Source organism: Solea senegalensis, linkage group LG1 (assembly GCF_019176455.1).
Source record: "Solea senegalensis isolate Sse05_10M linkage group LG1, IFAPA_SoseM_1, whole genome shotgun sequence".
Lineage (NCBI taxonomy): Eukaryota > Metazoa > Chordata > Actinopteri > Pleuronectiformes > Soleidae > Solea > Solea senegalensis.
Window position 1 is genome coordinate 7055666 of NC_058021.1, and position 102999 is coordinate 7158664.

The 102999-nt window shown below is 42.2% G+C and overlaps 8 protein-coding genes across 14 annotated transcripts; 5 read left to right on the forward strand and 3 right to left on the reverse strand.

Moving 5' to 3' along the window:
* Positions 1-5724: 5724 nt before the first annotated feature.
* Positions 5725-19712, forward strand: LOC122774578 (cAMP-specific 3',5'-cyclic phosphodiesterase 4B-like). Of its 3 annotated transcripts, none has more exons than XM_044033987.1 (10): positions 5725-6120; positions 15589-15682; positions 16563-16762; positions 16849-16947; positions 17054-17218; positions 17522-17621; positions 17857-18011; positions 18126-18248; positions 18344-18526; positions 18619-19712. In XM_044033987.1, the coding sequence occupies exons 1-10, from the start codon at positions 5824-5826 to the stop codon at positions 18994-18996; spliced, it is 1794 nt and encodes a 597-aa protein (XP_043889922.1). In that variant the 5' UTR covers positions 5725-5823; the 3' UTR covers positions 18997-19712. The 3 variants fall into 3 exon arrangements, with proteins under 3 accessions (XP_043889922.1, XP_043889930.1, XP_043889939.1); XM_044033995.1 differs by lacking the exon at positions 5725-6120 and adding an exon at positions 12735-12971; XM_044034004.1 differs by lacking the exon at positions 5725-6120 and adding an exon at positions 14817-15133.
* An 11014-nt stretch (positions 19713-30726) lies between these two features.
* fzr1b (fizzy/cell division cycle 20 related 1b) lies at positions 30727-38748 on the forward strand. Its single transcript, XM_044046216.1, has 14 exons — positions 30727-30921; positions 31299-31478; positions 33789-33890; positions 33974-34037; positions 34137-34264; positions 35274-35356; positions 35455-35638; positions 35728-35793; positions 35891-35993; positions 36190-36371; positions 36451-36684; positions 36817-36921; positions 37296-37388; positions 38147-38748. The coding sequence occupies exons 2-14, from the start codon at positions 31401-31403 to the stop codon at positions 38186-38188; spliced, it is 1464 nt and encodes a 487-aa protein (XP_043902151.1). The 5' UTR covers positions 30727-30921; positions 31299-31400; the 3' UTR covers positions 38189-38748.
* A 161-nt stretch (positions 38749-38909) lies between these two features.
* On the reverse strand, positions 38910-48937 carry LOC122781866 (importin-13-like). Of its 3 annotated transcripts, none has more exons than XR_006361873.1 (22): positions 48169-48505; positions 47100-47225; positions 46235-46875; positions 45769-45909; positions 45538-45679; positions 44866-45032; positions 44529-44649; positions 44295-44442; positions 44023-44204; positions 43916-43942; positions 43184-43318; positions 42226-42372; positions 41829-41909; positions 41567-41704; positions 41398-41494; positions 41272-41324; positions 41131-41197; positions 40691-40749; positions 40514-40603; positions 40232-40413; positions 39089-39237; positions 38910-39017 (listed from the first exon to the last, which is right to left on the reverse strand). XR_006361873.1 is itself a non-coding variant. In XM_044046096.1 (22 exons), the coding sequence occupies exons 2-22, from the start codon at positions 48259-48261 to the stop codon at positions 39144-39146; spliced, it is 2931 nt and encodes a 976-aa protein (XP_043902031.1). In that variant the 5' UTR covers positions 48262-48291; positions 48884-48937; the 3' UTR covers positions 38910-39143. The 3 variants fall into 3 exon arrangements, 2 of the variants coding, with proteins under 2 accessions (XP_043902031.1, XP_043901908.1); XM_044046096.1 differs by adding an exon at positions 48884-48937 and having other exon boundaries at positions 38910-39237; positions 48169-48291; XM_044045973.1 differs by having other exon boundaries at positions 38910-39237.
* Positions 48841-53944, forward strand: LOC122782091 (mucin-2-like). Of its 2 annotated transcripts, XR_006361891.1 has the most exons (6): positions 48841-49180; positions 50214-50528; positions 51677-51961; positions 52054-52220; positions 52823-52948; positions 53126-53944. XR_006361891.1 is itself a non-coding variant. In XM_044046333.1 (5 exons), exons 1-5 carry the CDS (start codon positions 49114-49116, stop codon positions 52865-52867), a joined length of 879 nt encoding a protein of 292 aa, XP_043902268.1. In that variant the 5' UTR covers positions 48841-49113; the 3' UTR covers positions 52868-53944. The 2 variants fall into 2 exon arrangements, 1 of the variants encoding a protein (XP_043902268.1); XM_044046333.1 differs by having other exon boundaries at positions 52823-53944.
* Positions 53945-54147: 203 nt separating this feature from the next.
* Positions 54148-55652, reverse strand: mgst3a (microsomal glutathione S-transferase 3a). The gene is made up of 5 exons (XM_044046490.1): positions 55536-55652; positions 55293-55366; positions 55152-55209; positions 54869-54941; positions 54148-54787 (listed from the first exon to the last, which is right to left on the reverse strand). The coding sequence occupies exons 1-5, from the start codon at positions 55650-55652 to the stop codon at positions 54648-54650; spliced, it is 462 nt and encodes a 153-aa protein (XP_043902425.1). The 3' UTR covers positions 54148-54647.
* A 3126-nt stretch (positions 55653-58778) lies between these two features.
* On the forward strand, positions 58779-67394 carry LOC122760757 (leucine-rich repeat-containing protein 52-like). The gene is made up of 2 exons (XM_044015966.1): positions 58779-59743; positions 65511-67394. Exons 1-2 carry the CDS (start codon positions 59095-59097, stop codon positions 65840-65842), a joined length of 981 nt encoding a protein of 326 aa, XP_043871901.1. The 5' UTR covers positions 58779-59094; the 3' UTR covers positions 65843-67394.
* A 7399-nt stretch (positions 67395-74793) lies between these two features.
* Positions 74794-80635, reverse strand: LOC122781773 (protein zyg-11 homolog; the record flags this gene model as incomplete). The annotated part of the gene is made up of 13 exons (XM_044045784.1): positions 74794-75125; positions 75228-75325; positions 75634-75686; positions 75783-75983; positions 76199-76246; positions 76330-76491; positions 76826-76876; positions 77066-77165; positions 77429-77493; positions 78177-78353; positions 78746-78886; positions 79042-79841; positions 80464-80635. Coding segments are annotated over 13 exons (2241 nt in total), but the record flags the coding sequence as incomplete, so codon positions are not given.
* A 2818-nt stretch (positions 80636-83453) lies between these two features.
* Positions 83454-93544, forward strand: LOC122769707 (angiopoietin-related protein 1-like). 2 transcript variants are annotated; one of them, XM_044026516.1, is made up of 5 exons: positions 83454-83774; positions 86658-87498; positions 88661-88854; positions 90301-90571; positions 91537-93544. In XM_044026516.1, exons 2-5 carry the CDS (start codon positions 86697-86699, stop codon positions 91722-91724), a joined length of 1455 nt encoding a protein of 484 aa, XP_043882451.1. In that variant the 5' UTR covers positions 83454-83774; positions 86658-86696; the 3' UTR covers positions 91725-93544. The 2 variants fall into 2 exon arrangements, with proteins under 2 accessions (XP_043882451.1, XP_043882537.1); XM_044026602.1 differs by having other exon boundaries at positions 83454-83766; positions 86656-87498.
* The last annotated feature ends 9455 nt before the right edge of the window (positions 93545-102999 follow it).

A 102999-nucleotide genomic window follows, 5' to 3' on the forward strand; every position in this document is an offset into this window, starting at 1 on the left:
TATAGTATAGTACGTCGTCCAAAATGTGTCAAAGAAGTCATAGTATACTACGTCGTCCAAAATGTGTCAAAGAAGTCATAGGTTAGTATGACGTCCAAAATGTGTCAAAAAAGTCATAGATTAGTATGTTGTCCAAATATTTAACAACAATGTCATAGTTAAGTATGTTGTCGAAAATGTGACAAAAATGTCATAGTTTAGTATGTCGTCCAAAAAGAGACAAAAATCTCATAATTTAGTATGTCATCCAAAAAGAGACAAAAATCTCATAATTTAGTATGTCTTCCAAAAAGAGACAAAAAACCTCATAGTTATGTATGTCGTCCAAAATTTGACAAAAATGTCATTGTGTAGAGTTCTGGTCAAAGCTCCCATTCGCACCGATGTTAAAAGTCTGCTTTAAGGACTGCTTTATAGATAAAAATGTCCTTGTATAAACTACAATATTATATAGGCTGTAGGTGTGTGTATGTGTGTGTGTGAGTGAATAAATAAAATCCATAGAATATATAGAACTAAAAAAGTGTTGAGAGCACATACCTCTGATAACACCAAACACGCCCTATCTTGCAATAGAAAGAAAGAAAAGCCACAAAATTCCTTTATCCAACCCCTTAAGATATTAACACTCCATGTACAGTAGGTTCGATTTTTCTGATGGTGTCTGGAGAAATGAAAGAAAATATCCAAAATGCTTGTGGGGTTTTTTCCGTTACACCAAATACATTTATAATTTTACACGTTATATGAATGACTAAGAACTTGTTTAAAACAAGTTTACATTATAAGAATAACACATCTTGGTCTTAAAGTGCAACCAAACACAAAGTTTGCACCTGGCATTTGTTTTGCTCAGTGTCTGCAAAACAAACCCAGTTCCAATACCCTACGAAAATCATTTTCATCACCACATAACATTTCTACTGATATTTTTTTTTTCCCCTGACGTCTAGCTGAGTGATTCTATCAAGCTGATACTGTGTGTCACACCGGCTCATCCCTAATGATTTATTCAAAGAACAACAAAGGAATGACTGTTTATTTGCAGTAGACAAGTCACAGATTAAATGCAAAGCATTTAAACTCTGGATTTATTTCCACAAGGTGTGTCGTGTGTTTAAAGCTGACCTGGAGATAAAGAACTCCTTTGTGTTTCTTTTTCAAAACGTTCCTGTCTGTCTGTCTGTCTGTCTGTCTTTAGTTCTTTAGTCTGTCTGTCTAGTTCTTTAGTTGTCTTTATTTCTCTGTCTGTCTGTCTGTCTTTATTTCTTTGTGTGTCTGTCTTTATTTGTCTTTCTGTCTCTGTCTTTATTTCTTTCTGTCTGTCTGTCTGTCCTTATTTAGTTCTGTCTGTCTGTATTTCTCTCTCTCTCTCCCTGTCTGTCTCTCTGTTTCCCTCGTGGCATGCTATTTTTCTGCTGCTCTGCACCAAAACAGTTTGACCAGATTGACGTATGTTGGGGGTGATACAAAGATGATTCATTTAACCGACGCCTCCCAGCTCGACTGTCTCAGCTCCACATGTAGTGCAAAGTCAAACAAACGCAGCACTGACTAGGCACGTATCGCTGTCGGAGAGTACGCTCGCTCCTTCACGATGTGGTGAGGTCAAGACGAGGAATGTGTGTGTTTACGTACGTGCAGTTTGCTGGGCGCCGTTTACACTTTAACTGACGGTGGTAACTTGAGACTTTTTTATTGACTCTTTGTTGTAAATGGCCACATTATTCTCTCTCTCTGTTTGTTATGTATAAACATGACTTAAAGTCAACCTCATCATGAAAATTTCAAACATCAGCCCGGTGTCAGCCCTGCAAAGCTGCTTACATGTGCAACCTTGTGGGTTGATGTGACTAAGTCGTTAACGCATGTACCCACGTGCTTTTTTGGCACTGGTGCTTTGCTTTTTGTTATCTTATGCTGTGTTATGCTTCTACTGTCCTGTTCTAAAACAAAATGCAGAAAGGACCAGAAGTCTGAGACTTATTTCCCATCCACTTAAAAAAAAAACATCTTTAAAACATGCTATGTTGCTTACTGAGTTATCTTATACTTGATCATATATTTTTTCATGGTGTGGTTACGCTGTAGCTTAGCAATACAATGGCAATAGTACAGTAATAGTATGATAACACTTTTAAGTTATAAGGAAGTAATATTATAGTATAGTATAGTATAGTATAGTATAGTAATAGAATAGTGTAATAAACTGGTAGTATTAATGGTAATAGATTGGTAATAAGGTGTTAATATTACAGTAATACCTTGTTATTTCAGAAGTGCAGTATCCAGTTAACGGCTGTGTAATGACAATTAAGAACAAGTGTCGATGTAGTCATCCCTACATTTTGATTAGAATAGATTGTGAATAGTGAATAGATTCTAGAAAAAAGGGGCTGTTTAGTGAATTGTCAATCAGTAAAGACATACAGAGTATTAGAGAAATGTGTTCTTTTTCTCGAGGTGGCAAGAAAAAGAACAAAGTTAGTTCCGGCTGGGACATTTCATACTTTACGAGAAACTCAAGTGCAGAACTCCTGGGAAGTCCTCATAGGGAATGACAACAGTTCAACGCCCACTTCAAGTTTCTGGCCAATCACGCAATAGTTGTCAGACACCACATGAGAAAAAAGTCTTGCCCAGATTATGTGTCAACAACAAGCCGCAAGAACTCCCAAACGAGGGCTGCGAGAAAATAAGGCGTCATTCTTTTCTCGCAGCCCAGGGAGAGGGAACGTATTTCTCAGTTCTTGCGGCGCATGTTCAGGTCTCAAGAGATGGAAGAAGCGAAGAAGTTGCACCATGTCTCATCCGCTACTGGCGTTCTTTATTTACGTCATCAGGTTTTTGCCTCGTTATCCTTCCGTGTTGACAAGGACTTTTGTGCCACCCATTGTTTATCTGAGAGAAATATTTGCTTTACAGCGGTGTATGAGTACATGCATAAAGTGGCATTTTATTCTTTGCAGAATCCTCAAAAATGTGCAATACATTTTAAGTCTAAACCTAGCTAATGTTATTTCCAAAGAAAAGCTAAGGTAAGAGCTAGGCAATAAGACTCACAATAGGCTACCTTTGTCATTGAAATGTTTGGGACAAAAACATTGGTTACAAATTCATCCCGTATGTTACTTTTAAGGGATGTTTTTAATCCTCATCATCAGTTTGGTGTGACAGATGAGACAGAACAGTTCTGCAAACCAAACTTCCGCCAGACAGCAAGAGAATCAGGTTTTGGGTGGTTGGTTGAGAGCACAGAGAGAGGTAGTGTGAGGTGGATGTGAGTGGAAGGTGTCTTGGGTGGGAATGGAGGTGTGGAGGGGGTTTGTGGGTGTTTGAGCCCAGCCCTGGTCGTTAGAGCAGTTGATGGTTCTCACAGAGGTCGGTTTGTGGCCCTATAGGGGGAGAGAGATGGAGGGAAATGGGGGAAGAAGGGAGGCAGACGGGGTCTGTCTGCACACTGAGGTCTGTTGTCCTCTGGGCAGCATATGGCCAAAGCATTAGGACTGACTAAAGAAAAAAAAAAGACTTCCACTGAAAAACAGGCTGGAAAAGTACCTCGCGCTGTCTGGAAGCAGGTTTTTCAGACTGAAACTCAGTCACGCCACTCTTTGACTGGTGACATTGTGAAATGTCTGTCAGCCCAATTAGCATTTTATATATGATTGACAATAGGGGATGATGACTTCAGCAGGCCAATTTAGTCCTATTTAACAACTTCAACTTCTCAAAGCTAATTATTACACTGGTTGTGTTAGGGAAGCATGGCCCCTGGTCTGTCTTAGGAAGGGGACACGCGGTCAATGAATATGCGAAGTTCTGCTTCTATGACTTAGTTGTGTACAAGTGGTTTGAAGACAGAGAACAAAGCAAGTGAACCCTTTATTCTGCAGTCTACATCTGAGTGGTTTTAGCCATAAAAAAGCTGGAGCGTGTTTATGAATTTGCTTCCAATTTCAAAATGACCTGAATCCTGCTCATTCAAGGAGCCAGCCCTTTGATTTTTACAGCCTTCACTATTAAAATGTCTAATGGTTGTATCTGCCTTCATCGGAGGAAAGCGGGACAGGATGTGGTCCCACCTTCTTGGCAACATCTCCCTCTCCTATGGCCCAAGACAACCACACATGGGTATATACCCAGTTTCAACAGCTCACCACCTTGTGCATGAGCCGCTTTGATGTTGTACATTCTGCTCTGCGTCAGATTTTTACATGGCTCGGATACCGGTGGTTCTTGTGAATCTGTGGACCATGACGCTTGGCATCAAGTAGTGTTCTTTGAATTCTCCAACCTGGCTCTCAAGTAAAGGAAAAGTGGTCTGACCTGAGGAATGTGGCAAGTGTTCGCAGTCTTCCTCATGTAATCTGAGGCAGTAGTGGCATTATTTCTGAAAAAAAACGAGAGAGAAAAAAAACAACATATTTGGACGCAAGCCAAGAGTAGGTTTTCCTTTATGATTCCGAAGCATCACTGCCATCATGTTGTTCTGATTCTCCTTTTTGCTGGTGGCTTTCCTTAACTGCACATATACTGTACTGCTTAAGATTCATTGAAGTTTTTTGTGACACACTGGTGGTTCAGAGTCTGTACGCCATCACTGTTCTTTGAAGTGCTTTGATCCACCATATTGACGTAAATTGGGGAGCAGCACGCTGGCTGTCCTGTTGTGCTAAGCATATGGGCTAAATTTCTTCCATGTGTGAAAGCCCTATGAAGTCGAGATCAGTCTTTTCCATCGAGAAAGGAAGATTGGGAAATCCAGATGCGCCGCCTCTTTGCTCCCTCCAGGCACAAATTTGTTGAATCAACATTCTCCCTCAGATATTGGAATACGATGTTTGTTCATTTGTTTGCTCATGTTTCGTCCTTTCAAAGCATTTCCCATAAAGCACTCTTTTCCTTCTAAAATTTAACCCACCACGTGGCTGCTAATGACAGAGCTGTTTTATTGAATGACAGCTGTGATTGTCCCCAGCAGTGACTCCACCATTCAGCAATTCCGCTCCGTGTTTTATGCAAGTTCAGGGCCAAAGAGGAAGTGCTTTGGTTTCTTTGGCACACAGGAGACCCTGGCTTGTCCTCCCCCCCAATTCAGGGAGTCAGAGTTTGCCTCTCGTGTTGCTTGTGCAAACACAGGGTTTGGTGTTTGATATAATTTTTTTTTTCTCTCCCTCAGAGAGGTTCAGAGAGGAGAGAGCCAGTTTGTGAAGCGTGGTGGTGTGGTGTGAGATGCTGCTGCAGTTCAGCAGAGTGCAGCCTTGAAGTGGTCTGCATGTCTCAGAGAGGAAGTTAGGGGCGTGAAGTGAGTTGACAAAGTGCGTCAAACAAGCTAAAGCAGGTTTTTGTCTTTGTCTCATATGGTTCCTATAATTTTTATATCTTAATGTGCATTGGCATGTGTTTCCTTGCATGGCATGAAAACCCCAATCAATGCACACTGGAAAAAAGCAAAGCCAGATGACTTGGATTTTCTTCACCCAAGTCATGCTTTAGGTTTGAGCACCTCTGTTTATATGTAAGTTGTATTTGTTTGAATGGGAGAGGGGTCCCAGGCACATCAACAGCAGGAGGCAGCAGACCGCCGAGTTCGCAAGATACTCATTCATGGCTCTGAGAGAGGGTATAAGCCGACAGTAGAAACGCTGAGAATGGGTGGGGGAATCGGACCGTGAGGGAGGGGGGATTGCAGAGTGCACGAGAGCTAGGGAATGAGGGGGTGCAGAAAGAAAGAGTCTACAGAGAGAAAGTCGGTAACTCTCGTCTCTGTTTGTCTGAGAGTACAACTTCTCTGAACTTTCTGAGGCGGTGGAGCGTAACAGGATGAAGGAGCTTTGTGTACACACCTCCCCCTCTTCCTCTGCATCTCCAGGATGTCCCGCGGCCCAGTCGCCTGTTCAATCAAGCCACTCTGGGACCCTCGGACCTACATGCATGGTATCTGGGGGTTCCGCTATGGACATGAATCCTCTTGGGCCTGATTACGTGTCCATGTGTCTGTTGGCAGATGAGTCCTACCAGAAGTTGGCCATGGAGACCATGGAGGAGCTGGACTGGTGTCTGGACCAGTTGGAGACCATCCAGACCTACCACTCTGTCAGTGACATGGCTTCAAACAAGGTAGGCCATGATTTTATTTTATTTTATTTTATCATAAAAATAAAAACACATTCTCTGATAAATGATCTTCTTCTGAGCTTCTTGCATACAATATCATTTTCATAAGTTCATAAAAATGAGTTGAAGGAAAGCTCATATAAGCTGATCCTCGATAAATATCTTACCTACAGAAATGTCTCCCCTCAAACAATTAGGTTGGCATATCTTCAACACAGTCAGTGGCACTAAATGGCAAATATTTATATCCAATGTTTTTTTACAGCGCAACTGTTTAACATACATTTCTATGTGTCGACTGCTGTTCTACCTGCTCATGTTGCTCGGAGGGTTTGCAGGTCAACCATTTGATTGCAGTGTTTGTGTTGAATGTTCAGTCAGAAGCCATTGTATTGAGACACAATGATGATCGGTCTGTCATGACTTGACTAACTTGTTTACAGCTGTACCATACAATGTGTTTTGTTGACGTGTGGCTGCTCATTAGCACAGTTTATTTGAAACCTACATTACTATTTACCACAGTGACGCACTTGCAAAGTACCAGCTGTTCTGTGGTAGTGTATGAATTGGCATGATTCATTTGCACGGCACCTGTAAAAACTTGAAACAATGTGAACTGCATTTGTTTATGACTTCTGAGATCCTGTGGTCTTTGACCAGCACAGAACTCATGATAGTTCCACATTTAAAGTTCTGCTTCACTGTACTTGCTTCTTTTCACACTACCTGAGGCACATAAGTATACATGGACACTTATCATGCAATTTAGAATGCATACAGCTGTAACATTTGTTTTAATTGTGTCTGATGCGTTGTTTAGCTTATTTCTCAACTGACATCATCTTAAAAGGTCACTCATCAGTTTGTTCAGATTATAGTTTGAGATTAACAGAGACACATTTGGTTTAGTTGTATCATGCGTCCCACTGTTTTCTCAGCTTTATTTTCACCTCAGTGTGATGAATCATTAACACTGTCATGATAATTACCAATGGAGACTAATTTGCACATTTGTACTCTGATAACCTTTTTGAACCTGTCACAGACATTCTACTCCTTTTTGCTCTCTGTGTGGCAGAGGCTACTGAAAAAAACCTTAGTTATTGTGCTTTATATTAATATTCTTCCCTAAACTATTGAGCATCTTGTGTGTGTATTTTCACCTGCATTTAAAATATCAATCAAACCATTATCAATACCTCTCAGTTGGTGGGGGAAGTTGGTCCAAATCCCATTTGGCATTAAGTGAGAGTGCAAAAGTGAGCAGGTCGCCTCAGGTTAATGAGTAAATATCGTCTATGATAATCTATGATAATGCTATTTGCCTTCTGTTAGCGTTTCCATCATGCTTTCATGGAAACACATGTCATTCACCTTGTGGCTATTGAAAATACTTTTTCGTACATTTGACTTGTTATAAAAAATATAGAAACATAACACACACTTAACTGCATGTACCAAACCAATATGCAACAAATGAACAGTTGAAATCTAAACAGCCTTAGTGTGCTCCTTTATTCATTTGACTCACTTGCTTTTCTGGGAATTTGCCAAGAGTTACAGCATCACCTGCTTGTTGAAAAGCAGCCAAACTTAAACATACTTCATCTTTCACTAACTCAGATACTGCATGCACTCCACTTGAAGTGTGTCACCTGCACAGGTAAACATTTACTACGAGTGACGGAACAATATACAATATTATCGCTTATCGGGATTAAAAGCACTCGTGATAAGATAATCGCGGTGAATTTCTATTATCGTGTGTGTGACTTGAAAATCCTGTCTTAAGTCACCAGCATACAGTGCTTGTGATCTATTTCTTAATGTGCCTGTGCGGAGCTGCGTCTTTCCTCATGACTTGTTATTCATCCATTCATTCATTCCTCCTCTATGATCTTATTAAATTATCTTTCACAAACAAATAGGGGTGGGATTCACCGGAGACGCCACGATACGATATTCATATATTGCGATATACTCGCATAACATTCTCGAGAGAGAGAGAGAGTGTGCACTTGGCACCATCTAGTGGACTGAAACATCAATTGACTTTTTTTATGCTAATCCACAAAAAGTTTAATATTTGTTTTTAACATCTGTTAAAAAAAAATTATATGCAAAAAGAAAAATCAATACTTGGTGTCTCACAAGCGATATAATATCGCCACACAAAATTTTCTCCCACCCCTACTAAAAAAATGTCGCATATTTTGGTCAGGATAATCGTGATGAAAGTTGCCTCTTTTTGCCAACACATGGAGTGTTATATTAAAAAACCGTCTTGCTCCAATTTCACTCACACCATGTGTCTAAAGCAAAACTCATTTTTGTTCAGGGGCCACAGCACAATTTGATCTCAAGTGGGCTGGACCAGTAAAATAATCGCACAATAACCTATAAACAACAAGAAATCCAAATGTTTCGCTTTGTTTTACATTTAATGAAATTCTTTTTACAAAACATTATGAACAACCTGAAATTTCTTGAGAAAAACAAGCGCAATTTCAACAATATTATGCCTAAGTTTATAATTTACGCAACATCACAGTGGCTCTACCCCTGGTCTAACGCATGTCTCATCCACCATTAATACCTAATAGCACACCAATGTATTGTCGTGCTCAGTTATTTTGGTGCCAGGCTACAGTTTAAGCAAAAAAATCAATTAAGTACAGTGCAGATTGTTTACATTTGTGAGAAGTATCATCGGTGCTGGGTGAAAACTGACCAGAAATAATCAGTGGAACAGCAGCTGGGAGTGGGGGGAAGGTCCTGTGACCATTTAGTGGAAGTTCTCATCGCTTTTCTCCAGTATGCTGTCATGTACTACAGAGTTTTTGCATTCATAAACTGATGAATAGCCATGCTAATGCTCATTGAGCTTCTGCTTAGGCACGGTGATGTGTTTTCCTAAATGCTAAAATCAGCATGGTAACGGTGACCATTCTCAGGTTTAGCCTTGATGGCACTTGAGTAGCTTAAGTAGGTCAAAGTAGAGAATTCTTGGGCAAATCAAAAATGTTACAGATGCTATGTGAAAGGTTATAAAATCAGCAATATTAATTCAGGAAGAGAATAACTGCTTTGCTTTTCGGTCCGGGCCTTTCTGTGTGGATTTGACATGTTCTCCCCGTGTGTGCGAGTTTTCTCCGGGTGTCCAAAAACATGCAGCGGTTAATTGGACACTCCAGATTGCCTGTAGGTGTGCGTGAATGGTTGTTAGTCTCTATATGTCTGCCCTGCGATGGACTGGCGACCTGTCCAGGGTCAGGATGTACCCCGTCTTTCACCCTCTGTCAAGTGGGATTGGCACCAGCAGCCCTGCAACCCTCATGTGGAGAATAAAGTGATAGAAATTGGATGGATGGAAGAAAATCGCTTCATAACTTTGAATCAGACCTCTGCATATCTGTACAATAAACTGTGATACGTTAGAAGAAAAAAAGAAAACTGCCGTGAAAAGCAAAAGTCAATATACAGTAACTTTTAGTCTCAAGCATTGTTTACTTTACATCAACTTGTAGGGTTTAAAAAAATGTTTACAAGTTACAATTATAATGGTTAAGTTTTTTTGTGTAGGCTACAAGACAAAGCAACTTTTTCTAAAAAAAAATATTTATTTTTATGGCTTCAGTGCCCCCTACAGGACCTACACAGCCCACACTTTGAACATCTCTGGTCTAAACTCGTACATCTCCTAAGAACCCTGCTCATCAATCTAAAACGATAAAATTAAAAAAAGCTCATTCTCATCATTTGGCATGTCATAGTGGATTCATTAAATATGTGGTGTTTTTTGTTGTCAGCTTTCTGATTAGAGCTAAATAAACACACTGTGGTTCTGCTATACCACACAAAGCGGCCTTTTACAACTAATTACTTCCCTTTGCTTTGATGCACATAAACATTTCTTGGTGTGTGTTGCATTTGTGTTTGGCTCATCCAAATTACCATACACTCCACAGTATTGCTCAACCCCCCCATGCAGACACTGGAGACTGTATGGCGGCATCAGATTCTAAACACCAAAGGGTGGTGTTGTCCATTTCCCCCTGTCTTCTCCACTGTGGTCTGAGGGACTGGGATAGGGAGGGGTGTTGTCATACTATGACGGGTGACTTTGACCGTGACTCCAGTTTCCTGTCTTTTTATTTACAGAGACCCTCAATGCCCCCTCTCCTCTGCTCCCTGGTTACCAGACAACAATAGCAGTGCTTTGACCAGGCAGCCAAGTTTAGTCTTTACACCACGTCATTGAGACTCCTAAGACAATGACCGTAAGGCCCTACAGACACACTGCAGCCTGGTCAGACTGGCCAGGCACATGACTCAGAGTCTTCTCAATATAACAATACTGCCATTAAGCATTGTTGCCCAATGATGGTTTTGAAAGAGTGGAGGTCAGCGGTTTATGATGTTCCTGCTCAAATTTGTCAGCAGGCCCCCATTGTTGTGCTGTTGACAAGTGGCAACTGGTCATGACCCATAAGAACCCAGGCTCCCGTTTTGAAGCGTCCACAATTGCGATTTTGCTGGTACAATGTTGATGTTTAGCAACCGGACGTTCACAGACATCGCCTGCAACCAGGCTCTTATTGGACTGTACCAGCTGTCAATCACACTGGTGTTCGCTCGTATTTGCTGAACATCTGTTTTCCTAAAGATGGGAACATCACTTACAAAATGGACATCCTGATCTATTGAAGACGATCTCAAAATAGTACTTTTGAGAACATAATTAGTTAGGAAAGTGTTTACTGGCATTATAAATGGTTAGCCAATGGCCAAGAGGAAAGGAATTGAGCTCACTGGTCCAAATCCCAGGAAGGGCAAAGGGCTGGGGTGCCCCTGAGCAAGGCACCCAATTCTGCTCCCTTGTTGGCTATTCATTATATTTTTACTTCTGCATTGGCGTCTTCCAGAGAACTACATCCACTTAGAGCTGTTGGACATGGATGGAAAGAGTGCCTCCAAGAGTGCCTCCAGTGCAGCCAATTACTTATTATTAATAATAGGTACATGCTTTTGTAAAACACACATGGACACATTGTTTCAAATAATATAATGTATAAACTAAATATTAAGTACTTTAAACAGGCCTTTACAAAACTACATGTCTGCGTGAATAAATCCTGTTTTGGTGACTTATCAAGTTTCCACTGCTCCAAGTACAGTCAGTCCGTTTTCGTAAACATTGGTGGAACCACATTTATCACAATATCACAATTACTGCAACATCTGCTACCAAGCATTTCTATGACGGCGCTTGACAAAGAGCCCATTTCTTCACGGAAATCAGTGAGCACAGTATATAATTGGACCCACCGTCAAACATCTCTACTTACTGTGTCCAAGGGCACAGGTGTGTCCGGGGCTGTGGGACCACACATTCTGCTGACCACCAGTCTGGTCGCTGTGACCTCAGCACTGGTAGCTGCTCCCCTGCCCCTTCACTATCATTAGCCCTCGCCACACTTCCATGCTGATGCTGGTGACGACCTTGGACAAACACTGCCATGTGAATCCAGTCAGAAGAGCTTAGCGCTCTGCGGGTTCGCGTGCAGGCAAGCCGACGAGCAGAGCGGGAGTGGGTAGGAAACTTCAGCTCACGTGTGGTCACTTGAAACTTTGAAGCGCCGCCGTTTTCAGTTGGGGAAAGAATGACAAAATTATTGAAACAGATGTAGTGGTGGGTCTGTAGCTATAGCAGGGGTAATGGACGTTAAATTATAGTGCTGTGATTCCTTTTGACTGAACGGGTGGTGAGGAGATCAGACGAGCTACAGTAGTGATTATGGTGTCTAATTGTAATTAAAACATTTAACCTCTGTAATCTACAGTTATCATGGAAAATAGGACAAAATAAGGGTGGTATATATGAAACCTGGTTTTAATTACCTTGGCTGAGGAGGTTATGCCTTTGCCTGAATTTGCCTGTTTGTCTTTGAGCAGCATAATTCAAAAAGTAAATAACTGATTTTGATGCGTGTGTAGTTCATGGCCCGAGGAAGAAATGATGTGATCTTGGTGGTGAATCAAATACAGAAACGGAGAGGCCTTGCAGGAGATTTGCGCTCTGAGTGCCTTCTCTTTTAACCCTGCTCTTACCTTCTTCCAGGAACCAAGTGTTTCTAATGTTACTAGAATGTGAAAACGCACTGGACATAATCGGTTGCGTGTTGACGCTGTAAACAGCCACACAGCATTGGCTCACACTGGCCTTTTGTCACATTGCATTGCAAAATATGTCGAGCTGTGCCTGCGTGCAATCTTTCGCAATTTCTCTCTCCTTTATTCAATAAAGGTCAAAGTGTGCTGTGTGAACTGAGCCAACTTCTTTTTTTTTAAAGACTTTTCCTGGGGGAATGCACAGGCCTGTATCTCATATTTCTGCCCCTGTTCGTCAGCATGGCTCTCTCTAATCATGTAATTGAGGACTTTTCACTCATGAACTCAGGTATGTAAGTTGTTTGGTGCCTAAGGCCATGTTAGATAGCGCAATGATTACCAGTAAATGACCTCACTGTATTACTCTGTCATGTATAGAGGAAGTAGGAGGGAACTGGTTCTTCTGGGCCTGTGTTGGTGGGAGGAGCCATTGGTGTCTTGTTAGACTGAAGGCCAGTCAGTCAAGTCTTATGTTTCCTGCCAGATGCCACTTCAGTCAAGAGAATAGAGAGAGGAAGCAAGTCAGTCTCAGAAAACTGAAGCCAGTTACTGCTCGTGAAACTTCACAGGATTTCTTTTCAGCCGTGTTTGTTGTTTTTTTAAAAAAAGAAGTAACAATGGGACTATGTTGTTCTGAAAAGCAGAAGAAAAGCTTTGGGTTGCTTACAAGTTGGAAAAAGGTGAGTTAGTTTGGCAGCTGCTTACATTGTGCTTCAGGAGTGTTGGAGAATGTTGTGAATTAATTAAGGAAAATATACATTTCAGCTCAGTACATTTAATACAAAGATTGAATTTAAAAAAAAAAGAAAAAAACATTTTTAAACATTGATGTAAGGATCACCAGGCATGGTTGGTTGTTTCAGCTCACTAAGTGGTCAAATATATGGCTCAAAATCACCTATTTATTTTTAGTGTTAATAGAGTTTTTGTTACATCTTAATCAATTATATACATTATAATTATATATATTATATATTTACTATAGATTATATACTTATATAATGATTTTGTGATGGCTCCAGGTAATATTCAAATTCAAATTTCATTTTTTTGTGGCTTCTCTGCTTATGTTAAAAGGGATGTGTGGGCAAACGTGATGCCTTGAGTAATCTATTCTCCCGAGCACTTCTTGTAACCATGCCGTCAGTGCGTGCCGTGTCTCTGCTCAGCTGAACTGCGTGACACCGGGTCACTGACATGTGGCTTCTCTTTCCTCGAGGTCACACAAATCTGCACTGTTCTGCTGCTTTTCAGTATCAGTTACAAGCTCCCCTCCTAATGGAATAAAGCCGCCTGAATCCAAGCGAAAAAAAATGTTGTCATTACGAGCTCTCTTTGATTTTTATGGACTGGCAGTCTGGCCTGTGAGGGCAGCCAATGCTTTGAAAGTGGTATTCAAGTTTCACAGTCAAGTAGATGTTAGCAGTCTGCTTGACAGCTATTAGACAGCTGCTCAGGCCAGAGACAGTCTGGTCCAGTGTGAAGAGAAAAAAGAGCTCTTTGTGAGAAATAATAAGAGCCTTGGCAAAAGGCATCACCGTTGATTTATTACCTTATGATGTTTGGACACATTATAGAAGCAGCAAAGCACAAACATACATTTGACTGAACCTTTGTTCGATGGTATCAAATGTAAATGCACTGAAATAATAGTTTGTTGAGGTTTTCTATTAGTGTTTATCTTCCCTGACAAGAAAAGCCATTTTGAATCTGTTGTGTGTGGTTGTCCATGCATGTGTGTGATGTGATGCAATGTGCTCAGGGAAGGGACCACTGCGAGAACAACAGGGGAGGGTATGGTCACATGACTCTGTTACCACGGCGTTCAGGTTGTCATGCAATTGGTGGTGCACTGGTGGGCTGCAGACCGAGCACCCTCTCACCTGTTTGTCTCCCGTCCTCTCCGTTTGTGTCTTCAGCACACACAGACACGATATCATAGACAGTCGCGGACACGGGGAACAATGGAGTCGTGATTCGGGGCCGAGCAGTTGCTAAATTGTTCAACTCTCACTCGGACTCCAAGGCAAAGTGACACATGAATGCCCAGCATTTCCTCCACCATGTGATAAACAGTGTGAAGCCTCCCATTGCGCATTCATTATATTTTGGATCTGTTCTGCATTACTGAGCAGGGGGAGCAAATCAAGAAGGGAGGTGGGCTGGAGGGGAGTTAGGGAGAAAGAGCTAGAAAGAGAGGGAAAAAGATGTGGGGGGATTCTCTCGTTTTCTGCAGTGCTGTGCATAGATCAATTTTTAGCAGGAGTGGGAGGCAAAGAGAGAGAGCGAGAGAGACTCCACCAGCCTGTCTGCCACAGGGGACACTTCCACCCTCCTCCTCCTCCCTGCCTTTCTCTGTCCCTCCTTTCCTTTTTCTCCCTCACTCTCATTCCTTCCTTGTTCGCTCAGAGCCTGGGAAGGCTGGATTTCCCCCCGCTGCGTGTCACTGGATAATATTTGGATGGTGGCAAGACGGACCGAGGCAGTGAGAACAAGAGAAAGGAAATTAATTACAGTCCGGATTCCATCGCTCTCGCCAGTGGCTTGCAATCCTGGAAAATCATTGAGGAGGCACCATGAGGAGGCGCAGTTGTCCAGGGATGTAGGGGTCCACCACAGCCCCGCTCTTCAGGTTCAGCAGGGGCATTTTTAGTCTACTGCTGGGAGACGGCGGTTTTGGGGGGCGTCTTGAGCTTCAGGCAGTAGCGCTGAGCACAGCCTTGGGGGTCCACTCAGAGAGGAGCATACAGGGCTTCTGCTGGGGAGCACCAGGGGCACAGCACAGCTCAGCACCATGCCTGAGGCCAACTACCTGTTCTCTGTGTCCTGGGGATACATCAAGGTGTGTCCCATAGATGGGATGTGGTGTGTCTGTGTTGTGCTGTTGACTGTGGATGCGTTGTATGGGATGATACTGATATTGCCATCATGCTCTGGCTCAGTGGTTTCTGTTCCTGGAAGAAAACGATGGCGCATTATGTTGCCCTGAAAAAAAACATTAGCATTGTGTGTATCCATCATTACTGCATTACTGTATTTTGTTTGCTGAGATGCCTCGCTATCGAGTGTCTTGGTGGCTAAATTAAACCAGAACCAAGAAGACATAAACACTGACCTTATATGGCACATAAAACAACGTGTTCTCATGGGTCATATTCCATTGGGGGGAAACACAGGAAATGATTTGTCTCTTTTCTTGGAAAACTGCAGTGAACTGATTTGATAAATATGTTTTAAACTGTATAGACCATTTAATCAAAAATATATATATCTTTTTTTTTGTCTTTTTGCCTCCAGTTCAAGAGGATGCTGAATCGGGAGCTAAGCCATCTGTCTGAGATGAGTCGCTCAGGCAACCAAGTGTCTGAGTACATCTCCAACACCTTCCTCGGTGAGCACTGCGACACGCTCACACAGCACAGACAGCACGCTGCTGATTGTAGCTCAAATGACTGGTTGTGAAAAGGTTGTGAGGTCACTCGGCGCATGAGAAAGTCATAGAAGATGTGCAGCCCTGCTCTGAAACCAGTCCGATCTGGTCTGGGATAGAGAATCCCCCTCACTCTCACTGCAGAGTGATGTTGAGGGGTGGGGATGGGGGGAGTGCATAGGGAGCCATCGGGTCCAGATAGACACTGCGTTATTCTGCCCTTTGCTTCCTCCACCCTCCAGTCTAATACAACTGATGCAAACACGGGGAGAAACTGAGCTCATATTTGAAGCTTGGTGGCTTTTTTTTTTTTTTGCAGCTGACACCTGTCAGGTGGAGAGGATGTTTTCTGTTTAGTTTTTTTTTCTTCTCACTGCGGTGTATGTGGTGCACACTGACAGACCAAGGGAGTCATGCACTCACACACACACACAGAGCTCTCAGCTTTGTGCAGCATGTGAGAATCACACTCAAGCAGACAGTCTTGAATCACATGCTGCAAAAAACAACAACAACCTTCACACTCGCCAGGTCCCTCGTTGAAATATTTTCGCTAAATACGAACCAGTTTTGCAAAATTCTCTGTAGTTCAGCTCAGTTTCCCCCTGGAACATTGTTAGATTTCAAAACATCCCATTAGACCTTATGTTATTATCTTTATATTGGGGTAGTCTTGCATGTATGTGTGTGTAGCAGAGGACATAAGGATTGCTTGCTAATTAAAAAAGTGCAACTGTCTTGTGTTGTCATTGTTTGCTCAGTACAGTGGCAACACAAGTCAACGTATAGCTTCATTTATTTCTTGTTTCTGGCGTAACTCTTTTCTGTTTTTTTCCTGCAGACAAACAAAATGAGTTGGAGCTTCCATGTCCAGTTCCAAAGTCCAGGGAAAGGAAGAGGAGGCAGGGCCAGCAGCAGCAGCATGGTGGGATGATGAGTCAGATCAGCGGGGTGAGGAAGGTCAGCCACACGCCCAGCATCACCGGGAGCAGTGGCAACCGCTTTGGGGTCAAGACGGACCAGGAGGAGCTGTTGTCAAAGGTAGGTGATTGACAGATGATGTTGTAAATATGGATCGCATGCGGTGGCTCAGACACTTACAGCCGTCTCGTCTGTTCTCTTAACAGGACCTGGAACACATCAACAAATGGGGACTGAATATCTTCAGAGTGGCCGAGCACTCCCACAACCGACCGCTCACGTGTATCATGTACACAATCTTCCAGGTCAGTGTCTTCGCCTCCCTCCACTCCGAGACTTGAAAATAGGGTGAAAACATTCACACCACGGCCTCGTTTTTTCCTCATTCGACTGCTCTCCCGTCACATGCAGGAGCGAGACCTGATGAGGACGTTCAAGATTCCAACCGACACCTTTGTGACGTTCATGCTGACCCTGGAGGGCCACTACCACTCTGACGTGGCGTACCACAACAGCCTGCACGCCGCCGACGTAGCCCAGTCCACACACATCCTCCTGTCCACACCTGCGCTGGACGTAAGTGACTCAAGTCAAGATCAGAACGTTTGTTATCAGCCACAGTGTGATGCCGAGGCAGCATCTTTCCACCTGCAGTAACCATGTACATATATGGTAAAAATATGAGACACTATTCACATGCGGCACAATGGCCCCGCGCCTTTTTTCCCAGGCCGCTTGGAACGACGCGATGAGTCACCATTACTGGCATAGCCATGTAAATGCATGCCTTAGAGGATGACACCTGTCTATTACCTAACCCTGTTGAGCCAGTTTATTGTGAAGCGTGAAAGCTCATCTCTTTTATTTCTTCAAACGCAGGCGGTCTTCACTGACCTGGAGATCCTGGCGGCCGTATTTGCTGCAGCCATTCATGACGTGGACCACCCAGGTGTGTCCAACCAGTTCCTCATCAACACCAGTAAGTTCTCTTTACCGACGCTTTCCTGTCACACGTGAAGAACACTGATTTGTTTAGTCTATGTTGCATAACAGGAAATAAATGGGCATAAATATTTGCATGGTTTAATGGGCTATGTCTCCCATCAAAGCGTGTCTTATTGTGGGTTTTTGAATGGTTACCATGGCTACCTAACCTGGGTTTTGAAAGCGAGTGCTCTATTTAATTTCTCCCTTTCTGCCGTTCCTTCCTCTAGACTCTGAGCTGGCTCTGATGTACAATGATGAGTCAGTGCTGGAGAACCACCACTTGGCTGTGGGCTTCAAGCTGCTGCAGGAAGACAACTGCGACATCTTCCAAAACCTCACAAAGAAGCAGAGGCAGTCACTGCGGAGAATGGTCATAGACATGGTGAGGAAGCATCTGAGACAGTTTCGGTTTACAGTGTGATGTCCCATCTGCTCGTTTGCTCCGATCCTGAGTTATTTCTCAAACCGTTCCCTTTGTCTTTTCTCCGTCTTCTAGGTTTTGGCGACAGACATGTCCAAACACATGAGTCTGTTGGCCAATCTGAAGACAATGGTGGAAACCAAGAAGGTGACCAGCTCGGGAGTCCTGCTTCTGGACAACTACACCGACAGAATGCAGGTAAGAGGCATGCCTCAAGTTCACGACAGTTCCAAACAGACCAGAGAGAGACAGTAAGCTTAAATTGTTGTTTTGTTTTTTTTTTTGTCCTGCAGGTTTTGCGAAACATGGTTCACTGTGCAGACCTGAGCAACCCCACCAAACCTCTGGATCTGTACCGGCAGTGGACGGACAGGATCATGGATGAGTTCTTCCACCAGGGAGACAGAGAGAGGGAACGGGGAATGGAGATCAGCCCCATGTGTGACAAACACACAGCTTCGGTAGAGAGAACACAGGTAGAGGACACACACACATGTCCAGCTTGAGAAAAAAAGGAGGTTATTGTGATTTCATGTCCTAATCACATTGTGCTTGTTTGTTTTTCCAGGTTGGCTTCATTGACTACATCGTCCACCCGCTGTGGGAGACATGGGCTGACCTGGTGCACCCTGATGCCCAGGACATCCTCGACACACTTGAGGACAACAGGAACTGGTACCAGAGTATGATCCCACAAAGCCCCTCTTCTCCCTTCTACGCTAGTGTCAGAGAAGGAGGCCCACAGGAGGAGGTGGAGGGCGGACCTGTGATGAGCAAATTTCAATTTGAAGTGACGCTGGATGAGCAGGACACAGAGGAAGGAGATAATGAGGGAGGGATGATGGAGACGACGGATGGATTTGATGTTCTGACACTCCAAAATCTTCCCTCTGACCAGGACGGGACTGAAACAACAACGCGTGACGTCTCCCCGGCGGAAACATAGCCGAACTGATTGCGTTTAGAGAGTGCAGCATGTTTTGTGCTGTTTTTTGGCTTCGATTTTATTGCAGTGGAGGAATCCTGCAATCTGGCTCTTTGGAGCCGTCTGGTTAAGAGGGCCTAACTAAATGTGGGTCGCCTCAGCAAGCAAGGCTGGGAAACCCTGGGGCAGTTTGATTTTTAAGCCCTTGAAGGGAGCAGAAAGAGTAGTAGCCTCTGTCGTTTAAAGAAGGGACTACCGCGCGACCGCGAGCGGCAGGACGGAATCTTGGTCCTCACGGTCAAATGACGTGACACAGCTGATAAAGGATCAGTGTACTAGGACAAGCGAGATGTTCAAAACTTGCACTTCAGGACACTTTTTATCTCCAGTTGTTGTGTCGTGTTGGGATTGGATGCCACCTGGTTAAGTGTGTCCAACCAAAACTACTGCTCAGCAAGATATTTGTATTCAATACGTTTTTTTTTTTCTAACACGTCGAAAGAAAAGTTGTGTGCCTTTTTTTTTTTTTGTCCCTTGTGTTTTTATAATTTATTGAACACATTCATGTAGTTGTGAAAATGTGTCCAATTTTTCTACAGAGAGGACATTTTTGTCTCACACAGTCTTCCTAATGTTCTGGCAATAGTATACGCTTGTTCTCACAAAGGAGTTCAGTGGAGGTATTTCGATAATCAGTTAACTTCCTGGCACAGTTTGCACTTTGTGGCATTCGGGGGGTGGGGTGTACGGTGTGGAAAGCATCAGTCATTTACAGAATCAACTGGTTTATCCAGCTTTTCAATAAGTCATTACACGAGTATTTAAATCGCTTATGTAACAGATTAGTTGAACGTGGAAATAAAAAAAAACGTTCTGTGTAGTTTTTGGTCCAAAAACAAAGAAACTTCCAAAGATTCTGTACAGAAAGCACTTTGATAAATTCACTGCCACTTCTAAAATGCTGTCGATGGTCTCGAGTCAAAACGTCCAACTTCGGAGCCAAACTGATCCGTCACGTTATCCCGTGGCCAAACCAAACCATAAGACAAGTGACGGTAAATTACTGAGCGAAAGTGACCACAAATAATCAAATAAAAAGATCAATTTCACGCCAGTCAGGCAGAACGGACGAGTTCTATCGTCTTTAAGAAACTCAAACAAAGCCCAGTTCCCTAAAAATGTCATAAGGTCGTATTGTGCACACAAACACCTGTTGTGGTTTCCTGATGTTACATCCTGGAGAATACGCTTCACACCATTTTTTGAACTTTTGAATGACTGTAAGACTGTGTGCGCACAATTTCAAGAAACACCGATCAGTGATAAACTTCTATCTCGTAGTTTATTATTCCAGCACTTTGAATATGTCGGCAGGTTCGCAGCTGGTTGCCGATCTGTCTGTCAACACTACCTTAAAGGTACCACATTGTGAGGGTGCAGCCCCTTCAGACTAAGGGGGAGTGTGTGTGTGTGTGTGCGTGCGTGTGTGCATGCGTGTGTGTATGTGAGTGGTTACACAGTAGCACAATCCTGTTGCACCAAGCTGTGTTTTTGTGCTTTTCTTTATTTTTTTTTGTAAGAGTGTATTTATTACCTTTTCCTTGTACATGACAATATTGACATTGAGGTTGATACCGATTGATAATATTCACTGTATATTTGTTTATTATTTATATTATGCAGTGCCGCGTGTTTGACCGAACTCGTCCGGCGGTTCTAATTCCTTGTTCTTGATCGAGGTTGTCGCTGTTCAGTTTCATCGCAGTCGAATGACGTTCGGTTTGGAGATTTCAGCCAGAAACGTTTGTACAGTCTGAACCAACAACACCTCACACGAGGTGCCGAAGATGCTTCTTTTTTTTTGTTTGTTTGTTTCTGGCAGATTATGAACTCTGGATATTTACTGCAGTTTATTGTGTACGGTGACGGGTCATTGTACAGCTTTAGGAATATTTGCTGAAATATATGACATTGTTTCAAATGTATTTTTTCAGTGTTTTTTCTCACAATATATGGTCAATCGGTGTATGTTGTGCTCAGCAAATGTTTTCTATCAGATTATTAAAATGGGCATGTATTACAGAAGGCTGTTGTCTGTGTGTCACTGGAGAACAATCCTTTTTTTTGCATTAGCGACACCGCTGACCCTTTGAAGGGTTTACGTGGAGTTAGAGAGAGACATGGTACACATTGTATAGTCATTCATCAGTTTTTTCTATTTGGGAAGCCCCAGGTTAGTTAAATAAATTGCTATTTCATTTTATGTTGGGGTTAAGTGAGGGGTAATTTTATTTATTTTATGACCCAAAAAAACTAGATTTCCCATGACCCATCTGTTGGCCCTGACCTGGTTTCTGGTTTCACTCACTCACTCACTCACTCGCACCTACAGGCAATTAACCTAATCCTATTCTTGTCTTTGAAGTATATCGATAAACCGGATTATCCAGGGAAAACACAAGCAAACGCAACCAAAGTAAACACAGCCAAATTCACAAACTCAATTCAAACAAACAAACACAAACAAACTCAGTTCAAAATGGAAAAACCACCACCTTTTTGTTATGACCTTTTTCTGTTTTACCCTCATCACTGTTCAGGACAACAGTCAAAACAGAATGTTACTGAACACAATTGCATCACGAGTGAAAAAGCTGCCAAGTCTATGTCATCCGAGTATAGTAATTATACAGAACAATTACACACGACACAGGTCATTGATGCTTTAGAATTACATTCACAAAGACAGCCTTACAATTAGATCATAATGGCAGATTGTGGTTCTTCATTGACGTCATAGCTCCAGTTTAGCAACTCAGCGGGGGAAAAACCAGGTGAAACTGACAGATGGAGGAAAATAGCTTGGTTCAGTCATTCAGTCACTTCCCTGTTGTGACACCAGTGACATCTCCTCCCTCTGAAATGACTGCGCTGGGACTGGACACAGAGCCAGCAATGTAAACAGGAAACATAGAGATAGCTGTGCTATGTGCAGGGCCCGTAGGGCATTCACTCTCCCACAGCCAAAAGCACCTTGACCCACTGATAAGCATCTGGAATACGTGATCAGAAGGAGGGCATGTTGACTAGAATTAGCAAGAAGGCAGATGGATTATACAGATTTCAGTGCCCGACAGAGGAGGGAAGACTTAAAGACGTTTACTGATATAATCTCTTTATATTCTGCGTCAGCTCAGTGACTTTTATGGTTACAGGGCCAGTTTTATAAATACTTCAGGAGTGTGGTTAGTGGGCAAGTGAACTTGTTTGAGTATTCTTGAAGACGTTTCACCTCTCACCCAAGTTGCTCCTTCAGCCCTGACTGACTGTTTACCGAGCAGGTAAACATCCCCAAAGAAGTTGAATATGGAGATTCCCAGCAGTCATGCAGGACTGAAGAAGCCTGTTGGACGAGAACAGAAAACATGAAGCAAAGTCCACAGCAGCAACATGTTTGTGAAGGTGCAGTGTGTAACATTTAGACGGCTGCAAGACAAGTGCATAATTGCTTTAGAATAGAACTTGTGGGGGTTTTCATCGCCTAACAACACATCTTTAATATTAGTATTACAGAAGCCACTATCTTGCACAGACATGTTGCTACGGAAGCCCACAAGATATCGTAAAGGATTTAGTATGCAAATGACAAAAAACAAAATAGCACTGCTCAAAGACAAATCTGATGCATAAAAGAACAAAGAAGACGGAGGAAACTGCAGAAAGAGTAGAATAATGGAGAGTTGGTATGCTGATTGACCAAGTCACACAGGGAAGAACTCATGTGTAAACGGTATCAAACACTGCTTACATGTAGCGTATTAGAAAAGTGTAAAGATCAGGTTACATGTTACAAAAAAAGTGAATCCGCTCAATTGTCCTTGACCGGCAGACATTATCTCATTGACTTCCTATTTTGTCCTTCTGCTTGGGGCCCTGAAATTCCTTGAAATGCCTGTTCTACCAGAGAAATGACGCTTATAATAATCCCCGCTGTACTGCTCCTGCCGTTCAGGACGCTGTCATGTAGTCTATTGCCTTCATTTGGGAACGGGGTCATTAAAAGGTGCTAATTATTGAGCTACGGAAATTACATGGTACAATGAAGTTGGCAGAAAGCCCTTTCTCAATGTAATAAATGATGCTAAGAAATTAGAATTCTCATTGAAAATGGCTCTGGGTGTGCGACGTGTAATTAATGAACTGTCGACAGCATGATTGACACTTTGTAAACTCTGTTTACTCTGGTGTGTATGGATACTTGGATGACAATAGGAGACTAAAACCCTCCTTCTCTTCCTTTGATATTGTGCAAAAAAGATGTGAGTGTTTATGGTAAACACCGGCACAGACAGGGACGAGTGATTTCCATGGTGGTGGTCCGTAGTAACAAAGCAACTGGCAGCTTGTTTTTGAAAGTCTATGACAAGTTTTGTGGTGTGTTGGTGGTTGACGTCAACAGGGCGAAGGCGGACTTCCCCCAGCAACAGCAGCTCCGTCTGTGAACCGGCTGAGTTCATGCTGAGCCAGAGGCTCTGACTGCAAGTGGATCCAGCTGAGAACCAGTCAGCCTCCTTTCTCCGCTCAACCAGCCAGGACCTGAAAGGGCCCACGGCCTGGGGCCAAGGCGAGAGAGGAAGAGAACCACTTCCAGCAAAACAAACCTCTCTCCATATCCACTTTACAAAAACAAATGTCTTCCTGGAGTTTCTCCTGGACAGCTGCTGTTTGTTTTTAGTCAGGCTGACAGTAAGGACTGAAGTCAACTGGGCAGTCAGTGGGTGGAATACAGGCTAACATGTGGCCTTCCAGGATAATTCAATAGTGGCTCAGGCGAGTGTGTGTAGATGGCAGAGAGGAGGAGACAGATGGGCGAGGAAGTGAGCAGAAAAACACAGTTCTGCCCTGCTCCTAAAAATGATTAATCTGGAAAAAGTACCCATGAATCAATGAGGCCGTTTGTGTGTGTGTGTGTGTGCTCTTTAGGACATTTTCTGCCATAAACACTGACCTTGTCAGGACCAGTAGTCCTCATGGAGACCAAAACCTGATTCTAATGAGGCAGAACCTCATATCCGAGGAACCGGTTAAGGTTAAAGGTAACATTTAAATTGTGGTTACATTAAAGTTAGGGTTAGGCATTCATAGGTTATTAACTAGGGATTATTAACTATCATTAACTACAGATTACACTGTCCAAATGAAGGGGGAGTCGATGCAGTGTCCTAAGAAGAATAGCTGTGTGTGTGTGTGTGTGTGTGTGCGTGAATCAAGGTTTATGACAATTACAGGATACATCCTTCCCATGAACATGTCACAAATCACCGAGCTATCAGACATGCTGACAGATATGGCAGCGTTTCTCCCAAATTATCTTTGCCTTTGCATGCAACTGTCTCAAATAGGTCTTCAATACACAGACCGTGTATGGCAGCAAATACAGAGTTCAACAAAAAGAGCAGATACATAAGCAAGTGTTAGAAAAGAAAATATGGAGAGCGTCTTTTTCTCCTCTTTTCATGAGGTGAAGGAGGATTACGCATGCAAATGTGAATAACATTAATCAGTGTTGGCATTAATCGCAGTTAGATATGTAGAGTTTGTTCTAATCCCGGGTGACAGGTTTATTTTTTTGCGCGTGATCTTGAAATATTTCTTTGGAAATAAAATGCTCATGTTGGCTCGTTGGAATACACACTGCTCAGGGGTGTCAAACACAGATAATGTGGGGGTCCGTGAGCGTCTAGTCAGGTCCAAAGGCGGGCGGTCGAGAGAGAAACATGAGAAAATGATGATATTTGACAGAATTTCAAAAGCAAAAGTGTGTGCTTTGATATGGAATCATGTATGCACTGTCACAATAAAAACACATCTATTATGCAAAATAAATTTGTTCAGAGTGTAACCTCATTTTAGTTGCCTTAGTAACATGTGGAAAACTGTAAAACACTAAACAAGCTTATATAATATAATATGATATGATATGATATAATATAATATGATACGATACGATACGATACGATACGATATAATATAATATAATATAATATAATATAATATAATATAATATAATATAATATAATAAAATATAATATAATATAATATAATATAATATAATGTAATATAATATAGATTGTGATGCATTTAAAACTGAATATGTCATTCTTATAATGGCATTGCTAACAAACATGTATATGTTCTTTCACCTGTGTTTAAAAGGCACAGGAGGTCCATTGTTTTCATAATAACATGATACTAAGTGGCGGACCGCATGTATCCAATTGTGGGGCCACATTTGGCATGCGGGCCGTGAGTTTGACACCTCTGCTTCAGTTGGTCAACAATGAACCAACAATATTCCACTTTGATAACATTGTACTTAAGTACAAGTAAAAGCGCTGGTCTAAAAATGTACTGTAAAAAAAGTAGCTTGTTTAAAATGTACTCAGAATAAAAATGACTTGGTTACTTTTTAAACAAGGTTGGGGTTCTTTCTCATGTCGTGCAAAAAGGACATGAGAATTGTAAAGGCTAACCTTTACGAATTAAAGTGCTGACAAAATAAAATACGTAGACACGTAATGTATCAGTCAAGATGGGTCAAAGGTCACAAGTGCTTTCACGTTCTCCTTAATTAGCGCCAACTCACCTGTCCTCATCATTCACTTATTTATTTATTTATTTAAATTCAGACCAACATTTTTTTATTCCGTAACAGATGTGATGTGCAAATAATTATACTTCCAAGAAATCATACTTGAGTAAAAATATCATTACAAATTTTAAGAGTTAAGAGTACTTAAAGTCTTTTAAAAATGACTTTAAGTACACAAAAATCCTACTACCCTACTTTCCACCTGTGGTGGTATATTTGTATGTAAGTAAGTATGTGGTACTGGGTTATTGTTTTTCCTGTGTCTTTAAGGCTTGTCTGTGTCAAATCACATTTAATCACGATGCATTTAAGGACGTGACATTTGTGCCAATTCCTTGGGGCTCTTTACCCAGCATGCAGCCTGCACAAGGATTGTTTAAACATGGCAGGGAACCTCACTGTGGAGCTGAAGAGCAACACGAGCGCAGGCACACTGTCATCTTTGGCCACGGATGAAAATGAAAAAAATGAACATTTAAAAAACACACCACTGGAGTCCTACATGCACAGTTAAAGATGACACATTTGCATATGCTTAATAAGTATGTCCCCAAATGCTTAATAATAACAATAACTGACTATATCTGATTATGCATGTGCAGACGCACAAACTAAATCCAAACCTCAGATACGTGGATGTTGCATCAACACACAGAATCGGCTTCAGTGTGGAGTTTGCTTTCACAGTGAAGCCGATCAAGATAAGAGTCGAATGCAAACCAAATCCTCATGTCCCTCTCGTGGGTTTTTGACCGAATCAATGGCCGTCCTTATTTGACACAGAGATAAACGAGAGACGGGGGAGATGGAGAGTGAAATAGAGAAGGAGAGGAAGGGGGAGCATGTGGCTCTGAAGCTCTTTGGTGTGTCAAAGTGAGCAAGTGCGTGGGAGCAGGTTCTCAACATGCACAGACTGTGGGAGAGAGAGAGAGAGAGCGAGAGAGAGGAGACCTCGACACTGTGGAAATATCAAATATGTCACATGCGTACGGGTGTGATAAACAAAGCAATCTGGCTGCCGTCGAATGTAAACTCCTGAGACGCTCTAAAAGCTTGTGCAGATCTCAATCTGTCCCTCATTGTCTCACATTGTCTCTCTCTCTCTCTCTCTCTCTCTCACCACAAGCAAAAAAAACAACAGAAAAAGTAATTGTTAAATAGAAAATATGTCAAAACCACAAGTAATCTAAGGCTTTGAGGATTTTTAAACGCCTTAAAGACTGTTTAAATTTAGTGTGCGCTTTGGATTAGTGTTTCAGACTTAGTAAACAATGTGTCACTGCTGCCCTGATGTAAAGATAAGGTTGTTTTTTACCAGCAATACCAGCGTTGTCCTTTCCATAACAAGTTCCCCATTGAGAATACAAACAATAAAGCTGCACGTGTTTGTCGGTAAAGATACTGAGCACCTACAGTAGGGTTTTTTGTTATTAAACACAAAATAAATTGGCAAGAGTACCTTGCTTTCACAAAAATAATAGCAATACTTGTGAGTTTAGAATAACAGAACACAGAAATACTGTACATACATCCTTACAATTAAAAAATACATTCTATTCATTAAATAAAATAACCATATAATATGTAAGAAAAACAATCACAACTCAGTGTCCCATATATATTCACAACTAATTATCTAACTCCACCGTCCACCATTTTATTTTGCTGTAAATAATGAAGCTTTTAATAAAAAAAAAAACAGCACAATAATATATCATGACGACAAACTTCAGTACATTTAACTTCTCTCATCCTTTAAAAGAAAATCATATTGAAACTATGATTATTCTCGTCATCGCACAATAGATGAGCTTAGTCAGAGGCTTATTCTTGTTCTGTTGTGTATTCCAGTAAGGATCTGAGAGCGTCACAGTCTGCAGGCTCTGACCCGGCTTCCTCTGTGCCCATTGGACTGCACTGTATTAGAGGAGTGATAAGGCTGCAGCATTTCCCCCTCCACCCTGACCATGGCAGACAGCTGCTCTGCACCCCCAGCTGCTCGGCAGCAGCCGTCTCCAACGAGAACTCAGCAGCATGTTGCTCTCGAGTGGAGCTGATGAAGGATGTAGATAAGAGGGGCTGTTGTGACTGGGGCGGCCTAAAAGCAAAATATGATCATGGTATGATAGCTTACTGTAAGCAGGGCGGGTGTTTGTGTACCTGTGTGTCTGCATGTGCCGAATGTGTGCATAGTGTGCGTTGTAAACAAGCCTGTAGTGCACAATGCACAGTGGTGGTAAAATTGCTTATATCCCTAATGCAAGTATCTGCAATAATCTGTGAAGTCTTATCAGCGGACTGCATTTAAAGCTGTAGTGCGTCTCTTTTAAATATAAATAAATGTCTGTTACATTTTAAACATTGTCAAACAAGTTCACCCAGTGTAACCTGAGTAAGTCTATCAGCTCCACACAACGAAGGCCAACAAGCTAAGGCCGTAGTCTGACTAAGACAGGCAATGGGACTGCTTGCAGTGTCTGAATATACCGTACATGCGGAGGAGAAAATCGGTTTATTGGAGGTAGGTGACGCTGCATCTGAGCTAGTGTGTATTGAATCAGTTTCCCATTTACCTTTACGTCACAGAAAAACAAACACCAAACAGCGAGACGGACAGTGAGATGGATGGTGCTTTGGTTTTGTATGTTTTGTACCTGCTGTACATGTTAATCGTGAGACAAATTAGATGGAGCGTGGCTCTTGTGGTTGCTGTGTTGTCTGAAGAAAGACGCCAACGCTATCACAGTTCATACATCGACTCCAGTCCGACTGAGCATATACATGCAGGAGTAATCAGACTATGAATCGCATTATCAAGGTATGTTAGTCTGACTAAGATTAACTCGATTTTAGTCACATTTTACATGACACTAAGGAAACCAAATTATTACTTAGTCCGACTAATAATCAGACTTTTAACATACATGTAAACACACTGAGTGTTTGTCAATACAGTGGTGTCGTCTGGCAACATTTCCATGCTGCACACAGGGAGTAATTCTCTTTATGTCAAGACAGAGGGAGACAACAGCAATATTGTGCTACTAAAGCGAGATGGCGGTAAACAGGTCTGAGTATGACTGAAAGCACAAAGAAGCACCCAGGAAAACTTTCAGAAGTGCTCAGAAAAACTACTAATAGACTAATGCTTCTTTTTCCTGCCTGCCACTGTGCTGCCGCTGTATACACACAAACGCTCCCTCAATCAGGTGTGATAGTATTGCACTGCAGCTTTAATAAACGTCTCACACACATACTGATACATACCGTAGAATCAAGACACTGCTATAGTTTAAACTTCTCCATTTACAGTGGAATGTGGACGCTTATCGACAAGTGATCGCCAACACTTTTGGTGCCTTTTTTCTGCCTACGTGCAGATCAGCAAGCCACCAAGGATGCCATGCCTTGTCTCCACTCTACCATGTCAGTCAGTCTCATTAAGGCCCAGGGAGAAGTGAGGCCACTTTTCCTGTCGCTCCTTCTCTGTTCCCAGGCTTTTACTGGGCCAAAACAAAAAGCACACATGAAAGAGTTCAAAGCGTGCACCTTTATCTGTCTGTTTACAAAGCCTCCTCTGCAATGCCATTAGCAGGTGAATGGAAAAGTTAGTATCAGTGAGAGCAAATGGAAGATCTCTATTTACTTTGAAGTCACGCTCACACAGGGGCCCTTAGGCAAGCATGTGCTATCAATGCTCTCCTTCTCTGCATGACACACAGCTATTGATGATGGCACAGATGGTTTACACACTGGGTTAATTTAAGCATGTTTACAAGAGAATGGAGGGCTTTTGGGGCTCGATGTGGTCTGGAGAAGTATGTCTTTCTTTTTCTTAACTCTTTTTTTGGGAGTTGTATGAGGAAACTGTCACTTCCTCCACATACATTCTACACAAGTAAAGACAATATAGTAATTGCAAACATTTTTATTGTCAGTACATGTTGATGTGATTCAATTCCATTGGCCTTGATAGTTGAGGTTTTTGTTCAATTCCTTGAACTAAATCTGTTTACACAGTCACATTACGTTGACTTGTTTTCCTTTTAAGTACAAAAAAAAAGTCCTCACAACGTAAATTACGACATTTTAAGGTGAAGACCTGTTTTAAAGCTAAGAGCAAGTCTCCAGGAAATGAATGAAAGTCAACGCAATGTCCTGTGAAGTCATCAGTGTACGTGTGTGTGTGTTTCTAATGTAGATTGTGAAAAAATGTCACCTCAGATCTAAGGGAGTCAAGCGTTGTACCAACATCCATCAGACTCATTAATGATTGATATACATATACATTTTAAATGGCAGAAGAAGAACAGAAATGTTCTTAATTAATACTTTTAATACACGATGAACAGTTGAATACTCACTGGATTGTGTTGATGTGATGGTCATGACATGCACTGATACTTTTACACCGTTCCTATTATTATTATTTCATTGTCTACGGCTTACCCATGTAGGTCGCAGGGGGCTGTAGCCAATCCCAGTTGACATACAGTAGGGCAAACAGTGTGTTACACCCTCGACAGGTCGTCAGTCCATCCCGGAACCAACACACAGAGACACACAACAACTGTTCACTCTCACATTCACACCTATGGTCAATTTAGAGGGTCCAATTAACCTTTTTGGACTGTGGGAGGAAACTGGAGTACCTGAAGAAAAACATGCTATAATAATGATAAGAATACAGAAGAGGATTAGGGTCAAATGTAAAAAAAGAAAAGGAAAACAGCCTTCTGAGATTAAAGTTTGACTATTTTTCTCAGATTATTATTATCATTATTATTATTATTGTTATTATTATTATTATTATTACTAGTATTATTATTATCATTACTAGTAGTATAATAACAAAGCAGCTAATGAAGGATTAAATGCTAGATTAAAGCATCTGGGCGCATTGTACTCCAATTACTCCAGTCTCTGTGAGATGAATAAAGTATCAATCTATCTAATTATATTTTAACAGTGCAACAGTGACACTCTGTGGTCAAACAGAGAACGACCACAGTTACGCGTCACATGCAAGGAATCATAGACGCCAGCAGGCGTCGCTGTTTAGCGACCGTGTGGCCGCACAGGCAGCAGCGCTGAGCCAACCAAGGAATTTCTGCTCCAGCTGATTCGGTCGCCATCTTTGTCGTGAACATAAACAACCCCAGCGAGTCGCGCTGGCGTCCGATGTACCGCTGCTGCCCGGGACACGGCGACCACAGCTCGCATCCACCGCAGCGCCGATCTTTGAGAAGCGAAGATGGCAGCCGCTCTGGGGACCTGAGCCACTGTGTTAGCCGGTAAGGAAGCGTCGCTGTCGGGCTGCAGGGTCGTCAGCTGACGGTAAACGCCGACTTTTAAATGGGTTGTGCTCGTCGCTGCGCGAGCATGATGCCATGACAACGGTGCAGCTGTCTTTAGCGCACCGTGCTGCCCTTTTATTTAGCTGTTTGAGTATGATATTTACCTGCCAGAGTAAACAGCAGGTGCACACTCGCTTTTAAAAGCTTGTAACGAGAGCAGAGACTCCGCCTTCATGCGCTGAAGCGAACATACACCACGATAACCAGGCCATTTCATGTTCATCTTCACCAACATCTTCAGAACAGCTGCCCGTATAGTCGGACACTCCTTGCCGACTCCTTACGTCTGATTCTTACCGGCCTGTGTTTCACAGGGATGGGGACCGTGTGTCGTTTGCCTCACCGAGAGGGAGCGGAGGTTTAAAGGGGGCGGGGAGGGCAGCAGAGGGACGGTGCTGTCCGTCAGCCCTGAAGACATGGACCAGGAGTACGAGAGACGGCTGCTCAGGCAAATCAACCACCAGAACCTGCCGACAGAGACCCGACTGTCAAAGGTTTAACAAGACTATCTTTTTAACGTTACACACACACACACACACACACACACACACACACAAGGGCTCGGGTTGTTACAATACGACAATACAGTGGTGTGCACAGCACATTTGGAACAGCAGGGGCAAAAATTAAAAGGGCACCTAATGCGCACCAGTGGAGCAGGCGCCACAATTTTTGTTTCCCTCTCCATTGTAAGATAAGATAAGATACTCCTTTATTAGTCTCACAGTGGGGAAATGTACAAGAATACACACTTAAATAGTATGAAAAAGGAAAAAAAAAAATACAAACCTTTAAGGGAAAAAGTAGCGAGAGCTGCTGCAAACAAGCTGCATCTTGCAAGTAAGTAAGGGCCCCTCGTAGTGTTTTTCACTGGGAAGGGCATAAGAGAGCACCGACACAGTTTATCCCATGAGGACGCCTAATGAAAATCACATGTCTCCTCTGGGGATACACCTATACAGGGACATCTTTTACAGCATGGGTATTTTCTATACAGCACTGAATATCATTTCCTCTAAGGACACTCTTTAGGACACCATCAGGTAGGGACAGTAGGGAACTTCATAACGGAACCCTTTTTGATTGGAAGGGCGCCCATAAATTGCTTTAAATGCAAAAGTTTGTAGGGCACTGCATCACTGTTCTCCACTAGAATGCACTCCTTAAGGAACAATCCATTTTTTAAATTTATACTTTGCTTTCGAGGCCCGTATGAATGGCAGCCAGTAATGCATTTCCTCATGTTTTTACCACTCTTTAGCATACGTCTTGTTACCCTAAAACACGCAACAACAAAAAAACAACACCGGAAACATTTATGCAGTTTTAGAGCAACATTTTCTCCAGAAAAATAACAACTTCTACTGGTAAAAGTATTTTGTGTGACCTTCACTTAGCCTGAGTCTCTTAAACCTGGTTACCTGATCGGTAAAACCCGTGTTTGTCTTACTATTTATTTCATGTCAACAAAAGATCTATTGCACCAGGTTTGTTGAAGACATGCTTGAGCTTTTATCATGTTCATATTATATTATGAACATGATATGTTAATATGTATCATGATATACATAATACATATTATAACATACAAAGGAACATAAAGGTGCAGCCCGTCCCTTTTTTTTTTTTTCCTCTCTAGCTTTCATTGATTGTTGCTTAATTCCTTGGGGATGAAAATGGAATCTGGGGCCAGAAGTTTTAAATTTCATAGCCATGAAAAACAAGCAGGAAACTGCCCGTCTCACGAGATCTCCTCCACTCCATTTCAGCCCGACTGCACGGTCGCATAGTCACGTGTGTTTCAGCCAGTCATTTTGTTGTACTGGATATTTCCTATAAACACAAGCAAAAATACAACTTACAATGCTACTTACCTCTGCAATATTAATACAATAATATCATGAACTGCAGTTATTTTGGTCATGGAAATGAGGACAGGAAATTTTCATATAATTCCATGAATACTTCAACATTATGCGAGTGCACGTGACAGCTGGGTTCCATATGTTCCATGTGGTTCAGCAGAGTTGTTCCCCGAACTCAACTGTGATTGTTATACACAGATCAGCCATAACATTGAAAACAAACATGTGACTGTGTCTCTGAACAACATGCACGTGTTTATTAACCCATATCTAATATGGGTTTAGACGGACAGATGGATGCGGTGCTACATCTCTGAATACAGATGTGTATCATTGTGCTGTAGAGGTCGAAAAAAAATGACAGTTTATAACGCATGACACACATAGTTGCTTAATTTAAATAAGAGCTGGACAATAATTTAATAACAATGTATGATACAATATAATTTTTTTCAGTATCAAAGATCATTATTATAAAGGCTATATGTTGTGCATACATTATGTAATTGTGTAACATGTTTTTGTTGTTTTCTGGCCATAAAAATTTTTTTTTTCAAAAAACAATCACAGTAATGATCAATATTGACTAATTTTTAAAAACAGACCTAATTTTAATTGACATTTCTTTCTGTTCATTCTGTGACTGCACTGCTTTGCACTTACATATTCTAATCAAAAAAAGATGTATAAACTACATATTAAATACATGAAACACATATAATGTTACTACATTAAAAATGATGCTTCAGGTTTTTCACTTTTAGTGTCTTCCTTACATTTGTTCCTGTAAAAGTCGGTGGGAATGTTTCCTGTGTCCTGAGTCTCACTGTTATTTCCATTGTTTTCGTTGTTTGTTTTACCAAATAAAAGAGATCACTGGTTTAAATTCAGTGCCAGATCACATGACTGTAACTCTGCTGTTAACTCTGCTCCTCCCAGTGTGTGAGTGCGACCTGCAGTCCTGTCAGTGTTAAGTCGGGCGATCGTTTCATTCCCACTCGAGCTGGAAGCAACTGGAGCATCAACTTCCACTATGCTAATGTGAGTCTGTCCTATTTGATGAGGCATTTTTCTGACTCGTCACATAATTCAGTCATCGTTAAATGTCCCCATCATCTCCACAGGAGAACTGTCGCTCTCCCAGTCAGAACCATAAAGCGAAGGACGCCAGCTCCGACTCCAGCAAAGGTCAAAGATCAATCCTCCGTGGACACTTTACTGCGAGGATGAAGATCTCTGTGTGAGTCATGTTTTAATCAGCATCTGTGTTTCCTGTCCGCCCCGCAGACACTGTGGCGTATGCCGCCCTGTTGAGGAACGAGTTGCTGGGTGCGGGTATAGAGGCGGTGCCGGACCCTCACACAGACGACCGGCGACACGCAGTCCTCTCTCAAGACTCTCACAGCGTTTTTAGGGTAAGCATCTGCTCAGTCCTGAAGTCATTTTTGTGACGCCAATGAAAACTGAAGGGTGACAAAATCTAACGTTAACAATACGATACGACACGCGATACGTGGTCCACGATACCAATACTATCGCCATGCAACCATTCTGTGATAATCAATATATTGCAAGGCAATCATATAGCGTTAACATCATGATATTTGTCCAAGTGAAGACAACAAAAAAAGCATCTTTTAACGTAGCTTTCGCCGTCATTATCCCGCTATAAACTCCCTTTTCTTCTTGTCAGGTAACTTCTACTCAAGTTTCCTTCATTTATTGGAGCAGCGCCACCGCGAGGAGACGGTTTATTTTAGAGTGCCTTCATTACTAACGTGTATCACATCATAATAAAACCTCATTAACAACAGCAGGTAATTACTGTGTAATCTATTGGCCAAATAAATCTATAGAATCTGTAATTATTTAAATTTCCAAACGGAGCCACAAAAAAATGGACATAATGTCGCTTAAAATAATTAAATTAAATTAAATTAAATTAAATTAAATTAAATTAAATTAAATTAAATTAAATTAAATTACATTTACATTTACATTTACATCTGTGTGTGTGCAGAGGTCCGCTAGGATTTCATCAGTCCTTGCAGACTTAAATTAGACATGTGACTGTGCCTGTTCCCTGTAGTTCAACACTTTCCATTCTAGTTGGTGTTGCACTCTTGTTTTGGTCAAAAGACACAACAAAAGGTGACGGTAACAATAGAAACTTGCTCGAAGTTATGGGGAGGATGTCGACCAGTGCACACATGTACAACTCCGCATTCATACAATACAAGGGAATACAAATAAAGCTACTTCTGGAGTGGAATGTGAGAAATGAATGATATGAAATGGTACGCCCTTGTGTAAATATGAACGGAACTGTGGGCACGTGCGGAAAGTCAGAGTGGACGCAGAGTGCGATACCGTGTCTGTCTGCACCTTCCTACTAAAATTCTGCATTGTGTTCATTCTCTGCAGTACACTGTCCACACTAAGAGAGTGCCTTTTGATAGCGATAATGAAGTCTCACCCTACTCCCTCTCTCCACTTAGTAACAAGAGGTACGTGATACGTCTTTGACCAGATTTGGTGCTGAAGCTTTTGGACTTCTGGTTTGGTAAAAAACGTTCCCTCGGTGTCTTCCCGCTGTCTCCTGTAGCCACAAGCTGCTCCGTTCTCCTCGGAAACCAGCCCGGAAGATCTCCAAGATCCCCTTCAAGGTGCTGGACGCTCCGGAGCTGCAGGATGACTTCTACCTCAACCTGGTAGACTGGTCAGCAGGTAACCTGCTCAGTGTCGGCCTGGGAGCCTGCGTCTACCTGTGGAGTGCCTGCACCAGCCAGGTCAGAGCAGGACACGAAGACGTGCACTTGCATGTCTCAGACGGGAAAATAAATTGTGTGTAAAATGGTGCATTTCTCCGTCTTAACAGGTGACTAGATTATGTGACCTTTCAGTGGACGGAGACTCCGTCACATCAGTGTGTTGGAACGAGCGGGTGAGCCACCAGAACTGCTCATTTAAGTGTGATAAGCACGATAATAAGTGTTAATGTAGAAGCGTAATTAAATATTTGATCGCGCCGCTCCTACCAGGGAAGTCTAGTCGCTGTTGGAACTCACAAGGGGTACGTTCAGATCTGGGACGCAGCCGGAGGAAGGAAGCTGACCAGTCTGGAGGGTCACTCGGCACGTGTAGGTCAGTCACCACCCGCTTTCCATTGCTCTGTAAAAGAAAAAGCACAATGATGTTGTATGGAAACCCACCTGCAGTTGGGTTTGAGTCTATTTTAAAGGAGCATGTGTTAGGAGTCACATAAGTAAGATGGATGTCTGTCAGCCATTAGCTACATTGGAATCTGAAGAGTCTGACCCTGTTCCCCTCTGTGATGAAGGTGCTCTGGCATGGAATGGGGAGCAGCTGTCGTCGGGAAGCCGGGACAGAGTGATCCTCCAGCGGGACATCAGAACCCCGCCTTCTGGTGAGAGGAGGCTGCAGGGTCACCGGCAAGAAGTATGTGGTCTCAAATGGTCTCCTGACCACCAGCACCTAGCGTCTGGAGGCAACGATAACAAGGTGAGAGAATTTGAAGCACGTACGTGACCTTCACGTGAATTGGTGATCAATTCTGAAGCTGCTGTCTATTTCCGGCCAGTTACTGGTGTGGAACAGCTCCAGTCTGCTCCCTGTGCAGCAGTACAGTGACCACCTGGCTGCAGTCAAGGCCATCGCCTGGTCGCCGCACCAACACGGGCTGCTGGCGTCAGGGGGCGGCACCGCCGACCGCTGCCTACGCTTCTGGAATACACTGACGGGTCAGGCCCTGCAGAGCACAGACACCGGCTCCCAGGTCTGCAACCTGGCCTGGTCCAAACATGCCAACGAACTGGTGAGACGTGTTTTTTTTTAAGTAAAAGTACATTTTAGTACATTTTGGCCTATTAATATACATACACTTAGTTTGCAGTCTCATTTTATTTCATGAGAACTGTTGATTTATATTCAACATTTTGTCTTCCAGGTGAGCACTCACGGCTACTCTCAGAACCAGATCCTGGTGTGGAAGTATCCGTCTCTAACACAGGTGGCCAAGTTGACAGGACACTCTTACAGAGTGTTGTATCTGGTGAGAGGACGGCTTTTTATGTCAATGTGGGGCCTTTTTTATTTGTGATTTGCGATATGGACGATAGCTTCGTTGCTGCTTTTAATGTTGGAAAAGCACACAAAGGCTTATACCTTTGGCTAAAATAGAAAGTGCAATTAGTTTATACTCTATAAGGATGCTGATGATAATAAACGTTATTAAGTAGAATGTTGGCCTTGTATACATCCTCTTACCGAACATGTTTATGTGACATAAGAACGAGGGCAGGGAATGCTAAACGTGAAAGATTACTCTCTGGATTTATATACCTGTCTGCAATCAAGCATTTCCCAGCATACACACTCCGTAACTATCGACCGTTCACCTGCTTTTGCTTTCATTTTCCTTCCCAGGCTGTGTCACCTGATGGAGAGGCCATCGTAACAGGAGCCGGGGATGAGACACTACGTTTCTGGAATGTCTTTAGTAAGACACGCTGCACCAAGGTACAGTTTGTCTGTCCATTAAACTACAGCGTGTCCCAATTGACCTAATCCTCATATCGCATGTTTTTGGACTGTGCGAGGAAACCGGAGAAAACATGCAAATTACACTAACCACTACACCAGGGGTGTCAAACATACGGCCCGGGGGCCAGAACCGGCCCGCCAGAGGGTGCAATCCGGGCCACAGGATGAATTTGTCAAAATTTCACACTATGATTACAATCTAAACGTAAGGTCAAATGCAATATTTTTCAATTCCAGATACCTGTGACTAAATGTTTATGCCTTTATAGATGATGCGTAAATAGTAAATTTAGGCATGATATTGTTGAAATTGCACTTATATTTCTCAAGAAATTTCATGTTTTGTAAAAATATTCCTCATTAAATGTAAAACAAAGGAGACAAAACAAAGGAGTTCTTGTTGGTCATAGGTTATTATGCTATTATTTTACTATTTTTACTGGTCCGGCCCACTTAAGATCAAATTGTGCTGTATGTGGCCACTGAACAAAAATGAGTTTGACACCCCTGCACTACACCAACCGTTAAAAATGATTTGTTATATGGTTCATAAAATGTTAGAACCGTTCTACACTGTCTTTGAATAAAGTCTTTAAAGTAGAAGCAGCTTTTTAGAAATGGAGTAAGAAAGCTCGTATAATACAGGTTATGATTTAAAGTCGATTCTTCCGGGATGATCTGACAAACTCCAAATGTTTCTGACACTAATGCTGAAATGTCTTTACTTCCCTCAGGAATCAAAGTCAGTGCTGAACCTCTTCACACGAATACGATAGTGAACGGCCCGTGTCAGGACCGGTTCAGGAGGAAGCCTGTGGTTGAACTGCACAGTCGCCCCGGCGACACACTCACAGACCAGCCGCCATCTCAGCGCCATCATCATCATCATCATCATCATCAACAACAACTGTCGCCGTTCAGACAGCTCTTCTCGAGGCCTCTCTTTTCTACACCGTCACAACTTGAGCGCTGCTGTCCCTCGCAGTGATATCACTGACTTCAAAAGCGAACACGCGGCCCTATCGGCGGGACATGTCGTCTGCTTACACAAAACAAAACAAAAACGTGGATTTGTTGTTTTCTCTTTCGTTGTGTGATTAAGTTGTTTTACTCTCTATTAGCAGAAGTGGTCATCTTCAAAAGTTCTACGCTATATCATGTAACAGCATCACATTTAAGGAAAAAAAAATAACCAGAAGATGTCGACTCAGCGCGGGTGGGGAGGGTTTCTATATTTTGATAATGTGTGAAAATGATCGACAGCAGTAAACGACAGAAGAAAAAACAATAAACGAGTGAACATGCACACAGTTGCTCGTGCAGCTGGGAAGAGAGACCTGTTTTGTCTGAGTTGTCTGTCAAGTTTATATCGACAAAAACAGAGCTGGACACCACTGTGAGACGTCACTCACATAAAGAGTTGGATGAAAATTCACCGCAAACAATTATTGTGCATTCATGTCCGAGGAGAACAAAACACACCAACACTCTCTGTCCTTTGGAACCAACACTGACACTTTATTACAAACGTGTTCGTCCTCATCGTTGCTTTGGTTCGGTCCAAATGCTGGCGTCTTTGGTTGTCCGAGTTCATTTGTCCAATTCCTATTTGGCACGTAAACAGATTCAAATAGTTTTTGTTTGTGTGTGTGTGTGTGTGTTTCTTTATTTTGTACCTTTCTCAGCAACCTGAGGAAGCAAAAGGTCAGATTTAACACTGGCAGGCTCAGATTAGTAATCTGAGTATCCAGAGCCCTGCAGGCCTCGACAGAGCAGAGAAAACTCCTTTACAACCTCCTTCACCTGACGCTTGTTGTTTTGCTCCCTGGAATAAAGAAACAGGACAACATGTTAGTTTTAAAATGAGCAGAGCCCCTCATTCTGTGATGATTTCATCGTATTCTCCATTAAGGCTGTAACCTTAGCGCTGTGTCCCTGCTTTACCTGGCGTCTGTCTGCAGGATCACTGTCTGCATTCTCCTACTCACAATATGCATAAAAATGTATGTTTTTTTAATTACTAGAATAATCTCATCTCCCGCACTGAGGACGCACGACATTATCCACTGTATCCAGTTGTGTTGTGGATGTATGCAAATCATTAGTCGTGCTTTAGCATCTCTAAAATAATCGGCGTCAAACTCGAGCAAACGTTTAAATCTGTAATTACACATTTTTGACCATATGTGGCAAACTGATTTTTGTTTTTTTCTTAACATTCAGACATATGCAGTGTGGGGAATGAAAGAGGCACAATTCTCCATTAGCCTCCATCTGAGGTAGTGTTTGTGGACACTCAGTAAATGTCCCTCCACTATTTACTCCACCAAGTTCTGTGGTGGAGTGTTTATAGTGGTGCTAGGCAACACTGTACAGCTTTTGTTTGTTTTTTTTTCTACCCCAAAATAACCATCATTTCGATGGCTCACTGATTTGTAACAGGGAGAATTTTTGTACATTTCCATTCGGCACACGCAACTGCAAGAGCTGCAGAACTGAGCTCATTTAGAATTCAGCTCTGGCTGCTGCTGGAAATGAGGTTCACGAGAACAGTCGAGTTACATGAATATTTTATGGGTCACAAAACAACAACACTGAGGTTAAAGATATTAAAGCGGGAAAACCGTGGAGTCTGTATGTGGGTGATACATTATTAATATGAAAACAACCAGTACAACAGCCCAGTGTGGAAGAAGAGGTTCAATTTAATGGTCAGCGAACTACGGTGGCCTTCACATACCACAAAGGATGTTGATTTTCTTCGTTTTCAAACAAACTTAAAGGAAGTACATTCTGTTCTTACATATAAATCTTATTACCTTAGAAGCTGCTGAGTGAAGGTGTGCTTTTGTTCTGCAGAGACCTGAGCAGAAGGGAATCCTGGCGTCTGTAGTGTTTCTTTTAACCACTGAGACAATAAAGCCGGACAGTGTCGGTTAAGACTCAGCAGCACCTCAGAGAAATGCTCCGTGAGACTGCGAGGAGAGCTGCCACCGACCGCCTGAGACAGGGATGAAAGCGGACCGTTTGCCACGGGTTTGGGGGGGGGGGCAAAATAAATCAACGCATAAATACATGAAAACAAAAGAACAAACTTGGACCTGGAGGATGGTCTCTGTCAGGAGCTTTCCATCCCTCTGAAGCACTTCACCAAGCGCTGGCATGTCCTTACAGCGGGGCAGCAGCTCTGTCTGCAGGGAGAGGACACAAACAATAACAGTGTTTATGACCAAAAAGTGTGTAAAATAAATCAAAAAGACAGTCCTGGTTTGACTTACAAAGAACAGACTGGCAGCTTTTACTGTGGGCGTCTCTGGAAACTTGAGTGACAGAATTCCTGGAGGAAACATCATAACATTCATTAGTTTAGTCTGAATTTCAAGATCATGCAAAAAATAGTAATAAAAACAACTTGGTTACTTGATTTCCTGCATTAATTGGTCATAAAATGCTCACACTCAGTATATAATGTAATAATAAACCAATGAAACATAAATGTAACGAGTCCAAAGCATAGAAAACCGAATCTGACCTCATCATACACCTGAAATCATGCACATCCATTCATTATCATTAGTTTTTCCACAATTTGTAAAATAAAACTAGTACTGTATACAAAAATATACTGTCAACGGGTAAATTCAGTTTAGCTACATTTACTACACATCTATACAAAACTGACCTAAGTCTATTAGAATGCCACAGTAATGATACTCACCACAGTAAAACAGTGCTTTTTTATCCAGTTGGTTGGACAGGTACAAATCGGGCTTCCTTTTAAGAATCTAATGGTCAAGAACAGAGACGTAGGAAAAGATTTCAAATGACACAGACGAGCAGAAATGGGATCATGACCAACCTGAGCATGAAGGTGCATAAATGACTCAGCGATATCAGGATGATCCCGCGGACCTGTGTACATAAAAAAAAAAAATGATAGGACAGAAGAATTATGCATCATCAAAAACACATTTCTTTGCATTACCTTGTTGAAATACAGTAAGCGTCGCTGAAGTCAACACTTCACTGAGGCTTTGGATGTAAAAGATGTGACGCTCGTCGCCGGCAAATATGTGAACCATCTGAAAGAGAGAAAGAGTGTGAAGAGCTTTCACTGCAGAGGGAGAGAGGGATAAAGGTTTTTGTTCTGGCACCTGTCGGGTCAGGTCCAGAGCAGAAGCTTGTGGGAAGGCGCTATAGATCTGACCCAGCATCTCACTCAGCTGAGCCACCATGGGCCCAAAATCATGGAGGAGGGTTCGAACTGATTTATCAAAGACCCCACACACTGCCTGGAGGTAAGAAACATGGACAGCTGTGAATGACTGAGTGACTGAGTGACTGAGTGAGTGTCAGTACACCTATACAGTTACAGTTATATACACAAAGAGCAAAGAAATAACAAGAAACACCGACCTCTACTACTTCAGAGTCATCGAGCCACTTGCTGAGGATGGTCTGGATCAGTGTGAACAGCTGTTGCAGCACAACCACAACCTAAAGAATCACATTTGCACGCAGAGAAATATTGACGATGAACTGGGTGGAGTTTATTCTGTATGCAAATACAGCTCAATAACTTCCATTCACAGAAAATGTCATTAAAAATCAAGGTTAAACAAACTTTTTCAGTGCTTTGATGACAATTATTCTATCACATGTAATAATATACAGAGAGCAATAGTTTCACCTGCTGGAAAGTTCTACAGTATAAATGTTTGTACTAGTGATTATTTTATGTTCCAGCACCAAAATACAGTGTCGCTGGTGGAGCTCCTGTCTTTAGGGTTTTGTTTTTATTTGCTGAACTTACTGGGTTTTCCATGGACTGTGAGGGTGTGAATCTGGGAGCAGCTGCTCCGTCAAAGTCTTCTGTTTGCCTGTTGATGTCCAGAGTGGTAAAAAGACTCGATAACATCCCCAGGACGTGGACAATAGGCTGTTTATTAGTAGGATTAGGCTTTAGAGAGAGAGCGAGAGAGACAAAGAGGCTGGGTTTGATATGAAGCCTCGTAGCGACAGCAAACAGTGTTCTCTCTGTAGCGTGTATAATAATATAATACTCTTAGATGCATGATTTCCCATCTTTTCCATAACATGTACTGAATAAAATTCTATTTGTTAACCGATTTGTTCCATGACATGTGAACCAAAGTGTGATGGCAGTTATGACGTTTGTATTCTGTCATCACTGATATTTTATTTTTTTCCCCAAATTCTAATCTCGACTTTTTACTATTTAAACAATAATAATTCCTGTGATGAAACAGTGCTTAACATATGTATTAGACCACATTTCTGACTTTAATTTTTAAAGTTTTAATTAATTAATAACATATAACATTTGACCACTAAAAGTAATTTATCTGTTCAGGAATGGACGTAAATAACTTAATTTGACATCGTAATCAAGAAATAATAATGTATACTATTATATATTAGCATTACAAATATTTTGGTTAAAGAGCTTCTACATACTGGTGTATTAACTATTACAGACACATAAAAATGATTTTGATAATTTAGGGCAGCTGTGGTTTTGGGTGGTGGTCTAAATATATATATATATACATGTATGTTGTATTTGTTAAGCACTGTAAATACTGAACATTTTAAGCACACTATCAGAGAGATATAATACATTTTAAAATACAATATAACACAAAACTAATATTTTCTTTCACGATTACAAGCATATTATTGTTATTATTATTTATTTATTTTTGGTTGTTATTATTAGGCTTTCATTCACTTCTCCTCATATACAGTACCTCATGTTGGGCCAGCGTCTCCAGCTGCTGGATGTGAGGAGTGATGAGAGAGTGAAGTCGGCCCAGAATCTCGTCTAGAGGTAAAGCAGACAGCAGGAAACCCAGAGCCTGCATCAGCCACATGCACTGGCTGCTCTGCACACACACACACACACACACACACACAGTGCCACATAATACACAGTGTCTCCACAGAAGTGTTTAATGCATTCATGTTCACAGAGCAACGTGTTAAAGAGGCAATGTGTGAGAAATGCATTCAAATAAATTTAGACCGCTGAGAGAAAGCTGATGACAGGAAAGAAAAAGTTGACTTTGATGGTGGATATTTATAGTATATAACGTTTTTCCTGCTCGTTATTGTCGCCTTCTCATAACGTGATAATTATCCCCTGCTGTTGCTGCTTGGAGCAGACACACTTTAAAACGTGGAAATGAACCAAATAGGTTGAGTGTTAGTATGTGTATCAGTATGGGTGTGTAACAGCGTAACACCAGGTTTAAGCCAGTGTTTTGACTTTTTTTCCCTTCTTTTTTGTATTTTTCATTTTTGGTAACTTCAATATTTATTAAGTTGTCCACACAGATGCAGTACGTTCACTGCATCCTAGATTCTTCTTCTTTGTGATTGCTTTCTTTCTTTTTTCCTCTATTGTGCACAGATGCCTTCATATATCCCTCACTTGTATACATGTTTTTTACATATATGCCCTTTAAAGGCAGTTTACTCACCTTATGGATTTCTTTAACCAGGACATCCTGCATACAAAATACACTGTAAGTCTCCATACAAATACATACACACAAGGACGTTTACATGTGACATGTGAGTGTCTGACCTGTGACACTGAGAGGATGTCCTGAGCAAAGGGGCCGAGGTCGTGTTTACATTCCCTGCAGATCCGCTTAAGTGTTGACACACAAGACACAGACAGCTCCGCCTTCAAAAGACCCTGGAGCACCATGGGTAATATGCCGCCCAGCATGACTGGGTGATCGGCCAGCCACTCGGCCAGGGACCCTGGGCAACGACGACAAACACAGTAAATGGACACGGACATTAATTGTAAAGGTAAAGTTGAGAAGGAGAAAGAAAACTGTGCGCGTGTACCTATGGTGTACATGACAGTGTCGGCCAGCATAACGTTGCTGATGTTGATTGTGGGAATAAGACCAATGAGACCGGGGATAACGTCAGAGTAGTTCACGTCTATGGTCTCAGCTATGGACTGGAAGCCAAATAACAAGGCCTCTGTGTCCTACAGATGAAGTTGATGTGACGTCAGATCGGAAGAGGAGGAATAAACACTCAAAAAACACACACACAAAAAAGATGTCGGATTACCTGCCATACTGTCGACTGTTGGGGGTCCATGAGGTGTCTGCCCAATCTGTCGTAGAGGTTACTGAGCAGCTCCGCCCCCAACATTTCATACACGTACATCAGAGTGTCCGAGATGTCCACCCTATAAAGCAAAACGGCCAAGGAACAAAAGGTCAAAGGTTGAAGCATTTGTTTAAGCAATTACAGTGTTCATTTTCATGCTTTTCCAGTACATATTTACATATATATCATATTTACATATATATCAACAATATTGAACTCTCAGTCTTTCAATCTCGTCATTAAGCACTGTACAGTCCAAATTTTAGGGCTTCTTACCTCCGGCCTCGTTCTTTACCTGTAAATTCTGAACTGCTCCTTGTCGTCAGAGGACCAGGAAGTGAATTCCTCCTGCGATGGATAGTGGGATTTATGCAGCAGCACGTCCACCAGTTGGAAGTAAATCGGCCTGTAAATCTGCAGGTAAACTGCCTGTTTCTCCTCGTCAAAAGACAGGATGTCATCCTGAACGTTCAAGGATTAAAACAAGAGAATCAAACCTCTATGAAAAGTACAAAAAAACCTTAAAGGGGTAGTATTTTTGAAAAAGTGTGCTTCCCAACCTCAGTTTCCCCTCAGTTAAGAAATATCTTCATTCATTTTTTTTTTGCAGTGACACTTGGTCCGAGACTTGAAACTGCAACACTAATCCTGCACTTTTTAGACCCTCGTAGGAGGGACGGGACCTTATTCCCATCTGCGTACACCATCTTTGCTGAAAGTTACGCTAACAGGACCAAGTGTCACTGGTGGGCACGTAACAAAGAAAAGAATGAAGATATTTCTCAACTCAGGGGAAACTGAGGTTGGGAAGCACATTTTTGTTCTATTAATACAAAGCTAAATGCAAATCGGTGAAGTATTTCTTTAAAACACTTGATACAAAAAGAGATATATGTAAAGATTTGAGTCCAAATGAAGTTGAAGTGGACAAAACGTGTCTCATTTTGTAAAAGCCCCTGTTTCATACCTGCAGAGTGTACCAGAAGGTAAGTGTGAGCGAGCTGGTGGTCTCACTGACTGGGTAATGACCAGGAATGCCAGTACAGTACAGGATCATGTTGACCAAAGCCAAATACTCCTGCCAATGATCCACCTGTTCCAACAAAACCCTGATCAAACGCAAACACAAGGATCCACACGTTATGAAATAAATATGACTGAAGCCATTCTTTGGAGGAGAGGTTGAACGAGTGTGCACCTGGAGTGTGTTTCTCCCATAGCAACAGCGATGCGACAGATACCGTGTGAGGTTTCCATGTCCCCGCCCTGCACCGCTGTCTTCAGCTGCTCATGAAGACCCAGCACCAGAGGCATCAGGTTCACCAGAGCATCCACATACCTGCAAAACATGTGTTCACCATGTGCTGTTGGAGAAGACCCTGAAACTGGCGATTGAGACGATTAACTTCTCAGGAAAATGTTTACTGATGTTACAAATCAAGGGAGAAGTAGAATCATTATCTCATTTATAGAGTCTATGGTTTTGGCTTAAAATGAACCACTTCTTGTGTGCGGTGCAGGAATGTCACTGTGTGAAGAAGAAGGATCAACTTATCTGACATTTATCGCGATAATTAAGGATGTCGACTCATGAGAACAGTTTTATCATGATAACATTTGCATCCAGTCATACTTTTGAGCAGATGACACCACATATATCTCACCTTTGGCAGTCAGGCTGTGAGATGGCGTTCACTATTGTCTCCACAGCTGTGTCAAACAGCTCTGGATTGGACAGTGCCATGAAACAGTCCTGGACTAGTTCATGACTCTCTCCCAAAGGCACGTCCAGGCCCACCCAGCTCGCCAGGCAGCGCAGAACCTTATCCTTCACCTGGTCTGATGAGTCCTGGCTTTGAAGGAGCTGACGCAGCATTGGACACACCACCGTCCACTCGGCAGTCAGGGCCTCTCTCAGCTGTGAGCGGCGAGCCTGAGCCAGGCGGCTGCTCTGGAACTCCTCTGGAAGAACGCTGAGGAGCTCCAGCAGCGCCAGGCAGTGTGTATGCGGGTCAGGAGAGGGGTCCGCATCAGAGCCACCTTCAGACGCAGGTTTCTGCGGTTGGAATGCCCTCACCATGTCTGCCACTGGCCGGGACCAAGCCTGGGGGATTAAATTAAGAGCCATGGAAGCCAGCGATACACACAGGCGAGTCAGCACCATTTTGGGCCCCGAGGAGAAGTGCAAGATGTGGGAAAGGAGCTGAGTCCTGAGGCTCTCATGCTGGTCTGTGGGGAGGTCGCTCCAGTGACGGGAGATCTTGGTGTGGAGGGTACTGGCACCAAAAAACTGCACCTCTGGAAGCTAAAAAAAAAAAGGCACAATCTCACACTATGAAGGTTTTTTAACTGATGAAATAGCTATGTGGATGTGAATGGGTGTGAACGGATGAATGGAAAATCTGCAGTTTAAAGCAGGAAATGTCTGGCTTACTTATTAAAGTTGTTGATCTTCCCAAATAAAATGGTTGAGAAACACAGTTTATGATAGAGGAGTGCAAACTGTAGAACAAACGAACAGAGTCAGACCTTGTCTGGACTGAGCAGGGCCCAGCAGAACTGCCATGCCTGTGCAGAGCCTTGGGCTTGGGTTAGCCACTTCTGGGCCAAGTTCTTGCGTTCCATGTCTGGATCGAAGTAAAGCTGGTAAAGCGCCTGTAGAGGAGGAGAGAACTCGTGATACAAGACACAAGGAAATCGAATCAAATGTATATAGTGCCAAATCACACATTCATGTCAAGATTTTACAATATTACAGAGAAGAGAAGCCAAATCAGTTTTCAAACTCAAATGACCCAATGAGCATCCAGTCTGGTCAAAAAAGGTTCCATCTATCTGGGAAATTAGCTTAAAATCAACAACATTCAAGGTGATATTTCAAAGTAAAAGCGTTTGTTATGATATGGAAAGAAAGAGTTGACAATAGGAAAAAAATTTTTTTAAGACAAAATGAAATAAAAAAACAATTAAGTAAATAATAACATATAAACAACTGTAAAAAAAACCACAAAACAAGCTCATGGGTCAGGTCCTATCATAACTTGATATGAAGTGGCGGCCGCATGTGGGCAGCGAGCCGCAAATTTGAGACCTCTGGTTTACACAATGGGATGGTGTTGTTGATGAGGGCCATCAGATGAATGAATGAATGAAAACTTCATGTTTTCTGTCTGTTGACACTAAGGAGTTGTGTCGGGGACTGTCACACAAATTCAACTTCCAGGTTAATTTCATTTCATAATGGTGCATGCAGACTGGTTGACCAATTGTTTGAACAGAGTAAAAAAAAATGTGTTGTTATGGCAACTAATCCAAAGCACATGGTGTTAGTTATTATTAGGACAGCATATGCTTATAGCTGGTATCATGTTACCAAAACTCCAGTCTGTCCAATCTGAAGACCCCCATGTTAGTGCTGTTCTCTGTCTGTAGACACTTCTGCTGCTTTATTACTGATTATTCACTTATTGCCTCAAATAAAATGTCCATGTCAGTGTGACATGATGCTGCAGCTCCCTTTGAATGTATGTGTATTCACATTAGGAGCGGTGCATGTGCAGGCCTGACTCACATAACAGTGCGAGTGCTGTCAACTTACCGATTCCACATTCTCCACCGTTAACTCCAACTCTCCTGGAGGACTGGCTGAAGGAGGAGGAGGAGGAGGAGGAGGAGGAAGAGGAGGCTCCATGGAGGTTTCTCGTGCTGCCTCTGGATTTGCCTTTGTGGAAATTAAAACCTGATCGGTGAGAATAAAATAATCGGAGCGTCGAGCATTCGCTGTCCTCCTTTCATGCGTGTCCAAGAGAGCCCGGCGCTGACAGAGGACGCAGCGGGTCATTCAGCTGTCTACAGTTACACATGAGGGCAGTGCGCTCGGGCGTGACGACACACTGACCTCTGTGGGCGCAGAAAAGTTCACACTCACACTGATTTTTTTTATCTGCAAACACTGACATGTCTCCATCGACCACTGCCTCGACACAGACCCACGCGCCAGAAATAATAATAATAATAATAATAATAATAATAATAATAATAATAATAATAAACATGCAATAACAAGGATCACAGTTCAAACTTGTCCTCAGCGCCACACAGTCCACTCTACAACAGGCGCTCCTGTCCTGACGCACACAACTGCGCCTCTGACGCACTGGCACCTGATTGGGGCGGCGGAGCAGTAGCGCCTGCAAACTGATGCATCATGTCAGAGGGATGGATGCGGAGGAAGAGCGTGTGTGAGGGAGGAAGAGCAGAGAGCTGGGAGGTGACGCGTGAATACGCAGTGGGCTCAGTGACACTTCTCTCACCTCACAGTTGGTGCGGTTGGTGCCGTCTGTGGTGCTCCCACCACACACACACGTGCGGCCCCACCCCTGCTTCTCCTCCTCTTCTGCCCGACTCCCTCAGGATATTTTTAGCGCCGGTGATGATGTTCCCTGTCAAATCACGTAACGGAAACAACCTCAGAGCTGAAAAGGCAGAGCTGCAGTGAAGACTGGCAGAGAGCTCACTTTCACTGGGATCTGCAGCGGATGAGATGAAATTAGAAATTCGTTTGGTATTTCTCATGCTGGTGCTCCTTCAAGGCTCATCGCAGACCAAAGGTAAGGTGTCATCCACGGTCTCTCTCTGTGTGTGTGTGTGTGTGTGTGTGTGTGTGTTTACATCCTGCTCACATGAGCTGGGTTTGTTATTAAATCAGAAATGAAAGCTCGACACTGTTTACTCATCTTATAGAAATAATAATAAATACATAAATAAATAAATAAATAATAACCAATACCTTGGTTTTCTTGAGTAGTTGTATGTGAAAGTACTTAAATGTCCCTTTCAACATAACATGTAGGATTTAACTCAACAATCCAACACAAACAGTGACATATCACCTTTCATCATATCACTCCGCCTGTCTTAACCACAGCACAGGCAAGGTGCACCATAGTATAGTTCATGATCTTAATAATGACTACACTCAATGTGAATGTAGATCACAAGTCATTTAACCATACATAATCAATCTATCTAAACATTAACAATAATAATGTGTTCATCTGTTCCACTCAGGTATTCAGCAGAAATGACAGGGTGACTTTGTCTTCCTGATGAGATTAAGCAGTCTCTATTTATTGATCCATATCTATCTATATAAATACACATGTATCTGTTGTCTACTGTTATCTATGTATCACTATACCAAAATTGTATTAATTTGTAGTTATTTTTTTATTCTCCAGTTAAATTTAGCAATTGAATTAAAACATTGTAAAAGGCTAAGGGGAGGGTTCTATGCTATTATTAGAATTATATTATATTATATGATTATTTCTATGGTTCTCGGAGGTTTCTGAACTGTGCACAAATAAACCGAGGATGGTTCACTTAGGGTGACACTTTGTTTACAATCTCTAACATGGTTGCAGAAGACTGCAGTGCCCCTGTTGATAAATTAATCAGCTGATAATCAGTTAATCTCATAAAATTGGAAAAATAAATAAATCTGGACAGCAGAGAGCCTCAATCATCAATTTGCTGATAGACGGAAAAGAGCATCTGATTCCCAATCCTGTCATGCAAATGTTCAAGGTTAGTTTTGTTTCAAACACAATCTTATAGACAATTATTATTTTTCTTATACAGGTCAGAGCAGTGCTTTGCCCCCTGTCTTTCCTCCAGCTGCCCTCCCCAGTCATGCTGACACCTCAGCGTCTCCTGACCTGACAGAGGATCCTGGGAATGAGGTCCTTGAGTGGACACATAATCCTGCAGGCAGGGATGAAACCTCTACTGAAACCACAACCATTATCAGGACCAAAGGAGCAGTCCATTCAGAGACTGTCACAGACGCAGTATTTAAAACCCACTTGGTCAGCACAAGCCCTGCGGGGACGACATCTCAACACATGGATGAAGCACTTGTCCTGACAGCTCAGCCCGGCACTGCCCCTACTCCAGGTAATCAAGGCAAACCTTGAAAGTCTCTACAAGCCTTTATAGAAAACAACTGTCGTCATTACATTCACAAGTCTAAAACTCATCCATAACGAGTTCCAGACCAGATCTTAAAATAAAACTACCCACACTAAATAGAAGCTGTCTGTTTGCAAACATACACTCACTGCCAGCAGCATTCCAGGAGCGTAGTCTTCCTCTGACCCCCCACATTACTGGACTGAGACTGAGAGAAACTGTGTTGTAACCGAAGTTGAGAGGCCTCCCTTTTATAGATCAGTTATATATAACGCCGCTTATGTCATGTCGCCTATTTGAAGAGCCCAGACATAACAAACAACATGGAGTCACACTTTAACTCCATTGAAGAAGAGTTGGTAATGGTCTGTATTTATATAGAGATTTTCTAGTCTTGATGAGCTGCTTTACACTACAGTTTTGTCATTCACACGCATGGGGGTTAAGTGTCTTGCTCAAGGACACATATAGACTAGCAGAGACAGGAATTGAACCCACAACCTTCCAGTTAAAAGAGAACTCGCTCTACCACTGAGCTACCATGGCTCAATCCTAAAGTAAATGTCATATACTTCAAGACTTTTACTGAAGTAATATTTTACATCAACTCCTACCAAAGTCATTTTCTGGTGAGATACTTGTACTTTGTATCCCTGGTAATGACTGGTAATGTACAACTTGGACAGGTTACCAGTCCATCACAGGACCAACATATAGAGACATACTACCGCACATTCACACCTGTATGTTTTATGAAGAAAACTCAATGATGGCCGCATTTATTTGTGTAGATCTTCACAACAGATTCATTAAGAAACAGATTCTAGGGAGAAAGGGGGCTGGAGAAAACTCTCCACCAGACATAATGATAATTTCTGTTAATTTCAGGCATGAAAAAATACACTCAGTGTGTGACTTTCTTGGCCCTAAAAAGCAAAGCAAGTGGTGCTGGACAATAAAAACCTGAGCAGCTTTAATGTCAGTAGTAGTGAAGTACCTGAATGAGCAGGGTGGTGTGTAGTTACAGCGCTCCCTTGCTGTCGTGTGTATGGTCCATTTCCTTTGAAAAATTCCCTGCACTGTTTTGAATTGACACAGCACTACCCTCACATCTCCGCTTTCCTCCACTTCAGGCAGCCTTTCATCCACGCCCACCCTGCATAGCTCCACCCCTCCTCCACCTCGTGTTTCAACCACGGACAGCAGGACACCCCTGACCCAAGATCCATCCAGCACCTTTTCATCTTCACCTGCCGAGTGTGCCCACACAGTGCAGGATACAAGCTCCACAGCTCGCGACGCCACTACAAAGTCACACTCTGTATCCTGGACCACAGACCACCCTTTGACCTCAGCTCCAATCCCTGCTGGGCCAACTCACCAGGAGGTCCCATCTGAACTAAATGTTGGAGATGAAGGTGAAAGAGCATTATCTCTACCTCTTTTTATTGTATTATGATCTCATTTTAGTCCAAACTTGTGTCTTACAATGTTTGTTGTTGTGTAACAGATTTCAAGGGGCCCCGACATCGCTCCAGCTCACCTTTAGACCCCCTGCTGGCTGGTCTGCTGTCAGTGTTCATCGTCACCACCGCCATCGTATTCATCGCCCTCTTCCTCAGGTTCCGTCAGCGAACAAACCACCCCGAGTTTCATCGGCTGCAGGATCTCCCCATGGTGAGGCCTTTCTGTTGTTCAAGTCTCTCTGTAAGACACGGGTACTGTAAAGGGGTCAAACCACCATTTTGTTTTCACGCAAAGATCACTTGAGGTGTCATGAGTACAGCCGGGCAACATGGTCAAACACAAAGTTTGTGTTGTGTCCCAAAGCGTGTCAATATAAGGCGACAAGATCTTCAACTCATGAAAACAACTCAGCTTCAGCATCTACTGTTGCATTTAAGGGTCTTGTTGGACGAAATAATAATCGATTTGTGAAACAAGACGTACAAAACATAAAGGATCTAACATAATAGGCTATTCAGTTGCATTATGGGAAATGTAGTATGGAGTGATTCTGAGCTTCAGTTATACTCTCAAGGGCCAAAGTGAGCCAGAGATTGGAATGGTTAAATCCCACATAATAGTATGGCCATGTCATCTTCAGATGCATTGGTATTTTAAATTGAAATTGCGTGTACATCGCACAATTACATTGTAACATGCATACTTGATAAATGATAACATAAGTCTGAAACTGATCCACTAACAAAGTTGGCGTATACAATTATTTTATTACTACAAATGTCTTTGCATTTTGTGTTAATAATCTTCTTCAGGATGACCTGATGGAGGACACGCCCCTCTCCAGATACAGCTACTGATGATGAGGCGTCCTGTTTGCCATTTCCACCACTCAGAGGCAACAGAAGCAAAACAGACGCCACAGCAAGACCAGGGTGGATGTGAGCAAAGCTTTTGCCTAGTGCAGCTGCATCAGATGAGTTTTCCCTTTGTGACCGAGTGCTTTCTATAATTATCTATAATTATGTGAAAATGTTTATCTGCTCATTAAGAACATACAGAGTCATTTCAATCAAAGGTTCTTTGTTCTTTGACTTTTCCCCCCACATTCCCTTTAGAGTGAAGGAGATCTCCTGGTCAGTGGGAACCTGATGTTTTCCTTGCATCTGACTTGACTCCACATGTACTCACAGCACTTTAATGTGGCACAAATGGTCACAATGCCCTCTAGGGGACATGTGAGGTAATGTGCCCTTCAGGGGTAACGTGAATCAAGGTTGCATAGTCCTTCAATGTAAATTAATTGACAATCTCAGGTCAATGAGCGCTTAAGGGGCAGGCTGAGAATGTTACAAGCTTTGAGACACATCAAGAAGGTGCCAACGTGCCCCCAAACGTAATGTAATCCTTAGGTGACCTAATATGAGTCAAGTGCACTTTCTCACCAAATTGCCAGGTTCCACATTTTGTCTTAAATCTGAGCTCTTGCAGAGAATCTGAAAAAAAATGCAGTGGTATACAATTTAAAGGTGTTATATTTGGAATAAGAGACCAGTTATCTAATCAAGCTATCATGAATTATATTTGTTGCAGTATTTAATGTGTATATTTCAGCACTATATTCTGGTGTATAAAACTTGAATTTGTTCATTTGACAATTATTGATGAATATTTAATTCGCCGTTGTACACTGCTAAACTAGTTACTCTAATATTAGTGAAAATGTAAGGGACACACTATCTCCTGTTGTAACTGAATGTGTGGCATCAGGGAAGTTGTTTTGTTACCTGGGTGTTTTAGATTGTGCAGATGTGGTGGACTTTGACTGTTGTATCAGATTTTACTTTAAGTGCCATTAGTGATGTATAATATGCCATTGAAGTGTGGACTGTGAGAATTTATTGATATAATTTGATAATAAAATTAATTACTATAAAGGCTGACGACGTATGTTCACAGGGCGGAACTGACTTTAAGCATTTTGTCATTGTGTCACTAAAAGCAAGTCACCTTGTATCAGCCCAAACAAGTCACATGGACTTTGACCAAATCAACTAATAAAGAAAGCCACTCCCTTTTTACACAGTCCATTGTTAAAGAATCCATTTTCAAAAATCGACCCACAAAAAAGAAGCATGTGTAAAACCATTGAGTACAATTTAATGCCATCAGTTTACAGACTGGAAAACTACATCAAGTTTCTTTTTCACATGTTAGCTGCATTATTTATGACCAACCATATTTGTTTTTCTTAATGATGTAAAAAAAAACAACTGCACTTTTTCAGTTTACGGTGATAAATTCTGTCAGTGAAAAATGGAAGGTTTATTTCCTTCTTTATTATACGTCATCTTCATGTGTTTACTGTAAATAGAACACCATCAAGTATTTTGGTCAGTGCTATCAAAGTAAGCGGACTTTATTTGACCCTAATTTGTGAGCCTCCCTGAAGGGGAGTGTCAGTTTGTTTACACAGAACATTCCTTCCCTTAAACGGGGCACCATCCCTCAGAAACTGGTCAGGGCACTTAAAAATGGTTGAGATGAGCATGCATGCTTCAAAATATTTTATAATCTGATTAGTGTGATCTTAACTGTGATAATTATTTCAACTAGCCCAGCTTGAAGTCGTTGTCCTCACTAACATTGGACGCCGCGTCGGAAGGGCCCACGGTATGGTCCTGTCCAACCCAACAGGTGGCGGCCATAGTTTGCTGTGGCCATCATCATCCAAAACAAAGCAATGTTTCCAAAAAAACCCCGCTTTCTCTTTTCAGGATCTGATTAGGATGAATAATTGCATTAGTATTGTTCTTTTCACACACAGAAAGAAGAGGAAATACAAAAATGAGATGGACTACCTCCTGTGGAGTATCCATGTGCATACACCTCCCGGCCAATTATCCATACAACTCCAAGTCCACTGACGAGACGCTGCACCACAAAAAAATAACTCTGTCACATTTCACAAGAGTGAACATGCCCCTCAGGGATTCCAGCAAACAAAGCCCCCCCTCATCATTGCAAAACAAAAAGACTAAGTCAAACTAGACAGACTTCAACAGGCTTTCTGTACAACTGTGGGTGGGAGTGGGAGTGGCAAGTTAGTGCTGTGTTAGTATGACAGTGCAAAATTCAACTCACAGGACAATGCAATCCTCCAACGGCCAGACAGAAAAGGAAGGAGGGGTACATCTCCAGGCTGATGAGAGGGGATTATAGCATGTTTACTTTAAACCTCCATCATGAATCACCATCGTCAGTTGTATTTCAGTGTGAACGTACGTGTTCTGGTGTGAACGCTGGATACAGTTGAAAATGTGTCCAGTCTCTGGGTCGTCGCTGTACATCTGAGGGTACTGCGAGGCAAAACGTGTGGATTATTACAAAAGTCACAACCTTTCAACAAGGTAATTCACTGACTAAGTTACACCACATTACATCAGCCACTTCCCAAGCATGGGGCAACATCATTGAAAAAAAGTTTGGTAGGTTTGTAAATGTAAATGTAGCAGTACATGTGCTCACCTTCACGTTATATGTCTTGCGGGCTCTGGCAACTTTAATTGTCAGATGTCCAATCATGAACATACTGGCAACGCCAGTCAACACCACAAAGCCATACTCTTTGGACAACGCACCCATTTTGACAAACCTGGATGAGGAAACGTTACACAGTCAACCCCCAAAAGTGAAAGCAAGATAGATTAATAAATAGTAAACACACACACAGAAATACAGACGTCCATTTTTGTGAATTTTAACGTCAGTTTTCCCTCGTTATGCAAGAAAATGGAGGAAGTGTTATTTGTTGGGCAAAAACAACAACAAAAAACGTTTTCTTTTCAGTTGCACTCATAAACACCACGTCTCTGTTCGTCTGCATTCAACAACTACGTATATAAAAATGTGCGTACACTGTACACAAAGCAGGCTGTGAAACTATCAACAGGAAGAGTAACGACGTCTTATTAACTAGAGGTCAAAAGAGAGGAATGAGAATTCAGCGCCGCCATGAGGAAACACAACAATGATGTTTCCTCATGGCGAGGTGACAACGACTCGCATATTTTCAAACAAGCAGACAGCGTTTTACCTCGACAGTGTCGGAAGACGACTTTGACGACTCTCGGACGATACCAGACAAACAGCTAGACCTCGCTCAAGTTTTTTTACACTCTGCTTCCTCCGTGTGCGTAAGGGTTTACGTAACGTCGCGCACGCGCGCATAAACAAGCGGAGTGCAGGGCGTGGTTTCCGCCTTTTAGATACTCCAGGTGTTGTAGCTAATGTGTGTTTACGTACTGTACTAAACCTACATATTGCCTTTTTAATCATTAATATATCTGTATCTGACTGCTTTTACATTAACAAGTAACTCATTTATTATTCTACTTTTCTTCAACTGGTAACAAAATCATGTCTGACAACTTTTATATTATATTGTACTATACAAATGTACTTATTTGACAACATACATTCTACTAGACTCAGATAATGCAGATAATGAGTCAATGATTGTGCATTTCTCACTCATAAGTGAACGGAACCATATAAAAACAGTACATTAACACTTAGTTGAGGTTTAATGTTGACTGCTGTAAAACACCAAAGAACAGTGTGAAGATCAGGGGTTTCCAACTCGAATTATCTGGGGGCCACTGGTTGTCTTGTCTGGTCGGGCGGGGGCACTCAAAAAAGTACCTGTTTTGATATGGAACAATACATGTTCACTATAAATAAACATATTTGTGATGCAAAATCAGCCTGTAAATAATAAAATATCCAGAAATACAGAAATAACTCATGATAACTTGATATTAAGTGGAGGACAAAAGACTACGAGGTTGTTGCATGTGTGCTCACTTTACAGAACATTTCCCAGTAGTCGTCACTAGATGTCCCCATAACATCACTAAACTCCCTTGAATTCAAACAGCTGTGTGTGAAGTAGTTTAATCCCAGCAAGTACAAAAAGGCTTGCAATTTATATATGAGCTCATATGCCTCCTCATGTTGTTGTTGTTGTTTTACATCAGGGAATAGTAAAGGAAAAATGCTAAACTTTTTTGTCAGTGTGCAGCCAGGTGCTGACTTTTCATCGCTGGCAGGAAGATTTCCTTTTCGCACACTGTCAGCTGCACATCTGTCCCCCTCCTCCTCCTCCTCCTCCTCCACCTCCTCTTCCTCCATCGCACATAGTCTGATTCAGCACTTCAACACCTACACAGAGGACCAAGAATAGACTCAGGAGGACTGAATCTGGAGAGAGGAGTAGAACAACTGCTGCATGAGAGCATCACTCATGTCCCATCACATCTCATTCCATTATTATCCACAGCTGCCAGGACACAGGGTACAGTTTGCATGGCAAATACATCAGTCATTATCATGGGAGTCTAACTGCTCACAGGCCTGAGTGGGCTTAATGCCCCCCCCACTACTTCCTCAACATACAATTATAATTGCACTCTCTTGTTTCTGCAGCCTGAAACCTGAATCATGTTGTCACACATGATATCAGGTGTCATGTGCACCTGCTTCTTGTTGTACCTCTACACACACATTCTTGCACCGCATCCTTTCTGAGCTCACTCATAACCACATCCCTTGATCCTTGACTCCCAAAATGCCCTTTAAAGTTGTGAGGACTAGACAACATGTCCCCACAATGAGGGGGACACAACAATGAGAGGGAGGATAATCCTTTACACACAGTATTGCAACAGTCTTAAGTCACCACTGGACTTGTTGTTTTAGCGATCACATTAATGGAACACATCCAGAATATAAACATTAAAATAACACATTTTTTCCAGCTTCTACAGTAGGGATCAGCAAGTAACTGTGGTCGAAGGCCAATTTTTTGTAAGCAATTGGATATTGGGTCAAAACATCGGATCTTCATCAAACAAAGTGCCATAAAACGTCTTCAGTCAGAAAGAAAAACCCACGTTTGCTGCCTTAAGCTAACAATAATGTGGATGTTGTCTTTAATCACTAGCTTGTAAATGCGTGTGAAAGATACGTACCCGTACATATGCAATTTTACGGACATTTAATCCTCAAACCTGTCTGTCCATGACAACAGCAGTGTTTTTAATTGTATTTTTCAAACCAAACATTTAGTTTGAATAAGTTCATATTTTCTCACAATAAAAGCTCTGAACTCGATATGAAATTTTAATTTTCTTGTGAAGACAAGCAAATCATCAAAGATCAGACTTGTTAAGTCAACTGCTGGGCCAGATACTGATGCCGGAGGGCCAGTTTTGGCCCACGGGCCACCAATTGCTGACCATTGTTCTACAGTGTCAAGTATTTAATGTAACCTACTATTACACAAACATATCGGCTGTGAGAAAGGTCTATGATTCAGGACATGCTTAAGCTTTACACAAGTTAAACAACTTGCTATAAGTATAATATACAACTTAAAGTCACGTCATTCCAACCCAAATGCTAACAACAAAGAACAACAAAGCTGGTGACTTTTGCACATGTGCACATGCAGTTTCCACTCGTGTACACCCACCTGAGGTCACACGCTCAGTGCCTGCAGCTGTCACATCTATAGGTCTCGTGGATTATATAGCGCTGGCCTCAATATTTAATGTGATAGTCTTACATTATATCTGCTACCCATGCAGAGCTCTCTCGCTCCAGCTCTCTTCGAGGCGTCAGATCTCTCCCCAGCGCAAACCCCCCACCCCCACCCGGCGCTAAGCTGAGCGCAGCGCGCCCCCTCTTTTGGATTCAGTTTCCGAAAGCAAGACATGGCAAACATGTTGTGGCGCCACTGACCGTGTGAGTGGACGTCGCGCGGGTTCTCTGATGGAAGAAACTCGATTAATTGATGACATTTCAAACAGCATGCGAAAACACCTGCTTGTCAAGTTCCAGACAGTGGATGATGCGCGCTGGGTCAGCAGATGAACTGAGACGCTGCGCGCAAGAGGTTGCCACAGGCGAGGGTTAGGTTTGACCTCTGCGTGGACATTCACTCTGGGAGAAAGTGTTTATCAATGAAGAATGTGACTGCGTCCGACTCTCTTCAAACGGGGTGGATGAAGCCCTCGGCGGTGACATGCGTCTTGCCCCGCAGCCAAGCGCGCAACCCTTGCGGCTCATAATTCTGCTCCTCGTCGCCACCGGCGTGACCGCGTCCCCGGTGATCTCCACTGGCTGCCCGGACAGGTGCGTGTGCGATGACCAGCTGGTGGTTCAATGCGCTGGCCAACATCTGACCACCTTCCCGGTCAACTTGCCGCTGGCCACGCGGCAGCTCATCATCTCCAACAATCTCATCGTGGAGCTTCCGCCGCTGTCGCTCAACTACCTCTCTGACCTGGTCTACCTGGACTGCAGCAACAACTCCCTCACGGAAATATCCGAGTCCACGTTTGGAAATCTACGCAAGCTGGCCTACCTGGACCTCTCTTTCAACACCCTGACCCGGATCGAGGACAGGACGTTCGGGCCCCTCGCCAGTCTGGTAATGCTGAGGATGACGGACAACCCGGGGCTCTCGGAGATTCACCCTGACGCCTTCACGGAAAACGTGGCTCTTCAGGTTCTGGATGTGAGCCGGAACAACCTGACGGTGGTGAACGTCACCTCCCTGCTCGCGCTGCCCGCCCTGCGCTCTTTGGGACTGAGCGGGAACCCGTGGAGTTGTGAGTGCGAAAATGAGGACCTGTGTCTGTGGGTCCACCTGGAGGGCTTCAAGTTCCAAGGTCCTGCCTGTTTTTCATGCTGTTTTATTGTAAAGTCGTAATTATCATCATCATCATCATCATCATCATCAAGACTGCACAGTACAGTCATTTCAATGCTCCAGTCAATAACTAACCAGGTTATGTAAACAATAATCCAGCTCCAATAACAGACCTGGATCCCATGCAGATGTATAACTTTGGCAGCTGATGTTAAACTAATTAATCGAGGATTCAGATCATTTAAATACCAAATTAGATTTAACACTTAGAATGGGTAAGAAGTTGCCACTAATGCTTTTAAATTTGCAGTCAAATCATTTACAATCATATTGATAAAGATAATATTTGGGTTATCTAAGATTTTGAGATTTTGGTTTGATTGTTGAAATAAAACACACACCTAACCAACATGGCATCCAAATTATAACAGTGTGTCTTGCTAATAAGTCAGGAAGGATTTTCTACCAACCTGGTTACACTAAAATGGTTTTATTCATATATATTAATGGTTATAACCACATGGTCCAAGGACATATCACAACAAACCCAAGCAAGGTGGTGCCATTGGGCCTAGTTTCCAACCATAGTGTCATTGCAGTCTCCTCCTCACTGGCAATAATCTAATATAAGGGGTTTTTCACCCTTATTAGAGCTCAGGTTATGCCAGAAAGTATAATTGACATATTTAATGACCGTATATTATAAATCCCAGGTTCCCAAATCCAAAATGTGTGCCAACTAAACATTAAGTAAAGAAAAAGGAGGGAGTTGAGGGATCCCCAACAAAACAGCACTCATTTAAGGAAGCAGTGAGTTTATGTTTACATCACGTGGAAACATGTGACACATCATGTGGCACAGGAGATGACACAGTGGAGCGTATCACTCTATCAAATAACCATCAGCGTGAAAGAGGATCAGGGACAGGGAGCCATGTGATTTCCTTTGTTTTGTTTGTTCATTAATTCAGTCTTGCCGAAATCAAAACCCATCTGGAAATGACTCGTGTGTGGATGTATCCTCTGTTTTCAGAGTGTGAGAAATGGATCACAGCCGAACGAAACCGCCGAACATCGATCCCTCTGTTATTACAGTGAAGTTGATCGATGTGTTGGAAATTCAACCGTCCGTCTTTAGTGCAGATGTGTCACTGTGTAAAAGGGCAGCTGCTATTTATAGTGTGCTTTACTGAGCAAGAAGCCAGTCATAACTCCATAACATCAGAGCTGCTCATGAGCTCGCCGCACATAGTAAAAAGGCATTCCCTGCTTTCCTCTCCCACTCCCACTCACACTCACCACAGTCCCTGCTGTTCAGTTCAAGTCCAAATAGAGTCCTGCAAGAGCTGCCCTATTTTCTAGTTTCTTGTCGCCTTTTGTCTCAATTAATTTGGAGCAGAGCCTCCTCCAGTGACAGCTGGCAGCACGGGAGACTGCAGACACAGTAACAGCAATTTTCAGTACATACACGTTCTAAGTCTCAACATACGAGCCCGTGGTAGCCGGCGACGACGCCCCAGTCTTTCTAAAACTGGACATTTTGTCCCCTCAGCCATTTATGTCTGCACGTGTATGTACACATTTATGCTGACTGATGCATTTTGGTTTGTTGTTTTGGTGTCATGAATGTGCTCTCATTTCAAGGTGATATGGCGCTTACGATAAACATAATCTAATCAGTCTGTATCCATAATTATCAGACAATCAAAGCCTGACTTTGAATCTGATGTGAACCTAGGACCGGGTTACAATGATATAATTATTAAAATAATTATGTTGTTAAAGGTTAAGGCTGGAGATCCTAGAAAAACAGTTAGAGTAGGCTACAGTTTGAATTCTAAAGTCCAAGTCCCTTTCTTCAGACTTCCCTCTGAAAGCTACACCTCCAGAGCACAGGAGCATGCGAAGAACACAAGTCTTTTGGATACGTGTTCAAATGACAACGTGATGATGAAAAACAACAAACTCTAGAAGGTTCACAAAGACATAATGATAACCCACATTTTTTTTCCCAAAAATAACGTCTTTCGTTTGTGACCAACACCTGTTGTTGGCATTTAGCTCTTGTGTGGTCTTCTGAGCATGCGCAATTAGAAGAGGTGTACATGCATGGGGAGGGTGGGGTCATCGATCGAATTCATTTGTCCGGGCCGTTCAATAGGATAGGATGGTGTTTTTACAGGCCGGTCTGTTCCACAGCTGACTGACATTTATCATTTTTGTGACCTTTAAGCAATTTGTTTCTATTAACACCCACGGCGCCATTAGATAATAAAACCAATTTGAAACATCGGACTGTTAATCATTTTTACACAAGCAACAACAACCACTGTGGCCTTTTTAAATGGCACGTATAGTCATTACACATTTAGACGCACACAGCAGGAGCACAGTTTATCTGCTTGACGGGAGAAACAACTTAAGGCTAACAAACTCTTCCTCCTCGTCAAAGCCTTGGTATCATGGAACTCAGCTTGCTTGCCTCTTTAAGGGAGGGCACTGGAGCGAGTGTGCACAGAGAGGACGCTTCAGGAAGGAACCAACAGATTCTCCTCTGTCTCGCCTTCCTGGCTCGATGAGCACTCTCCTCGCTGTTATATAAGGAGAGTGTCTAGAAATAGAGTGGAGTGTGCAAGGGGGAAGGAGAGAGGGAAAGCCCTTCTCTTTGATGCCAGTCCCTGCAGGGGGGGAGGAGGATGAATGGTGTGCGTGAAGCCAGAAGGGTTTCCTTTCCTTCCAAGCTGACACAAACACACACGTGGGCATATTCACACACACACACACACACGAGCAAGACACTGCAGGGGCACAGATAGGAGATGGTAAAGATAAGTGTTGTTTACATGTGAGGAGAGAGTCTGCATGTGTGTGTGTGTGTTTCTGCATGGATGGATGTGTGGATGGTTAGAATTGGAGACTTGCCACATATTGTGAGAACAGTGCACAGCAGCAGCAGCAGCAGCAGCAGCAGCAGCATGTGAAAGGATCAGAGAAAGCTTTGGATTTGTTCTGGTTGTTAGAGCTTGGAGAAGTTGACTGTCCTCATGGTCTTCAGCTGGGCTTCATATTTAACACGCTAAAATATAAGAGAATCATCATCTCCAATTTTGGCAAAATCCATTTAGACATTTTACACAGACGTCAGGCACACTAGTGTCCACTCATATGTGTCGTATGTTATCATCTATTTACATCATTTACAAAATTGACATGGTGTTCTAAGACCTGGGTTGCGTGGGTTTTCTCCGGGGTCTCCCACAGTCATGCAAATTTGGGGATTCTGAATTGACTGTAGGTGTGAGAGTGAATGGATGTTTGTCTCTATGTGGCCCTGTGATGGTCTGGTGACCTGTCCAGGGTGTGACCCCACCTTCTGCCCTATGTCAGCTGGGATTGGCACCAGCGACCCCTGCAACCCTCATGTGGAGGATGAAGTGGTAGAAGATTAATGGATGGATGGACATTGCGTTCTATTTGAGGATCTCTGTCACGAGTGATTGAGACTAATAACTCCTCAGGAAAAGTTATAAATCAACTGAGAATTAGACTTTCATCCCAGTTGAAAACACTTTAGCGTGTGTTGATTTCACAAAGGCATGATTTCACAACATAATTCCTAACATAATATCAAGTGATTTAACCAAAGAATATATTCAGACTATTTTTTTTTAACTTAAATGCACATTAATTAGAGAATCAGCAGCTTACAAATAACATAAACCTAGTAGAATACAACTATATGTTTGCAGGTTATAATAATTTGTGGCCACGGTTTAGTGTTTCCTGTGAACAAAAATGTTAATTGGTGTGTTTCTTCTCCTCTCTGGCCAGGAATTAGTATTTCATGCACACATTTTTTATACTATGGATCCGTGTACAGCTACTGTGCTAAGGAGTACCGTGCATGTAGTTGAGAGTCACGCGGCACACGTTTGTTATGTTTGTTACTGAGTTCTGTGTTTTAAGAAGCTGTTGCTGCTACAGACAAATGATTCCCTGTGCTGAAACACTGTGGATGTCTTTTGACGTCTCCCACTGGGAATTCTCCCTGGTACAAAAGCTTCACCGTGCTGTTGTGTTGCCCCCACTTTCTGTTCTTAGCGGCAAAAGTCTCCGGATAAAATGTGTCTCCTCTCAGCTGATGCAGAGCTCAACATCCGTAATGTGTCGGGTTTAATATTGACTGCCTTTGAAATATCCACACTGAAGTTTCATGAAAGAGAAGAGAGTCTCTTTGACATTTTCCATAGGATTTAGCAAGGTCTTAGTCGTCATCGTCTTCATCGTCGCACCCGATACCTGACGATGAGGTACTTTATTATCTTTGCTCTCAGGCAGACACAAAGGTCCAAATCACTCTCTAATCCTGAGGGGAAGAAAGCAGTTTGAATAATTCATCCATGATTTTATTTTTAAATGTAATGCCGCATCATCTCAAGACTACACAGGGAGCTCCAAAAGCCTCTGGTGTTTGATGAAAGACAGCGACATTGTTATGCAAGTCCAGTTTTCTGCATTTTAGTCCTCCAGCCGCGTGAAGATGAGCGCATTCATTACACACATCCTCATTTCAGTTGGCTGCCATACACCATTTACATATCATGCTAAAGTGAATTGAAACACATGCTTGAATTATTTAACAGTCGACTGCTGGGATTAATGCAATATGTATCAGGACGTCCTCGCTGAGGTGTTTGTGCCTTTTGGTAAAGCGTAACATCAAAGGACCCTTTAAGTCCTGTGCTAATTCTGAGTGTTGTCACTGTGAGAAATGATAGTTGATACACTATTTGCAACAGAGGCCAGCGCTGCACTGACGTGCGTTACGATGAATAGTTTCAGTTAAAAGTTTCTTGACCCTCATGTGTTTCTTTATGGAACTTTTGACATGAATATTTAAAGTTAAAGTAAAATATTCTATTTAGAAATGACTCTTCATGTTTGTAGTCATCAACTTTGAGCTATACCAGGGGTGTCAAACGTGCGGCCCGCGGGCCAGAACCGGCCCAATCCGACCCAATCATTTAATGTGATTTCTGTGATTTTCTTTATTCTTTTTTTTGTTTTTGTTTTTTTTTATATTTTTCAGTAACAGATACCTATATATAAACTAAAAACTTAAGCTTAATATTGTTGAAATTGCACTTTCAGGTCAAATGTTCAAGAAATTTCAGGTTGATTATAATAAGTTTTAGTAGTAGTAGTAGAAGTATTTATTATTAACCCTTAGAACACAGAGCATTTTGGCTGCTTTTTTTCCATTACTATGTTTAAACACAGAGACTATAAGAATGTGCATTATAGAGTGTCTTATATCCTTGGTGAAATTTTATTTATTTTTTTCATCAGATTGGAAAAAAAAAAAAATTCACCACCTATATAAACACCCCTGAGCAAAAAGTTCTTAAAATGATTTAAAAATTACTATTTTTGTGACTTCAGCACAATCTTTGCTACCTTATGTCACTACTAAAAACACATAAGAAGACAAACCTCTAAACCTATGACCTATAAACACACACCCCCAGGATGTCCATATAAGGAGTTGTGTGTTATTCCCACAGGTGCACCTGTGGCACAGATCCATGCCACGTGGGCACTGAGGGTAAATGTGGTTAATGTGTTTTGAGTCCAGAACAAATGACTGCAGGTCAGCTGACCAGTTAGCTGTGTTTGGTGAAGGACAAATGCTTAAAGAGGAAACATTCACTTCAGTGTTACAAATGTTCCATTCTATGTTGGTGTGTCATAATTCCTGCTTACCCTTGTGTGTTTCTGTGTGACAGATGAGGGCCAGACAGTGTGCGGCTCCCCTGCAGACATGCAGGGCCGTCGTCTAGGCGAGGTGGGCATCCAGCTACGGACGTTATGTCACCAGACTCTGGGCTCGTGGGACTACCTCTTCTTTGTCGTGATTGGCTTTGTCATCTTTGCCGCCGGCACCGTGTCTGCCTGGGTGATGGGCGTCATCATGGTGCTCTACGAGCGCTACATCAAGAAGAAAGACGGACAGCTCGACGTCGACGAAGAGGAGGACGACACCAGCGAGACGGGTCGTACCTCGGGGGCCAGGCGTGACCATGGCAACGGGAATTTAAAAACCCCACATGATGTTTGAGAGATTAGACGTTACCCTGCTCGCTATGGATACCCACAGTGCCTCCTGTCAACTTCCAGGACTGTCTGTGAAGCGTAATGAGACTAAAGTGAGTCTGTTTAACAGGCTCTGCTCTGAAAGAGAAAAGACAGAACTCATCTGATGTGGGGAGAATCATTCGACTCATTTGTAGTGGCTTTCAGGTGATGTAACACTCACTCTGGCTGCCGGAGTGGAGGTCTACGTGACATTTGAGTGGGAAATTGGTCATCCCTGCTGAAAAAACAGTCCATTATTAACGGTGGTTAGCGTTTACCACTGGATATTCTGAACACAAGCCAGTTTTGGTTCATGTACCAGCAACAGAGGTGTAACTTTCCGGCTTCATGAAATACACTTTCTTGTCGAGAGGAAAATGAAAAGATGAAGATGTGTGTACATGGTGAATCGGCTGTTCCTCAGCGTTCGGGTTCAGTGTGTAAGAATGACTTAGCGTCTCGTCTATGCATCGTAGCTTTCAATTCAAAAAGCAGCAGTCACGGTCTTTGTTGGTTCATCTAAAGTACCAATAAAATGCTTATTCTAAGGCTACAGAAACTAAACAATTTCTATTTTACAGCGATTATACACTCATTCAGACATACTAGACGTAATAGTGTATTCAATTTCTGCCATAACCCCCCGCCTAAATGTTCCACACTGGACCAGAATCTGGAAACAGAGGAAGCTGGAAGCAGCTGTTCAATAGACAGATAATGAGATTTTTAAATCTCATCTCATTGTATTTTCTTTAACTGCCACCTTGGGTCAACCAAGACCGGCAATGTACATCCATTTACGTGAGCCACTGTAAAACAACTTTACAGAAATCAAATTGATTCATATAGTGCATGATTTGATAATTAGCAACTGCAGTCCCACAAGAAACCACCAGTCCTTTTATAGCCATCCCAAAATCTGAATTGGAGATAAAATTAAGGTCAACTGTTTTCCCCTCAAACAACTAAATTCATGTGTGTGTATAATCTGGACAGACACACTTGCCACTAATTTATCAAACAGCTGTATTTCTAGAGCGAAACACCAAAAAGCACAGTGGACGCCTGTGATGGCATTCAGCTTCTGAGAGTTGAGTCTCCCACGGCTTCAGAGCATCTTTTGCAGTTATTCTGCTCATCAGTGAGAACGGAAGAAGAGTGAAGAATCCATTTATGTCCAAGTAAAAGTGCTTATGAAGAAACGAGTGCACCAGCCTGTGCTCTCTCTCTGATGGTGTGGAGGTTACAATTCCCAGCCTCAGCCAGCGCGTTTGTGTGGAGGTTCTTCAGTATTTATGAAGTTGCGAGCCAACACGTACCATCTGCTGAGGTCTTCTTTGGCAGCAGGCTCTGCCGAGTACACGACGACTGACTACTTCTTTGTTATCCTTGCTGTGTTGTTGGTTTGAGTGTGGTGCCCTGTCATTTTCTGCATGCACTGCTGATGCACTGAGAAACCCCGACGAGATGACCAGTGTCAGTCAGCCATTTAAAGCTGTAGTGTGAGACTTTTGAATAAAGACATTCAAACCGTTGTCCAATGAGTTCACACTGATTAAGCCCCCGTCGACTCTACACGATCTCTCTGTGTTTCTCAGTGTAGTTGTGTTTGAATCTCATGTTGCCCCGGCGACATTCCCTCACTGCACACAGGAAGTAGTTTGTTTTATGTGAAGACAGACAGAGGCAACACCGCGCGAGTAAAGCGAGACACTGCCGGTGTAAAGCATCCAAATGCTTCCACAGTCCCTTCTGTTCGGTGTGAACACAAAAGTTGCGATACGTTACACGCTGTAAGTCAGCAGTGCGCCACTTTAAAGGAACAGAAATATTGCAGTACTGAATTTCTCTCTCTTTTTTAAGAGAACCCTGAAAATGGCCTGATCAACTTTATTAAGTCATTTACAATTCACCACAATACAATGTTTGGTCCACTGCAGTCTGTATTTTTGCATTAAGTGATCCACAACGACTATGACATTGACTGTTACTTGAACTTAAGAAGATGCAAGAAACAACTAAAACTTCTTGTTGGATCATGAAAGTGTACGTGTGTGTGTGTGTGTGCATGTGTGTGTGAGAGAGAGACATGAGGAAGACGGCATTTTTCTCAAAATTGTGTCAGTTTTTTCCCTCTTTTCGTGCTGTGCAGATTTTCCTTTTTTTGTTCCAAACAACATTTGGATATATTTGAATAACCTGTATGTATGTATATATGTACTGTATATATGTATGTATATATGTATGTATGTACATGTATATATGTATGTATGTATGTATGTACTGTATATGTATGTATGTATGTATATATGTATGTATGTATGGATGTATGTACATGTATGTATGTATATATGTATGTATGTACATGTATGTATGTATGTATATATGTATGTATGTACTGTATATATGTATGTTTGTATGTATGTATGTATGTACATGTATTTATGTATGTAAGTATGTATGTATGTATGTACATGTATTTATGTAAGTATGTATGTACATGTATGAATGTATATATGTATGTACATGTACATGTATGTATATATGTATGTATGTACATGTATGTTTGTACATGTATGTATGTACATGTATGAATGTATATATGTATGTACATGTACATGTATGTATATATGTATGTATGTATGTATGTACAGTATGTATGTATGTATGTACAGTATGTATGTACATGTATGTTGTACCAGAGAAGACACATCGCAGTAAGACAAGCACGGATGTAAATAATAAATGTGACTGTGTTGGAAGCAGCCTTGGTCTCAGAGTCCTGTTATTGTGCATGTTGGCTCACTGTTATGATTTCCTGGGCTCGGTGCTTTTTCTAACTATGACTCTATTAACACTTTTTCCGTATCAATCTATTTTTTTCCTTTTCTTAAACGTTTGGGCTGTGCTGGCAGTGGGAATAAGGCTGTGAGGGTAAAATGCAGTTGCAAGGTATTGGATTATTTATTTATGTCTTTTTGTGTTGCACAGTGAGACAGTTTGTCTTTCTGTAACGTGAACTGCAGCGGTGTTGTGAAACTTTTCTTTTTACATTTACTAGGGATCTCATGTTCTCATCAGTGAGCTTGATCCAAACATACTAACATAGTATATAGCGCATTCTGGCTTAACACAAGGGGTATATTCAGACTTAATGGAAGTAAACATTCATGTCACAAACTACCACTGTGCTTTTCCTGCTAGTTTGACACAAAGTGTGCAAGGATTAAAAATATTAAGTGTAATATTTTATAATTTCTTCACAGTAATGAGTAATTGTTTGGTCCATAAAATGTCAGAAAACGTTAAAAAATGCTGATGATTTCCAACCCTGGAAATGATAATGTTCTCAAATGTCTTGTTTTGTCCAAAAACAAAAATGATTTCTTGGTTATACGGAGCAAAGAAACCAGAAAATATTCACATTTAAGATGCAGAAACGATCAGGAATCTTTTTTTAATAGTGAAACTCAAACCGATAAATCGATAATCAAAATAGTTGACGATTCATAATTAATAATCGATTATTCAAGTAATTGTTTCAGCTCTACTTAACCCCATGTTGTGAATGGGTGAATGGCAAAACTGTAGTGTAAAGCAGCTTTGAGTGGTCATCAAGACTAGAAAAGTGCTATATAAATACAGACCATTTAACATAGACTGTATACATCACTGGATACTGTAAATCCCATAATAATAATAATAATAATAATAATAATGAGCCATGTACTGTGCCTGCATGTTGCAATTGCTTGCTGTCTGTAATGTTTGCATGGTTCCTACAATAACGCAGTTCATATTGCGCACATTTGTTGAAGTGTACTAAACTCTCGTTTGTATCCGTGTACCAAGCCGTCAAACACCAGATCTCAACTCTGTTCAGTCCACTGGTTAGGTCATGTGATGCCACAGGCAAGGGTGAGGGTGTGGCCTGGAAATAGGATAGCTGCCTGCGCTAATGCATGCAGGCACGTGGATGGAACAACAAGGGATGTTCACGTCTCTCTTTCACAATACAAAAACGTGCATGGATGCTGTTTCCTGTGTACCTCGCCTGACTCTAAACCAGGGGTGTCAAACTCATTTTTGTTTAGGGGCCACATACAGCACAATTTGATCTCAAGGGGGCCGGACCAGTAAAAATTGTAAAATAATAGCATAATAAACTATGAACAAGAACCCCTTTGTTTTATCTCCTATAATAATTAATAATTTTACAAAACATGAAATTTCTTGAGAAATATAAGTGCAATTTCAACACTATCATGCCTAAATTTACTATTTACACAGCACACTGGATCTATAAAGGCACAAACATTTAGTCATGGGTATCTGGAGCATTTGACATTACGTTTAGATTAGTGTGAAATTTGAACAAATTCATCCTGTGGGCCGATTGGACCCTCTGGCAGGCCGGTTCTGGCCCCCGGGCCGTATGTTTGACACCCCTGCTCTAAACTCTTCATAGGCTACTGGCAGTTTTTAACCACTGTGTGCAGGTGGACTCAAATGTGAAGGAGACAACACAAGATGATTGAAGCAAAAAAAAATCTAGTACTACTTTACGAGATGAAATGTATTTTTGATACAAAACACACAAGGCAAAAAAATTGTGAGACATTCAGATTGAATCCAAACAGAATCGCATACGAAATCCAAATGTGGTTTGAATCTGCTTTAGAAAAGTTGGATGTGGTTTTTTCTTTTGTACTTTTTATTAATCCCCTCTCTGCATTTAACCCATCTTCTACTAGAATTAGGAGCAGTGGCCGGGGAGCAATGGGGGTTGGGTAACTTGCTCAGGGTTACCCAAGCCCTTTGACCTGGTGAAACTCAAACCGGCTTGTAACCCTCCAGTTACAAGCCAAGTTCCTTTTGCACTTGGCAATGGGCTGCTCCCTGTTCAGACTGCCAAACAAATCAAGCTAGATACAATCTGGATTATGCTTAAAAATCTGATTTGGGCTGCAGTCTGAACAAGGTCTTACAGTAATCTGGCAGGAAGTGGAGCCTGAACTGGCCTTATAGACAACTGAGGAGGCAAGTTACACCGTGAATGGAGAGAGGGAGTCTGAAATAAGCACTTCACACTAAAACTAGGACATGATAATTATGACGGAAAAGAAAACAGGAGCTGGGACAAAAGTGGCAGCAGTTTCTCAATCTACTGTACGTCGTGCTGTTCCCAGCATATACTCGGTAATTTACCGTTTCAAATGGATGACATTAATTGAAATATTCGGCACGTTCTTTACGCCCACACGGCAACGTCTCCTCACATGTCAGGCATGTGTTCGGACACGTCCGTTCTGCCTCCATAACCCACTCCAACACAAATCACCTCTGAGCACGATCATGTTCAGTCTAAAGGCTTAGGAGACGCGCTCAAACACTACTAGGTTACGTTACAGTACAAGACAACGTCTTCCCACATCATCAAAACAGCTAAATCTGCAATTCAAATGAGTCAGAGGGGTCGGAAAATACACTTATTATCTTTCTGATTGAGAAAAAGATGAGACCTGTGTGTGTAGTAAACATAAAGCTATATAAAGCCAATTATTGTAGCAGAAATGCCGCAAAGCAACTAACATGTTTGTTTTTTAATCTTATTAGTTCAATCCATCCTAAAACAAAGTGTAAGAGCAGAAAATCATGGTTATCCAGGGAGTTATGTAATGATCTATATCTTGGCCTGGAGCTAAACAGTAAACTACAAAGCATCTTTTGGTGAGTAAGTGAACGAGGGAGTGCTTTCCAACACAGACTAAGGATATTTTGAACTGATAGATGCTCCTATTTTCAGTCTTGAATTGACTTAAATACAAACAAATAATGGGCTCACACGGTGGTTTAGTGGTTAGCACTCTCGCCTTGCAGCGAGAAGACCCGGGTTCGAGCCCCGGTAGGAACAAGGGCCTTTCTGCATGGAGTTTGCATGTTCTCCCCGTGTGTGCGTGGGTTCTCTCCGGGTTCTCCGGCTTCCTCCCACAGTCCAAAAACATGCAATGTGGGGATTAGGTGAATTGGACACTCTAATTTGACCATAGGAGTGAGTGTGAGAGTGAATGGTTGTTTGTCTCTAGTTGTGTGTGGCCCTGCGATGGACTGGCGAACTGTCCAGGGTGTACCCCGCCTATCGCCCGATGTAGCTGAGATTGGCACAGCACCCCCCGCGACCCTCTGGTGGAGGATAAAGCGGTTAGATGATGACTGACTGACTGACAAACAAATAATAATTCATTTACTGTAGCTATTGAATACAGACACTCCTGCTTGTTGGTTGTTTAACTTGTATTTCTGCACCATAGTGGCAGGACTTGAAAACTGCTGTTCACAAACGCTCTCCATCCAATCTGGCTGAGTTTGAGCTATTTTGCAAAGAAGAATGGGCAAAAATGAACTATTTTGCAAAGAAGAATGGGCAAAAATGTCAGTGTCCAGGTGTGCAAAGAGACAAACCCCAAAAGACTTGCAGCTGTAATTGCAGCGAAAGGTGGTTCTACAAAGTACTGATGCAGGGGGGGGTGAATACAAATGCACACCACATTTTACTACGTGCTGATCAATCACATAAAATCTCAATAAAAAACATTTAAGTTTGTGGTTCTAAAGCGGCAGAATGTGAAAAAGTTCAAGGCGTATGAGTATTTTTTCAAGGCACTGGTGCCCAGTGTGTGCACACAGATGAGAGCTCATCTAACCGTCAGCAATAACAAGGAAAACTGCATTTATATTCACATACCCACTGCGTCGGTACTAAATGTTTTTCTGTCGTGCTTGAGAGTCAGTGTTTGCTTCTCTGGGTCTCATTATTCACCAGCCAGACTGAGGTAGTTGGTCAGAGTGTGCTTCAGGACAGAAACACACTCTCGGTCACATCGACAGCACAGTCGTGACTGTGAGCCAGTGCTGTGAATAGACCGGATCATTCACTTACTGTGGCTATTGAATACAGACGCTCCTGCTTGGTGGTTGTTTAACTTGTATTTCGGCACCATTGTGCACGTCGAACGAGCGATGTGGCATTAAGCAAGAGTGGCTCTAACCGACTGTAATGGCCCTCTGACACGTCTACTCATGAAACACACTCACACACACAATGACAATCCTTTAGTCACAGAGCGGTGGAATGACTAAAGTTTGCAAAGAGGGATATTTTGTCCTGTAGCAGGAAGTGCAGATAGATAGATAACTTTATTTACCCCCGAGGGGAAATTGGGTCATCATAGCAGCAGTACAAATAAGTCAAAAATACAAGTCTCACACGACGCACAGACTTAAATAATAATAATAATAATAACAATTTCTCACATCAATCTGGATCAACCAATTTCACGATTGTAAAATAATTTTAAAATGATTTTATCTCATTGATGCTACCACATAATTGTTCAATATTAGTGTAATACCTTTCATTCTCAGTGGGAATCATAAGTCAGCTAAAATTTATTTCAAATCAGTGAAATGATTCTTCAAATTTAAGTGCCATATATGGTTTCATGTATATCTGCACATTTCTGCATCCTTCCCCAGCAATAAAATGTCATTGTGTGTGTCACAGTTCTGCCTGGAGAATCATTTTCTTTCCCTTTTATATTTTAATTGAACCCCTTGTCCTGCTCTTTGAACGTACTTTCGCCTCCTTGAGATCTCTGGGTATTAAGGAGGTATCAGGTGTCTCATTTGCATCTAAGTGTTTCAGTGTAGACAGTAATTACCGTCTTCAGTGGAGCCTCGCTGGCTCGCAGGCTGCGGCTGAAATTAAAAAATCCCATTTCCAAGTTGGGACGCGATAGAAATGCATCAAAAATGCGTCTTCAACTCAACTCAAGCAAGTCCAGTCGTCTACGGCCAAGTACTGAAGAAGACTATGACCTGGATGAGTGGAGAACCTCCACTGACATTCATCCCTGGCTGGATGTTAACCATGATGCAGCATTAAGACTTGATATAAGACTGTCTAAAAGTGTGTGCGGGAACAGAACAGAACTAAAACTAATCAGCAGTGTGAACAGCCGCTGAAAACTCATGTGCTGCCATGATCTGGGCCCCGAGACAGCAGAACATTCTGTTCTTACAGCTGGCGCTGTCTTTATAAACCAATCAGTCTTTCCATGCTCACTCAAAACTGAGCTAATAAGCGTGTGGTGTGTTATACTAAGAGTCCAGAGAGCCGTTCTTTTTCTACCCCTGTATGATAGTAAATACCAACATGTTCCCCCGTCTATTTGACACCGCCCTGCTCGCTCACGTGTCACTCGATTATTGATGAGCTCTTTGACCCGCATACAGAAACCTGAGGCCCGATTAACACGTTGATCTAATACCCTTTTTGCTCTTTCGTTCACTTCACCTCCTCATTTGCTTTTTTTTGTTGTTTTGTTTGTTTGTTTTTTTTCCCCACACCGCGCATAAATTACTTCAGGGGCATTTGACCTTTGATCCCCGCAGCACTGTCAAGTTAAGGGTTGGTGATGTTGTTAAATGCTGACCCTGTGTCAGTTTACACTGCTCTACCGCGACGTCGCTCACTGACCTCACAGCCACGACGACATTTCCCGTTCAGCCGATTCCTTTGAATTCCTTCAGGGGATTGATGAGTTTGTTCCTCCACTTTCTAAAGAGAAATATCAATAGGCCAACTAAGAATAGACTCTGGATATCTGGGAGCTGCTCTCTCTTCCAGCTGAGTTACATAAATTATAATGAATTCATCATAATCCCACTGGGGATAGATTGAAGAGAGGAGAGATTAACTTGCTTTCAAGCTCTGACTACTTCATAATGAGGGCTCAAAAGGGAAAAGAGAATGAACAATGTCAATTTTGTGTCACTTATCACGTCAGATCTTGAATCTAATGAATGAATAACAATCTCTTAAGACGAGAGCCCTGAAGCTACAGCGCTGAAGCACCCTCTAGTGACAGGTGGTGGTTTTTCAGCACAATCGTTGTGGTTTATTTGGGGAATGACTTTTCTTTCTTTCTTTCTTTTTTTTACTTGAACTCAGCATTGTGCAAATCCCAAAAATAACTAAAAAATCCCATATATGACAGTATTATATGTTCTCTTATGCTTTTGTCAGGAGTTTCAAGGCTCCGTCTGGTTGTTGAAGGCCCCAGAGTGACTCTGATGTCGCTCTACCATCCGCAGGACGCTCTCCGACAGTCCCTTAATGTCGCTGTGTGTGTCCGGATGTGCGACCAAAGCCTTCAGGAGGTCAGTCACGCCTTCCTCCTCCAACATGCTGCTGTAATGTGATTCTAGAAAATGGAGAAGACAAGAGAGAGAGAGACAGAGAGAGCAATGAAACCTCACCTCTAACAATATGTCCAATTAAATCAGTTTCACATTGAGTGTCTTACTGTTTTGACTGCAGACCAGATGTATGGCCCACACAGCCCACAGCTGCACCCCCGGGGCCTGGCGCGTCTGGAGCAGAGGGCAGAATGGACGGAACGACCTGAAATGTATGTACACTAAGATGAATTGCATTTGGTGTGTCAGGCATCAGGCATCAGTGCAAGGCGCAGAGCCACCGGAAGACGTTTATTTTCAATTGAATCAATTCCTGAATGGGATCTCAGCGGATAAATAAAATGATTTATTCATGTTATTACAACTCTGTAAAATACTCAATGTTTTTCTTTTCTTTTCTTTTTAACCCTGCAAGTTCTTAACTGGGCAACAAGCACATGTATGATGAGAAATTAGAGAGGACAGAATACATGCATTAAAACGACTGCGTACACACTTTTTCTTCTGTCTCACCTATAAGACACCATTTCTCTTTCCAGTGGGGTCCATGTCATTATGGACGTGTGCTGTAAACAAAGAAGAACATTCAACAAAAAAAAAAAGAGCCAAAGGTGAATTCTATTGTCTATTAAATGATAGCAACCGGCATTCAAACCACCCACCAGCTGCTTCAGGATGGTATCGTGGAGCTCCTTGTCCAGGGTCCAGGCCTCTGGTCTGGAGGCGACTTGTGCCAGAATCCCTCCAGCAAAGTAACGGACGCCGACCTCCACATGGGAATCCAGCAGGAGCGTGAGGACGTGTTCCAGCAGCTCCTCGTCCAACAGGTCGGCCTGCAGCTCCTCCACCTCGGCTATGTTGTTCTGCATCAATTGGCACAGATTTGAATGTTCATCAAGGCAAGACACTGGAATTCATCCAAACAGCCTCTTTTTCTTTCTTTAACAAACGTGTCTGTTCTGCTTTGTTTAGTTTAGATCTTTTGCTTTATCTCTTGTTCTTGCCATGTTACATTACACCCATGGATTCAAAGTTACGCAACGACTACCGACGCTACATTTACACACATGGAACGCACCAGGAGGCCGAGAAGCTTCTGTTGAATAGAAGGCTCAGCGTAGTACGTCTGCAAAGAAGGCAAAAAAACTGTCAGTTTGTCTGTCTGTGTCCCTCCATATTGGTACAGTTTTTTTTGTTGGGCTCCTGTACCTCCAGAACCTCAGCGTACAGCTCCAGGCCCTGGCACTGAATGAAGTTGTGGGCCGCAGAGGGCATCTCATCCGTCAGGTTCCACAGAGCAGTGAGGGCAAACTTCAGAGTGGAGTCCACCACTCCCACCATGGCCCTCTGCTGCACGATAGACAGCAGCTGCTGTAAGACAAGAGACGAAAGAGATTCATAGAAACATAAGAAACGTCCTCTAGTGAGAGTAAGAGTACGTTTTTTGCATAAAATGACCGACACAGAAAGATGCGGCAGCAGATTTACAATAAATACAATCTGAACTGAAGTTCATGGAGCAATGTGGTGACAGTGAGTAGATGAGTATAGTCTACACACCGGGTCATGGAAAATACAGCTGGTGAGAATGATAGGGAGAGGAAGAGAGAGGGAGAACTAGAAATACACTCCGCTGCATATCTAGTGCTAATCCGGGAACGTTGTGTATGTTTGAAACCAAATACCCTGGATATGTTAAATGTACCTTCATAATTAAGATGTCCTTGCTGAGCTGTGCAATCTGCTCCGTCGACAACTGTGAATAAAACAAAACCAAAGCACTTCTTTGAGTTTCAACCTTTGTTTTTCTTAAAAGTCAGTGTCTCAAACAAACAGGGAAACGAGTTTTATTTAAGCAGCCTAAATGAACAGTATAATGTTGCCTGTTCAGAGTGGTCTGTGAGTCTGAACTGAACGCACATAGTAAGTGAGTGAGAGCCTTGACCTTGGCCACCAGAATGGAGATGACAGCAACGGCCATCCTCTGAAGAGTCAAGTCCTCATGGTTGCTCAGCCAGTTAATAACCAGGGTGGCTGCTGAATACCTGAACAAAGGTGGCAGAGTACGTAGGTATCAGGAACACATCATTACAAAAAGAAAAATCAAGAGTCCTGGTTTGCACTTTTACATCTGGAAGGTGTATATTTCTTTTAGCGGTGAGGCCAGAGGAGAAAAAATGTTCTGGCTGGATCACAATCTCCTGGAAAAACTCCACACCACACTGCCACTATAACTACTGCAGTGATTATCTTGGCTACTGCATGACTGTGGGCTCATACGTCGTAAACAGAGTAAAGTTAAACTAACTTGTCGAAGGGGACATCCTGAAGGATGTAGTCGCTGCAGAGAGCCAGCAGACAGTTTTTCTGCACCTGGAGAGATGAAATAGTTGAATGAATTGAGTCAACACTCAGGTGTAAGAAAATCCACCAGTTGATGTGGGCAACGGGTTGAACGGAGCAGCTGGAAGTTGGAGCTGGAAGCAAATGTAAAATTTAAACCAGGCAATTTGACTTGAAAACCCAAAAAGTGTGACAATCTAGCTGTTTAACCTCGAATCCAGAGACGTATGCAGTTCTAACTAAAGTAGTAACTCCTAAAGACAGCTGGTCGAAAGCTTTTGTTATAACATTCATCTGTTGTGTAAGTATATGATGTCATAATAATGCCTAATTTACCTACTATACGCTGGTTACCTGTTGTTTCAAGGGTTCAAGATTTAAAAAAATCGGATTTTTAAAGTCAGCACAACCATGCCGCTGGTTATTTAATAGAACTTTTAATACCATACATCCCCTCCTGCTCCCTGAGATCCTCAGACTCCTCTTACTGGTCTTTCCTAAAATTTTAGCTGTTTTTAAATCTTAAATACTGACTTTTAAAAGTTGTTTTTTCAGTGAATTTTCTCTTGTTCTGTCCGTTATGTTTTGCTCTTCATTGCTTGTTTACCTTTGTTGTTCTCCCTCTGCTTTACATGTTTGGTTTTAATTATTGTACAGCACTGACTATTTGCTACATATAAATAAAGCGTGTTATTATAAACATGACCCCTGACCTGCCAGTGGCTGGGGAAGGTCTTCATAGCATACAGAAGTTGGGTGACAGTGGCGGTGATCAGGCTGACGGGCATGGCCTCCGCCATGTCATGAGTGGTCAGGTTGAACACACACGCAGTGGCCACCAGGTGGACGTGCAGGGAGGAGGGGTGGCTCCGCATCCCACTCAGCACCAGCTACAGGAAACAGGAGGTCCATGTCACCGTCACGCGTGTTGTCAGGAACTGTCAGCAACACTTTGCAGCTTTGTTTTAGTGTCTGAAGTCACCTCATACTCCTCACTGAGCCAAACTTAAGCTGTATTAGAACTATAAACTGCGTAATGCTCTTACAATTAAGAGTCACTTGTCCATTCCTATGAGAAAACTGCAAATGAGCGTACATTCCTGTGTTTGTCTGCTCTAATATCATACACCTCGGTCTATTTTTTACTACAGACATCATTCAATTCTTATTTAAGTATCAGCAAGTTATGGTTTCTTGAGAAATCACAGTCGTATTCTCCATACTGTTCCCACTCCTTGGGATGTAACACATGAAGAAAGTACAAGAAATGAACAAACCCGACCTTTAGCATATCCGGCTGTGGTTTGTCGATGTCTGTGGTTAGATTGTGGAGCTGGATGAGGGCCTCTCGTGTGAAACACTCCCTGTCTCTGTACCTTCTCAGGGCCTCACACACCTGTTTCTCATTAGCCTCTCCGGTCACCTGAGAACACGAGTTCATTAGATGTGAAATACAATGTGCATATACGGCAAATGCATAAAACCTCAAACCAAATTCAAATGGGAAAATGATGTCCAGGCCTCTCACAACTCATCGTATGACATCAACTCTGCGCTCAATGTTCACGCAAGACTTACTTTGAGATTTTTCCGTGATGAGAGCGCCTCACTGGAGCAAACCCTGGTGGCTAGTAGACCCAGAAAGACCAGCTCACTCCTGGCCTCCACAAACACTCGCAATGCTGCTTCAGTGACTCTTTTTCTGCCAGAGATATCAAGAGAAATGAGGTGAGGGAGAACCTGAGGACTCCCCTCCAGAAGCTGCTGCACCGTCTCATCCTCATCTCTCTCATCACTGTCATCCCCAGCAAAGTGGTCGTGCGATAAGTCCAGGTGCCTAAGAGCATGAAGCTGTCTGAGGACAAAGAGCAGCCTGGCAGGTGACATATCCAGCTGCTGCAGCCGGTGTGCGTTTAAAGACCTCAAGGTGTTCTTGCATTGGAGGAGAGCCGTAAGCTGGGAAACAGCAGTGCAGGAGATATCCAGAGCCTCCAGCTGAGGGAGAGTGCAGATATCTTCAAGGGCAGCGTCAGTCAAGTCTGTGTTGGCTAAGTTTAACGTCTTCAGAGCCCGAAGACAGCTGAAGCCAACTCGGACACCATCATTTTCCTCCAGCATCTCCCAGTCCAAATGTAGACCACTGAGGGTCAACCTCTGCAGGCTGGCCCGGCACTCCACGTTTGAGGCCAGTCCTGAGACAATATCAGCCCCAGTGATGCCCCCAGGAACCCAGGAGGCGTCCAGGTCCTGCAGGCGATGAGGACAGAGGGCCAAGTGGAAAGCTTCCGCAGACACTGGACAGTAGCGGATGGAGGCTCGACACAGACGGAGCTCTTTGCAGTTTCGGAAAATGCCAACAGTTGTGTCATTCAGGATTCCTTGTACGGAGACGCAAACAGAGCAATGTTTTAGGAAAAAGCTGCACCAGTTTAGCCACATACTGTATGTGTTTGTGGAGGAGAGTGTTTCCATCAGTTCAGCCTGTCACACAGTGTAGTGCACTGTGAACTAATAAATCATAGGATGACAGAGTGAGTCAGGGACTCTATCACATTATAGTAAAATAGATTTGTTTTAGCTGACTAAGTTGTCTTCTTGCAGCAACTATGTGCTCTTATATTTATTCCCTGCCCTTTATATCTTGTCCTTATACAGTATCTTCTTTCATAAAATTCCCAGCCTCTCAAAACACAACACACATTAAGCCTCATCTTCCTCTTCTCCTTTGGGGAATGAGCTCCTTCTCTGGTCGTGACTTCCTGCATGCTTTGACAGAGCCAATCACAGGCACTGTTAGATCTCGGTCAAACAATATGCTGCAGGCTAATTGGCTCACTGATGCTAATGATATTAACTCCAGAATTTGACACAGAATGGCGACACTTATTTGATACCGAGTGATACAGAAGTCCAGTTAATACCACAAAAGTATTGAAGGTCATTACCGGCCCTATTGACGATAATGATGCTAACGAAGCAATTTCAGACCCTTTGACCTACCTGTAGTCGCCATTTTATGGAGCAGCTGTTCGGCTACCTCCTGTGGTAAGTGTGGCGCCCGGTTGAGGCTCATGGATCCATCTGCTCGCCTGCTGCACAGTACGTCCAGGCTGTGGCACACCTGAGCCAGACAGCGGTTGCACAAGGCCTGGGGGCCCTCAGCATCCTGTGTGACACGTCACCGGGTGCAAAGAAGAACAAAGATCATTCCACATATGTGTGTGTGCAGTGGATTGCAGAAGAAGCTCATGTAAACAAGGGGCATCATGTCTACTCTACATACTGGGTACTTCACCTCCAGTTGCTCCTGTGGGCTGTGCGAGCACCGGGTGAATTAATAAATAAAAGCACTGCACATTGATGTGTTGTATTCATGTGTGAATGGGTAAATGGCAGCAGAGTAAAATAAATCAGCTCAAGACTATAATAAAACATATTTATTCTAGGAAATTACCACTGAATAGGGATTTCAGAGCATTATAACACACTTGTAATTGATAATTGATGCTATGGGGTCCTCCCATTGTCAAACTACCTGTGCAAACTAGGGATGGGTTGATACCCCTTTTTTCTGTCAGATACCAATATCAAAAACAGATATTAGTCCGATACAGTCATTTTAGACCAGTTATGGCAAATTTAACTGAATTGAACTATGAAGTCATTCCAAAGACATAATTCTCCAACTGTGTAACTATTGTTCTCCTATAAAGAGGAAATAAACAGCCCAAACATGACATTCACATTTTAAAAAGTCTGTGCATAGTTAAGCATGTAATATATAGGATTTTTTTGGATTGTTTCACATTTGACATTTTTTGACATATCCGATGCAGTGATTTTGACCAGTATTGGACCAATACTGATTCCCATCCCTGGTGCAAACCCATGTGTATGTAGGGTCTAAGCATGAGTCTAGTGATCTTACATTTAACCCAAAAAAAATCATTAAATATAATATTAAAATAATAATTTGGGCTCAATAATCTTTTAGTTCAACGAAAACACATTTGAAACGCACAGGCTTTTTCTTGAGCCCTAAGTGATCCACAGTGACACAGGATCTCTAACGTTGGATGAGTCTAATTTTATCCTGGACAGATGAAGCACACGCGTAAAGCCCCTTTAAAGCACTAATCACAACAGCCGCTCTATGAAACACAGTCAGTTGGTTCTTTAACGCAGAGTCGAGGTTCAACTTTGGTCACCGACTCAAAGGGCACGAAAAAAAACAAACACATCACATAGCTACATGTTTACGATTCAAAGAGGAAGAGACAAACTCACCATGGTTGTTTTTTTTAAAAAAGTAAACAGTCGACAGTAAGCCAAAAAAAAAAACATACAAATAAAAAAACCCTCAGGCGCGTCGTTACGCACAAGTCAAAACAAAAGACGCCATAACCAGTATAAATAATACATTTTTTCAAAAAGTTGTGAATTCTTCTTCTTGTTTTGATCACAGAAGGTGCTGTGGATTGTCCGGCGTCAACTGTCACAGAGTGAGCGCTCCCTATTGGTCAGTCCACGTGACGTCACTGGCGCGGTTTATTTCTGCTCCAAATGCATTACTTTAATTTCATGCCTGTTCAAACTCCTTAAACAGATCAGCGTGACTGTTGGTGAGATGCCTTTCACAGTAGGACAGTGTTTAATAACATGATCAAAAATGTTTTTGAAGATTTTTCTTTAGAAAACACTCAAACCGAATAATCAAAATATTTGACAATACATTTAGAAATCAATTTATCGTTTCAGCCTTAGTGTGTATGCACTTGCATTATGTCTGTAGGAGATTTGTCTATCTATCTATCTATCTATCCACAAAATGTACCTGATAAGGTGGTAGTGCACGTGTTTGGCCACAGGGAGGAGCTCACAGAGAGAGCTGGATTTTGGATTTTCCACTTGCTATCACTCTGTGGTGAGGAGTTGTGGCACACTCATAGAGACCCTCTGGGGCATGAATGAAAACATGGACCCTCTTTGATGCAGCTAACACTGAACACGCGATCTGGAGTGACACTGTGACACAGGGACACAAATAAACCATTGACGTGGTCTGCAAAGGCCTGTTTCACTGCAGCGATGTTGACAGGTCCCAGTGGAAAAAGCACAGGTGTAAATCATCAAAGAAGTGATGGCTGAGTTCCATTTATCTCAGTCCATTTTAGGATGCATGCACCGCACTGTGCTGACTTACTAAGATACGTTTTCAGCTGCTTCTTCCACAACATTTACATTCATATAATATATAGACTTATTTTTAACTGCATTACATTACATTACATGTCATTTAGCAGACGCTTTTATCCAAAGCGACTTACAATGGAATCAAGTACAATTAGCCAGGGGTGGAATCGAACTTGCGACCGTGATGTCTTTGGTACACAAGGTAGGGTCTTAACCACTGAGCCACTCCACCACTGCATGCCGCCAAGAGGAAGAAACCCACTCAATTAAACAGGCAAATCTATGTCCTCATGGATCACACATTCTATAACAGACTTTCACTCTCTATTATTCTGATTCAGTGGTTCATAAGACCAACGGCCCTCCCACACACTGAATGATGTCTCCCCACGTCCTGCACTTCCTGCTCAATCCAAAACATTCTGCTTTTTTTAAATTCAAATTGTCCTCATAACCAAATGAGCACAGCCGCCGACAGCCTTTGGATCACCACTCACATCACATATATATGTATAATATACCCATGATATATAAACACAAATCCAAAGTAAACGTCTCACTGTTTACACAAAGACACTGAATTGCCAGAATCAGTGAGTCATTAAATTGGAGCTGACAGAAAAAAACAGTTTTGAGGGGAGGAGTAACCGTGTGTGCGACAGACAGAAAGAGTAGATCATCAATTTCTACAAGTGAGGGATAAAATAACATCACATGAGACCTGATTTTCAGTGTCTTTACCACCCTTGCTGGCTTTCAGCCAGTCTGATTCATTACTTTTCTTCTTTCTTTCTTTTTTTTTCCAACTGCGGTGAAACTTTATGTGACATCAGTGGTAGGAGGCAGGGCCAAGCCTCCCCTCCGCTCAAACTACAGAGAAAATTACACCATCAGCCTCCCTCCTTCTGTGCATGGACCACCCTCCACTGTTCTCTGTTAGTGGATGCATGTGCCATAGCCGGAGCTGGAGCCTAATGAGAGCAAAGACAGAAGGAGCCCCGAGTGTGTGAGGAGAAGAATGGAGAGCTTGCACATACACAGGCACGACCACAACTGAGACGCCGAGCTGGGTCTTACCTCCGCACCCTGGACCACTGATTGAACTGTCACTGTCACAGGTAATTTCTTTTCTGATTAAGTTACTCTCACAGCTCATGATGTTTGTATGTTGTTGTTGTTTTTATTTCATCCTCTGTGTAAAAAGTGTTAAAAATTGCTGAAAAAAAAATGGCATTTACTGGTGTAAAGTCTATGGAATATTAGAGAACTTTAGTCAGAAGTTAGATTAAAGTTTGTGGAAACTGCCTCAATTGTGGAAAGCATCTCATTTATGTATTTGATCATTTTTTATTTTTTCAACATAATTGGTGAAGCTCTAAAACTTTGCTGGAAAATACTAAAAGCCACAACAGAGTTGTATTTTTGGAAAGAAAGTGTGGGGTGTAAATGTGGCGTGGGAATGTGTCTTTTCAAGGCTCAAATATAAATAAATTCTAATTGTTTAATGGAGCATGGCGTGCCAGTAGACTTCAGTGGTTGCACTCAGTCATTTGATTGACTGGCAGCGTCCTCCTCAATCTGAGGATGGGAAAAACCAGCCGCCGCTAAGTTTGACCTGTATGGTGGTGAAAGCCTGCATAAGTTTGGATGAGGTGGCTGAGAGAGGAAGAGGAGAGGAAGAGGAGAGGAGACGCTCTTCCAGTAAGACAACATAAAAATGTCGGCTGCGATTGACTTGATAAAGAGCAGCAGGGTGTGAACGGCAGACATAAACCTGGTGGTAAGAACGATACAGATGAGATTCACAGCTCTGGCTGAGGAGCCTCTGCGTAAACACTGTCACTCCTGTCAGTTTGCGGCCTCTGAGATTCATACTTTGGGTTTGGAGACGTCCAGACGGGCCAGTTGCTGAGGTCGAGCTATTGAAGGCAAATGTACAGGCAAAAGTGCTCTCTGGGTAATAATAACCAACTGACAGTGCCAAAGTGTCCATGAGCTCTGACACATGGCCCATTTTTCCTGAAAGGGCTTTTTCCTTGGCTCTGAGACGGTTTATAATCTGTATACGACATATTAAAAGTAGAATACAAAATCTCGGGCGGTTTTAAAAAAAAGTGAATGAAAAATCACTGTTGGCTCTCTGTGCGTCATGAAAACACAAAACTTGATAGTTTGTGCTCCCCTTGAGACGAACGTGTTTTCCCATAAAAATGATAAAAGAGCATTATTCTGCTAGAGCAGCAGTTTGAGCTTAGGTAATGCCCTTGGATCTGTCCCATTAACTGTGGTCGGGACTCTTCAGTGCAACTAAACATCAAGAGTTGACCACAGGAATGATTCAAAGCCCATGCTGTCTCTGTAATTGGACTCATTCACTTGTGCTTCCTCGCCATCTGTTAAGATCCTCCCCGGGTCATTTTGATGACCTCTGATATGAAGTGGATCATATTGGGTTCCCGTCAGAGGTGTTGGACTAAGGTAACTCGACCTCCTTGGCCACATCCATCTTGACTGTCTTCTGTTTGGCTCAACTGCCAAAATCTGCCTGCAGTGGACTCAGCAGAGGCCCCACTTCCAGTGCCAAACCTTGCTATTGAATGTGGACGGAGGGATCATTCACTTAGCATGCATTTCTGAACGTCAACCGCTCCTGCTTCGCTGGTTGTGCTGTCAGGAAGATTGAAACACAAGCTTTCCTTCCAAAAATAGACTCCAGAAAACATTACTCATAAATCAAGGATTCGTGCTCCCACTGCTGCTCCTTAAATAAATCAATGTCATTTATTCGCACATAAATAAATAACAAAATGTTCAGTTCGTACACGTCGAGCAGAAGCGGCAGAAGTCGGGCCTCTGTCGTTGTGCTCATTCAAGTGGATGCTGTCCCATTCAAGTGATGTATTTAATGTCATCCTTAGCCAATTTATTTTTATTGTCAACAAAATATGTTTTCCATCAAAACTTTGTGATTTCAGATTTTTTATTTCTTTTTCAAATTCAAACAAGCCAGTGCAAGCACAAAGGGAGGTTCATCAAAGGTCTGACCTGAGAGATCAGCAGAAACAGATCTCAGCACTTGCACACACCCAGACACCTGATACATGACTGGTAGGGGACTTAATGAAAGACAAGCTATGAGGGAATGCACAGAGAATGTGTGTAACAATAACAGATTTGTGGTGGGGTGGGTGGCACTGCACACAAATTAACCAGAAGGCACATCATGCCAGCCGGGGGCAGGACTGTCTGCGGTGTGACGCTCTGCTAGTTTTCGGTGTCGTGGCTCACTCACTTCAGAAGTGAGAGTATGTTTTGTGTTTTGAGAGGCGTTTTGTCTGAGTGTAAGTGAACATTACAACGTACTACAGTGAATGTAAATGTACCTGGTTGGGAAAAAACAGCAAAGACGAGTGCAGCAACTGTTTAAGCCCAAATTAAACATCAAACTTAATCCTGCATCATCAGCCTTCACTGTTTTGCATAAATGACTAGTCTTAAACATTAGTGGCTGCTGAATTATAGCCTCAATCAGGTCTAGTCTGTAAAACTCTTATCTCACAAATCTGTATTAATCCACTTACATTTAAGCAGAGCGCTCACATGGCCGTGATACACCATCTTATTATGGCCTGTTAATGTGTGAACATCTGCTTATTTGCAACAAATACAAAATGAAGCTGGAGATTATTATTCGTTTTTCATGTCTTTTGTCAAACCCTGAAAATCATCCTCTGGAAACTATTATGTTTGTCAGCAGTGTTGAAGCAAAACATCCAGTAGTTTGAAATATTTCCATCTGCACATCAGTGGTGGACCACTGACTATCATGGGCCATTTCAGGGTTTACAAATTCAGTAGGAACCAATAGAACGGCGATGTTGGAAAGCACTGGCAGATTGACCAATACATTTTTTTGTTTTTGAATGGAATTTGCTAGCAGTTAGTGAAATGAAATCATTATAACCCTCGATTTAAAGTAAAATGACCTGTCCTTTTTATAGATCTGCAACTTTTTTGGGGTGAAAAGGAGAGGAAGAACCATGGGACCCGGAACATGGAACTTATTTGCTCTGCTTTGCTTGGCCCTCTGGAGCAACAGCCATGCCGTCACCAAGAACCCCATTCTCTCAAGGATACGAAGGGCTCCAGAGGCAAATGGAGAAAACAAAAAGTGCTCTTATACCTTTCTGGTCCCCGAACAGAAGATCACAGGCCCCATTTGTGCTGCTCGGGGTTATTCCACTGATAAAGACAGAGTAACGCGGCTGGAGGTCGCTGCGGTGCGCGACCTTCTGTCAAAGCAGCGTCGGGAGATGGAGACTTTGAAACTGGTGGTGGATGTGGATGGTAACTTGGTTAATGAGATGAAGTTATTGAGGAAAGAGAGCAGGAACATGAACTCCAGGGTGACCCAGCTCTACATGCAGCTGCTGCATGAGATCATCAGGAAGAGGGATAACTCACTGGAGCTCGCGCAGCTGGAAACACGCATCCTCAACGCCACCACTGAGTCACTACGTCTGGCCTCCAGGTACAGAGAACTGGAGGGCAAATATGCCACGCTGTCTGCAGTGGTGAACAACCAGTCTGTGCTGATCGGAGCACTGGAAGAGCGCTGCATGCAGGTGTACAGCCGTAGACATGAGCACTCACCACAGGGACCTCCACTGGTGCAGGTGGTGCCTGAAAACATTCCCGTCAATGTGCCACGCTTCACCAATGAGATCCAGAGAGACAATGGTCGAGGCTTTGCCAGGGAGAGGGGCTCTCGCTCTGGGCCGTCACCCACGAGTGTGACCCTGGAGGCCCAGAAACCTCCTCAGAGAAACTTCAGCACTGAAGGTGAGTGAGTTCCTCATCCATCCACCCAATTCTTCATTTTAGCTACTCCTTGATTCAGTGGCAACAATCCAGAGCAGTCAGTTTAAGTGGAGAGCAGTCTTGACTGCGGGCCTACCATAACACAGATTTGAACACTGCTACAGGTGGACCAGTCGTCTAATTTCTAAAAAAGGTTAAAGATCTGCAAAATCAGCTAGAATTTGGTTCCCTACTCAACAGAAAGAAACACAAGGCAGAGTGGAAATAAAAATGTTGTAACGTCTGAACGTAGCCCGGGGACACAAAGCAAAGCAAAGCGAAAAAAAACCTAACCAGTGCGATTTTGCTCATCAACAGAAATTCCTGACACATTTAGATTGGCCTTGCCAAAGAATAATAAAGTGAGTAGGATTTCAGTACAGCTGTGTAGGAAAATAATCCTCTCCTGAATATAATCCTCTACTGTTCCCTTGCATGTGAGATGTGGACAAATCCCAGGCTGCCATGATATAAGCTTCTGCATGCCCTTCTGGTAAAACTCATGTCATGAATGAGCACCTTTCCATTATTACATTAATTGCTGCGAGCTTAGGAGAGGGCTTCTTGCACTTTAAATAAACTCAGTGCTACATGTGCATGTAATTAAAATTCTTGCCATGGGAATTACCTTTTCTTACCACTTAAACATTGGGTAATGAGATATTTAAATTTTATGCTTTGACCTCGTACGATTTCTCTCTCATGAGAAAAAAAGTAACCCCCATTTTCCTGTGCTGCTCTGTGAGGACACAGCAAACAAGTGTTTCTTTGTGGACCTAGATAAATGTGTTTTCTATTAGTCTGTCTAACTATGTGGTTTTATTCTTGTTTGCTAGTCTTTCCTGCTTATTTAACCCTCTGTCAGACATGCTGTTTGTTCAACATGTAAAAGCATGGCACTGATGTAGTTTGTCTCGGCTAAAACGGCCACACAAACTCAAAACACTGTCTCTGCATGTAAATATCAATATCTGACTGAATGTGGTCCATGGTTTGTGATCACAAGAATCTTTTCTTTGGAAAAGAAAACGTAAAGATTTCAGGAACATTAAAACATTACAGGACGCAAATGGCAGAAACTTGGAAAACATTTACGTAGCTGCTACTACCACCTGCCTCCCTGACATACAATTCTTTCTCTCAGGTCCGTTTAGAGACTGTCTGGAGGCGCAGGAAGCCGGTCACAGCACCAGCGGCATGTACCTGATCCGACCGGATGAAGCAGAGAGACCAGTGCAGGTGTGGTGTGAACAGGATATAGACAATGGAGGCTGGACTATCATCCAGAGCAGAAGGGACGGATCTGTTAACTTCTTCAGGAACTGGGAGAATTACAAGGTGATGATAAGGACACGTCTCCTTTCTCTCTCTTTCCTGTCCTTGGCTCATTCTGTGCCGCTGATATACCGTGTCGCCCATTTAGATGAATGATCTAGAGCAGTGGAACTCAAACCTTTTAGACCAAGTAGCACCTGAGAAAATAGTGAGCTCTCAAAGTAGCACCACTATCAATTTATTCCCAATAAGATCATCATCTTCCTCTTCCTCACATGTACTTCACACACTACTATTTTTTGGTTTACCAGTCGAACAGTATTTCCGAAGCTGGCGTACCACTGGTGGTACATGTACCACAGTTTGAGAACCGTGGCTCTAGCGTCTTTGTGGCGACATATGATGCCTGTATATAGTTGTGTGTCTTCGATTACTGTAAAACATCACATCAGCAACACTCCTTGTTACATTACATTACATTACATTACATGTCATTTAGCAGACGCTTTTATCCAAAGTGACTTACAATGGAATTGAGTACAATCAGCCAGGGGTGGAATCTAACTTGCGACCATGATGTCTTTCACACACAGGGTAGGGTCTTAAACACTGAGCCACTCCCCCCTTGTCCAGTCAATAGGTTTGAGATTCCCATTATGAAAGACTAGATGGCCCATGAGGAAGGTATGTTCCACCGCTCAATCTGCAGGCTTTCCTCTCCAAAAACACGGCTACTATGGTGCCTTCCTGGACGGATGGGCTGGTTGGCTCGCTGCTATCGCACCATATAGAGCCCCTCTGTCATCAAAGCTCTGTGAGAGTGAGATGGAGTATATCACTGCTGGCAGCCTCAGCAATCCACTGTTCCATTGGGCCTGGCCAGGCCTGTGCGTGTGTAACTGGAAGCTAAATGCCCTCCTCAGCAATGATTTGCCTCAGAACTCTGCCACAAAGTCACCACATTTGCACACACACGCACACACACATCACTAAAAAGGAGGCCCCAGACCAAAACCCTACATCATTCATCATCTGCTGGCTCACTCCACTAATCCACAATCACAAACCTCAGCCTCCTCTACCAAGAGAAGTGTTTTGGAGGCACATGGCCAGATGTAGATTGCTCAAGGTTATTTAACACAAGCACCCATTCCAGTTTAAATCCAAGATAGCTGTGGGGATTGCATGATGAACCAGTGCTGTGAAGGCTGCTGCTTATTTTCCGGCACAAACTCTATAACATGTCCTTCTTCGGCATGTCAAAGACAGAGGGGCATTGTTTCCCTTCATGTACTTTTCTTTTGAAGTTTTTCCTAACAACCGAACCACGAGCCAAACGTCATCAAAAAGAAAATCCTCATTTGCGCTGTTCGCATTCCCCCCAGCATCTTCCACAGTTACTAAACAATTCTCGTGTTTCCAAACACCCAAGACTACCACATAACAAACAGTGTGCATTATTTTCTGTAATCTGTCCTCTAACCTTCCTTCTAATCTTCTTTGACTCAGAGCGGCTTTGGTAACATAGATGGGGAGTACTGGCTTGGACTGCAAAGCATCTACGCTTTGGGGAGGCAGGGCGACTACAAGCTGCTGGTGGAGCTGGAGGACTGGATGGGCAAAAAGGTCTACGCTCAGTACAGCAGCTTCCACCTGGAGCCACCGAGCGAGGACTACCGCCTGCGACTGGGCACCTACCAGGGCAACGCCGGGGACTCGCTCAGCAGCCACAACGGCAAACAGTTCACTACTCTGGATCGAGACAAGGATGCCTTCTCAGGTAGACAAACACAGGGTTCCTTTGTGCTCCATCAGCATCCTTTGAAGTGTACCATGTTTTTTTTTAATAAAATGTTACGCCTCTTGACCTTGGAGTAATAAGGTTCTACCTATGATCCCAGTGGTTTTACAGACATACATCCCTGACACGTCCACACCCACATATTAAAAGTGTCATACAGTAAAGCGCTCTCCTGAGTGGCTGGGGCTGAGGAGGTAGAGCAGGTAGTCCACTAGTCAGAGAGAGGCTTGTTCAAGCCCGGCTCCTCCAGTCTACACGGCGAAGTGTCTTTGGACATGACACTAAATCCCAAATTAACGGCAGTGTGTGAATGATGCTGTACGTGAATAACATCACTAGCAGGACTGTGGTGTAAAGGCGCTTTGAATGTCAAGATTCGGGGAGACAGTAGACCATTTACGTTGAACTTTATGTTTTACGTTCTAAAATCAGATACATTCATTAAAATCGTTTCATGAATAAAACAAGATTTACGATTGTTTAAGCTTCTTGAATGTGAATATTTTCTTCATTCCTTTGCTCTGGATAACAAAGAAATCATTAAAAGTTCATCATTTTGGTTTGTGGACAAAACAAGACATTTGAGAACTTCTTCATTTCCAGTTTGACGAACACCGCTCAACATCTTTTAAGGTTTTCTGACATTTTATGGACCAAACGATTAATCAATTAATCGAGAATATAATTGACAGATTAATCGACTATGAAAATAATCGTTAGTTGCAGCTCTCGTGAATTAGTAACCTGCCATTGCTGCTGTTAGCAGAGGGAAGCTCACTTTGTGCAAACATTTGCAGCATTTGCCTAGGGAGGGTCAGGTGATCAACTCATATAGCATAAAGGAGGGCGTGGCAGAGGTGCCATGAAACGTTGATTGTGCCGCCACTTCCTTTGTTTCAGTCTGTGATAAACTAACACGTCATCTTCCTCTTCCCCCACAACAGGTAACTGTGCCCATTTCCATAAAGGAGGCTGGTGGTACAACGCTTGCGGCCAAGCCAATCTCAACGGTGTTTGGTACAACGGGGGTGTTTACCGCAGCAAGTTCCAAGATGGGATCTTCTGGGCAGACTACGGTGGAGGCTTCTACTCCATGAAATCTGTCCGCATGATGATCAGGCCCATAGACTGAGACTGACCATGTAAGCCAGGCTGGTCCACAGGCAGCTGGAGACGCCATCTTGAATCTCATTCATGACTGTTTGTCATCAGCAATTGAATGATTTGAGATTAAAAAAAAAGAAAAAAAAAGAAGCAGCACCAATGGAAACGAACCATCAGTGGTGACTTGAAATGACAGACTATTGTCCTCTTTGTCTTTTATGAGATGTACAGGGGAAATACTGTAACTATTTATAGTAAGACATAAAACCCCGTTAGCCACCACGTATGTATCACAGTGGGGAGGGGAAAATTAAAAGTAACTGCCATCATTGTGCAGGTTAATAATCCACGTTGTCTGATTAAGAAACCAATGTTTTCCTCATCATCACACCATGGGGTGGAGGCAAGACATCCTCAGAGGGTTATTGAATTTATTATTTTTATGTAAATGCATCTCTTCCTACCTCGCAAGGTTAAACATCTGAGGAAACCCTTCCAGGGTGTTTAACTTGAGATGTACTGGGAGCTGGAAAACACATCTTGTCAATAACTATATGATTTTATTCAGACTCTGTGTCCAACTCTGTGTGGGGAAAAAAGGAATGTACTTCAAATAACATGGTTTAGGTACATTTGATTACTGATTATATACATTATATGTAAGTTTATATGAGCATCTTAAAGTATATGTACCAGAAACTTTGATTTATGTGCCCAATGAACATATCATAACAGTGAATAAGGGACAGGAATCCCAAGGAAACGGGGAATAATTCTGCAGAAAAGAGGACTAATTTCCTCTGCTGTGTATATATATATAAGTGCGCTTTCAAATTGCTCTTAAAGTTTTTTTCATTAGGCCATTGATTACATTTCAATGTGACTCTGGGAAAGACCAAAAAAAAAGGAGTCATGTTTTGTTTTGAGTGGTTTTTAAGCATGAAAACTATGCCGACCGAGCGTGTTGAGAGTTATAGGCACTGGGACAGACAACGAGAAACACATTGTGGAAAGTCAGACAGGATGGAGAGAGAGAAGAAGTAAAGAAAAGAGAGGAGAGAAGAGGAGAGGAGAGAGGGAGGAGATGAACTGGGATGGAATCGGGCCATATTTCCTACTTATTTTCTCCCCCCCTCTTACTTTTAAATACAGAGACATTTACATTTTTTCCACACAGAGGTGCCTGAAGTGTATGATTTCATAAAAAAAAAAGCTCACTGACATAATCATGGATCCCTGCACTCTGTGATCGCCAATATAAAATTGATTCAGAGTCCTTTCGGGGGAAACCTCTGCAGCTGGAGGCGAGAGGAGCTGCTGTGAACAACTACATATTTTTCTCACACACACACACACACACACACACACACACACACACACACACACAAAGACAAGCAGCCTTTGGTCTCCGAGTTAAAATGATGCTTTTTTTCCCCCCTTATTGACCACAATGGCCCTCACACCCATCTCTTTAACGAATGTTTAGAAACTTATGAAGCACAGAGGCTGCACACAGAAACATGTTTATGGACATGTAAAAAAAAAAAGAAGAAGCAGCTTCCAATTAAAAACATTTTTTATAATGCTAAAATTTAACAGCATTATAAACGGAAACATGCTGCATGGGTCATAATACTTGGTTAGAAAAATATTACACAATCAATGGACACAATCCATCACTGATTTAGACACTTAACATGACTTCTAAGTTACTAGTCTGTGTTCTTTTCCATCTTGTGGGTGTGTGAGTCATGCCAATTAAATGTTGTTGTTTTGTTTTGAACCGATACTCTTAAGTCCTCATGAAATTGTCGACCGTGTTCCCCAATGAAAATCTCAAGAAATGTCCCTGGCTATGTATGTGCATGTGTGTGTGTGTTTCGTGTAAGAATGACGTCTCTTTTCAAGTGGTAAAACAATTCTGTGGTTCACAGGGTTAGGGCAAGTAGTCCTACAGTACTTATAAATCCAGAAATGTATGTTCTAAATGTTCTTCAGTTTTCTCAACGACGCTGTGTTTTGTCGACTGGGAAGGGTTTAGATTGAGCAAATTATATTGTACATATTTAGTTTTTCTAGCGTCCCAAACAATACTTTTATACCTATATAACTTGTATTGGTTGCTGGTGATATAGGACACAACAGCATACTTGACAAAAACCTCCAGAGCCTTATCTGTGTTCATACTTGCACTACTTGAATTTGTAATTTAAAGTATAGTTTAACCGTTTGGGAAATTCATTTTTTTTTTCCTACTGAGAGAACAATCAGATGATTGATACCAGAGCCAGCGGGTGGTTTGTTTGCATTAACATAAAGACTCGCAGCAGAGCCAGCAGCTGTGGCTCGGTCCAAAGTTTTCAACAAATCAACAAAACAAACCCGGCACCTCACCTCACTTCACCTTAGTCCTTATTTTATCTTTATGGGAAATGAATTATCAAATGTTCTCCCTCTAAAACCACAACTTGCCTCTGTAGTTTTAGACAAAAACAGTGAGCTTTGGGTCATTTTAGGTAGATTTTCCTTCAGCTTTGCCTGCCCTGACCCAGTTTTTGTATTTAACATGCAGACATGAGGGAAGTATTGATCTCATTTCACACTGAAAATTTTGTGATTTAAATTTAAGACTTATTTATAGTACAAATTTATGAGTATGAGAGTAGATAGCTGATGTCAAAGCACTTAATCTTTCCTCCAATCACTGGGAAGTGATTTGTGTCAATAAAAAATAAAAATAAAACTACTGTTCAAAAAACCAGTCTGTCAGCAGTTTGATAGGATAAATGCTTCTTGCCCCCACCCAAACCCGCACTGCTGGTGTATTCACACAAACGCTCCCTCGGTCAAGTATGATAATATTGGTGGAGCCCATTTTATGGATGCTCTGTTCGTTCGGTCCTCCTCCTCCGTTGACCACTGACTGAACAGCAACACTGGAGCAATTCATGAAAAAAAGCACATTTTCCACAGACGTTTTAGCAACTTTTGCTGAAAGTGATGAGAGCATGGGTCTAAATTTAACTCATTTTATCTCAGCTGGGCCCGAGATAGACCCATGATTGTAATGGGCCACCATCCTGTTACAAACCTGCCACTCAGAGGCTGGTGCTAACTAGCCCACAGGCTGCCAGTGTGGGATACTGTAACCCAAATCTCCCAATAACTCTTCCCTCCACACACTGAACCCTTCATATTTTAAACAGCGTCATGGGAGCATGGAAATGCATCATTTGCCCACAAAAACCTACTTCTATGCAGTCAGACATTGGAACAGTGAGGGTGACATCCTCTGCTGAGGGGACCACACTCGTGCACCACCTCGGACACCAGGCCAGCAGACTGGGGGATGGCAATGTGGCTTCCGAGGTGAATGCTCTCTTTGTTACTGAGTGAAGCTTCGCTTTCTATGCCTTTTCACTGCATTTTTGGGAAAAGTCGATTCCACAGTTTGTTGTTGTTTGCTAAAAGACATCTGCGGTTGAGCGAAATGCCAGAGAGCGTCATTTATTTGCCCGCAAAACTCAGTCAGTGTCAACCAGCCAATCAACAGACAGGATGTGAGGCTGTTTTCTTTGAAAATACGCACCATGACTAATTCTTGCCCCAACTGGGACAGTTCAACAACACCATAATGAAGTCCATTCCTAAGTGCTCTTTTGATTTAAAGCTTAGCAGACACTTGTTTATAAAGGATGATCAATTGGAGGAGTCTGGGAAAGCTCACCGCGCAGACACTTTAAGTTTCCACTCCCCCTTATGAGTTGAATGACATTTTATTCAGCTGTGAAGCGCATAAGCGAGTGCTGAGATGGTGAAAATCAGATTTATTTTAACAGCCTTTTTCCCCCCCAAGAGACAAGTCAGTCTAAGCCCTTAGAGCAACCTAGAGATAACAAACAAAGGGCCATCTGGGCCATGAGTTTCAGCTGCGAATAACAGACATCTAGTCTGCTAAATACATCTACTGCTGACCAATAATTCTGATGGGTCTTATTGTTCGTGTGGTTGGAATAAAATGCTTATTTGTTCTAAACTCAAACCCGTCACGTGATCAAACAGATCTTCTCTGTAAGGAAGTGTGACCTCAGAAGAACACTGTGGAGTCAGCATTAGTCACTCGACTGGAGGACCCACTAACAGTCAGTCGACACTAGTATTAACTGTATACGTCCTGGATATATGACTCCACTTACTGTGATGAATGGCATGAGTCAATGAGGTCTGTTTAAGGCTTCACGACTGCCTGGAGTGAGCGAGCGCACGGAGCCATCGCTCTGACTGCTCCACTGTTTTTACACCATTGTTAAAACAGAGAGAAACATCAGGGCCTCCCACTCTAAACTGGCTCAAAAGAGACATGAGCCTCAGAGGACAACAGCACCAACCACAGAAATATTTTACATCCAGTCCAAACACTGCAGTTTACATTGCACTAATGCTGGTCCTGTCCTTCAGCTGTATACTAACAATAAAGTGAACACAATGTAACGGTTACAGTGGGAAATACATTGCCACAGGAAATAAAATAAAAAAAAAACCTGAAAACACATACAAAATAACACTGCTAAAAAAGTTACACAAACACAAGTGGCTCATGTTCATATAATTTAAGTCAAAAATATCTTTTAATTCTTAAGAAAGATACTCAGGACTAGATGCGTTGAGCTAAATTGAGCGCAAAACTGAATAAAGCTGTTAATTCCATCAACACTGTACATTGAAAGAACAGGAAATACAGTGTCTGAGCTCTTCATTTAGCAGTGGTCTATTTTAGCTGCTGCACTTTTAAGTGGCAGCAGATGTGAGAGACTTTCAAAATTGGGCAGCGATTTCAGTGGTTTAAAATAGGACGTGATACGGGTTTTTTTTAATGACAGCTTTCCAATTTCAAACTTCTCTCAGATTCTGGCTGCTAGTTTTGTAACGGAAGGTGGTTTTTAAAAAACATCTCTGCTGTTTGTCTTGTCTTGAACTAGTTGGAAGATCAAATCAGCATCTATTATTCATTCCTGGTGCCGGGATTTAATCCTCTAATAACTCAACTTTCTCCTTCTTGGGTCACATTCTTGGCCTTGATAAGACTCATACGTTACATCAACCAGACAACAGCTTTAGTTTCAACACATTAGCTCAACTGTGAATATTTGCCACATCACAATAGATCTTACAGAAGACTACTACACTTAGGGGGGTCACATGCCACTTGTGTAAAGTGTGTTTGTGTGTTAATGAAGTTTACAAAACTGCAAATTGAGCCTCAATGTTAGGGTTTGCAGAACTAAAAAAAAAAAAGGGAAAAAAAGGACCACAGTGCCACCTAGTGGTTGGGTAGCTTTACTGCCAGAACATATTGCAGTCTTCATGGCAGTATTTACGCATTTCATGCTTGAGATTAACATGTATATACTCTTCATTATTATTTCAGCTATTGTGTTGGATTTTATCGCCCCTTATACTTCCTGTATTGATATTTTCTTCTTATTTCCTCAACTGATTCCATCTCATGTGACACAATCATTCCCAAACCACTGCCATTGTTTACGTTCACATTTGACATTATGACATTTGACTTACCTATTTGGAGTTTTGAAGGAGAGGAAGAATCCTGATGGATTAGGGATTAGGAATGAAAATGAGGGGGATTCGAATTCTGGTGAGGAGACAAGAAGTTTGAGTTGCGTTTAAGAACTTTAAATCTTTCAATTAATGCTTAGAAGTTTGTGATGTTAGGTCCAATCTGAACAAAACTATGGTTGATGATGGGCCATGGCTGAAGACATCTATGCAAAAACGGTACATTTTGAAAACAGCGCCTCCTGATGGTGGCAGAAGATAAACAAAAAAAATCCGCCCCCTTCTCCACAAAAGCATCATCACACAACCAAATTGTCGGTCATCTCTTTTTCCTGTCGAATTCATGATGCACTGGATGATGAGACTGGAAAAATCGTGTCCTCGCCCCCCTCTCCATCTTGGGTCACCAGTGTTTGCAGCTTGCAACAAGCCACTGACTTCTTTGTTTACCGCTCGGTTGTCCCAAGTCTGATCTTTACTTTGGGAAACCTTTTGTACATCTGTGCCTACCACTTTGGTGTTTTATTTAACTGTTGAATATTTTCCTGCACTAATGTGTGGAGCGTTATCTGGCTGTGATTCATCACATCACCTACCTGAGGCTGAGACAAGAACTCTTAGAAATATTAGCATTGCATGGGTGGCTGCTCATATTGCTGCTGGTGTTAATGGTACTGCAACACTGTTCAAATAACTATTTCAATAGCACTTGCACTTCTAAACAACTCTACAAAGTGCTTTCCATATTAGAAAAATAAAACCTTTAAGCGTAAAATGGTAAAGACAGAATTAAAAGATGAAAAGCCAGATGAAATAAAATAGTAAAAATAAATCTGTAGTTAAAAGAAGGCATTTTAAAGCAAAGCAGTCTAATGTTCAGTGGCATATTTTTATGCATTAGCCATATTTAGTGTTAGTGGCTAGAAGTAAGGAAGTTGTGAGATGGGGGCAAGTAACAGCATCACCGTCCACTGTAGAATCCCCTGCTTTAGAGTCCAATTTATTATATTCCCTTAAAAACCTTGTACAAATCCATATAGGGTTTGAGTTTTCTGTTTAAGATCAACCGAACACTTGGAGCAATGTCAAAAGGTGCCAAGTCTACAGTAACAGATCATTGCAATTAGTTTTAAAAGAATTCCACATCTTTAAGTTCAAAGCACTAACTTGTCAAAATAACACTCATCACAGAATCACTGAAAAAATACAAGTCAAACGTAAAGTTAAGAACAAAGGTTTTACTTGATATAAAGAAGGCAATAAATACAAGTTTTCAATGTCAAACATTACAGGCTGAAAGTATTAGTGTCTGTACACCATCACCATCTACAAGTGATGTGATTTACACTAAAAACCTGTCCATTCCAATCCTTTGTTTCAGATCAAGATACATGCATATCATGACAGGCAGAGTCACAAAATCAGATGGATCCTTGTCTGATTTTGGAAACTGCACAGCCATGGTATGCCACTCAGTCAGGATCCGTGGCCAGATTTCCTCACACACAGAGAAGAAGGGGAAGGACGAAATGCCTTACCATGTTACGAGTCGACTCAATTTACCTTGTTATCTGTGTGTGAAGAAGACCCAGCTCATTAAATCTTGACTGATTTAAAAATTGAGCAATTAAATAACTAAAACATCGACGCTGTTGGGTCATGCAGCTTGAGATCTTTTACAGACTGAAACAGGCTGAAAGTAGCAGTGTCTGTATTTTAGTGTGGTGATGCCACATATGACAAAAACACTGAACATGTGTGGGGTTAGTCCATTTAAAAAAAAAAAAATCAAAAAAATCTCGATGACCATGTCCTGTTGGGCAGAGTGACGTAGCAGCCATTGAGGCATGTGTACAGTTTGGCAAGGTCCAACATCTAACAAAAAAATAAAATAAATAAGAGTCAGCACACTTTAGTATTAAATAAACATGGATTAAACATATTGAGTATCATCTGAAAGAACATACCTGAAGACATCCCGTGGAAAAGGTCGGTTCATCGTGGGCGAAGTCCTCGTTGTAGAAGGGTCGGTTCATCTTGGGCGAAGTCCTCGTCGTAGAAGGGTCAGTTCATCTTGGGCTAGGTCATCACCGCAGCCATCCAGGACGGGACTTCTCCGGGTCGTGGTGTCCAACATGGAGTCCTCTGATCCACGAATGTGCTACAGCCTTCATCTCTTTAAAACAAGGAAGAATTTGATAAGTCACAAGAAAAAAACAACAAATGACAAATCTTCAGGTAGCTCACCTGGTCAAGTGTGACAGGTCCTCACATCCAGTCAGAGCTCACCGATGGATGCCCTCCCTAACCTATACCTGCCTTTCCTGTCCTACACTGACAGTTACAAGCAATCTTTGCCAGCCATTTGGGATGACGCTAACCCCAATGTCTTGAATGGCTGCATGAAAAACTGTAAATCTTCCAGTTGCCCAGACAAACGTTCCTTCTGATACTGTAGCCTTGCCACAAAAAGGTCCTCTGCTGAAACCCTCATTTTGCTAAGCATGAAATCAATTCCACTTTTCCTGTCCTCAGATCTAATTTTCTCTCCCTGCAGCCTTTCAACAGCCATTGCTGGTGTAACATCTGCAAGAGGCAGCAGTTTCACAATTCAGAGCTTCTCGTGTGTTTAGCAAGAGGTGGCACCAGAGTATTGACAAAGCAGACACCTGAAAATGCTTGACCCCAATTTAAACAAATGCTTCACCATCTACAAGTGATGTGATGTGATTCACACTATAAACCTGTCCATTCCAATTCTTTGTTTCGGAGGAAGATGCATGCATATCATGACAGGCAGAGTCACAAAATCAGATGGATCCTTGTCTGATTTTGGAAACGACACAGCCATGGTATGCCACTCAGTCAGGATCCGTGGCCAGATTTCCTCACACACAGAGAAGAAGGGGAAAGACGAAATGCCTTACCATGTTACGAGTCGACTCAATTTACCTTGTTCTCTGTGTGTAAAGAAGACCCAGCTCATTAAATCTTGACTGATTTAAAAATTGAGCAATTAAATAACTCAAACATCAATGCTGTTGGGTCATGCAGAGGGCTTGCGATCTTTTGCATGGTTTCCCAAACATTTAGAGGTCAAGTTACTGACCCCAAGAATGTCACATTCAATGACTTTCTGTCCTAAACTGATAAACCATTTGGGTAAATTAGATCAAGCATTTAAAAGGTGTTTACATTGTTAATAGTCTAATGACACTTCTTACCCAACACATGAAGACGCAGTGAATCAGGATACAGCTACCTTTAGCAGATGCAACAGCAGCAGTGGGTGGTGGAAGGCTGCAGGGAGAAAAAAATTGATATGGAGACAAGTTGGAGGAATCATTTAATGCATAGCTCAACAAGAGTTAAAGCGGAGAGAAACTTTAGGGCAAGTCTACAAAAATCAGAGGAGGAACTTCGCCAACACATCTAAGAGATAGCAGTTTCTCATGGAACCAACCAAGACATTGGAATTAAGCATCTTCCTAATGACTCTACAAGCTGAAATTTGAAAGAAAGTCATGGGTAATAAGACTACAGACACTTGTTCACTGAAATAGCTAGTGTATAGTGAGGTGTTAACCCTATGCTCTATCAAAAATCCCACTTTGGGCAAGCCATAAAGTCCTATCATTTCAACCAGCTGCCAGCTTCGCATATAAGAAGCAAAAGACCACTTGTGTTTACACGTTTACATGATCACTGTTAACCACAAAGACACCAGACACCAAGTCAATCCAAGAAACAAATCAAATAATGAAAAATACATTAAAAAGCTGCAGCTGCTCACTCCTGCTACAAGAGGGTACTTGCACAACAGTCTTTAACATGAAGCCAAATTCTAGAGAAAGAAAGATAAAAAAGTTCGATCATTTGGCGCAACTTTCACTTAAATAATCTGAGTTGTCTCTCTGCCAGGTTTGTGTCCTCCTAAAGAAAAGAAACGCGCTCTAATCCTGCAACCTACAATGTAATTTATGAAAGAAACTATGCAGGATAGCCCTGCATCCCTAAGGCGAGTAACATATAGTTTTGCAGGGGAAGATAAAAATCCCCTGCTGGGAGGCCTCCCAACATGACGCGCAGAAAGACTATGAACACAAACAGGTTCAACTCCTTTAGAGGGAAATAAACTTGGCAGAGTGAGACAAGTCAGCATTAATATTGAATTCGATTTCAGTAAGAGACTACAAAGGCTGATGGCAGTGCGTAAAGTTTAAGACTTAAATGGATATCAAAAGTGTGCCAACAAATGCCAGATTTAAAGTATATCACATTATCCATGGGCTGGATAGCACCTACAATCTAATGTGACTACACTTGCATATAAATCAAAAGTTTAGCTTCATAATCAAATCAGGAACCATTTATCTTATCAAAGCAATTACCAGTTGAGTATAAAGGAAGACCTGGTCTAGCTCATCATAATCAATTACTACATTTTTACAGCACTTTGAAAGAACTTTTAACAAGCTAGAGTAAACTGATGCATTTACTACATGATTCATCAGCTTCCACGTTTGTCAACAGTCCAAGTTGCAACTATACCTGAGATTCAAGACCAAAATTAAATGTTTAAATTAAAGCCATTTCAAAATAAGGTACCAGAATACCCTGCAGAAATCAGACGCCTCAAGACTAATCAACTTTAAAATCATCCACTTAAGTTGAGACTAAAAATGTGACTAAATCCGACACACAGGACAGACAGACTGACACCAGACTCACAGGACAGACAGACAGAAAGACACACAGGATAGACAGAACAGCGAGAGAGACAGTGACACATGCCATGACGGCAGTCTTGGCATGTGTCTGTGTGTAAATAAAGGCCTTTGCACTCAGTAACGCAAAACAAAAAAAATGTGATTATTGTAACGCCATAGTGTCAGGCATTGTAAATGTTTAGATGCAAATTAACTTTATAAATTGAGTGGACACAATTTACCCACAAAGATCATGTGGCAAAGGCCTTTAATACTTACCTGAAAGGTAAACATTTGACCTGTTCTTGAAATAATTTGAATTTGCTTGATGTCTAATTAGTGTGCATCTTGCCAGTCTTGCACCATAAATTGTGTCCACCTTTCTGGTGCAGTAAAGTCAATTGGAGTGTTAGTCTTGGTCCAAAGGTCAGTCCAAGTCAGTCATCACTCACTCACACACACACACTCTACCAGAACAAATTGGTAGGAAAAACAGATCAGAAATGATAGACTGGCATAAACACCAAGACCAAGTACAGTCATGACACAGTGGCCATGAAGAATAAAGATTCAGGTCAGAGCAGGTATAGTAATGGCACGGCGGCCAAGCAAGAAAGAAAATCTGCACTTTCCATTTTAAATTTTAAATTTAACTAAAACGCAATCTAATTAAGATGGACATGCAGGGATGTCGGTGCTCCTCTTGACTGATGCTAGAAGGAAAGTACAGGTTAGTTCACTTACTGTGCATGGACACGGAAGGCACCCATGTTTGCCTATGTAAAATGACTATACGCGCAATGCCAGACGTACAATGACACAAGTAGGCTACGAAGGCGCGGGCACAGTTAGCGATCATGGCCTACTTGCATTAAGGGACGTATGGCAATACAAAGGCAATGGCACGGCTGCCATTCAAAGCCAGGTACTGTGTTTGTAGATCACCAGGATCTACTTTAACGTTCTAGGGCTAACGGTAGATTAATGACCACGATGGAAAGAGAAGAAAAAAGAAAA

Coding starts and splice junctions, on each gene's coding strand:
- LOC122774578 (XM_044033987.1), top strand. CDS start 5,824: ATGAAGGAGCTTTGTGTACACACCTCCCCCTCTTCCTCTGCATCTCCA. Junction 17,622..17,856: donor CCAGTTCCTCATCAACACCA/GTAAGTTCTCTT, acceptor TCCTTCCTCTAG/ACTCTGAGCTGGCTCTGATG. Junction 18,012..18,125: donor GGAGAATGGTCATAGACATG/GTGAGGAAGCAT, acceptor TCCGTCTTCTAG/GTTTTGGCGACAGACATGTC.
- mgst3a (XM_044046490.1), bottom strand. CDS start 55,652: ATGGGTGCGTTGTCCAAAGAGTATGGCTTTGTGGTGTTGACTGGCGTT. Junction 54,942..55,151: donor TTGGAGGATTGCATTGTCCT/GTGAGTTGAATT, acceptor TTTGTGGTGCAG/CGTCTCGTCAGTGGACTTGG. Junction 54,788..54,868: donor ACATGGATACTCCACAGGAG/GTAGTCCATCTC, acceptor CATCCTAATCAG/ATCCTGAAAAGAGAAAGCGG.
- LOC122782091 (XM_044046333.1), top strand. CDS start 49,114: ATGAAATTAGAAATTCGTTTGGTATTTCTCATGCTGGTGCTCCTTCAA. Junction 49,181..50,213: donor AGGCTCATCGCAGACCAAAG/GTAAGGTGTCAT, acceptor TTTCTTATACAG/GTCAGAGCAGTGCTTTGCCC. Junction 50,529..51,676: donor CGGCACTGCCCCTACTCCAG/GTAATCAAGGCA, acceptor CCTCCACTTCAG/GCAGCCTTTCATCCACGCCC.
- LOC122769707 (XM_044026516.1), top strand. CDS start 86,697: ATGGGACCCGGAACATGGAACTTATTTGCTCTGCTTTGCTTGGCCCTC. Junction 87,499..88,660: donor GAGAAACTTCAGCACTGAAG/GTGAGTGAGTTC, acceptor TCTTTCTCTCAG/GTCCGTTTAGAGACTGTCTG. Junction 90,572..91,536: donor AGACAAGGATGCCTTCTCAG/GTAGACAAACAC, acceptor CCCCCACAACAG/GTAACTGTGCCCATTTCCAT.
- fzr1b (XM_044046216.1), top strand. CDS start 31,401: ATGGACCAGGAGTACGAGAGACGGCTGCTCAGGCAAATCAACCACCAG. Junction 35,639..35,727: donor GGAGTGCCTGCACCAGCCAG/GTCAGAGCAGGA, acceptor CCGTCTTAACAG/GTGACTAGATTATGTGACCT. Junction 35,794..35,890: donor CAGTGTGTTGGAACGAGCGG/GTGAGCCACCAG, acceptor CGCTCCTACCAG/GGAAGTCTAGTCGCTGTTGG.
- LOC122781866 (XM_044045973.1), bottom strand. CDS start 48,411: ATGACCCGCTGCGTCCTCTGTCAGCGCCGGGCTCTCTTGGACACGCAT. Junction 47,226..48,168: donor CGGTGGAGAATGTGGAATCG/GTAAGTTGACAG, acceptor CCTCCTCTACAG/GCGCTTTACCAGCTTTACTT. Junction 40,414..40,513: donor TGACAGAGACCATCCTCCAG/GTCCAAGTTTGT, acceptor TCCCTGTCTCAG/GCGGTCGGTGGCAGCTCTCC.
- LOC122760757 (XM_044015966.1), top strand. CDS start 59,095: ATGCGTCTTGCCCCGCAGCCAAGCGCGCAACCCTTGCGGCTCATAATT. Junction 59,744..65,510: donor GGAGGGCTTCAAGTTCCAAG/GTCCTGCCTGTT, acceptor TCTGTGTGACAG/ATGAGGGCCAGACAGTGTGC.